The sequence below is a fragment of the Sorex araneus genome, chromosome 6 (assembly GCF_027595985.1).
Source record: "Sorex araneus isolate mSorAra2 chromosome 6, mSorAra2.pri, whole genome shotgun sequence".
Taxonomy (NCBI): Eukaryota; Metazoa; Chordata; class Mammalia; order Eulipotyphla; family Soricidae; genus Sorex; species Sorex araneus.
The window spans coordinates 28,194,802-28,320,389 of record NC_073307.1 but is presented as its reverse complement, the minus strand read 5'-3'; the positions used below and the strand labels follow the sequence as shown (position 1 = coordinate 28,320,389).

The 125,588-nt window shown below is 49.3% G+C and overlaps 1 protein-coding gene and 1 long non-coding RNA gene across 2 annotated transcripts; both read left to right on the top strand.

Moving 5' to 3' along the window:
• The first annotated feature begins 12,968 nt into the window (after positions 1-12,968).
• Positions 12,969-40,501, top strand: SLC22A5 (solute carrier family 22 member 5). Its single transcript, XM_004609962.2, has 10 exons — positions 12,969-13,485; positions 20,194-20,297; positions 28,190-28,344; positions 29,195-29,366; positions 30,669-30,795; positions 32,782-32,882; positions 35,072-35,286; positions 37,369-37,551; positions 38,399-38,534; positions 39,070-40,501. Exons 1-10 carry the CDS (start codon positions 13,093-13,095, stop codon positions 39,155-39,157), a joined length of 1,674 nt encoding a protein of 557 aa, XP_004610019.2. The 5' UTR covers positions 12,969-13,092; the 3' UTR covers positions 39,158-40,501.
• Positions 40,502-50,538: 10,037 nt separating this feature from the next.
• LOC129405567 (uncharacterized) lies at positions 50,539-120,238 on the top strand. The gene is made up of 4 exons (XR_008630656.1): positions 50,539-50,864; positions 62,735-62,837; positions 97,389-97,428; positions 119,563-120,238. It is a non-coding gene; the product is annotated as an uncharacterized LOC129405567 (long non-coding RNA).
• Positions 120,239-125,588: the final 5,350 nt, after the last annotated feature.

The following is a 125,588-nucleotide window of genomic DNA, read 5'->3' as shown; positions in this document are numbered from 1 at the left end:
GTAGGGCTGCATTGATAGTACATTGGTAGGGTGTGTGCCTTGCACACAGCCGACCCGGGTTCGATTCCCAGCATCCCATATGGTATTCCAAGCACTGCCAGGAGTGATTCCTGAGTGCAGAGCCAGGAGTCAGCTCTGAGCATCACTGGGTGTGACCCCAAAAGCCAAAAAAAAAAAAAAAAGAATTTTGGGGAAGGGGTCAGAGTGATAGTACAGTGAGTAGGGTGTTTGCCTTGCATGTGGCCAAACCAGGTTCAATCCATCCCATATGGTTCCCCCAAGCAATGCCAGGAGTAATTCTTGAGTTTAGAGCCAGGAGTAACCCCTGAGCATCATTGAATATGACCCAAAAAGCCAAAAAAAAAAAGTATTTTCCAGAAGATCCAGGAATCAAACCCAGTGCTCTACCACTGAGCTATACCTTTTGCCCTTGGGGTCATGCTGTATGGTGTGCAGAGCTTTTTGCTCAGAGACCACGCCTGGCAGTGTTTGCAGGACCACATATGGTGTCAGAGATCCAACCTGGGTCAGTAGCATGCAAAGTGAGAGCCTTACCACTGTGCTATAACTCTAGCTCCTTAATTATCCTTAATATGCTAAATTGTGAGCATTTACAAAAAGAAAATGCAAGTATTAAAAAATACCAATATAGTATCATAATGTTATTAACCAAGTAATAACACTTTTATCACTTCCCATGGGAGAAAGATAACAACGAAGGTGTTGGGGGCAAAAGAGAAGTTCCTGTCTTTCCCCTAACCATCCCCTTTGTTGAAAGGGAAGAAGTGATCACTGGGACTTTTTATGACCCGGGGAATGTAGTTAGGGTGATGCTCTGATCCGCATATCTTGTTATCAGTAAAACAGATCCTTCTTTATCTTTCTATTCAGAGGAACAATGAAGTTGTTCCTTCCTTTCTAGCTGAACCTGCCCCCTCTCTCCTCAGCACCCCGGACCCTCTTCCCCTACCCACTTCCCTGGTTTAGTATTCAAGTTTCTTTATGTCCAACTGCATAATGAGTATTTCTGTGTTATGAAGTTGATTTTCCCCTTGCTAATCTCTCTAGTGCTATTTCAGATATTTCACAAAGAACTCAGACAAGCGAGAAGTTTTCTCCTGCAGTACTGGCAGTAGGCATGTGGGGGTAGAGAGGCCTTCTGTTTTAGTGAATTTTCTATAGTTTTTCATACTTTAGAAATGTTTGTTGAACAACATAAAAACTTTTATCGAGTGTCACTGAGTGCAAGGTCAGGGGTAGCAAAGGTAAAGAATGAAAAATACTTGCCTGCAGTGAATTTAGTCTAGCCAGATTATAAATTTTAACCTTTGTAACCAGCAACTAGCCTAGTGCACCATCTAGGACTGAGCTCTGTGGAGTTAAAACCTAGGTCAAAGTCACTTTCTCCCCACCAGACCTGAGTGTTTTCCTCACTCTCTTCTCACTCATCTTGAGCAGTAGTCACCTCTACCCTGGTTTAGACCTAGCCAAGTTTGCTCGGTGAAAGCAAACTTTATCACTAAGGTTATATTTAACAGACCGCTGAGTGGGTTGTAAAATCTTACTTGGATTTGAACTATCACCCAATGCCCCTGCGTTGTCACCAAAGCATCTAACACGTGATTTCAGACCATCTTTCTTCAACCCCACAAATTCAATCTTTCTTGTCAGATATTCTCATTCTAACTCTCTTGTTGCTCAGGAGCCTTAGACAGGCCTCCAACCCAGCCTCCCAAGCAGCCTTGCCTGCCCTGATGTGCTCTAAAATCCCAATTCATTGGTCACCAGCTCCATATTCTCAACTGTACTGAGACCCAGCTTCCCTTTCCCCATCCTCCCAGTCACTCGTGGTCCTATCTCTCAGAGTCGCTTCCTCATCTGCTTTCCGTGAACTTCAGAGCCTAGCACCTTCTTTGCTCCCTTTCCAAACCACAACTTCACCCTCCCATGGAAAAACTGCTATGCCTTCTGATTTCTGTTGTCAATTTGTTTGTCCAGATCCTGTGAGCAGTTAGAAACCCAGCCCCCAAGTATATTAATATACTTTATGTCTGCACAGTGGGATGAGTAATCCTACCCTTCAGCCTCATGGTACTTGACCTTTACCTGTGGCTCAAGCTCTCCCTGCCAAGGACACACCTGCAACTATCCTTAACCACAGTAACTCCACCTCCAGATAGTTTCTTTCCTTTCAGTCATACTTTGACATTCATTTCCTTTCTCTTCCATGTTACTAGATCCTGGCCTTTCATCCACTCCACTATTCTGATCCTTTGTTGCCATGTCTTGCCAAATCTGAGCCCCAATTAAATGGAACCATCCTGCTTTTTCCTCTCAGTCCACACTGTTGAATTGAGATTCAGAAGGGGATCGTGATGGGCAGGAAGAACAATTGAATTCGGGGAGTGACAAGTCAGCTTCGAGTATTCTGGCCGTGAATGTAAATTTGTAAAGACATTAATTCAAGTGTGTAGTTTACTCCAGTGTACAGTGTGTATTCATGGTTGGGTTTGGAGCTTTGCAAAACACATTAGCAGAGTGACAAGACCCAGGGAGGAACCAAGATGGACTGAAAACAAAGACAAAATCTAGACTAAAGGGGAAAGAGAGTGAAAGCAGAACAGCTTCTGTTGATGCTAGCATGCTGTGTCTATCTACCTTCTTTTTCTTTACCGGGGATATAGAAGACCCCCTTACAGTGTTAAGACCCAGAATGTTTAGGGTTGGAGGGTTGGAGATGAGGCACTTACCTTGCGTTTGGCTGCAGTAGCCATGACCCTGGTTCAAATTCCCTCACTACATATGATCCCCTGAGCACTCTCAGGGGTCACTTACAAGCACAGAAACAGGAATAACCCCCAAGCACCTCAGGATATGATTCCAACCCTCTCCCACCCTCTGAAAACTAGATCCAGAGTGTTCAAAAGAGAGTGCGGGTCAGCTCAAGGTGCAGAATTGGCACCTTCTCTCTTGGACCATTCACCACCACATGGACCTGACTATAGGGATATGAAGCCTGAGGAGACAGAATTGGCTCAGCTGGTAAGGACTGGGGCTGAATTTCACTTTTTAGCACAATAAACAATCATCATCATCATCATCATCATTCCATTGATTGTCGAATTTCTCGAGCGGTCTCAGTAACATCTTCATTCATCCAAGCCCTGAGATTTTAGAAGCCTCTCTCTACTCGTCCTTCCAACGATGCCGTACTGGAGGCTCTTTTAGGGTCAGAGGAATGAAACCCAGCTTGTTACTGGTTTTGGCATATTAATGCACCATGGGGACCTTGCCAGGCTCTCCCATGTGGGCAGGAAACTCCCAGCAGTTTGCAGGTTCTCCCAGAGGGAGAAGTAGGCTATAAGATATCGTGGCCATGTGCTTCCGGGAGCTTGTTTTTAAAAAACAATAAAAAATATTAATAGTTTAAAAATAGTTAAAAATGCAGGCCTAGAGGCAGAGGAAAAGTCCTAACTTGGACCTGTCACCTAATACTTGTTTTTATAAGTATCTAAAACATATTTATATCTGATATACAGTTTGCAAATAAGTTCTCCCTTTCTGTGACATGCCTTTTCACTCATTTGATCATTCATTTATGTTCTTTTACATGCAGAAGTTTTCCATTTTCTTGTATTCTTGGTTTTCTTTTGTTGTTTTTGTTGTCTGTACAAGTATATTGTTTTAAACATTCAAATAAACATTCACTTGAAAAGGCAACCCACAGAATGAGAGAAAATATTTATAGAATCTGGGGCCAGAGTGATAGTACAGCGGATAGGGTTTTTGCCTTGCATACAGCAAATCCGGGTTTGATTCCCAACATCCCATACAGTTCCTTGAGCTTGCCAAGAGTGACCCCTGAGTGCAGAGGCAGGAGTAAGCCCTGAGCACTTCCAAGTGTGACCCAAAAACAGACCAAAAAATTTGCAAAATCTAAGGAGATATTCTGGATATACATATGAAAAAAAAGGATCCTACAACTCAACAGTGAAAACCCAAATTAATTTTATAATGGGAAGAGCATGCTGTGGTTGTAGCTCAGTGACTGAGCACATGATTTTCATAAATAAGACCCATGGTTCCATCCCTGGCATCACAACCCAACCTCACACACAAAAAAAAGTGATGGAAGAATTTTAATAGACATTTCTCAATGAAAATGTATAAATAACTAATGAGCCCATGAAATTCTCAATATCATTAATCAAGGAACCAGAAATCAAAAGCACAATGAGATATATTATCTTGCAATCATTAGCATGGTTACTATTGAAAATATAGAATACAATAAGTATTGGTGAGAATGTGTAAAAATTGGGAACTTTGGTGAAAATAGAAAATAGTGCACTTGGCAGAAGCCAGTGTTGTACTTCCTCAAAATATAATATAAAAATAGACTTCCTGAAACTGGGGAGATGACTCAAGTTTATAGGACAAATGCCTAGAAGTGATGTTCTGTGACTGGCACCCAATGATCCCACCCCCAGCACTGTCAAGAGTGGCCATAGTACCCCCACTCCAAGCACTGCCAAGAGTGGCCATAGAACCCCCTACCCCAAGCACTGCAGGGCCCAAATGGTAAACCTTCAAGTCTATACCATTGGAACCAGCACTGCAGAAGGTGGCCCCATGCTTGATCCCCAATTTCCCCTGAGGGAGAGATTACGCAAAATTGGAATTATATGATCTAATAATTCCATTTATGAGTATATACCCAAGAATATGAAGGCAGAGATTTGAAGAAATTGTTATCAAGCCTGTGTTCATAACAATCACAATAGGCAAATGGTAGAAGCATACATCGACAAAAATGGAAAAGCAGATTGCAGCATGTACATGTAGTGGGATATTATTCAGTCTTTTTTTTTTTAATTTAAATTTTATTGAATCACCATGTGGAGGGTTACATAGTTCTCAGGATTATGTCAGTTATACAATACTCAAACACCCTTCCCTTCACCAGTGCCCATATTCCATCACCAACCACCCCATTATACCTCCCGCCTCCTCCCGCCCCCCCAGTCCCCGCCCTTGTAAGTGATAAGTTTCACTTCGTTTACGCTTTATCTTGGTTACAGTCCATGTTTCAACACATAACTCACTATTGTTGCTAGGGTTTCCCCCCAAAAAAGAAAAGACAGTCCCACTGTCAAGGAAGCATTTGATGGCTCTCCATTGCTGAGAATGTAGAGATATTAAGTCCTGCTGTTTGTTACATAACTTTTCTATTTTTTTCCCCCCTCGTCCCGCGCCACCGAGATCACGCCTGTTTAGTAATCACCACGCTGCCTGACAAAGGGAAAACAAACCAAAAAAGATGGTTATTTCCCGTCATCAGCCGGCGTGGAGCTCTGGCTCAGTTGATAGTCTGGTAGAATGTCTGCAAGCAGTTTCTGGAACCAAAAGTAATACGCTGGTATCGGCCCCGGCTCGAGATTTCACCAGCGTCCCGCTGTTCCAAGTACATAATAATTTATTCCCTTGTATCCCATTCCCACGCCACCAGGTCCATGTCAGCTTAATGGACATCATACTATGGTTAACGCCATGCCGCGTTTCTTCCCGAGAAAGAAGGATATTTCTTCTCAGCCGGCGTGGGGATATGGCTTAGTTCAGTCTATAGAGATGGCTACCACTTTGGTAGCCTTCAATATTTCAGCATTCAATATTTCAGCAAAAGACTTACTATTCTTGTTAGGATTTCCCACCAAAGTCCGACCCGTTAAGAAGGAACCATTTCATATTGGTGATGATTAAATGATGGCAGCGGCCTCGCGGCTTTGAATTTCTGTATAAAGTCCAGGGAAAGTACAGCCAGAAATTACACGTCGCTACAAACTTTAACCCTATTATGGTCCCCCCAAAGTCCAACCCATTACAAAGGAACCATTTCATATTGCTGATGATTAGATGACATTAGGCTGCCGAGGCCGCGCGGTTTTGGGTTTCTATATAAAGTCCAGGGAAAATTCTGCCTAAAATTCTATCATTACAATCTTTTACCCTTCAACAAAAAACTCAGTACTATTGTTTGGAGTTTCCCCCCACGGTAAGCCCTGGCAAAAAGGAACATTTACACGTTGCTGACAATCAAGAGATATTAGGTCGAGCGGCTGCTATCACAGCCGCGCGGTTTTGGATTTCTATGTGAAGTCCAGGGAAAATTCTTTTGGTAATTGCATCACTCGCTGGCAGCGCCTGGGCCAGAAGCTCCGAGCACACAATTTGGAGGCATTTTGGGGGCGCCGCTCGTGTCCAAAGTGGTTCAGTTGCCTCCGGGATCGATCTCTCGCGGGGCCGGAAAGGAGCGTCCCCACATGGCTCTGTGCTTAAATGTCGGCCGGCACAGGCGGATCCGGAAGTCCCGCCCCATCGGCTTTCCCGGGCTTCCTGCATAGTCTAAAAAACAGCTATTGCCTCGCTGCATTCAAAAAGAAAGAGTTGAGAGAGAAAAGACCATACCCCGCCGGCAGCGCCTGGGCCAGAAGCTCCGAGCACACAGTTTGGAGGCATTTTGGGGGCACCGCTCGTGTCCAAAGTGGTTCAGTTGCCTCCGGGGTCGATCTCGCGCGGGGCCGGAAAGGATATTATTCAGCCTTAAGAGGGGAAAATATGACAAACTACTGCACAAATGAAGCTTGTAGAAACTGTGGCATGTGAAATATGTCAGTCATAAAGACAAACACTATTTGCTTCCATTTTTGTGAGGAACGGAAAGAGGCCAAATTCAGAGACAGCAAGTAGAAGGTTTGCCAGTAGCTTGAGGAGAGAAAGGAGTTTTATTGTTTAATGGGTGCAGCATTGCAGTTGTGTAAGAAGAGTTCTAGAGATAATGGTGGTTACACAACAATATGAACGTAGTTAGTGCGCTGAACTATACACTGAAAATGATTAAGATGATAAATTTTATTGACTGTGTGTTTTACCAATATTTTAAGAAGCAAAACAAAAAAAAAGTTTTTCTTAATTTTCCAAGCACCTACCTTTTGGAACGTTTTCATTTCACAAATTTGCACTAAAGGCCACCAAAAGGCTTAGGACAAAAATCCATTAGTCCTCCTAAATTTCCTTCCCTCATGCCCATAATCAACAGTTGTTAGTTACCTTTTGTTTCCCAGATATAATCTGAATTCATCCGTTGCTCTCTTTCACACATACTACTGTAGACAACACACATCCTCTTGCCTGTGATGTCACATAGCTTCCTAACCAGCTGACCTTTTTCATTATTGGTCTCTACAATCAATTTTCCCAATGGCATCCAGAAAACTTCTTTATGATAGAAATCCTAACTTATCTATTCTCTGCTAAAAAAAAAGTATAGTTTCTCATTGCACCTAGAGTAAAATTCAAACTCTTTGCCACTATCTATGAAGCACTGGTGATGTGGTTTCCTGCCAAAGTCTCTGACTTTATGTTCCATTACAACTCAGTTTGGTCACCCTGTTTCAATCTTGTTGGTCTTCCCTATGTTGCCCTAACAACCCAAGTGCATTCCTTCAGTACTTGTTGCTTCTCCATTGGCTACTCTCTCTCCCCAGATCTCCACGCAATAGGTTCCTCCTCTCTCCTTGCATCACAGTTCAGCAGTCTCTCTCAGAAAAGTAACCTGAGCACACGGTCAACCCTGATTGGATTTCTGGCACCCCATCTGGTTTCCTGAGCACTGCTAGGAGTGATTTCTAGGCCAGGAGTTACCCCTGAGCATCACCAAAGGTTGTGGTCCCAAAACTAAAACAAAAAATTTTTAATTACAGTTTTTATTTGGGGGGTTTGAAAGGAAGGAGGGAGAGAAAATGAGAGAGAGTGGAGAGTAATATGTTCAAGAGAGACCCTGGGCTTCTCCAAGGGTGGTGAGAGCCCCTACATACATCCCAGCATTAGACATGAAAGCATAAAAGTACACATCTCAAGAGGGGAGATGCAGGCGACACATGTGCTCAGGCACCGCATGTGCTTGACCACATGGGCACAAGTAGCACATGGGCTCGGGCAGCATATGTGCCAAAACAAAAATTTTTAATTGAAAAATAAGATTAAGTGAGCACCTCCCATCAGTCTTCATACCATCATTCGCTGGGGTCTCTGCAGGGGATGTGCTGTTGTGAGTACATGCTTCCCATGTATGATATCCTGGATCTGGTCTCCAGCAGCAGTCAATCAAAATTATATTTCTTTTTATAAGTTTGTCAGCTTCACCATCCCCCAACTAAATTATGTGTTCCATGAGAGCAAGTACCATTTTTTCCCTCCATTCCCAGAATGCAAAACAATACAGGGCACATAAATAGTCTATTTAAATATTTTCTGAATGATTAAAGAAGTAATTAACATTAGAAACCAAATTTTCTTTCAATATCAGATGTACCTAAAATCCTTTGGGGAAAACTTTATTTCTATCATTGATTGTTACTAATATCCTTTCCATCTCCTCTAGAATGTGATAATTCGGCTTTAAAATAAAAGTGTTCTGGGCTGGAGTGATAGCACAGTGGGTAGGGCATTTGCCTTGCATGTGGCCAACTTGGGTTCGATTCCCAGCATCCCATAAGGTACCCTGAGTGCAAATCCAGGAGTAACCCCTGTGCACAGCTGGGCGTGACTCCAAAAGCAAATAATAATAATAATAAAACAATAATAATAATAATCGTCCTGTATTTCTTCATGCCAAATTTTGGGTTTCACATTGAAAATTATACTGATTGAAAGAAAAGTTCTGGACATAAAAGTTCTTTAAAAATTCTTTAGGGTCAGGGGTGTGGCCCAAATGGTAGAGCACTTGCCTTCTGTGTGCAAAACCCTGTCTCCAGCACTGACGCTCAGCCCCAGGACCCTTGGGAGTGGCCTAGTGACCTCTGAGCACCTCTGTGTAGGGTCTTTTTTTTTCTAATGTTCAAAGTATTTGATTATATAATTTATCTAGTTTTCAGAATTATTCAAGGTCTATTTTCTTCAGGATAAGTTATTATATGTTTGGGCCAAAATAAACTGGGGTTCAAAGGCAAAACCACATGATAGCACAATTATGGTCTGTTCTGGCTCGTCTGTTTGTGAAACCCCATTCTTCTTCAAAGTCAAACTACCATGACTGGACTCATGAGAGAGACTTTTCTGTCATCTCATGATGATCGTTAAGGTGTGTCTGCAGTGGCCTTTGAACCAGCAGTATTGCCTGCTCCCTGCCAGGTGAGGGCCCCTGACAACCTCAGCCACAGCTGTGCTGCTCTGCCCCAACGCTGGTGTGTGTGTGTGTGTGTGTGTGTGTGTGTTTGAGATGATGACGTTCTCTGTGGGCTGCTGGCTGGAGAGGTAGGTGGATTCCTGTTCCACCGCTTTGGGCTAATACTCTGATGTACTGAGGCCAAGGCAATGATACCTCATAGAGATCTTGGGGGGTGGGGCATAGGGCAAAGAGCTATTTCAATTTTTTTCCAGCTGATTTTTATTTCTTCCTATAAAATCATACACTATCTGTGATGTCATCAGCAGACCCTCTGAATCCTCCACCTTCCTCCTGCTCCCCCACTGGACCAAGCCTGAACCCTTTATTCTGTTTTCCCAAAGGAGTTCTTTCTCTGCTCCACCTTGTTTGGGCTGAACATAGGCCAGCATTCTTTTCATTGAGCTTTCATTTATTTTAAATGTTAAAACAATTTTGTTAAAACAATTTTGAGAATTGTTTCAAAAACACCGTTTCTTGTTTATGATGCGTGGTTTTCCTTTTCAGTTAGATCCAGGGAAGGAATGTTTTTTTTCTTTTGGTATTGGGGCCACACCTAGTGCTACTCAGGGTTTACCTTCGGCTCTGTGTTCTGGGATCACTCCTGGCAGTGCTAAGAGGACCGTGCAGGGCTTGAGATCCAATGGGCCCCCTGCATAAAAACCACACACACAGCCTGTGAGCAGTCTCTCTGGCCAAAAGCAATGTTTCTGAAGAGGCTAGAAAGGGTTAGATACATTTCTGGATATGTAGTCTTCCATCTTCAGGCAGCAGAACTGAACAGTTAAGTATAATCAGAATGACCAATACCTGTGTCAACAATTTTAATTGAAAAATCTACCATATTGTATGGAAAATGTGTATAATTTCCATGTAAAACATAATGCTGTGATCGGATAATCTGACCCACAAGGCATAGAATCCCGGGAGCTGGGAAAAAGTTGGGGAAAGGGGTAGAAAACATTATAGAGCCAGGAAATGACTCAAAGGACTGGAGCACGTGCTTTGCTTACAGGAACAACAGGCTGGAGAGGCCAGCATCTGTGGGGGAGACTTTGCTCCAAAATCATTTTTTTTTTCCCTCCCTGCTAAACATCATAGACAGTGACCAGTGGATACTGCACAGTGGAACCTCTTAAATCTCATCTTTTTCCTCATTACCATATTATAAAACACAGCCCTTATAATGTTTCTCTGCCATTTTCTCCCCCACCCTTTTATTATTATTTATTTATTCAGGGAGTTGTTTATTTTATTTTGTTTCTTGAGACACACCTGGCAGTGCTCAGGGCTTACTTCTGAACCTGTGCTCGGGGATGACTCCTGGTATGGCTCTAGGGACAAGAGAGGAAGCCAGAAATAATCCAGGACTGCCTACATTCGAGGCAAGTTCTCTACTCATTGTACTATCCAGCTTCTCTGCTTCTCTCTCTACCATTGTCTATAAATGCCACCTATGTGCATTCTGTGTTCCTGAACTGCTCATGTTCCTACATCTTCATAATTATGCATGAGTTTCCTGGAGAACTGCTGAATATGCATAGGCTATTAAATCAGTCTGTGCTGGGCTTAAGACCAGACCCCAGTTTTCTGTCTTTGAAGCTGTTCTACAGAATGTGTACTCAGATTTGCTTCCCAATTTAGACTGTTCTCATGCCAATAAATTGCCTCTTTTCTGTTCAGTCGTTCCTGTGCTTTTTTTAGGCAGCTCTATCAAGATTAGTTTCCTCTTCTCTATTCTTATATTTTATTTAGAATACAATCATTATCAAAGTGCTTATCCAACAAATCACATTTTAAAATGTACATTTAGGTCTATCATTAAGACTACTATTGTAAAAAGTATTATGTTCCAGTGTTAAATTTTGCAGCCTTAATTCTAAAATTGTTGTGGAGCGATAGCACAGCAGGTAGGGCATTTGCCTTGCACACGGCCGACCCGGGTTCAATTCCCAGCATCCCATAGGTCCCCCGAGCATTGCCAGGAATAATTCCTGAGTGCATGAGCCAGGAGTAACCCCTGTGCCTCGCTGGGTGTGACCTAAAAAGAAAAAAAAAATCTTGTGGAATAGCTTTATTCAATAAGCAAGTCACCAGTTTCATGTGACTAACTTAAATTGAAATGTGCTATAAAACACACACTCATTTAATATGGGAAAGGAAAAGAATGTTAACATTACTTTTAAATTAATATAAGAACATAATTACGTTTCTTCATCAAAACCCTGAATGAACGATTTGAGGCTCTTCCTCTTCCTGGAGTGAGCAGATATCATTGGGCTACACTAGCACATGATAGGGACAAATGGAGACATTACTGGCGCCCGCTTGAGCAACAGGATGACAAGTGATACAATCACTCCCATTTCTGTATTATGTGATGAAATGATAATGCTCCGCATATATCGGATTAAATATATTCTTAAAATTATTTAAAATTTTTATCATTACCATTCCCTTGCACATATCTAATATGTAGGGAAGATAAAATATTGGACACACCCCCCCAATTATGTTTGAATTTCATGCGTTCTCAGCAAATTCTGATTTTTGTGTGTCCCTCTGGCTTCATGCTGGGAATAACGCTGGGAAGAAAACAGGGCCACCCGCATACATACACGGTTCCAGCCTATTGAGCTATCTCTACCCCTCTAACGTATATTTTAATACTATAAATTTATCTAAAATTCACGTTTTAGGGACTAGGAAAAAATAATTCAACAGGATAGAGCCTATGATTTGCATGGGGGAGCCCCAGTTCCATCTCAATACTGCTGTGGCAATTTCCTCACCCCCAGGAATAAGCCCCGTCAGGTGTGGCTCCAAGACAAAAATAATAAAATCCACATTTTAACTAGGTGTCCGAATTTTTTAAGAGCATATTTGATGACTTTATATTAGTATGGTCACTAGAAGTTTTTTTTATTTACAAATGTACTTATTCTATTACACGGTGACGTTTTAAATCACCTAACTGCTTTTTTAATTACCAATTAACTCGACTTAACTCTCCAGAAATAACTAATCTGTAGAGAACATTTAATCCTACAGTGCGATCGCGAAAAATCTTGAAGTTAAATTTTCACATTTGTTAGAACATGTTAAAGGACAACAAAAGAGCCTGTTACCAATCAAAATGGGGAAAGGGCGTTTGGATTAGAATGATCCCAAATTATTAATTAATTACATTAATCCAGCACAATTAACCATATTCATCCAATCAAAAGACATCTGAATCGAGTCCTTGCATCCAGCCTCTACCGGGGGGAAAGGGGAGGGTGTTAATTAATGGTTCCGGTTACCAAAAAAAAAAGTTACGACTGTAAGGTCGGGTCGTGTCAAGGGCAGCTAACTAGCCCTGAGACCCTGGAGGAGTCACATTCCCCCAGCAATGCACAAACAAATATCTCCCGAGAGTGTTTTAAATTCCTCGGCCCCGCGGCCCCACGGCTCCCCTCTGCCTAGCCCGGACGCCGGGCGCGCTCCCTGCCACCCCGCACTCCGTCCGCCCGCGGCCCGCGCCCCTCGCGCCGCCACCCCCGGGGCCGGGCCCGCCCACTCGCCGTCACGCGCGGCCCAGCACCGCCCCGTCGGCGGGCGGGCCTGGCAGCCGGGGCCCGGAACCCGCCCCGGTCTCGCGCCCTATGTAAGACCGGCCGCTACCGCGGCGCGGCTGCAGCGGCCGGAGCTCAGCGCCAGGCCCGTCCCCGGCCCGGCCCCGGTCCCGGCGCCCGTCCCCCAGCCCGGTCGCGCGGCCAGTGCCCAGCGCGCACGCGCACACGCCCGCTGCGCCGCGCCCCGCCCCGCCCCCGCGCGCCGCCGTGTCCCCCGATCCCCGGGCCCCCGCGCCGCGGGCAGCTGACGGCGGCATGCGGGACTACGACGAGGTGACCGCCTTCCTGGGCCAGTGGGGGCCCTTCCAGCGCCTCATCTTCTTCCTGCTCAGCGCCAGCATCATCCCCAACGGCTTCAACGGGATGTCAGTCGTGTTCCTGACGGGGACCCCGGAGCACCGCTGCCGAGTGCCGGCCACCGCGAACCTGAGCGACGCGTGGCGCAACCACAGTATCCCGCTGCAGGTGCGGGACGGCCGCGAGGTGCCCCACAACTGCCGCCGCTATCAGCTCGCGGCCATCGCCAACTTCTCGGCGCTCGGGCTGGAGCCGGGGCGCGATGTGGACCTGGAGCGGCTGGAGCAGGAGGGCTGCCTGGATGGCTGGGAGTACAGCCAGGACGTCTTCCTGTCCACCATCGTCACCGAGGTGGGTACCAGCCGTGCACCCGCACCCCGGCCGAGCTGGGGCAGGGGCCAAGAGCGGGAGAGAGGAGGACTCTCGCAGTCTCTCATGTCACTCCGACAAGTGCGTGCCTGGCGCTGTCACTGCCCCAGTCCTAACACATGGTAAACGGGCATCTTTCAGCCTGGTGGCTTGCAAACAGTTTGGGGGGTGGCACCCAGATAGAGCATGGGTGTGCAGCTGGTGGCCACCTGGGCGAAGGATCCTGGAAGACCCAGTGCGCCGGAGGTGCTCTCCAGCCCTGAGTGGGAGCAGCTGTGATCCCGCAAAGAGGCAGAGACAAGTTTGAACCAAGGGACTGTCACTCTTTTCCCTCCAACCTCTAGGGCATCCAAATTATCCTCTTCTTTTCCGACTTTCTTCTGTGTGTTTTGGGGTGCCCTCAGTGGTCCTGGCGCTTACCCTGGCTCAGCGCTGGGGGGGTCTCCCAGTGGTGCTTAGGGAACCAGGTGGTGCCAAATGGAACCTAGGCAAGGCCTCTGAATTGCATCCACGGCCTTTTCCTTAACTATTAAAATTATATTAAGCATGTCTTCAATTTTCTTTCTCCAGTTATGCTTCCCTTCCCATCTTCCCCTCAAAATGACAACCCAGCCGTCCTGTGTAAGGAATTGTTTGGCTTTTATTCATACATTGACAGTGACTTGTTGACCTGAAATATTTCAGGGATTTAGTTAAAGCAAACAACCTTTATTCATGGGTGGGAGAAACTTTCCCAGTTCACAGATCCTTGAGGATGAATTTTTCTGGCTCCCAGAGACATTCCACCGTCACCTGGAGGTGGATATATGACATGATGTTAACAGTGCATGTTTGATGAGCTTTGCTAAATTCAGACGGTGGTGCTCGCTGGGGTCTCAGCAGAGCTAAGCCAGTGGGGCAGTGGGAAACCAGGCCTCACCGCATGTCCACTGTTGGGAATTAGCTTATGAGGCGAGGCTTCTAGGAAGAGGCGCCTCCTCTAAGCAGAATATTGCTCCAAAGGCCCAGGTGTGAAGTGGGAAAGTAGAGTTCACCCTGAGGTGGCTGGTGGCGGGAGGGTCACACAGGTCCTAAGTAGGCCTCAGACTCTGATGAGCCTTCGTGGGGCTCATAGGGTTCCTGGAGGCCCCTTGTGTGTCACTTCATCTTTCAAAGTAGCCTGATGCTGTCTGGAGGGACCGTATGTCTGCATGCCTGTATGCACATGAGCCGCACATGTTTGGACAGTGGATGTCCCTGGCATGCCGTATATAGGAGAGTGGCCAGAGCCTCCACAGTGATCTTGTAGCTCATGACTTCGTTCTAGGGCCCTGAGGCACTGTTACTTGGTGAAAGAGGCACTGAGTAGACAGAGCTGATGGTGCTCTGTGGCTAAGTACACAGACCATCAAAACATTGTGTCTTCGCAAATCCTCCGCCCCTGCCTCCCAGGCGAGTCCATCAGCCTGCAGGGAAGCGTGAATGGCGGGACACTGGACAGCTGTGACAGCTGCCCCTCAGATGCCTCGGAGGCCACACATATTCTGTGACACGAGTCTCTACAGGTTGGGACGTGGGGAAGCAGCGAAATGAGAAGAAACCAAAACATCTGTGAGCTTTGCCCAGAGCCCCAGAGCCCTCAGCTCACCTGTCGCTGCCCAGCCACCCCACTCTGCCTTGGGCTGTAGTGACGGTGGCATCGGTGAACTCCCTATGACACTGCCTGAAGGGTCCTTGAGCTCAGGGGCTGCAAGTCTTCATTTCTTTTATGTTAACCTATTTATTTAGCTGTCTTAGCAGTTTCGTAAGAGCTGAGTGCCCTTTCACCTACTTACGGGTGCTAAGTCTTCTGGGGAGGCAGGATTAATAGTTACTTAGCCCTTTGGGGATGCTGGAAGGAGAGGCCGTGTTCAGGCTGCCACTCCTCCCTGTGAGCTTGAGCAGCCACCGCTGGACGCGATTGCAGTAACCTTCTGGGGGCTCCTTTTCACCAAGGCCCATTTTCACCCAGCCCGGATGGGACCTGCTGACCACTGCAGCCAGCCCTGTACCTGCGCAGTGTCTTCCTGCCTGCCCTTTGCCCCCTTCATTCACAGAAGGGATTGAAAGCCTCACGTGGCTTTTCTACCCACAGTGAGAACCTCAGGCCTCATGTTTGATTATTTTGGGGGAGAGGGGGTGTTGTGGGCTTTTTCCCCTTGTTGAAGTTGAACAAGGAGCACACAGCCCTAACTTTGTGGCAGAATCTAGTCTTTACGTCTCCGACAAGTCCTGGCAGGACACTGGATGAGAGGGCGGACATCCACAGCGATTTCTGTTGATTGGATTAATGAATGATGAAGAATGAATTAATGAACGAATAATGAAGAACACTTCTCTTAAGCTGGACAGCTGAAGAAGAAAACGCGGGTTTTTAATTTGGGTCTCCAGAGAGTGGCTGGGAAGCGCTGCAATATGGAAGGGAAATGTAATAATGAATCCCCCCCACCCCAACCAGGGTTTGATCCCTGTTAGATCTGTGACAGGACGACAAGGCAGTAGGACTGGTAGAGAAAAGGGGACATGTATGGAGTCTGAGGTAAAAAGTGAGACTGGTTTGCTCATTCGGTTCTAGAAGGCTGGCTCCCTCCGTGGTCCCTCAGACCTTCCTGGGTCCTGGGGAATCAGAAGGCAGGCAGGCCCCAAATCTCTGCCCCCTGTACTGGGAATCTTGCTAGTTCCTCAGGTGGTCAGGAAGCCGTACTTTCAGCTTTCTTCCTAGTCTGCTGGAAAGGTTCCTTTAGGAATGTCTAGCCCTCCTGGCTCCCATGAATTAGGGTCTCTTCAGCTAAAACTGCAATTTTGTGCCCCCTCATTCCTAACTTGCTGATTCTCATATCCTCCCTGTCCGTGCCTTTGGCAACACTCTGGCTCACTCTTTATTGTCCTGGAAAGCACCTTTCTCTGGACTAGCTTTGCCATCAGCCTTCCCTTATGCTTAAACAAGTCTTGGAAAATGGGGACACCCCACCGTTATTCACAAGCCCTCCCAGAAAAAACATAGCCACATACACCCAGGAGACTGAACATTCAGGGCTGACTCTGGGCCTTGGAGCTCACTGCTGTTCCCTCAGGAACACCCTCACCTGCTGGGTGCTTCGGGCCAGCCAGAGGGACCTGCATATGAACAGGCCACCTGATCCATGTAGTCAGCTGCACCCCTTTCTAGCAAACTCAGGACCAGCATCTTGGGTCAGTGTTCCTGGCAGCTGATCCAGGGAAGGGGATGAGGGAAAAAATATTGTCGACATTGAAATTTAGGGTTCATCTGGGGTTTGGTCCTGGAGACCAAGATTATAGGATACAGTGTGGTTGCATGTTGGCCTTATATATATTCTCTGTTCTCTCATTTTCATACCAAGCAGCTGTCAAACTATTGTGCATATGATGGCCAAGGGTTTTCTTGGTGCCCTGGTTTCCTGGGAGCAAGGACCCACTGCTGGCTGCAGCTGGAGGCAGCTGAGATGTCTTTGGGGAGTCGAGACCTTCGGTGGCAGGGATGTTCGCCCACTTATTTGACCACTGATGCAGTCAGGGGGCACTTCTCAGTAAGCGCTCTGCCCTGAGGGCACAGACCTTATCTCTGCTCTCTTCCAATCACCTTAGAGGTAAGAACACTCAGTCCCAGGGAACTGTATCATCCGGAGAAGTAGCACCAATCAAGTATTGCATACAAGAGACATAGTTTCTTCTCTCCAGAATGTCAGCAGCTTTATTGAGTACAAAGGACACATGCTGCACATAAGTGAAGTACACAGTTTGAAGAGCGTAAGCTGGTGTGTGCGTGCGTGAGTGTTAGTGTGTGTGTGTGTGTGTGTGTGTGAACTGTTGCCCTTGAGACAGGCACAGTTCTCTCTCCAAAAGTGAGGGCATATGGCCTCCTGCAAGATTTGCTTCCAGACTTTTTCCAGCTGTGCCTGCTTTCACAGCTCACTCAGGTGAGAGTAACAGTGCTGAGCTCATGACCTTCTTCTTAACCCTGCCTTGCACGCTGCCTTGTACTCTCTTATCAGAGAGTTCACTACATGCCAAGTGGTGATGTCACTGAGCCGGTGGTGGAGCTGCTGAAATCGTACCTGGGATATCAGGAACTCGGTGTAAGGTCCCCCAAGTCCCCTGTGAACACAGCCAGCCCCACATAGACTTCCAGGCTTCCCATGCCACCTCTTCTAAGGAGGACTCAGTCCAAATCCTGGAGTCCTGCGTAACCCGTTTGGCGGTTGACAGTAACTGAGTGGGAGCCCGTCTCTGCACATCCTCCCGTTTATGCTCTGAGAACTTTCCTGTCCCTATTCACAGAGCCCCTGGCCCAGCCTCAGTTTCTTTTAGGAGGACCCAAAGTCAGGCCCTAAGCCGACACAGGACCTGCCCATAGTGGGTAGAAAGCAGAGTCACTTGAGCATGAGACACTCGCTCAGAGTTAGCCGGACAGACTCAGGTGCTGATGAGGCGACTCAGAACCTGCGCCCAGGGTGCCCTGCAGAGAATCTGAGCTGATTCCAGGCAGCAGCTAGCCTTGTCGCCCACGGTTCCCTTTGGTATTGGGAGACCTGGCGGTTGAGTCATTGTCGCCCATTACTCAGTGTGGAAATCCCGTGGAGTCCCTGGCCGTCAGGAAAGCAGGGCTGTGCAACAACCACGGGCTCTTTACCTGTTTCCTTTGTTTCTGTTGCTGGCGGGGACCTGAAGTCTGGACATCCAGACAGCAGTGCCCCTTACGCTCAGCTCTGTCTCCTCTTCCACACCTGCCCTGGCTTGAGCAGACCATCCTGGACCAGGCCTGCTCAGGGGGTCCCCCAGCCCCTCTCTGAGGTGGGGCGGGTCAGGGCTGGCCACACAGAGGCTGCAGTAGGGGATTCCGCCAGACCCAGAGCTCAGACCCTCATGCCCGGCTCCAGTCTGGTCTTCCTCTTGGTCGGGCAGGTTAGGGCTAAAGCACAAACACTTCCCTGGGATGGGAATTGCGGGGCCCTTCCCAGTGTTCGCAGGGTCCAGGCCTGGGGGTCACCCCAGCCTCCGCCCCCAGGTGCCTGGAGGCTGCAGGTAGCCCTTCCTCCCCCCAGCAGGCAGAGGCTCAGACTCACTTTCCCGCTGTCCCAGGAGAGGCTTTGTTCCAGGACGCCGCACACACCCTAGCCTCTGTTTGTCACTGGGGAGCTGGCAGGCTGTGGACAGTCGGATAGTGGCCGGCGCCAGGCAAGCAAGGGTCTAAAATTCCTTGGAGGGCCGCCTTCTTGGTTACCACGAGGCAGCCACTCTGTTCTGGAAAAGTTTTCTGGGAACCACAAGGCTTCCTGTCCTGGATTTTCTTCATTCTTTTGGCTCTCTGGTAACCTGCGGTGGCCATAGTTGGAGTCCCAAAACTATGCTCGGCGCGACAGTTTGGGGACTCAAACTAATAGCAGCTTCCCTGTTCCCACAGGCCTCTTCCTGGTCACTGGAGGGGGGACTACACATTGGGCTCTGGGAAGCACAAATCACACAGCCTTCTCCTGTATCCCCCGTGCATGCAAATGAGCGACAGGAAGACATAGTGAAGTAAGGGGACACTCGTCCAAGGTTGGATAACCAGCAACAGCCAAGTCCCAGTCTCTCGACTCCCAGCTCCAAGCTGCCAGCTGTAGTGGGTCTCATGTTGGCACAGCATCACAGCATCAGGGGCCTCAGATCCAGATGTTTCCAGGGTCCTTGGCTCAGGAAGGGGGCATGAGCAGGGCTGAAGGAGCAGCTCCAGATGGTACCCTCTGGCCTGAGACCCCAGCGTCTTGCTGTGGCACCACTCCTATGCCGTTGCTGTCCAAGGTCCCAGACCCGCTGAGCTGGTGCCCTGCTCTGTCCTCTACCCTGGGTGCTGCCTGGCAGGGGACCCGGGCTCTGTCCAGCCAGGATCAGGATCCTGGTGACACACGTGCAGTATGAAGGGAATGAGGTATTCTGATTTCATTTCATTATTATTTTTATTTGGGGCTTGGTGGCCATAAGTAGCAGTGTTTAGGGCTCACTCCTGGTAGGGAACCTTATGTGGTGCCAGGAACTGAACCCAGGTCTGCCACATGCAAGGAAAGCGCCCTACCTGCTATACTATTTTTTTTCTTTTTGGGTCACACCCGGCGATGCACAGGGGTTACTCCTGGCTCTTCACTCAGGAATTACTCCTGGCGGTGCTCAGGGGACCATATGGGATGCTGGGATTCGAACCCGGGTCGGCTGCGTGCAAGGCAAATGTCCTACCTGCTGTGCTATTGCTCCAGCCCCCCCCCACCACCTGCTATACTATTACTCTGACCCCATTCTGACTTCATTTTCTAAGACTTCGACTTAAAATATTTTCCACCCCCTGTTCCCCTCACCTCCAGCTCCCCGAGCAACGCTCAGGCGGTCTAATACCACACCCAGCGACACTCCTGGCTCTGTGGGCCTGACCACTGATCTCAGTCCCCATGGTGCAGTGCTGCCTGTGACCTACCAGTTCCAGGGCCCCCAGAGCTGCACCCACATCAATGGTAGCACGGAGTGGAGGCATGCAGTGCCCGGGATCAGACTCGGGATCAGACTCAGGGTCTTGCTCATACAAAACATATACCCCGGCCCTTTGCACTATCTTCCTGGCCCCAAATTAAAAACATTTTGAAAAACTGAAATGAGAGCTGCATCCCTGTTCTCCTCTTTCAGTGGAACCTGGTATGCGATGACGACTGGAAGGCCCCGCTCACCATCTCCTTATTTTTCGGGGGCGTGCTCGTGGGCTCCTTCATCTCAGGGCAGCTCTCAGACAGGTAAGGTGGCTTTCTGTCCCCTGCGTGTCTGCCCCCAGGCCCTGGTCTCTGGGAGTGTTCTCTCAAGCTAGGCCCTTGCATGGTACCAAGACACCGTGCGTCTTATCACGTACAATCCATCCAGAACCAAGAGCCCCAAACCTCCACTTCCTGATACCTGCTGCGCAAAGCAACCTGAGCCAGGGCCAGGATCCAGTTGAACAGGAAAGTCTGCAAGGATTCACCTTCCACACCAATCTGGCTGCCTTTTCCTGGTTGGCAGTGACCCTTTCATGTCCATCAGAGAGGGGGCACCGCACACTTGCACACATGCTGGATTGTGGAGTCCTCCCTCCCCTTGCCAGGAAGAGTGCAGTGGGCAAGACCATCCAGAGAGCTGAGGTCACTCGGCTAAGAAGTCTGAACGTATGACAGGCCACAGCAGAAATGGAGTTGCGGTTTAACTCATGGTCCGTTTATGCCTTAAGGAGAACCCATTTTCTTTGAAAATGAGAGCAAGTGTCTATGTACTATGTGTGAGCATTTTTTTCAGAAGAAAATTCCCTGCTTTCTATGAAGTTACCAGAGAGATCCAGTACATTATACCTCCATAACTTAGAACAGAGAGTCTCTTGCCCACATGCCTGGCTGTCTTCCCCGGGGCCCCTCGGAGGGGATGGGCTCCAGCTTCCCTCCCCACCCCGAGCAGAGCTCCCGGCAGCCAGAGACCACCAGAACCTAGCTACAGCCATGCTCGAGGCCCCTTTCCACACGTTCAGACAGGCCTCATGCATGCAGGGACCGGCAGAGGAACCCAGGTGTGTGTAATCCCACCAACGGCCAACATCCAGAGACTTAAAAGCAAGCTTCCAGAAGAGAATGATGCAGAGTCTTGTAGCCTACTTCTTGTAGCCTACTTCTCCCTCTAGGAGAAACTGGCAATCTTCTGAGAGTTTCCTGCCCACATGGGACAACCTTGCAAGCTTCCCATGGTGTATTCATATGCTAAATCCAGTAATTAGCTGGATCTCATTCCCCTGACCCTGAAAGAGCCCCCAGTGCAACATTGTTGGGAGGGCCAAGTCGAGATAGACTTCTAAGATCTCGGGGAAAGGACGAAATGAGAGGTTACTGAGCCTGCCCGAGAAATTGGTGATTAACGGGATTTCATGATCGTGAACCTAGAACTTCAGGATCTGTTGGAGAAGTCGATGGGAAAAGAGCAGTTTTCAGCATGGTCCTGGCCACTATTGCCCATGTGAGGGCATCTATAGACTCCACAGATTCCCCACACCTCCACCCTGTGCACAGGAGTTCCAGCTGACTGGAGTTTGGGATGGAAAAGTTCAGGATGATGGGGGTACGGTGCCACCAGCAGGTCAACCTGTACCCACAGCACAAGTGCATCAGCAGCCTGATGGTGCCTTCAGGCTTCCTGATACCCCCAAATTGCTGCTGTGCCTCTGGTCAGACCCTAACAACACTGAACCAAGTTTCCTGAGAAACAAAATGGCCAAAAGTTAGTTATGAGGGAGCCACACCCACAGACCACTTCTGGCTCAGCTATACAAGCTCATTTATCAGCCTTACTTCAGAGAACCATAAATAAATCCATCAATTCGAAAGAGATCAAAAGCCACAGTTAATCTCAGACCCAGTCAAGGCTGAACGGATCACGGTAAATCAGAGTGGTGGGTCAGCCTGGTGTCTGCTCAAGCAGAGCCTCAGGCAGCCACTTCTTCCACAATTCACAATAGCCACCATGCCCCTGGCCAGACTCCACATCTTGAGATGTACCTCATCAAGATATAATCTGCTAAACATTTGGGTATGCGGGTTTTATGACTGAAATCTCCCGGCTTTCTCGAGGTCAGGATGAACTGCTTCCCCCCACCTCCCTGTACTTCTGAAAGCTTCAGCAGTCACTTCTTCACACCCCAAAACTGCCACCCAGTTAAAAAAGCTGTTCCAGCTTTACCTTCCGGATTAAAATACTGAATGCCCTGAACAAACATGATGATCTCTTAGTACCTGTATTGTAAACCATACTGCACAAAAGGAGAGAGAAAAGTGCCTGCTATAGAGACAGGCTTTGGTGGGCTTGGGGGCAGGAGAGCATTGGGATGGTAGGAGGGAAATGGGGGACACTGGTGGTAGGAAATGTACATTGGTGGGAGGATGGGTATTGGATCATTAGGTATTGGATCATCATTTCATGACTGAAACCCAATCATGAACAGCTTTTTAAGGGTCTATCTCATGGATATTCAATTTAAAATTTTTTGGTTTTTTTTTTTTTTTTTTTTTTTTGTTTTTGGGTCACACCTGGCGATGCACAGGGCTTACTCCTGGCTCTGCACTCAGGAATTACTCCTGGCGGTGCTCAGGGGACCATATGGGATGCTGGGATTTGAACCCGGGTCGGCCGCGTGCAAGGCAAACGCCCTACCCGCTATGCTATCACTCCAGCCCCTCAATTTAAAATTTTTTTAAAAAGAAAAATTGAGGAAGAGAATGTCATCCTCTCTCAGTACAGGGGTGTTTTCCCCTGAATGCAAATTCCCAGTTGTAGCAGTGGTTTCGAGGGGCACTGCCCTCCCTTCCTCTGCTGCTGCTGGTCTGGGGAAATCTCCTGCACAGTGTTCTGCTGCTGACACCAAGTCACTCGAGAGCTTTTCAGTGGCCACGATCACTCTTTAGCAGACTGGCTGAAAATCCCTGGAACATCAGCCTGTTTACTATTTTGGAAATAGAAAAGCTTATTGGAAACGAGAAGGGAATGGGAAGGAAAACCCCCAACTAGAGAGGAACTTTGTATATGAGTAAGTTGTCTGTTTACAGTGATGATTTTTCTCTTTACCGGAGAAGTTTTTCCTAGTACATTTCTCTTTCCCAGCAGGTCAATTAGTGGTGGAAAAAGGGACTGCTGGGAAGATCATTCAAAGGGCTGGAGCACATATTTTGCACTCGGAGGCCGAGTGTGATCTCCAGCACTCAAAGGTCCACATGGCTGACCCCCACGCCACCCCACCCCACCCCACCCCACCCCACCCCTGCCTCTGTGTGTGACTCTGGGACGATGGCAATTCCTAGAGTGAGCCTGGAAGAGTTAAGCAGACCATGATCACTGGTCAACATTCTATATAAATAAGACAACAGACGTGTCTCTCTGGGAGAAAGGCATTTGCTTCCCCGGATCCCTCACCTGGCAGTGGGCATCAGTTGATTGCATATGTTTATTTAACAAACATGCAGTGTACCTGATGCTCTGTCCCAGGCACTGGTGACACTGAGGTTGAACCTGCAGTTCCTGTGTGCAGAGCATACACTCCAGCCCTCTGCGCCATCTCCCCTCTCCTACCCACCCCGTGCCTGTGCCAGATGCTTTTTAAAAGCACTTTTTAAAACTTTCAGAATAATTTAATCTTCCTGACCCTATGAAGTGGGAAGCGATATTCTCCTCATTTTACAGTTGGGGAAATGGGAAGTCAGAGCAGTTAGGACCCTGCCGGGGGGGAGGGGGGGTTGGGCTCCAGTGAGAGCAGCAAGGAGCTTTGAAAAGCACAAGAGTGACATCATCATATTCGCATTTTTCAAAAAGCTATTTTTTATAACCTCACAGAAAAGTGTTTGAAAAGCAAGAGAGGTTGTGGAGAGAGCAATTAAAAGGTGATTCCAGTGATTGATGCAAAGATGATCGGTGGCTTGCTCAGGGGACAGAATGGATAAATAAGTGGGAGGAGGTGAAAGCAGGGGGATTTAGTGCAGCCTGGGCATGGGAAGCCCAGGGAAGGTTTCTGGACTGCACAGCCAGGCGAGCGAAGCCGTCCTTCCTTCCCCAAGACACAGAACTCAAGCAGAGCACCCGGTCCCCACAAGGGGATGTCACACTCAGTTAAAGTTCTGAACTGGGCGTGACTGAGACTCCTGGCTGCAAGAACTGAGAGTGGAGTCAGGGGTGTGGACATGCTGCCCCATGGGAGATGTGGGCCTCAGAAACACCTGGGGTCACTACATAGAGCCCCTCCCCCCATCAAACTGTGCACATGGGTGAGATTGCCCAGGAGGGTGTAAAGTGGGAAGAGGGGCTCAGGTATTCCTGGGGGTGTGGGAAATTCTGTGCCATCTGGATGAGTGGCACCTTAGATTCAGAGGATTTACCTTTATGTGAAAAGTTCAGAGTTGAGATTCAGTGGGGTTTTTGGTTTGGTTTGTTTTTTAGGTCACACCTGGTGATATTCAGATTACTCCTAGCTCTGCTGGTACTCGGGTTACTCCCACTGGTGCTCAGGGAATCATATGGGGTGCTGGGGATTGAACCCAGGTTAGCTGCAAGCAAGGCAAGCGCCCTCCCTGCTGCACTGTCACTCTGGTGCCTCAGTGTATTTTTGTGTCACGGACTCAGTAGGTATCTCTGAACTGATTCCTTTGGAACTCCAGTGGCTCCATGACTAAGCCAGGTGTTGGAAGTTCAAATGTTGAAGTTCCCAAAGATTTGCTCCCAAGGGAACAAAATAAAGCTTTGGAGGACTAAACCTTAGTGTTTAAAAGAGCTAGTGTGGTGGTTTTTAAACATGATTTTTTTGTTTGTTTTGGGGTCACACCCAGCCATTCTCAGGGCTTACTCCTGGCTCTGCACTCAGGAATTACTCCTGATGGTGCTGGGGGACCATGCTGGGGATTGAATGTTGGATGGCCACATACAAGGCAAGCTCTCTCCCCACTGTGCTGTTGCTCCAGCCCCCACATTATTATTATTTTTTAAATCAGCAAATTACTTTTAAGGATAATCACTGAAGCCCATTAAGGGAAATGGAAGTATGAGGTGTGAGAGCTGTTCTACTGCCTCTGCATCCCAGGGGAGGCCCAGGGCCCGTGAATGCACAGTCTGTGGATCTCATTACTTATGGGTAAGCTAGAGGAAAAAGCCAAAACAAGCAAATCGAGCGAGATTTATGCCTTCAGCTCATTGTCTGGGATAGCAACAGAAACTTTTTCTTTAGCACAAAAGTTTAGCTGCCTTTGTAGAATTGAAAAAGTCTTAAAATTCAAGAGCAGTAACAATGGTTGTTCAAATAGGGTTGTCACAGGATTTTATCTGACATTATTGAATTACCTTTATGTGTTTGAATTATAAAAAAATAAAATTAAAAAAAAAACAAAGGGCACAGCCCTTAGGATTCTTCCTGTTTTGTAGGGACGTGTCTATTTGAGCTTTTGTTGGCTTGCTTGCCAAGGGATCAAGTTTCTGGCCCCCACCCTGTACTGCTCAGCCAGGAAGCCCTGGAAAAAGGGGTGGGGGGGATTCCTTCCACTTGTTTGCCAGCATCAGGGCCGCCCTGGTGCTGTGCAGGTGCTTTGGTTATCTGGGTATCCAATACTAAAGGGCACAAATATGCCTTCTACAAGATGCCGCAGCCTCTGTGTTGTGATCCTCTTTTTTTTTTTCTTTTTGAGTCATGCCCGGCGATGCACAGGGGTTACTCCTGGCTCTGCACTCAGGAATCACCCCTGGTGGTGCTCAGAGGACCATATGGGATGCTGGGAATTGAACCCGGGTCGACCGCGTGCAAGGCAAATGCCCTACCCGCTGTGCTATTTATTGCTCTAGCCCCTGTGTTGTGGTCCTTTTTTTTTCCTTTTTTTTCAGCTTGTTTGGGAGTAGGAATTTAGTTGTAAAATGTTTTCATTATAGATTAGGTACTGCAATTATAAAAGTGTTAAAGTTTATGGTATAAAGTTACTGCACCCACCACCCCCAAAGTGCCCATGACCCTCCACCACTATCCCTCTGTCACCTCCGGTCCGATTTTCATTTTACCCTCCCCTCCCCCTGTGGCTTGTTAGTCAGTGATCATCCAAGACCAAGGGTTTGTCATTGTCAGATCCTGTCTGTTCCCTTGTTTTGTCTCTCTCTTTGCCACACACGAGTGAGGTCATTGGTGTGTGTTCTTCTCCCTCTGGCTTCATTTCACTTGATGCCTGCCAGTTCCCTCCACTTGCAGTGAGCTGCAAGTTGTGAAACACATACTGGTATTATGAGTCAGAGAACTGCTTTGTGGGGGGCTGTGCTGGGCACTTTAAGATGTTTAGCAGCATCTCTGGCCTCTACCTACCAGATGTTAGTAGCACCCAGACCAAAGCAAAATCCTGATGTGATGAGGAGAACCTGAGCTCTCGAGCAGTGCTGCAAAAGTCCCGGATTCCAGCCCCTCCCCAGCCTTGTGTGTTCTGGCACTGGCCACACTGACCCCTTCTGTCTGTCATGTGCTCTTCACAGTCTGACATGCTCCCCTCCTCTCAAAAGGCTCACTCAGGGGCCCCCAGTTCACCCTGCTTTCCTGAACCCTTGAGCGCCTCTTCCAAATTAGAAACTAAGGAAGGTTATCATATGATTAATGCCCGTCCCCCTCACGGTCCAGTGACATCACTGCAGGCCTCATCACCTTTCCTTTGGACCTCATCTTGGTGTCCTTACCATCAGGGGGTTATTTCTGCCCAAAGCCAGCCACCCCCCAAGTAAAGGGGCTTCCTGGGTTGTGCCACTGGTGGGCCTGGATGCCCAGGACACCTGTCTCAGCATATGATGACACTTCCAGCGTTGCGATGGGTCATCTGCGAAGGAAGCTCATTTTTGGGGGGAGGCTAGGGCCATACCTGGCTGTGCTCAGGGTTTACTCCTGGCAGTACTTGGAGGACAATACGGGATGTCAGGGATCGAACCCGGGTTAGCTGTGTGCAAGGCAATTGTTTTACCTGCTGTACTATAGCTGCAACCCTGTTGATGGGTCATTTGAAGTGTGATTACTCTCTCACAAACTAGGCCAGAGCTCCCAAACTTATTTGATGTTCCATCCCATTTTCGGGGGGAAAATCATTCAGTGATCCCCTGGAAATCTACCGTTTTTAAGGGACCAAAACAGAGAGAATCTCCCTACCACCCTCCACACCCTGCCACCACACAACATACACACACACACACACACACACACACAGAGCCCCCAGGGCTGCTACAGTTCCTCTGGGTCCATCTTTATTCCAGCATCCACTGGGGCAGAATCACCTGCTTTGAGAAATGCTGAACTTGACAATAAGCTCCTTGAGGACATAAAAGAAATTTTCCTCCATAGCATCCCCACTGCTATGTGTTAGAGGCTCAACACACTTCATACCAGTGATATTTTATATATATATGAGATATATATGACCATATATATAGACTATATATATATATATATATATATCCCTAATTACCACCAGGAGTGATACCTGAATGTAGAGCCAGAAGTAAGACCTGAGCACTCACTGCCAGGTATAACCCAACACCCCCAATCCAAATCCTTTCCCTCATCTTTTTTTGGGAGATAGAAGGGGTGGGGGTGAGGGGTGGAAGGGGGTAAGGGCCATACCTGCTGCTGCTCTGGGGCCAGTCCTGGCTCTGTGCTCAGGAGTGTCACCTGGTGGTACTTGGAGGACCATAGGCAACTCCCAGGATTTGAAGTGAAGGTGGTGAGATGCAAGGCAACAGTAAAACCTGTGCAATTTCTCTGGCCCTTCTCTCCCTCATCTGGTTTTGGTTACAGTTTACATATTTGACATAGGCAAGGCAGGACCAGTGTTTGCTTTGTCTATTTACCAGATTACTCATTTTTAATGAGATGTTTCATCCTCAAAGTGACTGATTTTTTCATGTATATTCCAGTGTTTGGAGCCAAGCAGGAGCTGATGTGTTTCACTCCCTTGCGGTCACTGTGGTTGTAGCACTACCTTCTGGGCAACCCCAGACTGCATAGTGGCCCTGGAGAGGAGGGGGCTATCTCTGCACACGAGGTCCCTCTGTGAGTGGCTCTGGGGACAGACCCTCTGGCAGTCTCCTTGCAGCTACTTCTCTGTCACTCTCCTTTCCTTCCCAGGTTCGGCCGGAAGAATGTGCTGTTCGTGACCATGGGCATGCAGACAGGCTTCAGCTTCCTGCAGGTCTTCTCGAAGAACTTTGAGATGTTTTCCGTGCTGTTTTTCCTTGTAGGCATGGGCCAGATCTCCAACTATGTGGCAGCATTTGTCCTGGGTATGGCCCTCCAGTTGGAGTTGAGTACTTGATTCTGTGTTTCGCCATCATTCTGCCAAACACTTTCTGGAAACAGCTGTGGTGTCCCTCAAGGGCAAGTGGTCTCTAGCGACAGCAACTGGGATTTATCAGTGAACCCAATTTGTAGGTGGGGAAACTGAGTCAACCAAGGGCCCCAGCAGCACTGTTGCTGGACTGAATCGAGTCCTGTCCTTGGGCCTGCCACCTCCCAGGACTGAATAACTAAAGAGATGGAGGCGTGACATGAGGAACAGGGGCCTGGCTGGCAGCCCCTGCCAGGAAGAAAACTGCCTCCTCCACGACCTCAGCACTGAAATGGTCCAGCAGGGCCACACCGACGGCCTTCAAGGCTGACCTTAGTACATGCTGCAGGACATCGTGTTCTCGGAAAATTCGCCCAACTCATTGAGCTGATCCTAACTTATTGGTCGTTGGGTTCCATACTGTGGAAAGTTTTTTTTTCCCCTCCACATTTAATAGACCAGTTTTTTTCCCCTTAATAACAGTCAATGTGTGGTTTATTAATGACTCACCCTTAATCGGTTCTCCGTCATGGAGGATTAACTACTGAGCCTGATTTGGCATCTTTAGTAGCATAGGGCTCTGGGAAGAAACTTTTTGTGGGAGGAAGGAGGGGCAGGAACGGCCTCAGACAGTCAGACAGATAGTCTTGGACAGATCATCGGAATCCCAACCTCCCTAGGCTCAGACACTTCGAGAGAATCCGGGTTGCTTTCTGATCTCTATATTGAAACTTATGCGGTAGAGGTCTAATAAGGAAATAGACTAAATTTATATACTAACATGACTCCTCCCTTGTTTTGAACAGGAACAGAAATTCTTGGCAAGTCAATTCGTATTATATTCTCCACGTTAGGAGTGTGCATATTTTACGCAGTTGGCTTCATGCTGCTGCCCCTGTTTGCTTACTTCATCAGAGACTGGCGGATGCTGCTGCTGGCGCTGACGGTGCCTGGGGTGCTGTGTGTGGTGCTCTGGTGGTGAGTGTGGGGCCCTGGCCCCGGGTGTCTTCTGCCGGGCCTTCACTAGGGGGCAGCAGCGACTCACAAATCCCCATCTGGGCTCCCAGACACAGGAAGTAGATTGTTGAACAAAAGTATATTTTGTTTCAGAATATGCAGTCCCACTCCACACCACCCCCCCAACACACACACACACACACACACACACACACACACACACACTCTCTCTCTCTCTCTCTCTCTCTCTCTCTCTCTCTCTCTCTCTCTCTCTCTCTCTCTCTCTCTCTCTCTCTCTCTCTCTCTCTCTCTCTCTCTCTCTCAGAAAGGCGAAAAACAAGCATCACACACTTGTTCTCAGTCGGGTGCCGGGTGGGGGGGGGGGTGGGTCAGAGCGCAGGGAGAGGAAGAGGCAGTAGCTGGAACATGGAGGGATCCGCCATGTGCCCCCACCGGAAGTTGTCAGCCTGCGGGGCAAGAACGCTTCAGCCCTGGTGCTGGCTGTGTTGCTGCCAAGGCCTCGGTGCCTGTGGCACCAGGAGAGGCAGATGGCAGTGGCAGGAAGTGGCAGCCCTCCCGGAGGCCACAGAGAGGAAGCCACCCAGTCTGAATTGTTGGGAAGAGGGAGCCCATTCCACAGAAAGGGCTCAGGGGGGCGCGAAGTGGGCTGTGCCCTTCACACCTGGGGAAGGGGAGAGCAGCGTGCTGAGAGCACCGGCAGAGACTCGTGGGAGAGGATTCACACAGCAGGGCCCCTGGTCATGACCCACGGGCAGCGGCTGTCTGTGGGGTGAAAAATAAGATCTGCAGAGTCTCAGAGCGCCCAGACGCCCTGATAAGAGGAGGCTGACAAGTCGGTGGGGTGAATCAGGGGTAGAGATAAGGAAAAACCAGAGTCTGAGAGGCCAATCCAGATGCTTCTGCGGGCACAGGGACAAGCAGGAAGTAATTTACAGCAAGGCCAGGGCTGGGGCTAGACTGGGCTGGGCGGGGCGGGCTCAGACTGCCAAGTCCAGGGGCCTAACTTGCGCCTATGACCTCAGTGTCCACATGGGGGCACCGCAAGTCTTCAGACGTGAAGCTGGTGGGCCGCAGGACTCCCTTGGTGGTGTGCAGGCCTCTCCAGAGACCAGGCACTCGAGAGTACTCAGGCAGGGTTCCCCCTTCAGGGCACCGCTGGGTGTGGTCGGGACCATCTCTTTGTTTTGGCCTTGGAAATGACAAGCTCTGGACCCGAAGCCTCCGTTAACCGCTTGTGCTTAGGCTCTTCCGGGTCCATGTGTCCCGCAGGAAGAGCTCAGTGCCTGCTCCGTGTCCCTCCAGGTTCATCCCTGAGTCCCCCCGGTGGCTCATCTCTCAGGGACGGTTTCAGGAGGCCGAGGTGATCATCCGCAAGGCTGCCAAAATCAATGGGATCGTTGCGCCCTCCACCATCTTTGACCCAAGTGAGGTAAGCGCTGCCTGGGAGCTGGCAGAGGGCTCAGTGACCCCGACTTGCTGACACTGCACAGCCCTGGAGCCCTCACTGCACTCAGGAGCGCAGCCACTCGCCCTGCCTGGGCAGCAGCTCCCCTCCCCTGACCCCAGTAGGCGCTGCCAAAACCCGTGCTGAGGGACTGGGGAGATAGCACAAATGGGGGCACGTGCAAAGCCCTGAACTCGATCCCTTCCCACCCCGCTCCCAAACATAGGTTTCTCCCAGGTACCACTGGGTGTGGCCCTGGTGACCCTCCAGCTCTGCTTCCCAAGACCTGGAGGGGAGCATCGCTGGGCTGAGCATCCAGGACCCTATCAGAAACACGGCAGACGTTGATGAGAAAGTGCCAACTGTCAAAATCTCTTTGTCTTTTCTGGAGCTTTGGTTTTCATGCTTTATATTCTTCCCTTCTAGGCAGCCATGTAGTTTAACCATTGCTACAATAATAAGTGGGGTTTTTTTGGGTGTTTTTTTTCCCACTTTTTGGGTTACACCCGGTGATGCACAAGGGTTACTCCTGGCTTCTGTACTTGAGAATTAACACTGGCAGTGCTCGGGGGACTATATGGGATGCTGGGAATTGAACCCGGTTCGGCTGCATGTAAGCCGAATGCCCTACCCGCTGTGCTATCGCTCCAGCCCCAATAATAAGTGTTCTTAATGAGTAAGAGATCTTTCACAAAGCCAGTTTTTGGGGAAACCATTTTTTAAACCTTAGGAACTTTGTCATCTAAAAAAAAGAAAGTGCGCGGTACCTAATTTATGAAGCAAAAATAGTTGTGGCGTTACTAGTGTCCAGTGTCCTTCCGCTGCCCAGCAGTTGCATATCATCAGCTGCCCGCCCCTTCCTCCTGCCCCACCCCTCCATGCACATGCTCACTCTCACGCCATGAGTAATGTTCTGGCTTTGCCGGCTGCCTGGGGCTGGCTGGCTTCTTGTCCCCACTCTCGAATGATAGCGGGAGGAGGGCTTAAGACTCTCATTGCTGAAGGAGGTCACAAATGTGTCTCGGATCGGACAGGAGCACTGCCCCAGCTGGCCTGGTGGATGCCTGGGACACGAGAAGCGCAGATCTGGGCTTGGGAAGGAGACCCATTAGTAGAGGCAGCAGGTCACCACTAGTCACTCCCAGTCCTGCCAACCTCAGCAAGTTGCCGGCCCCGAGGCAGCTGCCACTCAGGCCAGTTGGGATGGCAGGGAGTGGGGAAGTGGCAGAGCAGACAGTTGAGTCAGGGGCAGTCTGGGTGAGCCCCGAGCCCCACCGGCTTCTTTGAGAAAATGAGGCTATTTCAGGGGATCCATTAAGTCAAAAGTTGACCTTTTGTTGAACTGCTAAGTCAGGAAAAACAAGCTCCGAAGCTGGGTTTGCTTAAGAGAGCAACATCAGTGTGTTTAGACGTGTGGTTTATTAATGTCCTTGGCTGTGCCGAATTGCATAGGAAGTTCCTCTGGGTGAAGCCGAGGTCAATTTTCCTGTTTTTCTATCCGAGATTTCCCCCCCACCATCACCACCACCCTTGGAAGTAGCCCAGTAGCTACATGGTATGAGCGTGCAAAACATTCATTCTTTTAAAAATTTCAGATCAATAAACTGCACAGCCCACTTCCCTCTGACCCAGAGGGCAGCGTGCCAACCTTGGGAAAGAATGCTTCCAGGCCTCTCTGGAATGTGGCCACTGCCGGGGAGGCCTGGAGGAGTGAGAATGGGCTTACCCCTGCCCTGCGGCCGGGTCATCTACTTTTCCCCCTGGTTCATGTCCACTGAATTGTCACCAGCAAAGCCTGAGGAAGCGCACCCCCCACCCCCAGTTTCACCACTCTTCTTCCCCTTCTTTCTGAGAAAGCAGCCCAAGAAGCCCCACCTCAGAGGCTCAGAGAGCTGAGCAGGCAGGGTTCCGGGCCTGTGACTGAGTCTCTGAGTCTCTCCTTTCCATACCTTTGTTGTGTCGTTTCTTTAGCTGCAAGACCTGAATTCCTGCAAGGCGCAGTCTCACAGCATTCTGGATCTGCTCCAGACTCGGAACATCAGAGTGGTCACCATCATGTCCATAATCCTGTGGTGCGTAGTCACACGGCCGGAGGGGCCCAGACCACCTCAGACCTTTCTGACTGCAGCAGGAAAACCTCTTGTATGTGGACATGTCAGACCAAAGTTGAGAGTCTGTGTCACCAGGGAGTGAGAGGAATGGGTTTGAGAGGGAAGAAATTCTTGGAATTTGGATATAATCTCAGAACAGGAGAATGAGGGGGGCCAGACCGATAGCAAAGTGAGTAGAGCGTTTGCCTTGTACACAGCCAATCCACGTTCAGTCCCTAGGAGCCCATACGGTCCTCTGAGCACTGCCAGGAGTGATCCCTGAGTGCAGAGCTAGGAGCAACCCCTGAACATCGCTAGGTGTGACCCAAAAAGCAAAATAAACAAGTAAATAAATGAGGTACATACTGCACACATAAATTAAAAATGTCACTGTCACTGTCATCCCATTGCTCATCGATTTGTTCGAGCGGGCACCAGTAACGTCTCTCATTGTGAGACTTATTACTGTTTTTGGCATATCGAATATGCCACGGGTAGCTTGCCAGGCTTTGCCGTGCGGGTACAATACTCTTGGTAGCTTGCCGGGCTCTCCGAGAGGGGTAGAGGAATTGAACACGGGTCGGCCGCGTGAAAGGTGAACACCCTACTGCTGTGCTATCACTCCAGCCCAAATTAAAAATATCTCTCTTTAAAAAAAAAAAAATGAAAACTACTGCAGAGCTTTAGTGGGGACACTCTAGGTCCTTGGGGATCCCTAAAAGCCCGGTGGGGCGGGGAGGATTCCTCCCTCACAGTGTATCCTAGTCTAGCAGTGCCTCTGACACTGAGAAGGACAAGTGAAGCTTTCCTGAAGAAGCTAAGTGAGACACTGTGCCCTTTAGGTGCCAGAGGCTGCTGCATACTTTCTAGAAATGTGGAAGCAGGATATCCTCCCCCTGGCTGTCCAGAGACTGTCTCGGAGGCAGGACCTGGAGCCGGAAGCTCCTTGACATTCCTTCGCACAGGGCACTGCACCCTGTGTGTCAGGCAGGCTTTGCGAGTTCCTGCCCGGTGGCCACAGTCCACTGGGTTAGGGAGTTTTGGGCATCTCCGAGTCCTTGCTGCAAGGCTCAGCCAGCTGTGGCTATTCTGCCCCCTTGGGGACTGGCCAGGGAGGAGCGGTATCATGAGTCACCCACTTCCATGGAATGGCCCAGGATTCCACAGGGGCAGCACCCCACCCCTGCTCCAGCCTGCCAGCCGTGAGTCACCCCTCCTGGAGCTCCTGCAGACTCTCCTGCTCTCTGTTTCCAGGGGCTCCCGCACGAGCCCTTCTGCAGAGTTGTCCCAGTGATGGCTTTAGCCTGCAGCTGAGTCGGTGACAGTCTCATCCCGAAAGTCCAGCTTGCCAGCACTGCTGAACATGCACTTTGTTCCTGTAGAGGCAGGGCCCGGGCCAGGGACAGTGTGGGACATGGAGCCCACCTTGGCACCTCCTGCCACCGCGTCCCAGTTCCAAGATCTTTGTGGGGCTTGGGGGTCCACCCCTGACCAGTCTGTTCCTGGCTGGTGGCTCGGGCATTTGGGGGCTTCTTTCACCAAATGCCCAAGCTAATGATTGTTATTTATCTTCTCCCTCCGATTTTCCCATGGCCTCTCAGAAGCTGGGTGAGGAACCTTAGAGCAAGGATATGGCTTTTGTCAGTGCTTCGGTTTAGGATTTTCACAGCTGAGAGGTAAAACTGGAGTCATGATTTGGTTTGCTTTCTTTCTTTTTTTTTTTTTTTTTTGCTTTTTGGGTCACACCCAGCGACGCTCAGGGGTCACTCCTGGCTTTACACTCAGGAATTGCTCCTGGCAGTGCTTGGGGGACCATATGGGATGCCGGGGATCGAACCTGGGTCGGCCGCGTGCAAGGCAAACGCCCTACCTGCTGTGCTATCGCTCCGGCCCCTTGGTTTGCTTTCTTAATCAGAGCAAACCTATCTGAATTACATAATCTTCTTTTCTTTTTCCGAGCCACTCTCTATCTGGGACATCCTTGAAAGTGCTCTGGCACAGTTTATGCTGGGCAGGGGGAAGTTATGTTTTCTTCTTAGAGGTGAGACTCGGCGTTAAGTCCGCTGCCCTCTTGCAGAGAGCAGTTTCGAATTTCCTGCCCGTGTTGTAGTTTGGAAGCGTGAAGGCGTGTGGCTGCCGCGTCTCCAGCTTTCCTTCTGCATTGCTTCCAGGCTGACCATATCGGTGGGCTATTTCGGGCTGTCCCTCGACACACCAAACCTGCACGGCGACGTGTACGTGAACTGCCTGCTGTCGGCCGTGGTGGAAGTCCCGGCCTACGTGCTGGCCTGGCTGCTGCTGCGGCACCTGCCCCGGCGCTACTCCATGGCCGCGGCGCTCTTCCTGGGCGGCAGCGTGCTTCTCTTCGTGCAGTTGGTGCCCGCAGGTAGGTGGCCAGCGACGGCGGCGTCACGGCTTCCTCGAGTCCCCAGGCCTGTACCGGGTTGGCTCCCGCAGGCACACAGACAACAGGCCGGGGCCTGCCCAGCTCACCTGCCAGGCGGCGTTCTTGGCCATGAAACTCAGAGAGTGGCCGTCCCGGGCCCGGCGCTTGCCACCACCTGAGCATTGGCAAGGTGGGAACAGGAGCTCCGGGGCGAGTGGCAAGTTTCATCCCGGACCCGGTTCATGTGTGGCTGCTTTTCTCCAGAGTAAAGCAGAGGAGCGAGGGCTGTCGCCGTGCCTGCTCAGCCCGGCCCTCTCCTGGTCTCCTGTTTATTGCATTTTTTGCTCTAGAGGCCAGGAATGCCTCGGGGGTTGGGGGGGTGGGTCCATGCTGGAGCCACTTGCTCACTGCAGGGTGGCAGGAAGGGCAGCAGGAAGGGTGGTTGGGGGTGGGGGGTGGCAGGCAGAACCTTGGCCTTCCTGGAGCTCATCCTCCAGTTCTGCAGACCTGACAGGCAAGTCACAGGATGGCCACGGTGCAGACCACCGCCTTTTGTAACAAGGGGGCAGGACAAGGGGAACCAGTTGATAACAGTGGGGTCTCAGACCCCGTTTCTGGGAGGGGGCAGTTCCTGGTAAACAATGCAGAGGAAGTGATGGAGAAAGCCACAACAAGGAGAGGGTGGGTGGATAGACCAGGTCCCTGAGGGGGTACCACGGGAATGAGCAGGGTTCCATGGAGGGGGTTACACCAGCAGTGTTCAGGGGACCAGACTATGCTGGGGATCGGAGCCAGGCAGCGTTTTGTTTTTGAAACGATCTGGGTAGCTTACAGATGGGAGGGAGCAGCCCTTCTTGTGACCCATGGCCCCTCACATGTCTACCCTGGTGCCAGAACCATCAGTCTACCCAGGGACTTGGGGGCCTCTGTGGTGGGTTGGGGGCCTCTGAGGCTGGCAGTGCCACACCAGGACAGCCCCCACTGCAGCATGACAGGGTACCCAGGTGCATATAGAGGTTCACCCTAAAGTCAGGGTGACTCACAGGCCTTTATAAAATTGGTTTTGGGTTTGGGTTATATCTGGCAGTACACAGGAGATACTCCAGGCTCAGTGCTCAGGGAGGTTGCTCCTGGAAGTGCTCCATGCAGTGCCATATGCAAAACCTGTGCTTAGCCCCGGGTGCTCTCTCTCTGTCCCCTCACGGTGTGTCGTCCCTGGCTAATGACACTGGAGAATGGCAGAGAAGAACATTCCCGAGGGTCTGTCAGGTGAAATCTGAGCAGGGCACTGGCATGAATGCCCTGAAACCGAACTCCCATACACCTATCCTCCATTATTTCCCACGGCACAGGAGATTCTGGGGTGACAGCTGAATCCCTGACATGACTGTAACGACTTCTGGTATGGAAAATAGGAGGGTTGATGGAGGAGAGAAGTTTCCAAGCAGTGCTCAGGGGACTTCCAGCCACTCCCAGTGATACTGAGCCAACCAGACCTGGGGGCTACTAGGGCCATACCTGGTGACATGGGGAATAGGGGGAGGGACATGGGGTACTAGGGATGAAATTCAGATCCTTGCACGTACGAGGCATAAGCTGGCCCCTGATCTATCTCCTGGGCCTCAAAAAAGCAGGTTTAATTGTGCTCTTGAAAGGCTCACACTGGTGGTCTAATACCTGAGGAGGGTCTCCTGCACCCCCAACCTCCACTCGGTATTCTCCCACACCTTATCCTGCACTAGGGAGTTACAGAAACCATAGTTTAGAAACTTCCACCACTCCCCCACACCCCCCCCAAAAAAAATAGTATGTTTGTTTCAGGAACTAAAAGGGGAATAAAAGGAAAGAATGGTGCCGTAGGGCCTAGGAGGATACCTCAGCAGCCGAGTACATACAAGAGGCCTTGGTTCGATCCCTGGAACCACATGATTGCCTGAGCGGTAACAGGATCAGCCCTAAAGCACAGAGCCAGGAGTGGCTCCTGGGTGTGGCCCAGACAAGCGAAAACAAGACAAGGACTTGCCCTCTCCGTGGCCGTGTGCCTGGGGCTGAAGGCTACTCGCTTCCTTTGCTTTTCCTCAGATCTGTATTATTTGGCTACAATCCTGGTGATGGTGGGCAAGTTTGGAGTCACGGCTGCCTTCTCCATGGTCTACGTGTACACAGCCGAGCTGTACCCCACGGTGGTCCGAAACATGGGCGTGGGGGTCAGCTCCACCGCCTCCCGCCTGGGCAGCATCGTGTCCCCCTATTTTGTTTACCTCGGTAAGTCCCATGGGGGAGGAGGACGGGCCGGAGTGGGAGTGGGCAGCGCTGGTTGGCTTTAATATGAGCCGGAAATGGCTTGTTCACAGGGAGACAGCGCCCACGGCAAATGGGACCCATTTGATACTGGCTCTCTGCCTGGAGAGTGTTCTCAGAAAAAAAAAAAAAAAAAAGAATTCATGTCTGTTGTCTGTTGTCTGACGAACTCATGGTGGCTTAGGGACCCCGTGTGCTTAATGGGAGAAATGTCTAGTTGGAATCAGAGTCTAAAAGGAACATGAAGGCCAGGGTGCTCGTTCAGAACAGTAAACCCAGGATTATATAACTTGAGGGTTTGACACAGTAGGTTCATTCTGTGAGAAGACTGGACTTGTGCTGTTTTATGTAACAGGGACCTATTTTGCTCTTCCTCACAACGGTTTCCTCGTGGCAGCCGCTGTTGCCTAGCCAGTGTTTCATCGGGAAGAGTTGGCAGCTGGCCGACCGTGCCCGGGATGCTTTGGGCGCTTCTGCATAGACCTGACAGGCAGAGACACCTCCATGCTTTTACCTCAGGCAGACCAGATGGGGTGTGACACATCTGGAGAGGTGATGGAGTTTCTCCTCTCCTTGGGCAAGAACCTAGTGTTCCTTGGAGACCCAAGAATGCAAATCTGGGGAATGAGATTCATGCTGCTCATCGTGGCACAGCCACCTTCTCCTGGACTTCTCCCCTCACCTCTGCCCAGGTGCCAAAATCTAATCTCTCAGCTCATTTTGTGGGAGAAGCAGGAAGGTAGGTGAGCCACCCCCTCGGGAGCATTGGGGTCTAACTGTACCCCCTTGGGGGGGCTCTGCTTTGCTCCAGGTGCCTATGACCGCTTCCTCCCCTACATCCTCATGGGAAGTCTGACCATCCTGACAGCCATCCTCACCTTATTCCTCCCAGAGAGCTTCGGCACCCCGCTCCCAGACACCATCGACCAGATGCTAAGGGTCAAAGGGTAAGGAACCCTCCCTGGTCACCGTGTCAGGTCAGGAGCGCCTCACAGCAGGGCTCCCCGCAAACGCTCCCTCCACCAGCGTGGCCGGCAGAGGGTCAGAAACAGGGAGGTGCTTGCCACCTCTCCTCGCCCATCTGATCTGGTGCAGGCCACCTTGGCCAGGCCCCTCCCTGCAGCCACAGCAGAGTGCAAACATGAGAAAGAAACATTGTGAGTCAGCTAATGATTTTCTTCCCTCTCCATGTGAGATGCCTTCAGTTCTGGGCTTTGTTTTGTGTTTTGGAAGGTTTTTTTGGCCCATACCAGGCGATGCTCAGAACTTCCTCCTGGCTCAGTGCTCAGGGATCACTCCTGAAAGAGCTCAGGGGACCATAGGGGGTCCCGGGGATTGAACTCAGGTCAGCTGCATGCATGGTCTGATGTACTGCCACTCCGGCCCAATTTTGGGTTTTGTTAATTTTGAGACTCATTGTTTATTTGTTTGTTTGTTTGTTTTTAAGGTCACACTAACATTTGTTTTGGCTTTGTTTTACAGGATAAAATACAGGCAGGCTCCAAACCACACAAAGACACTAAAAGATGGTGAGGAAAACCCCAGGGTCCTGAAAAGCACAGCCTTGTAGCACAGCCACCTGCAAGCGAGAAAGGAAAGAGGAGACACTCCAGCTATCGCAGACGCGGCCGTCAGTGGCCATCTCTGTTGTCTGTCCCGTGGACTCTAGATGTGACTCACTAGGGGATGGACAGCTTGTCTCAGAGGCCAGACATGACGTAGGGCCCACTTGCCCTCCTGGAACACTGCCCCGGCCCCGAAGACACCTTCAGATAGGTACTATTACAGTGGACTTCGCACCTCCTAAGAAGTTCCCTGTTCTCTAGGCCCAGTGGGATTTGGAAAACTTGGAGAGGCCTCTTCTAAATTTCCACTTTAATTTCAGGTTGGGAAGGCCTGAGAAACCAGGTAGGGCTCGTCTTCCTCACCCCCACCGCCAATCTTCTCTCTAATGGTGCACTTTAAGGGAAAAAAAATAATAATTTCACAGAGTTTGATTTCTCACAATTTTTCAATACCAGGAATAACAGGTAGTTGCTTCCCCAGGGCAGGAAACCACAGGCCTGGGGGCAGTTGAAGGTAATTGATAGGGAGGGGACAGGGCAGCTACTGAACACGGGCCAGCGCCTGGGTCCGTAGGCTCCGAACACTCGGTGTAGCCATTGGGCAGACTTGTTTACATCCGATGGAGCATCTGACTTGCCCAGGCCCATCGCAGACGCATCATTGAATCCTGCTGTGGAAATCCAAGCTGCTCGTTCCTAAGGTTTCTTAGGTATGGTTTGAAGGAAACGAGAAAGAGGAACAAGCACGCTCTCTTCTCTCAAAACTATTATGTGAGCTTTATTCATGCTTTGTTGTTTGTTTGTTATGTCTTTTTCTCTTTAAGTTATTTGCCCTGCACAGTAGACTTGGAAAGACTGGTTCTTTAGACTCCTGGTTTTTGTCTTTTTTTTTTTTTTAAACCCAGTAAAAAAGTTTTTTTTTGTTTTTTTTTTTTAATCACTCTGGCAGTCGCCTACAGTTGCCACTTGGGCAGGGCTTACCAGCCTTAGCCTCCAGCACTTCTGAGTGCCAGAAATGCTATTGTGTGTGTGTGTGTGTGTGTGTGTGTGTGTGTGTGTGTGAGTGTGTGAGTGTGTGCCTTTTATGAAAGCTTAATGAGGGGGGTGGGGGTAGCTAGAGAATGACAAAGAAGAAACTTAAGTGTGTTCACAGTCTTTCAGAGCTGTGCCATCGGGGCTGGGGTGGGGGGATATTTCATGTTCAGTGTAATTGTCTTTGCTGATTATGTTACCATGGTACTCCTAAAGCATGTATTTTGCAAGGTTGAAAACCATATTTTTGTGAAAGCTACTGAAGTGCCTTGGGAAATTAAGATGTTTTAGTAAATTAAATGACTTTTTTAAAATAATAGCAACTGCCTACCAGCCTTCCACATGCCGTGCCATCACCTGACTCAGCTTTATGCATACTTGGCCTCCTTTGGGGAGCGTTAGTCTCCCCAGCTAAGATTTAATCCCCGTGTACTAGACACCTTCACTCTATTCATCAACCGCGGACGGAGCCGTGCTTTGCGCAGATGTCTTAACCTGGGTACCTCTGAAGCAGTGTTTTCGTGTGATTAAGCAGATGCTTTCATTAAAAAAAAAAAAAATCCAAGAGAAGACAAGAAAACAGGAAGCCCGCCTCCCCCCCCCCCCAACACAAGGCCAGGCATGTTACATTGGGCTGGCCACTCCCAACACAAGGTCATGTTACACTGGGCTGGCCAGCACCCAGTGCACTGCTCCAGCCAGCCAGAACTTGGGAGGAAACTTACGAAGTGTATCCCCCAAATCAGCTGCCCCAGGATTAAAGGAGGGAAGCATTTTCTACTATACATTATGGTATTTATCAAAGGCAGCCTTGCCAGTGTCAGCTGGGGGCCGGGGGAGGGCAGGAACAGTGATTGAGGTGGGCCAGTACAGCCCCCAGGCTGCACCCCCAGGCTTCGCATCAGTGGATCAGACCAAAGCTTGTGAAAACCACCTACGTCAGCAGTGGCTGGAGTAAGTGATGGGCTAAAGGAACTGGGAGTTGGGGCATGGTGCACAAGACACAATGGGGGGGGGGGGCAGAGCAATAGGACAGCGGGGAGAAGACTCGCCTGTAGGAAACCGAGCTGGGTTTGGTATCTGCCCCCCCCCATGGTCTCCCAAACCCCCAAATGAGGGATCCCTGCATACAGAGATAGGAGTAAGCCCTGAGCACTGTGGGGTGTGGCCTAGCCCCTCCCCCGCGAATGAACATACAATATAGAGGTGACTCCCATATTTTTAAAATGTGGTTTGAGCTAAAATATGAGGACAACCTGGGTTTAAAGGTCCAATGTTGGAAAGATCATGCAAAACAAAGCAAGTAGCAGCAGACTGAGGTGGGACAGAAGGTTCACTGATTTAGTCCTGATTCCATGCTGGGTTCCTGAATAACTGACTTGACAGTGCTTCTCACTTTTATTTTTCTTCTTTCTTTTTCTTCTTCCTTCCTTCCTTCCTTCCTTCCTTCCTTCCTTCCTTCCTTCCTTCCTTCCTTCCTTCCTTGCTTCCTTCCTTCCTTCCTCTCTCTCTCTCTTTCTTTCTCTTTCTTTCTTTCTTTCTTTCTTTCTTTCTTTCTTTCTTTCTTTCTTTCTTTCTTTCTTTCTTTCTTTCTTTCTTTCTTTCTTTCTTTCTTTCTTTCTCTCTTTCTATCTTTCTTGTGGCCACTTCCAGCAGTACTCAACCTACCTGACCAGATGGCTTCATGCTGGGACCCACTATTGTAGGGGGGTACCAGGACCACCCTGCAGTGCTCAGCAGGTCCATGCCGTGCTGGGGAATCAAACTCAGGGCCTTACACAGACCAGGAATGCACTCTAGCTCTTTGAGCTGTTCCCAGCGCTGAAGGCTTTTCTTGAAGGGCTTTTAACTGACAAAAAGGCTTGATGCAATACATTAGCAATACCTTCGTGTGTGCCAACAAGAGAAAAGCACTTTGAGAAATTGTTTTCTCATTTTCTCATGAAAATCTCATGAGACTGTTAGGGATACACAGAAGACCAGAATCAGAGATTTCTCAGCTGGAGCCATTTGTTATCTTGGAGTCCTCAGGTAGTTCCACCACAGAGGGTCTGTGCAGCGACCCCTCTACTGGGACTCTCACCACCTGAGATGAAGTCTGGCATGGGAATAGCTGCTTATAGGTGTATATAGGAGAAGTGGGAAGAAAGGAAGAAGTAAAGCTACTGTAATCAATCGATAGTTGAAACATTTTCAAAAGAGGTACTGATGCCATTCAAGGGGAAGGGGCAATCTTTTCAACAAAGAATATCACTAAGGATGAAATTTACCTTATACCATATAAAAAATGATCTAATGTCTCAAAGACCCAAACGAAAGATAAAAAAACTCAAGACTTTTTGTTTCGTCGGTTTGGGGGGCTATACCTGGAAATGCTCAGGGATCACTCCTAGTCCTGCACTCAGGAATTATTCCTGGCAGTGCTTGGGGAACCCAATGGGATGCTGGGAATTGAACCCAGGTCAGCAATGTGCAAGGCAAGAGCCCCACCCGATGTACTATCACTCCGCCCCTTGCCCAAAATGTTATTTTTAAATTTATTACTTTTTAAATTTTTTGTTGGGCTGGAGCGATAGCACAGCGGTTGGGCTTTCGCCTTTCACGCGGCCAACCTGTGTTCAATTCCTCCGCCCCTCTCGGAGAGCCCGGCAAGCTGCTGAGAGTATGGAGCCCGCACAGCAGAGCCTGGCAAGCTACCCGTGCGTATTGGATATGCCAAAAACAGTAACAATAAGTCTCACAATGAGAGACGTTACTGGTGTCCACTCGAACAAATCGATGAGCAATGGGATCTTGGATAATTTTTTGTTAGAGAATCACTGTGATGTATGCATTTCACTCATAGAGTGATTGTTTACCCATCCCTCCACCAGTGCCCATTCACCTCCACCAATGATCCCAGTATCCCTCTCGCCACCCCGCCCCATCCCCCACCACCCCACCCTGCCTCTGCCGCAGGGCATTCCCTTTTGTTCTCTCTCCTTTTGGGTGTTGTAGTTTGCAATAGAGGAATTGAGTGGCCTTCATGTTCGGTCTATAGTCTACTGTCAGTTCGCATCTTCCAACCTGAATGGGTCCTCACAGCATCCTCTACTTAGTGTTTCCTTCTCTATCTGTGCTGCCTTTTCCCCTAGTATGTAAGGTAAGTATGTAAGGCCAGTTTCCAAGCTCTGGGGCCCAAGATGTTTTAGATACAGGGGAAAGCTTTATGATTTTTGGATTTAGAGAGATTTCTTAAATGTTACACCACAAGCACAGAGACAGTGAAAGAAAAAACTAGATTAATTGTATTTCATCAAAATTTAAAACAACTATCAATAAAGCCAAGGGAAATTTTTTAAACCTGGTACATCAAAGGACATTTCTAGAGAGTGAAATGGTAAGCCACTGAATGGGAAAAATATTTGCAAATCATATATCCAACAAAGAGTCATTAATCAAAACATATAAAGGACTCAAAATAAAATAAAAATGAACAACATAGGTATACATATTTTTTTTCATAAGAGATACTCAACTGGCCAGTAAGATACTTAAGATCAATAATTATTAGGGAAATGCAAATAAAACCATAATAAGATACTTCACACATATTGAGATCGTTGTTATGAAAAAATAAAAAGAGAAAAGAGACCATAGCAAGTATGGAGAAGATATGGAGAGACTGGAACCCTTTATATTGCTTCTGGGAATGTTAATGGCTCAACTACTATGGAAAACAGAACAGTGGACTCTCACAAAAAGGTAGAATTACTATATGATTCAGAAATCCCATCCCTGGATATATATCCAAGTGAACCAAAAGCAGGACTAGAACTGATGCCTGTGTTTATGGCATCATCATTTTAAATTGACAAAAGATAGAAACACCAAGTATATACATGCAGATAAGCAAACTAGTTGTATGGACCACAAAGTATAGGTCAGTCTTTAAAAGGAAGGATGGCAATATAAGGGGGGCTGGTACACCAGTGATGGGGAGGAGGTATTGTAATAATGTCCATGAGAAACTTATTTATAGTATTATAAACCAAAAACTAAAAATAAAAGAAAGAGCATGGGGGGGGGGGTCACACCTGGTGGTGCTTAGGGCTTATTCCTAGCTCTGTGCTCAGGGATTACTTCTGGTGGTGCTCAGGGAACCATATGCAGGGCTGAGGATTAAACCCATGTTTGCCACTTGCAAGGCAAAGGCCCTGCCCATTGTACTGTTGGTGCCTGAACCCTCCCAAAAAGGGCATTTTGATATATTGAATGTGTATAAACCTTGAAAACCTTGCAAAGTGATGTAGGCCAGACATAACAAGATAAACAAGACAAATACTGTAATTCCATTTATATAAGGCACATAGTCAAATTAATAGAGAAAAATAGAATTATGGTTCCCAGCAGAGTAGGTGGGACCAGGGTAAGAAATAATGGGAATGTTTCATGGATACAGATTTTTATTTTGAGATGATGAAAAGCTTCTTGAGATGACAGGTGATGATGCTGACTGCATTATTCACACATATTTAATGGCATTGAATTGAACTCCTAGAAATGGCTTAAAAAAAGAAACTATTGCAGGGCCCATACCTGGTGGTGTTCAGCGGCCACGTAGTAAGTGCACATAGCCTTGCACTCTTCCACCTGAGTCACATCCACACCCCCTAAAAACTGGTTTAAATGGTAAATTTTGTTATTTATATATACATACATATACATATATATACATACATACACATACATATATATACATAACTTTTTACCACAATTAATCACTTTTAAAAATAATTGTTTTAATGCAATGGTGATAAACATTTAAATATTAAATTCAACAGGCAAGTACTCGTGAATTCTTAAATTCCACCAATTAATCTACTTATGACTCATATAATAAAAATACTAACATAAAAGTATCTTCTACAGATCAACAACAGAATCCCCAATAGAAAATTAGGTAAGGGGCTAGAGCAAGAGCACAGCAGGTAGGGCGTTTGTCTTGCACGCAGCTGACCTGGGTTCCATTCTCAATATCCCATATGGTCCCCCAAGCACTGCCAGGAGTAATTCCTGAGTACAAAGCAAGGAGTAATCCCTGAGCATTGCTGGGTGTGACCCAAAAAGCAAAAAAAAAATTAGGTAAGAGATAGAAGCAATATACAGAAATTGAAGTATGGATGACTTTTAAATATATGAAGAGAGGGACTGGAGCGATAGCACAGCGGGTAGGGCATTTGCCTTGCACACAGCCAACCTGGATTCAAATCCCAGCATCCCAAATAGCAAATATATATATATTTACACACATATATATGAAGAGATTCAGTACTGGCTAATGAGAGAAATAGAAATAAAACTATCTTTTTTATTTGAGATATCACTGATATAATTTTTCACCTATCCTTTTATCTGTATAAATGTAAAAAAAATGCACCTCACAATATTTTTGTGATAGTAATGAATATTGAAGCCTGAAAGTACAGTGAGTAAGCCATTTGCCTTGCATGCGACTGACCTGGGTTTGATCCCCAACATCCCATTTGGTCCTCAGAGCACCACCAGGAGTGATTCCTGAGTGCAGAGTCAGGAGTAACCCTGAGCATTGCCAGGTATGGCCCCAAAACAATAAATAGCAATAAGTTTGGGATGGTATGATTTGGGGAACTTTAAAAGCATTTGTTGTTGTATTTTGTGTAACGTTTGTATTGCTTACAATGAGAAGATTTTTAAAGTAGTTTTAAATTTTAAAATACTATAACCATTCTAGATGAAAGCAGCTAAATTATTTTCCTCTGTGTGCTCTTAAATTAATTTTTTAAAAATAACAATAACAGCTGGCTGGAGTGATAGCATAGTGGGTAGGGCGTTCGCTTTGCATGCAGCCGACCCGGGTTAGATTCTTCCATCCCTCTCAGAGAGCCCAGCAAGCTACCAAGAACATCCCGCCCTCACGGCAGAGTCTGGCAAGCTACCCGTGGCGTATTCGATATGCCAAAAATAGTAAACAACAAGTCTCACAATGGAGATATTACTGGTGCCCGATTGAGCAAATCAGTGAACAGCAGGATGACAGTTTGACAGTGCAACAACAACAGCTAAGGACCAAAGAGACAGTACAGTGGGAAAGGGGCTTGCCTTGCAAGTGACCAATCTGGGGTCACTACTTATGGTCCTGAGTCCTGCCAGGGCTGATCCCAGAGCACAGAGCCATGAGTAAGACTTGAGTACGGAAGATGTCGTCCAGAACAAAGCAACTAAAAGAAATGAAACAAAAACAAAATTAAAAAAAAAAACTTCTACCCCTTACAAACATTCCATATTTTTTTTCAACTTCTGACATAACACACATCTAATTTTCTTTTTCTTCTCGACAGCCTTATCTCCAGCCATGCAATATCCTTCATTTCTGACTTTCCCAGTTCTACCATGGTCAAGGTTTACCTTATGCTAATCCTCTTCCTCAGAAGCAGGGTAATATATTGGCTAAGGTGATTTGCAAGTGAGAGCTCCAGGTTTGATCCTGGAACCATGTTTTCCACCAAGCACCAAGCACCATGGGAGCAATCCCTAAACATAGCCCCCAAGAAAAATATATTAAAGGTAGGATTTTCCACTTACTAGCTCTTAATTCTAGGCCATCTACTTAACTTTCTGAGATTCTGTTTCCCTAGCTGTAAGATAACTGACCTATAGTATTGGGTTTCTATAAGGATTAATTAGATGGTGCATGTAAAGGGCTTAGTAGAACTAAATTTGTTAATAATAATATTGTTCTTCCTCCTGACCTCTCTAATTAAATTATTATCTCTACAAGCAATTAATCATTTCATTTATTGTTGACACCATGAAGGAAACTACAACTACCTTTGGGCTTAAGGTACTCAAATATTACATTCACTTTACATTAAGTAGTTTTTTTTAAATTAACCAATACTTTTACTGCTTCATCTTTTATTAGGGGTGGGATGGGCTACACCAGGCGGTGCTCAACGTCTATTCCTGGCTCTGTGCTTAAGAGTCTGTATATGGTGCCAGGGACTTCAACCACTGCGTGCAAGACAAGCACCTTACCAAAAGCAAGCACGTTTTCCCTCAGGAAAACATACTTCATGAAGTCCACTCCTATTCTTTTTCTCTTTCAGTCCTAGTAGATTAATAGCATTTCTTAAAGCTTGGTCACAAGTCTTGCAAACTCACCTACTATCAGCTTTCACACTTTACCATCAGATGGAGACAGGCGCTCTGGAGTTGGTGATTAGTGAAGGAATGTTGTCTGGCTCCTGAGAACGCTCAGTGTGCAAACAATCACATGGGCGTCATGATTTCTGTTCAAACCCACTTCAGTACAATGACCGCACATGAACCTGCACAGCTCTATTCTCAGGTCAAGCAATTCACTCAGGCAATTCACTCAGACAGGCTGTGGGGCCTGCACACTGTCCGGGTCAGGGTCACCCCATGCCAGCTAGCTCTTCAAGGGCACCTTTCTCAGATCAAATGTAAATCCATTTCTTCAGGAACATGTATCAAAAACTATTCATTTTCCCAGGGAAGTGGCCCCACTCACCCACCCCAGGCCCTGCAAAGCAAAATGACTTACCTTTGTTCAAGCCCGTCACTCATTCCCTTTTCGCTTTATGACTTTTTCTTCCTCTTCAAGGAAGTAAATGGATAATTTTGCTATCACTAGTTCAAGAGGTGAATAATTTTAGAATTAAATTTGGAGATTATCCATGGAACCAGCATATTACAAAGAAGTCCAGATACTAGCTCTCAGAGACTCACAAACATATTTTCCTGGGCCAGAACAATAGCACAGCAGGTAGGGTGTTTGCCTTGCACACAGGTGACCCAGGTTCAATCTCCGGCTTCCCATATGGTCCCCCAAGTACACAGCTAGGAGTAACCCCTGACAGCCTGACATCACCGGTTGTGGCCAAAAAACAAAAAACAAAACAAAAACTATCCAGACCCATGGGGGGAGGGGGTTGTGGGGGGAGGGGGAGGTAAAGAGAGTACAGCTGGGATTAAGCAGCGCCAGGAATCCCTAATCTCTGGCTCCCACAATGTAGACATTTTTATTGGCTTGTTTGTATCATACCCAGAAGTGCTCAGAGCTCAGTCCTAGAAGGGCTTAGAGGACCGTATCTGGGCTGGGATCAAACCCAGGTTGACTGCATGCAAGGCCTTCTACCAACACATTGTACTATCAGGCCGACAGTGTAGATGCTTAATCAATGCTAGAACATGGACACAAACAAAATATTGATCACACAAGGTGAAGGACTAAATCTAAACTTTTGGAAATCACCTGAGATGAGAGATATCAGACAAGTTTTTGCCTCCAGGCACCTCTCTGCTCACACATTAAGACCACAGATTGGGTTTTCAAGCCTGCAATTATCTAATATCTGGAAGAAATCTCCCTGGACTTCTTGTTAAAGTACAGAAATTCAAAACCGCGCAGCCGCTACTGCGGCCGTGCGACCGTATTTGTCTTCACAGTAGGTCTGAATCTAGTGGGGTACTCCTAACAACAATAGTGAGGTGTGTGTTGAAATATTGAATGTAACCAAAATAAACAGAATGTAAAATGAAACTTATTAGTTACAAGGTAGGGGGTTGGGGGGCGGGATGGGAGGTGTACTGTGTGGGTTTTTTTTTTTTTTGGTGGTGGTATATGGGCACTGGTGAAGGGATGGTTGTTTCAGCATTGTATAACTGAGACCTAAGCCCGAAAGCATTGTAATCTTCCACACGGTGATTTAATAAAATAAAATAAAATTAAAAAAAAAAAAGAGCAAAAGCAGAGAATATTATTCACCTTTATCCTCCTGTATGGATTCCTCTCTCTCCTGACAAAGTAGATGCACCTTAGTTTTCTGTCAGAGGCAAGAATTACTTCCTCTGACTCCTCCCACCCCCATTTCCTTCAAACTACAGACCAAAACCATCAACTTCTGGAGGGGGAAGCAAAGGCATTCCCCCTGCCTCCCCTCCCCACGCCCCTAAACTGTCTTTTGGCCTGTCCCACTCCTCCACCTGCTTTCAATTGTTTTTCTGTTTTCTTTTTTGGCTTTTTTTCTGTTTTTGTGTTTTCTGTTTTGGGCCACACCCAAGGTGTTCAGGCCTTACTCCTGGTGGGACTGCTGGTGTAACGTGTGTGGTGGGGGGAACCATATCAAGTGCTGGAGATGAAATCCTGGTCAGCCACAAGCACCATACCCGCTATACTACAGCTCTGGCCCCTTCTCCACCAGCTTTTTTCTCTTTTTTAGAGCTCCAAATCTTTGTATGGTAGCATAATTTTTCATGCTAGAGTTGTGTGTGTGTGTGTGTGTGTGTGATATCACTCTATCACTGTTATCCTGTTGTTCATCGATTTTCTCGAGTGGGCACCAGTAACGTCTCTATTACCCTCAGCCTTGAGATTTTTGCAGCCTCTCCCTACTCATCTTTCCCAATGATTGGAAACTCTTACAGGGTCAGGGGAATGAGACCTATTGTTACTGTTTTTGGCATATTGAATATGCCACAGCTAGCTTGCCAGGCTCTGCCTTGTGGGCGGGATACTCTAGGTAGCTTGCCAGGCTCTCCAAGAGGTATGTATATATCTGTTACTGTATTTTGGATACGAATACGCCACGGGGATCTTGCCAGGCTCTCCCAAGCGGGCAACAGACTCTCAGTAGCTTGTCAGGTTCTCTAAGAGGGAGAACTAGGCTATTAGATGTCTTCCAGGAGCTTGGTTTTATACTCTGTGGATGTTGGCCATTGATGAGATTATACTTCGCCAGGGGCAGTCTCTGGGTGTGACTGCCTAGCTACTGAAAAATGGGGGATCTGGGTGGAAGAGGCCCAGTCCCGATCCGAGCAGCCTTGGAGATCTCGGCCCCGGGTACCACACATCTAGGCTCTTCTGCCGGCTCCCCCATGCGTGAGGCTCGTCTGAACGTGTGGAGAGCGGCCTGAGCATATAGTATATATATATATATATATATATATATATATATATATATATACATATATATACACACACACACATATATATGTATATATATATATGAGCACAAATATATATATTTGAGGCGGCACTGGTCTAGATCCCCCACATGCTGCAATGGAAAGGACTCAGAGGAACCACGACATGGGTCCCAGCTCCTTCATCATGTGGGCACCCAGGAATGGTGCCCACATGACAGATCCGCAGACCCCCACCGACTCTGGCAGGGATTAAGCGGTTTATTGTGCTCTCTGTTCCAGTAAGCAAACTGCTCCCTCACAAAAGCAAAACAAACACCTGGCCAATCCCGCCGACATCACCCCTGATTTCTGGCTGCCCAGGATGCGGGGGTGCGGCGCGCGCGGGAGGTGGGTCGGCGCTGAGCGGATGCGCCGGCCAGTGCGCGTGCCCGGCCGGGGTCTGCGCGCGGGCCCGGGAGGGGGGTCCCTCCCGCCCGCCGGGCTGGGGCGCATCCCGGCCGGGGCCCCCGCCTCTGGCCGCCGGCCCGCTCTCTCCCCGAGGGCGCGGGCCCGCCTCTGAACGGTTTTCGCTTTCGCTTTCCTGCCGCTGTCGTTGAGGAAAATGAAAGCGACGGCGAGCAGGGCCGGTGCGGCCGCGGCGCGGGGCGAGGGGCGCAGCGGGCGGTCAGCGGCGGCGGGGACCGGGCGCCGGAGCCGGGGCCGCAGCCCGAGGTAAGCGCAGCCCCTTGGCGGCCGCTCGCGGGCTCCTCCCTGCGGGCGGGCGGGGCTCCCCGCGGCCGGTCGGCCCGAGACGCTGCACCCCCGGCCCGGGCTTTCGCAGCCTGGAGCGGCTGGGCCCCGCGGCGAGACCCGGAGAGCGCCCTACGGTGCCAAGGATCTGTCCGCTGGAGGAGAGGGGCTCGGGGGGTGGTGGACGAGGCGCCCAGGCAGGGGTAAAGCCAGGACAACGCTCCCCGCAAAAGTTTCCTTTGTGTAGGGAATCACCCCAGCCCACCCCTCCTCACCCCGCAGCCAGCTTTGGAACGTTTTCACATTGGGGCGCCCTCCGAGCCCCGTGAGCTGGCGGACTGGCAGCCCCGGGCGCGCTTGGTGAGAGCCCAGGACCGCGCCAGGAGGGCCTGTGGCTGTGCGGGGCAGCGGGGGTCAAGGTGAGCGCGCCTTGTGGCCATTCTCCGTGGTGGAGGATGTGCTGCTCATTTGTGATCAGGGGCGGGGGTGGGGGGTGGGGGTGGAGGGCAGTTATGCCCCGCGTGCCAGGCAAAGCATGCATCCAGCCCTGTGAGTCCCCCACCCGCACCCCCTCTCCCACGCTGGTGGCATTGGAGAAGTGGTTTCACCTCAGAGCTGAAGTCATCCTTAGTGACTTTGCCCATCCTAGGTCAGAGAAAAATGTTATTCCAGGGGCCCAGGCTGCTGGGCTTGGGGACACGCAGCCGTGGCAGAGACGCTAAGCGCTGAAAATGAAGTGACTGAATCTGTAGCCCCTTGTCATCACTTAAGTGATGACAGGCTTGGTTTGGTTTTGTGTTTGGGGGCCACATCCTGCGGTGCTCAGTGCTCTTGGCTCTGTGCTCAGAGATTACGGATCAGGGATCACTCCTGGCGGGATCAGGACCCTACGGGGTGCGGGTGGTCGAATCTGAGTCGGCCACCTGCAAGGCAAGCACCCTACCCCCTGTGCTTTCTCTCCAGCCCCATCACGTGATGACAAATTTTGTAGTCGATTCCATGAACCTTCTTTAACTTTAGTTTTGTCTCAATTAAAAAAAAAGCCTACCTCAGCCTAATCCCATGGGCGTGATGATTAAGCTGATGCATAAATAAAACTTGAAGTTTTATACTCCTGATTCTGCACTCAGGGAGCACTCCTGGCAGTGTTGTGAGAACATATGAGGTGCTGGAGATCACAGCCAGGTTGTGTGCAAGGCCGAGAATAAGGCAAGCACCATACCACTGTGCAATCTGGCCCAAACTTGAAATTTCTTAACTTTGAAAACATCCATCTGAATTTGACAGAAAATAGCTCAAGGTCTTCTTCTTCTTCTTCTTCTATTTTTTTTTTTTTTTTTGCATCACACCCGGTGATGCACAGGGGTTACTTCTGGCTCTGCAATCAGGAATTACCCCCTGGTGGTGCTCAGGGGACCATATGGGATGCTGGGACTCGAACCCGGGTCAGCCGAGTGCAAGGCAAACACCCTACCCGCTGTGCTATTTCTCCAGCCCCACAAGGTCTTCATTTTTTAAAACATGAAATTGAGTGTCCCTGGCTTTTAAAGAATGCCTTTTATCATGAGCCAGGAAATCAGATTTTGTGACTTACCCTCAATGGTCTATTTATTTTCCTTTCTTTTGAATTCCCTGAGATTTTTTTGGCCTCTGTCCCTACTATCACTAAATTTAAACCATGATGTATGGCTCTCTTCCGTTCTCTTTTGGCTGAGGGCGGGCGGATGGGGTGGGTGTGGGTGGCTCATGGACACCACTTGTCAGATTTTCACCTCTCCAAGTTCTTGATTCTATTTTCTTAAAAACCCCAAAGACGCAGCTGAGGACCAGGCAAGACCCTATCTTCCCACCACCACCTTTTCTCAGTGGCTTTTTAATTCCTTGGCTTAGTCACCAGCATATGGTGTTTCTTCTTCTTATATTTTTTATAAGAAGGTTATTCATGCTATTTTATTTTTTTGCCTTAGGATCTGAGGCTTACAGAATGGAATTGCTCACACTTCTCTCAGATCATTGCACCTTACTCATCTTAATTCATTTAGGGCTATTCTTTCATTTTCTTTAATTTTGCCCTATTCTTCCCACCCCCTTTATCCTCCAGTCACATCTTTATTTGTTCTTAAAAACTACTTTAATCTGCTTAGAGTAGCTGCTTAGAAATAGAATATCCTTGAAAGAGATTGTTAGGTATTAACTCCTGAAGCATCTAAATAAATACCAGTGTGCTATAATGCTCATGTTTCTGTCTCCCCACTGCTCCCCCCAACCCACCCCCAGCATTGTATCTTTGAGCCAGTCTAGATTGCCTTGCACAAATCTAGTTCATCCCTTACAGCTGCTGCCTTTAGTAGTGTCCACCGAAAGTGTACGTCACAGCACTCAACCCATCTCCTGGAAATAGAAATTGGGTAGCCTCTCTAACTCATGGCTTCCACAAACAATGCTGCACAGACATCCTTCTGCGTAATCTCCCTGTGGTCTTGTGCGAGAATTTCTGAGCTGGATAAGCATCATAATATTGCCGATTTGAGGATACTTACATGCCGACTTTGAGCAAAGTGCTACTTAGAGCAAAAGGGCTTCATCAGTTTTCTTCCCACTAGTAATGCGTGAAGGGATCTTTCTCAGCATTTGCTGGTCAGTGTGTTTAAAGGAATCTGGTTCCCTTTAAACCCAGCATCTTATCTGTTTGGCCATTTGTGAAGTGCATCTTATTTACTATTACTTATTTTTTTAAATAAAATAATCTAACAATGCTAAACTATTGCCTCTTATGCCCTTCTTTCCTACTAAATTTCTCCTAAGAAATGCTGTCCCTTCCCTTCGCTGTTGTGTTGACTGGGTGCCCCCCTCCTTGGCTGTGGTGCTCACAGACTGTCACATGTACTTGTGCTGGAGCCGGGGAGGTGACCTGCTCTTGTGTTCGTGAACATTCCGATTGTAGTTCTCACCATGGGTCATGGTGGTGCCCCACACATGCTCTCTAGGACAGTTGAGGTGCTTGCATACAGCTGACGCTGGTGGACAGAGGTGGCATACTTTATTGTGGCGCAGGAGGGTCTAGAAAGCAGTGCTCCGAACGTGTGGGTGGCCACAGAGATCAATCTTAGAGCCTCAGGCTTGCCACTGAGCCATTCCCCAACCTCATTTATAAGAATTCTCTCTCTCTCTCTCTCTCTCTCTCCTTTTTTTTTCTTTTTGGTTCACACCCAGTGATGCTCAGGAGTTACTCCTGGCTCTGCACTCAGAAATTACTCCTGGCGGTGCTGGGGGAACCATATGGGATGCTGGGGATCAAACCCGGGTCTGCTGCGTGCAAGGCAAACGCCCTATCCGCTGTACTATTGCTCCAGCCCCAATATATCTGCGATTTTTCTATCTGCACTCAGTGCATTTTGTTCTTTGTATGTTGATATCCTTATATATTAAAATGCATTACCAGAGAGTACAGCAGGAAGTACCAAAAACAAAATATATATAAATATGTATGTATGTATATTAAATTTAAATATTTTAATTCTTTGCCTAATTTTCTCACATCTGTTAATCTCATTTATGAGATTAAAGTTTAAAATTAAAATTAATAGCTCATTAAAATTAGCAGCTTTATTTAGATATAAGTTATCTATCATAAAGTTGACCTGTTTTTGTTTGTTTTTGTTTGGGGGCCACACCCAGCTGTGCTCAGACTTACTTCTGGCTCTGTGTTCATTCATCACTCCTGGTGGGGCACCGGGGACCATATGGTGTACCAGGGATCGAACCCAGCTTGGCTGTGTGTAAAGCAAGCACCCTGCCCGCAGTACTATATCTTTAGTCCCTAAAGTGCACCTGTTTAAAGTATACAACTAAATGTCTTGGAGTATATTTACAGAAGGTGTAACTATCGCTATAATTTTTTTTTTCTTTTTGGGTCACACCTGGTGATGCACAGGGGTTACTCCTGGCTTTGCACTCAGGAATTACTCCTGGCGGTGCTCAGGGGACCATATGGGATGCTGGGATTCGAACCCGGGTCGGCCGCGTGCAAGGCAAACACCCTACCCGCTATGCTATCGCTCCAGCCCCTATCGCTATAATTTTAGAATGTTTTTATTACTGAAAAAAAAAGCCCTATACTCATTCTCCCATGTTCTTCTATATCCCTTCCCCAACCCTAGACAATCACCAATCTACTTTCTGTCTCTGTGTTTGTCTTTTTCTGGACATTGTATATAAATAGGATTGTACAAAAGCCAGAGAGATAATACAGCAGGTAGAGCACTTGTCTTTGCACTGGACTTTGCTGACCCAGCTTCACATATGGTCCCCTGGTCCCCACCAGGAGTGATCCTTGAGAACAGCCGACTACGGTCCAAATACAAACAAAAACAAAACAAAGAAAAATAATAATAACTAGAATGTACATACATGGTTTGCTGTGATTGATTGTTTCTTTTAAACCTTAGAGTATTTTAGAAGTTGCCTATATTATATGTTAGAATTATATTACACATGAGAAATGTTTGTATGCATTTTAGCTCATATCAGTAATTTGGTTTTTGTTTTTTTTTTGCTTTTTGGGTCACACCCAGCAATGCATAGGGGTTACTCCTGGCTCTGCACTCAGGAACTACCCCTGGCAGTGCTCAGGGGACCATATGGGATGCTGGGAATTGAACCTGGGTCGGCCCCGTGCAAGGCAAATGCCCTACCCGCTGTGCTATCGCTCCAGCCCCAGTAATTTGTTCTTTTAATTGCCCATGCTGTTCCTCCATATTGATATACTGTGTTTTGTTTATTTATTCATCAGTTGGTGGGTATTTAGCTTTGGGACCATTTTGCATAATACTTTTGGGAACATTAACATAAAATTATTTGTGAATATGTAATTCTCTTTTTCTTGGGTCTGTACCTAGCAACTGAATTGCTAGATCAAATGTTACCTCTCATTTAAATTTGTAAGGAATTTCCAGACTGTTTTCTAAACAAGCTGCACATTTTACAATCCTACTAGCAGTGAGTGTTTTGTTTTGTTTTCTCTTCATCCTTATCAGCACTTGTCTGACCTTTTGATCAAAGCCATCTTAGCCGATGTGAAATGGAAGTTTATTGGAATTTTGTTTATTGGGGTTTTTTGTTTATTTTTGTTTTGGGGCCATTCCTGGTGATGCTCAGGGAATGCTCCTGGGTCTGCACTCAGGAATTGCTCCCCGCAGCGCTCAGGAGACCAGAAGAGATGTCAGGGATGAAACATGGGTCTCTCTTGTACAAACGCCCTCCCTACTGTCCTATCACTCTGGCTCTGAAAATTTGATTTGTACTTCCCTAATAGCTAATGATGTTGAACATTATTAATATGCTTTCAAGTCTTCTTTGGAGAAATGTTTATTCATATTTATGTTTATTAATATAAATGTTTATTCATATTACATTTATGTTAAGTTGGACCATTTCTTTCTTATTATTGAGTTGTCACAGTTCTCTCTATATTACTGATACACATATTTCAGCAGATATTGGTGTCACAGTAGTTTCTCCCATGCTTCGGTTGCCTTTTCACTTTACTGGTGGTGTTCTTTGAAACATTACATTTTATAAGTGGTATTGTGTTTTGTTTTGTAGGTACCTGTTACATAATATTTCTCTCCCATCCCTGTTCTGGTTTCTCTCTTTGAACGTCTGTTCATTCTGATAATTTTCTGTGGATTCTTTTGAGAATTCTATGTTTAGAAAATTTCCAGTTGCAAATAGTAACAACTTTTGTCTTTTTCATTTTATATCCTAATTTTCATTGATTTTGCGTATATATTATTTCACATTTTAAAAATTTTTCCTATTTCAACCTATTTATTTAGATAATTCAGGCATTCGTGAGGTAAGAATGGAAGGTTTGCTATCTTTTGTAATCTCAATCCTTATAGGCAATAACAGTTAACTAACTTGATATTTTTCTAGGTTTTTGCTTAAACAAGTATTTTCATCACAACCTTAAACTGTGTAATTCATAGAACTCTTTAATGAATATATAATCATCCATTTAAATGAAATTATTTATTATAACATATTTAGATAATTTATTTATAATTATAATTTAATAAAGTAATAATTTATCCATTCTCCATTAATGAGTGGGTTGAAAATCTTATTTTTCAGCAGTGGATTTTAATTCATATGTATTTTCTCAGTGACTACTTGACCTCATGTCTATCGTCTTGTTTTACTATATATTTTTCATGAATTCTGCCCTTTTTATTTTAAATAAAAGACTTTCTGGACTCTTCAACTATGATCTCTGTCTCTGTCCTCCCTTCATTTTATTTAGTAATTAAGAATTAAGAATCTTTTTTTAGGATCCCTCATTAAATTCTTAAGCCTGGATAAACATGCTTTCCTAGAAAATGCCCACATTAATGAGATCTCTAATTTTTCAGACATCAAAAAAGTTTTGTTTTGTTTTTTGGTAACTCACGCAGAACTCAGAGGTTACTCCTGGCTCTGCACTCACGGATTACTCCTGGTGGTATTCAGGGGGCTGTATAGGATGCCAGAGATTGAACCCAGGTTGGTCAAGTACAAGGCAAGCTCCCTACATACTATATTTCGCTGTGGCCTCAAGACATAAAAATCCTTGAGTATGCTTTCCCTCTCCCCTTCCCTTTGCTGGTGTCTTTGTGGCAGTTACTGGGAATTCGTGCATGATCATGGTGCTCCTCATATTCTGGATGTAGTGTTTGGGGACTGGGGGCTCGTGTGCTCAGACATTTCTATTTTTTTTTTTCTTTTTGGGTCACACTTGGCAATGCACAGGGGTTACTCCTGGCTTTGCACTCAGGAATTAACTCCTGGCGGTGCTCAGGGAACCATATGGGATGCTGGGAATCAAACCTGGGTCGGCCGAGTGCAAGGCAAAGGCCCTCCCCTCTGTGCTATCTCTCCAGCCCCGCTCAGACATTTCTTTAATATAGTGGGGTTTTGGTTGGCTTGGTTGGTTTTGGGGGCCACACCCAGAGGTGCTCAGGGGTTACACCTGGCTCTCCACTCCAGGTGGGCTCAGGGGACTGTATGGAATATCGGGGACCCCAGGTTGGTCACGAACAAGGCAAGCGCCCCTCCTACTGTACTGTCTCTCTAGCATGTTTTTATCCCCCACAGGTACACAGATACATAAATATATGCTCTGGAATTATTGAAACAATCTAGTTACTTCCAATTATTATTTATTCATACTTTAAAAACACACTTTTCCTATTCGAGAAGACATTTTTTTCCATTGTTGCATTCATCCATAATCTATCTGTGCAGTTACTTATACCAGAGTGGGAAGACTTAGCATGTATTTTTGTTAGCTTTTCATTTAGACTTACTGAATTTTTGTCGTGATTTGTGTCTCATGACTAATGCTTCTCTGGTTCTCTTATTTCTCAAAAGTATACTTTGGAATCCATGCTATTCTGATCCTCATTTGACCTTTGCTGGCACAAACATTCTGAAGTATTTGCAAATGCTAAAGTCACTTCCTCATGTTTTACTGCGTTTACTTTTAGCTTGGCTAAGCCAACTGCATATCAGTTTGTGTAAACTTAACAACTAACTGAAGGTTCATATAATTGCCCTGTCCCGGGGCGATTCAGACTGGGGAAGGGAGTATGAAAAGGGAGTATGAAAAACAGAAAACAATTTTCTGTTTTGAAAATTCAGAAGCTGGATATTTTACACTAAAAAGATGAGCATTTTAACATTTTTGTAACACTTAAACTTTAGGTTTAAATAAAATGAGTACTTCTCTTAGTTAAAAGCTCTGCTAGAATGAACTTGGATGATCTTTATCAAAAATCTTTTAGAGTGTCTTTACCTTTTATTTCAGTAATTCTGTGTCCAGGAAGATACCTTTCTGTGAGGTATTTTAGGTGGAACTGAGCAGACACACTAATGACATTATCCAACCGGGTCACATAATGAAAAACTTAATTTCCTGCTCAATTCTTCTTTATCTTCTGATCCTGGGAGAGAGAGAAAAATTCAACACCATTCATTCAACACCAAGCCTTCCTTCTCTCCCTTAGCTATAAAACAATGAGCAAAGGTACAGCAGAATCCTCACTGAGTTTTCACGATGCTGTTTTGTTTCCTCTGTATTTCTTACAGTTGCCTTCATTTATGGCAGACGATTCTGTTTATTCTATTCACCGTAAGAGTTGGTTTTAAAGACAGAAATGAGTTGGCATAAGGGGATGCTAAGTATGGGGCAAATGTTTTTTTTGTTTTGTTTTGTTATTTGCTTGTGGTTTTGTTTGTTTGTTTGTTTTTTTGTTTATTTGCTTTGGGCACAGAGGGTGGTGCATTTGACTTGCACGCGGCCGACCCAGGTTCGATTTCTCCGTCCCTCTCGGAGAGCCCGGCAAGCTACCGAGAGTATCCCGCCTGCACAGCAGAGCTTGGCAAGCTCCCCGTGGCGTATTTGATATGCCAAAAACAGTAACAAGTCTCACACTGGAGACGTTACTGGTGCCCGCTTGAGCAAATCAATGAACAACAGGACAACAGTGCTACAGTGCTTGCTTGTTTTTGTGTTTAATTCTAGCTTAATATTTAATTACAATTCGGGGGGTGGGCACACCTGTCAAGTGTTCAGGGCTTACTCCAGGTTCTGCAATCAGAGGACCATATGAGGCGCCAGGGATCGAACACAGGTTGGCCACTTGCACCCTGTACTAGTTCTCTGGCCCCATAAATGGTTTTAATGATGTCAAAGTCCCTGCTAGTGCTGCAGAGATGTCTGAAATGTGGGAGACAAGCCTCTAAGGCGATAATCAGAGCTCAGGAGATGTTCTTAATCAAAGGGGCCTTTCCTCTCACTGTGACTTCTGTTATTGTGAAAGCACTCGGCGGGCTGACAAGGGACTGGCAAAGCAATTTTGGTACCTCCCTGTGGTGGGAACACTGTCAGCCACAGGAAAATATATTTAATGACATGGGGAAAAACATAAGCTGTTAGATAAAACTTTGCAAAAAAAAAAAAAGGAGTATGCACAGTATCCTAGTTTTTATTTTTTAGTTTCTTCTCCTTAGTTTCTCCATCATTCCACTGACCTTAAAAATTATAGACGTTATGGGTCAAAGAGAAAATAGAAAGGGTAGAGTGCGTGCCTTGTACGTGGCTAACCTGGGTTCAATACCTTGCTTTGCATATGGGGAGCGTGTCAGGAGTGACCCCTGAACACAGAGGCAGGATTTAACCCTGAGAACCTCTGGGTGTGGCCCCTCCCAAAACAAACAAAAATGTCACCGTTGGCTGTAATCAAAGTGGATGGGATATGTAAATTCATATTTTTAAATATGGGTATCTTCTTTCTCAGGAACTCAAAATCTCTGTGTTGTGAAGAAAACTGTTCACTGCCAGGCAGAAACAATTCTCTTGGTGGAAACAATTCTTACCCTTTTACCTAGTAGAAATTTCCAGGATGTTCTTTCTTAGAGCCAGGAAGCCTCTAGACTTCTTTGTGGAAATGGAGTTGACCAATCCCTGCAGGGCAAGGCAATGGGGTCTCTGTCACTCTTACAGCCCCGCTTGGCATGTTGATCTACAACGGGGACGGGATTCAACTTCTAGTGAGCTGCCAGGTCCTGGGCCTGCCCGCCCCCGCTGTGGCTCGCCAGTAACCTCGGCCACGTGCCTCCTCCCTGCTCTGCCCTGTCCCTGCTGACAGCAGGCTCTCTGCCCCCACTCCCTGTCTCTTCTTCTTCTTTTTCTTGGTCTGTTTTATTTTTCCTCCACAGAAACCAGAGTGCATTAAATCTCAGATTGATGCTGTAATAAATTACTACAAAATTACTGGTTTGAAACAATGCCAATTTCCTGCTTTACAGTTTGGTAAGTCAGAATGCCTAAGTGAAGATTCAGGCAAGGCCGTGCTCTTTCTGGAGGCTCTATAGGAGAGTCATTTCATTCCCTTTTTGATGTTCTAGAGCTTCCTACAGTTCTTGGTTCATGGCCCCTTCATTTATCTTTATTTATTTACTTAGTTAGCTTGGGGGCCACACCCAGCAATGTTCAGGGGTTACCCCCCTGGCTCTGTACTGAGGAATTGCTCTTGGAGGTGCTCAGGGGGACCATATGGGATGCCAGGGATCGAACCCGGGTTGACACTGTGCAAGCAAACGCCCTGCTCTCTGTACTATTGATCCGACCGCTTCCTTTATCTTTAAAACCTACAAGTCTGTCATCAGGCTGCACCCTCTTCTGCAGCAAATTGGGCTCCCTTGGGCTCCCTCTCACAAGCTCAGTTAGGATGACATTGGAGACACCAGGATCATCTAGGATCATCTCCCCAGCTCACGCTGGTCTCTAACCCAACTCCATGGGCAGTGTCCCTTTTGCCATGGAAGAAAATAAGCTCCTAGCTTCTAAGAATTTAGACATTGACATCTTTGGCAGGGCCTTCATTTGGCCTACAGCACAGCATTTCAACAGCTGCAGACATGGAACTGCCAGCTGTCTTACACCCTGTGTGGGTCTAAGGGGAGGACCCACTTCCCCTGACAGGGCTGGGAGTGCCTTGCCAGGGCTGCCCACATCCTCTCGTCTCTGCCCCGGGCTTCCCCACTGCTCCCCCTTTGCCTTCCTTCCCTGTGCTCCCCTACCCAGCTGCTTCTCCTCACACCGCTTCCCAGACCTTCCCGAGGCTCTGGGATGCGCACAGGGACCTGTGCCATTCTGCTCCCACGTTTATCAGATTATAGCACCTTTGCTCTTCCTCAGGTGGTTATCTGATCGACATGGGTTTCTCCTGCTTGAAAATGCTCTCTATGGACTGGGACTGTGCCAGCGTTTGGCATTGCACTCCACCATTGCATCCCAGCATAGCGCCTCTGGTAGGGTGGTCAGTAAATTCTGGGGAAGGAAGGACCGAGTGGATGGACCTGAAGAGCATGATTCTCACTCTGGGACCCCTTACTCTGACTTTCATCTCCACAGCTTGTTTGTCTCTGGGCCACATCTGGTAGTGTTCAGGACTTACTCCCGGTTCTGTGCTCAGGGATCACTTCTGATGGGACTCAGGAACCAAATGCAATGCCAAGACTCAAACCTGGCAAGCACTATACCCACTGTACTATCTCTCCATGCCCACATCAATGCAGGTTTTACCCCTTCTGTGTCCTCACCTTCCTCCACCATGAGAGCAGGGCCTCTCCAGGTCTTGGAGCCTCATCGGCTCCATAACCAGCTCTTGACAAATACCTGGTTCATGAAGCATCTGCCCGATGTTCAGAATCCCTCCCAAAAATTTTTTTTCTCACCTCTCTTTGAAATTGGACATTCATCCAGTTACTTGTCTTAGTGATTCAACCTCGCTTAATGAGGCAAAGTGGCAGAGAACTTCTAAAATACCTAGCTGTTGTCGGATTAAATGACTCAATACATATATTATCACTTAGAGCGGTGTCTGGCACATGGTGAGCCCTGTGTTAGTGTACTGGTCTTGTTCAGAAATGCTTGATCCCCTGACAGATCAGACTTTTGGCTTTGTTTCTGAGCTATACCCAGTGGGGCTCAGAGCTTATTCGTGGATTTGCACATAGGAATCATTTTTGTTGGTGCTCTGGGGACCACATGGGATGCTGGGGATGGAACCTGGGTTGGTGAGAGCAAGGCAAGAGCCTTACCTGCTGTATATCGCTCCAACCCCCTAGATCAGAATTTTTACTATCTGTGACTCCTCTGTGGCAGGACCCCAAATGCAGAGCTGAGTTTTTTCTAGCTTTTGCTTGGGAACAGACCTCATCTTCCGGTTGCCTGAGAACAGGCTGCTGTTGGGCTTCTGGTGAAAGATCTGGGCTCGAGCTTGTGCTCTTTCTTGTTTTGCCTGCAGATGGCAGCACCCTCTGGACTGAGAAGTCAGAAGCCCGGATTACAGGGAAGCCAGAAAATGGACTCTCTTCTCCAGGACACGTGAATGACAGCCACTGGAATGGGTGAGTGCTTGAACCAGAGATTTTTCTCTTATTTTTCTATATTTGTTGACGTTTCTTGGTGTAGGAATTAGTTTCAATTAACTATGTTCAATTTGGAGGTAGTTTGATTTTCAGTTTGTTCACAGAAATAAAGGGGGGAGGGGGGAAGCAGTGAACCCAGAGCATTACTTGAATGTTGCCAGGGGCTGGACTGAGCCTCACCCCCCACACCCCCCCCCTCAGAATGTGACCTGCCCTCCCTTCTGCAACTTGGCCAGTCCGCTTTGTTATCCAGGGGGGCAGTACCCCACCAGCGTAGTCCCTTTCTGTCAGCAAGTGTGTGGTGAGCAGGAGTGTGACATGCTCTTTGCAGGGACCTGGGGGGGTCTTTCATCCAGCTGCATCCCAGAGGATTATTTGTGCCTTGCCAGAGAGCATCCAGGACTGTTATCTTGCAGTCCCACTGGTGGCTTCTTCCTCGGGTCCTTCCTTCCTCCCACTCTTGACAATTTCACGGATTGAGTTTATTGATCCAAAAACCCTATTTGTGGGGCTGGAGCAATAGTACAGCAGATAGAGCATTTGCGTTGCATGCAGCCCACCCTGGGGTTCGATCCCTGGCAAGTCATATGGTCCCTTGAGCACCACCAGAGTAATTATTGCGTGCAGAACCAGGAGTAACCCCTGAACATTGCTGGATGTAACCCAAAAGGAAACAAACAATTAGACCCTATTTGTGCTCTTCTGGTGGACAATTAGTGTAGGATTCATAGTTGGGAGAAAGAGAGTACATTTTGCCCTCAAACCAAGAGCAGTGACATCACTTCTTGACATTCTATTGAGGAGTCTAGGAAAGACCCCGAATGTCCAGATCAACTAAGTCTTGTGATGTCTTTCCATTGGCTTTTAACCCCTTCGTCCCTCCTGACATGGTTCTGGGATATCTTCCTTCAGTTTTTCTTTCTTCGCAGGGAACTTGCTGGGCCCCCTTGACCTTCACTCTGACCTTGCCAGCGTTGACCCCAGCCTCTCCATGTGGTTCTGTGTCTTACAGAAATCTGACCGAATCGGTGATGCTATTTAAGTAGCAGCCAACGATGAAATTACTTCAAACAAAGACATAACAGTGCAGGGTGGCAGCCCAAGCTCAGCGGCTCTTGTGTCGAGGCTGGCTGTCAACGGGCAGACGCATGGCCATGTTTGCTCTGTGGGCCTGAATACGGAACCTAATGAAATTAATGGGAAACACAATTATAGTCCTCCAACACCATCCCACATCTCAGAATTTCCTTTCCTAGATGACATAGCACTGCTTTTTATTTTGCTATTTCATTTAACCTGAGTTGCTGGCACACTCGGGCAACATTCTCCCTTCCTACTCTTTGTCTTAGGCACTTCAGGATATACATCAGGTCGTGTCTCAGCTGAGGGAAATTGGAAATTTGTTTTGTTCTTCATTTGAAGAACCCCCTCCCACGGGGCCGGAGCGATAGCACAGCGGGTAGGGCGTTTGCCTTGCACGCGGCCGACCCGGGTTCGATCCCCGGCATCCCATATGGTCCCCAAGCACTGCCAGGAGCAATTCCTGAGTGCAAAGCCAGGAGTAACCCCTGAGCATCGCTGGGTGTGACCCAAAAAGCAAAAAAAAAAAAAAAAAAAAAAAGAACCCCCTCCCACCCAAAAAAGGAAAAATTTTATTTGAAAAGTGGACAGTGACCTATTTAAGAACACACTCACTGACAGCTCTGAGCTCCTCCCGCTAAGTCTCTGCCTGTCCTAGCTAAGTCCTGGGGACTGAGGCAGGAGACACATGCCCTCAGCCTCAGTGGAAACGTATGTCGAGACCCGGTAATGCCTGCTGATATCAGAATGTTTCAAAAGAGTCTAGTTAAGAGACTAGAGTGAGGGGCTGGAGCGATAGCACAGCAGGTAGGGCATTTGCCTTGCACGCGGCCAACCCGGGTTCCATTCCCAGCATCCCATATGGTGCAGAAATTACTCCCAAGCACTGCCAGGAGTAATTCCTGAGTGCAGAGCCAGGAATAACCCCTGTGCATCGCTGGGTGTGACCCAAAAAGCAAAAAAAAAAAAAAGGCTAGAGTGAGAGTATAGCAAGTATGACACTTGCTGTACATGCGGCTGACCCGGGGTCAACCCCCAGCACCTCATGGTCCCCTGAGCCCTGCCAGCAGTAATTTCTGAGTGCAGAGTCAGAAGTAAGCCCTGAGCACTTCTGGGTGTCCCCCGCAAAAAAAATCATACATATATGTGTGTGTGTGTATACACACATACATATATAATAAATATATATGCATATATATGTATATATGCATATATATAGCAATTAAAACCTTGTGGGAGAAAGAAGAGTTTCCTAGGTACTGGAGAGACTGGGGAGATGGTACAGGGCTTTGGGCCTGTGCCTTGCACAGGCCCAAACTGCTTCAGTGCCCACCACCACATGGACCCCCAAGCACCACTGAATGTCATCCTGAAGGTGGCTCGAGTGGTTCATGGCATACAGGGCCTGAGGAGCACCACATCCTCAGGACCTACCTTGCATCAACCAAACAGTCTGGTTGGCCGACACCATTAACCATTGGTCAGTGGTTCTTTTTTGGTCCAGAAGTGGCCTTCTTCACCCCTTGAGAACTTCTAATAGTCACCTCCAATAAAAGGAAAGAAAAGGGGGCTGGAGCAATAGCACAGCGGGTAGGGCGCTTGCCTTGCATGCGGCCGACCCAGGCTGACCCAGGTTCAAGTCCCAGCATCCCATATGGTCCCCTGAGTACCGCCAGGAGTAATTCCTGAGTGCAGAGCCAGGAGTAACCCCTGTGCATCGCCAGGTGTGACCCAAAAAGCAAAAAAAAAAAAAAAAAAGGAAAGAAAAGTTGCCTTCAACAAAAAGGACAGGACAGAGTGATAGTATAGCAGGTGGAGTGCTTACCTTGCCTTGCATGTGGCTGGCTACCCTACAGTAGCCCATATGGTTGCCTGAGTAGAGAGCTAGGAGTAACCCCTGAGCACAGAGCCAGTAGTAAGCCCTAGAATCACTGGGTGTGGCTCCAAAACATTAAAAAAAATGGAAAGATAAATTGGGAGCACTTTCCTAAGAGCAGCTTTGGGGGCCTAGGGACAGATATTCTTCAGGACACAGTAAGTGGATATTTCAGACTAAAGACTTAAACAGCAATCACACTCACCACTGTCTTGTGATTTTGGGATAGATTTTTTGTATTCTAAAATAGCAGCTTTTATTAAGATAAAATTTTCATGCCATGTAACTCATCTAGTTGAAGTGTGCAGTAAAATATGAAATGTATAATTTAGATTATTCAGAGTTGTGCCTCCATCTCCAGAGTCAGTCTCAGAACATTTTTTTATTATCCCAGAATAGAAACTTCGTATCTTTAAATTTTTACTCTCTTTCCAATATTCCCATTTCCCCATCTTCTAGCTGTCACTAATGTACTCTCTGGCTCTGTAGATTTGCTTGTTCTGTGTAACAGATAAATAGAACCAGGCTATGTGTACTTTCTGTGTCTAGCTTCTTTCACTTGCCATAACATTTTTATTTATTTCTTTTTGTTCTGTTTTTGTGCCATACCCAGTGGTGCACAGGCCTTAGTCCTGGCTCTGCGCTCAGTAATCACTCCTGCCAGGGCTAGGAAATTATGTGAGGTGCCAGGGATTGAACCCAGGTTGGCTATGTGCAAGGCAAGTTCCCTACCCACTGTATTGTTGCTCTAGTTCCTACCAAGACATTTTTATTTTGTATTTTTATTGATTTAGGGTGTTTTTTTTATAATTGAATCACCGTGAGGACAGGTACAGAGCCTTCCAGTTTAAGTCTCAGTCATACAATGATCAAACACCCATCCCTTCACCAATGCACATTTTCCACCACCAAGAACCTCAGAATACCCCCCATCCCACCCTTACCCCTGCCTGTGTGGCAGATGATTTCCACTTTACTCTCTCTCCACTTTGATCACATTCAATATTTTGACAAAAGACCCACAATTATTATTTGGAATTTTCCCCAACAATCAGACCTGCCAAAAAGGCATCATTAGATAATTTGTTTTCTATTGCTGATTATGAAGAGCATATGATGTTGTGGCCGTGCGATTTTGGATTTCTGATATTTTAGTAATAAGTCTAGAGGGATTTCTGCCAGAAGCCTCTGGGTTCCGAGATTGGTTTGTGTGCCTCTGGGATCATGGCCGTTCAGGAGCCAGAGGAGCCTGATTTAGTTATTTTTTAAACCATGACCTTTTTTTTTTTTTGGTTTTTGGGTCACACCCAGCGATGCACAGGGGTTACTCCTGGCTCTTCACTCAAGAATTACCCCTGGCGGCGCTCAGGGGACCATATGGGATGCTGGGATTAGAACCCGGGTCGGCCTCGTGCAAGGCAAACGCCCTACCTGCTGTGCTATCGCTCCAGCCCCTAAACCATGACCTTTTTAAGGTTCATCTTTGTGGCATGTGTCAGTACTTCATTGCCAAGTAATATTCCATTGTATAGGCATAGTACATATTGTTTTTTTTTTCCCCATTTATTAGTAACCACCCTCTGGGTCCTTCTCATTTTTGGATTTTTGTGAGAATATTGCAGAGAACTTTCTGTGTTGTGTTTTTGTGTATATTGTAATTGCATTTTGTCACTGCTGAAAAAAAAAGAGAGAGCAAGGCTGATGCTAGCAATGTAAAGGGACAATTTCTTTGTGTAGGACTGGAATTGCATTTTAAAAAATGATGTATTATGAAAACAAATATCATGAGTTCTATCTTTCTTGTTTGTTTGCTTTTGGGCACATCTTGCTGCGCTCACAGCTTACTGCAGGCTCTGCTGAGATCACACTCCTGGTGGTGCTGGGGATCAAACTTGGGTTGGTCAGGTGCCAGGCAAATACCTTACTGCCTGTACTATTTCTGGGCCCTTAGGTCTGTCTCTTAATGTTTTTGTTTTATTTATTTATTTATTTGTTTGTTTATTTATTTTGGTTTTTGGTTTTGGGGTCACACCCGGCAATGCACAGGGGTTACTCCTGGCTCTGCACTCAGGAGTTACCCCTGGCGGTGCTCAGGGGACCATATGGGATGCTGGGAATCGAACCCGGATCTGCCGCATGCAAGGCAAAAGCCCTACCCGCTGTGCTATTGCTCCAGCCCCAATGTTTTTGTTTTATAAAATTAAAAAGGAAATATAAATGTTCCTGAGATCTCAGTTGAAATAATTTGGAGTGAGTTTGGGTGCAGAGCTGTGTTGGGACTTTCAGCTGTTTTCAGCAGGTGGGCAGAAAGAAAGGAAGTGTGGACCAGAGAGGGGAAGAGGCTGGACGAGAATCTGGGTCATGTGGGATGGCCACATGGCATTGGCCTAGCTTTTGGTGGCCACAGGCCACTGATGAGTGGAGCTTAGTATAGCAATGGCATGTACATGTGCCTGTGATTCTAATGTGGTATTCCTGGCCCACAAGGCTCTGGTGTTGGCTGTTGGTTCTTAGGGAAAGCAGGTGTTATGAAGAAGGGGTTGATGGACAAGTCAGCCCCTTTAGGGACTTTAATAGATACTGCCCTAAAAACATTTCCGGGCTGTTTGTTGTGTGTAAGTTTTTTTAAACCCCAGTTAACAGTTTTCAGTTTAACTGTATTTTCCTTCCTGAAAACTGTAAGTGAGGCTAGTCCTGGTGATTTTTTTCTATGCACTGTATGTAGGGAGTTCCTCTACTTGTCAGGTCTGAGGAAATGTGGTGGGGGGCGTTTCTACCCTCGCCACCACACACACACACACACACACACGCGCGCGCACACACACACTAATCATGCAAAAATAGTAGTGATTTGAGTTTGTCTTCAATTTGTATTTCTTTTTCTTGGGTAGTTAAAGGGAATATGGGAGGGGGTAAGTTTTAGCAAAATTCTAATCTCAGCAGTGTGTTGGCAGGAATTTTTATGTATCATTTAATGCTTAGTAGGAGATATCAGAGGAGACAAGTTGTCTTCAAGGATGTGTTTTCTGTTGGATAGCCACATCCTTGCTCCTGCCTATGAGTGAGCCCCCCGCACACACACCCCAGAGGAAGCAGCTGTGAGCACCTAGAAAAGGCAAGGTCAGGGGCAGCTCTGCAAGGCCTGTGCAGGGTTTCAGGAGACTGGACTGGGAAAAGAAACAGTAAGTGAAAGGCAGCTCCAGACACCGCGACTCAAGGAGCAAAGACTCCAGGAGGAGTCCACAGCGCTCCTGTGCAGCAGGTGGGCTTGACCAGATGTCAGGGAGTTTCACTTTAACGTCCGAGAACAGGAGGTAAAGGTTTTTGAATGCGAGGACAAGCTTGTTGTTGAAGCAGGGACTTTTATCTGCACTTTATACTTGAGAAAGGCAGTAGTTCAAAATGCTCTTTCCAAATAATTCCCCAAGGTCGCATGTCTCATAGGAAGGGAGATCGGTTCCGCCGGATGCCAAGGTCTGTGCCCACACTGGCGCTTGCATTAGAGTAGGTCTTAGACCCACCCAGGCTGTATCCAGTCCTGACCTTGACTGACCCTGGCAGGGCTTGCGGGATGGGCTTCACTTGTCAGCAGCCCTTCCTGGGCTGAAGCAACCTGTGAAAGAGGGAGACTTTAGGGAAGCTACTTCCCAGCTGAGCCGAGGCTGGGAGAGGATGGCAGGAGCCCAGCCAGGCTCGGTCCTCCCTCTAGAGCAGGGACTGCAAGGCTGACCGTGGCCCAGGCATCATGAGAGCAGCCCAGCTGCAGACACAGGAAGTTAAGGCAGTTCTTGTTGCCACCCTAATCTTCCAGCCTGACAGAGGAACCCCCAAAATGAATGTGAGGATGAGGCTTGCATGGAGGTTTTCTACCAGTCTCCTGTTCCTTCTGTCACAGCAGCCAGGCACGGCCGCAGGTGGCTCCTAGCAAGGACAGAACACCTTATCCCTGTCCCTGCCCTCATGCAACTCCCTGGCAGGCTTAGGGAAAGCTAACCCCCCAACACACACACACACACACACACACACACACACACACACACACACACACACACACACACACAAAACACCACCACAGCCACCAGGCTGGAGAGAGACAGGGAGCAAGCCATAACAGGGCTGCCGTGACAAGGTGTAGCACTGTCACTGTAGCGCTGTCGTTCCATTGTTCATCGATTTGTTTGAGTGGGCACCAGTAACGTCTCCATTGTGAGGCTTGTTGTTACTGTTTTTGGCATATAGAATACGCCACGGGTAGCTTGGCAGGCTCTGCCGTGCGAGCGGGATACTCTCGGTAGCTTGCAGGACTTCCAAGAGGGACAGAGGAATCGAACCCGGGTCAGCCGTGTTAAGGCAAACACCCTACCCATTGTGCTATTGCTCCACTGTCTGTGAGTGGGAAGTGAGGGGAAAGCCAGGAAGTTGGTAGCCTTGTGATGGGATGTTTGGGGCATCCGGATGAGCTTGGGAGGAATTGAAGCTACAGAGGGAGGCGGACTGGGTCCCACAGGCCTGCTGGCCAGGGACAAAAGGCAGCACTTTGTTCTTGACCAACACACTCTTATGCTCAGGTGTGTATGAGGCACTGTCCTGATTGGCCTCTAAACCTGTAGCCCCCCTCCAGAGCAGTCGCCGTTTCACCTCCTGAGCCAGACCTAGCTCTGCCCTCTGCGGCTTGGGGCGGGCGGGCGAGCGCTGTCCAGTGGGGAGGCCACCGGAGCGCGGATCTCCTGCGGGTAGGACTGAATTCTGGTCAATTGGTAGTAAAGTAGACTTGTGCTAAGGTTGGAAAAAGGGTTGAAGCGTTTAAATGTTGGTCGGAGGGGCTCTTCCTTGACATAATGAGTCCGCTCCCTGAGGGGGTGACCCAATTCTGTCCCCTTCTCACCTGCCGGCTGGGGTACTGAACTGTTCATCCTCACCTGAGCTTTCTGGCTTCACCTGTAGGCTATGGCTCATCATTTTCCCAAAGAGAGGGTGGAAGGGGGAATTCTACAGGAGGCCTCTGATTCTGTGGGCCAGTTTCAGTCTTCACTTATTTATTTGTTTGTTTTTGGTTTGCGGGCCACACCCGATGGTGCTTAGGGGTTACTCCTGCACAGAGCCAGGAATTACTCCTGGTGGTGCTCAGGGAACCATATGAGATGCCAGGAATCAAATGCCTGGGTTAGTTCTGCATTTCTCAAGGCAAACACCCTACCTGCTGTATTATGTACTACCCCTCCAGTACCTTGCCCCTCAAATTCTGGAGTCTTAAGGGAATTTATATTGTCTTATTGAGAACCCTTCTCCCCTTTTTCTGTTGTTTTTTCTTTTTTTCTTTTTGCTTTTTTTTTGAGTCACACCTGGCTCAGGGTTTACTCCTGGCTCTGCACTCAGGAATTACTCCTGGCGGTGCTCAGGGGACCATATGGGATGCTGGGAATCGAACCTGGGTCGGCCATGTGCAAGGCAAACGCCCTACCCGCTGTGCTATTGCTCCAGCCCCCCTTTTCTGTTGTTTTCAGAAGCACTTTTGTTTTTTGTCTTTGTGCTTTATAAAGTAACACTGTATGTCCCAGAAGTAAAGGGATGGGAAAACGGTTCTGACAGCCAGGTCTGCTGCCTTCATTAACTGGATGTCTGTGGGCTTGTCCCCAGACTCCTCTTTTCTTGAGTTTCCCCACCTGAAAAGAGGCATGAGAATGGTTAGGTCCTCAGGGGGTCCCCTGAGGATAACTGTGAGGAGATGGCCAGCTCAGGGCCTGGCTTACTAGACGTCATGTCCAATGATGATTATATATAATCACTCCCACTTAATAGGAAGGAAGCCTGGACCAGAGAACCTTCATGATTTGCTTAAGGTCATGTGGAAAGTTAAGGGCAGAGCAGACATGTGGATCTGTGCTCCTGGAGCCGCAGCCAGGGCTCTCTACCTGGCATTTGGTTTTGCCTCCCGGAGAAAATGTGCGAATACACAGACAGTTGTGTTTGAGTGTAACCCGGTGGCTGCTGGCTCTGACCTTAGCAGGGGGGTGGAGGGGATAGGACTTCCACGGCCCACAGGACCTTCAACCCTGGGGATTAAGAGCCCCGAAGGATGAGCATCCTGAGAATAGAGTACGGGGGTCTCTCTCCTGGCTTCTTGGGGTCTTGGCCGGGTGAGTTCTCCATACCTCTCCCCCCACGCTTGCTTGGGGCCATCCAGAACTTGCAACCCCCTAGAGCATCAGAGACTGAGCCTTGAGGGAGTGGGCTGGGACGGACCTGCAGGATGCAGGTGGGTCTAGAATCTCCGTCCCTGAGCAAAACTGAGCCCTCTTTTGGGGGAGTAGGACTGTGGCTGAGGGCCAGCAACCAGATGGACAAGACTCTTTAGAAAAAAAGAAACCCGACCTTTTCCCCTGTGAGTCAGAATTGGGAAATGCCTCTTCCAGGCCCCAGCCCCCCGTTCCCTGCTGTCCTGTCCCCTCACGACAGTCCCCGCTGGGTTACATACACAATGGTGGGCCACTTCTGGCAAAGAGGCTTTAAGAAGGAAGGGGGTGATTTTCCGGGGACACATGAAGCCTTGAAATTTTGCTTCAGGCTAGAAGCACTCTAGGGCCACTTAGGCCTACTTTGGGGGGCGGGGGGCGGGGGGGGGCTTGCAGTCTGTGCCGGGCTGGACTGTTCAGTCCCTTCAATTCTCGGTATCTACATCTGAAAAATGGGAACAGACTGCTTTTCTCACAGACTTGCCGCGTGCATTAAATAACCTGCAGACACCGCCTGCAGTGTGCGGGGCCCAGGGTAGCTATTTGTATCGTTCTTGTCAGCATGACGCTTATCAGTGTGTTCCGCCAGGCCGTGGGTGGAAGCCGCTCTCACATGTGGCTCAGCAGAACGGAGGCTGCACATCTGCTGTGAGTCAGGAGCCTAGAATGACTGCGCCAAAGAGCGGGGTCTCCGCTTGCTGTGTTATTTGCAGACAGTCCTGTAGCCAGTGCAGATAATTAAGTTTTGGCTGGTGTGCCAAGCCATGCCATTAATTGCCCTGTTTCTTTTCCGTTCAGAGTTCTTGAAAGGGAAAATCAGGTATGTGGCTAATGCCTGCTAACACCTTTCGGCTCCCTCTCTAGCTTATGCATTCCTTCCTGAAACTCACAGACAAGCGAATGGAGAAGTGGGCAGGTTGAAGGCTGCCTGTGGCTGCCTCAGGTCCTGGCCCAGCCCCGGCCCCTGCCAGCCCCTGGCCTTCCCCCTCCAGAAGGACAGTGGCCCTGAGAGACCAGGAGTCTGATCTGTCCCCCATCCCTTTCTGGACTGAACTGCTTTTTACAGAGGGAAAAGTCTGTCCTGCTTTAAAACTTTCCTGAAACCACCCAGATCCTCCTCTGGGAGCCCTTTCAGGGCCTGTGGGGACAAGTGACTTCCTCCTTAGTCTCCCAGCAGCATCAGCTTGAGACCATCCATCTATCTGCAAAAGTGGTCCAGAGGACCATCAGCTCGTGGGGACATGTGGAGAGTGTGGGGCGTGTTCCTCTGGCCTGAGCTTCAGCCCCACTCGGTGGGCCCTGGGCCGGCCAAGCCAGCAACAGAGCTGCAGGGGTGCAGCTGGCTCCCTCTCATGGGCTCTGGGCACAGGGGAAGTGGCCAGTGCCCCCCACCCCCGTTCCCTCGAGCTTCAGTGGCTCTGCTCAGTTTGGCCTGTTTCCCTGGGGTGACAGGTGGAGGTGGGCCTATTCCAGCCACTGAGGCCTGACAAGCAGCCTTCCTGTATTGGGCATTTTTGGGGCACCGGGGTGCCTCCACAGGCCTTGTGAGCTCAAGACCCCAGAGACCAGCTGGCGCAGCGGGCAGAGCAAGTCAGCGGCCACCAGGGAGCTCCACTCCCCTAAAGGGCTTGGCGGCAGGGCAGAGGGGCCCCTGCTGGCAGTGTTGCTGTTTATCCCAGAAGCTTCCATGACAACCAGGAGATAAATACCTGAGGTCAAGCAAAGCCTGGAGAAAGAGTAGGTGTTTCCGTTTCCACAGGGCTGGAGCTGCACTGGGAGTTGGAGACCTTAAAGTGAGCAGAACCTTCCTGATCGCCTAGTCCCTCTGCCTCATTAGCTTATTAATCAGCTAATTAATATCCTGGACTGGAGCGATAGCACAGCAGGTAGGGCGTTTGCCTTGCACGTGACCTACCCGGGTTCGATTCCTCCGTCCCTCTCGGAGAGCCTGGCAAGCTACCAAGAGTATCCCACCTGCATGGCAGAGCCTGGCAAACTACCCATGGCATATTTAATATGCCCAAAACAGTAACAAGTCTCACAATGGAGACATTACTGGTGCCCACTCAAGCAAATCGATGAACAACTGGATGGGACGATGGTGCTACAATGCTACAATTAATGTCCTGTTCAACTCCCAAAAGGACACCAAGTGGCTCCACTCAACAGGTGTCTTAAGGGGAAGGTGCCCCAAGCTTGGTCACAGTGAAATGTCGGGGTTTGGGCCCTGACCTGGGTCATCATCGTAGCAGCTACCAGCTTCTTGGAAAGTACAAAGTTGCTATGAAAGCTGATTAGCAGCATTTCTGTGCTGACCTTTCAACAGTGCCCCCCACGCCCCCCATATACCACACACACACACACACACACACACACACACACACACACATGCACGCACACACGCACGCACTTTCCTGATTGAAGAAAAGCTTGTGACTTAAGAAAAGTAAATCTGACCTCAATTACCAGGTGCAAACTGTCAGTCACCGTGAGTAACCGGGAGGCAGGCGTCCAGCCAGGCATTAACTATTAAGCGTGCCCGGAGCACTTGTGATAGTCTCAGTTTATGATTTCCAGTAAACCCGAGGGCTTCAAGGAAGAGACCGAGGCAGGTGAGAAACTTCGGCAGAGACGCTGCTGAGCTGGCAGAGCAATTCTGCAGGGCACGGCTGGAGCAAGGCCACAGGTTTTTCAGGCTAATCCCACTTGGCCCAGCCACACCCCCACCGCCTGGGCAAGACCAATTTTGGTCCAAACCAGGCAGCTCCTATGTTGGTTCCGAGTGGCTATTGGTTCCAAGGGGGAACGAGACGGTGTCCCTCTCTCTGCGGGTGGCCCCACCAGCGAGGCGCTCTGGGTGAGGGTCCTCAGTCAGACCCGGGAGAGGCAGCCTGCACAGCTCTCATAGAAAGCTAGAGAGCATTTCCAGCGTCTGCAGGCGCTGAGATGAGACTCCTCAGACACCCCACATGGACGATGGCATGAAGGAGGGCCCCAAGCTCCTCTGGAGCAGGGCTGGGCTTCGTACGTTTCTCCCACTCCCTGCTTTTCACCTGAGACGTTTTTACATGCCCCTGGGTTATGTATACAAATGAAATCTTTACTGATAATACTTCACACATTTATTTTAAAACAAAATTTTTATATAACTCCCACTTTCAGTTACGTGACTTTACATAAGGTCCACAACACGTGCAGTCATGACCCAACATTAGTTTAAGAAGCCTGCAGGGGCAGGGTGGGGTAGAGCAATAGCACAGCAGGTAGGGCGTTTGCCTTGCACGCAGCCAACCTGGGTTCAATTCCCAGCATCTCATATGGTCCCCGGAGCACCGCCAGGAGTAATTCCTGAGTGCATGAGCCAGGAGTAGCCCCTGTGCATCGCCGGGTGTGACCCAAAAAGAAAAAAAAAAAAGAAGTCTGGGGAAACCCCTAATTCAATAGCAAAGATAGGAGATGTACATTTGAGGGCCAAGGATGTAGATCAGTGATCAGGACACAGGCAGGCCAGGTTCGAGCTCCAGCACTGCGTGTTCCCCTGAGCACCACCTCAGGGGCCTCCTGAACACAGCTGGGCTGGCCCTTGGAGCCCCCAGCACATCTGGGCTCACGCAGCCCTGAATGGCCAGCTTGGGCACTGAATGTCAACTGCCCAACCCAGTTGACCCAGTATTGCAGGGAGTGTTCCCTGGGACCCTTGAACATTGCTTGGAAGGGCCCCCAAAAGATGTGCATCAAATTAAATTTTTAAAAATCAGTGACTGGGGCTGGAGTGATAGCGCAGCGGATAGGGCATTTGCCTTGCATGTGGCTGACCTGGGCTCGATTCCCAGCATCCCATATGGTCCCCCAAGCACTGCCAGGAGTAATTCCTGAGTGCACGAGCCAGGAGTAACCCCTGTGCATCTCTGGGTCTGACTCCCCCCCAAAAAAGCCCCCAAAAAATCAGTGTCTGTAACATGCATTCACTGATCGGATATTTAAGGAGCACTGCCTTATGGCTCTCACCGTGCTGGGTGCTGGCCATATAGCTGGACAATCAGAAACAGCCTCTGAGGAAGCAGCAGGTCAGAGGATGCCTGAAAAAGGGGCAGGTGGACGGTCCGAGGGTCATTTGTTTTCTGACTGCTGCTGGGGCAAGAGAGCTAGCGTGGCAGTGGACAGAGAAAATGTCCTTGAACATGCCGCTCGGTCCACTGGTGCTCCGATGCTCTAGGACCCGTGCCATTTCTTTTGTTATTTTCTAAATTGTGTCTTAGAGTGCCCAGTGTGGCAGGCACGCAGCCAGGTGGCAGAGAAACCAAGAAGGTGTCAGAGGCCCTTCTTGAGGCATCCAGTCTGTTGGGCCAGTCAGGCTGCGACTGAGGCCATCAGAGGGCAGCTTTGAGAGGGCCGGGCAATGAGGGAGGAGATGGACCCTGAGGAGGAGGGCAGGCCAGCGGAGGAGGGAGAGTGCACGCCAGGTGGACAGGGAGGTCTGAGATGAGGACCTGCAGACTGGAAAGCCCTGGCCCGTGCTCAGAGCAGCCTGGGGAGCACAAACTCATACCACCTCAGGCCTCCCTTCCCACCCGCAGTCACCCCAGGGGAGAGCCAACTCTCTCTAAGCAGTCGCTCCGCAGGTCAGAGTAGAACACCCCCCTGAACCAGCATGCAAGTATTTGAACATCTGTGTGCACGCAGCTCACTATTTTGTTTTGGAGGAAAGGGCCACTGAGATAAAACCCACTCATCTAATAGTCACAACAAGTGTTTTACATTGAGGGCAGGGAGACCTTTTTTGCAAGTCGTTCTAGGCTGTAAAAATTGCAAAGGCTCTCTTATCACAGCCCTGGGAGTGCATAATTGGACCATAAAGTGGATTGCAGCATCCATCCCAGCCTGCCAGGGAGCAGAGTTCTCTCCTAGACTCTCCCCGCCCTTCTCCCTTCTGTTTCTCTCATCCCCGGCACGCCACCCCACCCCCTTTGTTCTTGATTGTCTTTTACACACTCATTACACGCTCAAACCCTTTAAAAGTGCTATTATACTCTCAACACCTTACTGTGTTAGTCACCTCTCCTACCTGTGACCTGTTGAAATCCAGGAAGTAAGCAGTAAACAAAAAAGGTAGCCAGAGAGAGAGACAGAGAGAGACAGAGAGAGAGACAGAGAGAGACAGAGAGAGAGACAGAGAGAGACAGAGAGAGACAGAGAGAGACAGAGAGAGAGACAGAGAGAGACAGAGAGAGACAGAGAGAGACAGAGAGAGAGACAGAGAGAGACAGAGAGAGACAGAGAGAGACAGAGAGAGACAGAGAGAGACAGAGAGAGCACACTCTCAGGAGCAGGAGCACCAGAGCACGTGCAAGAGCGAGAGGCTGAGAGAGCAAAGTCCAAAACTGACTTTCATTGAGGACCTGTTGACTCACTGTGTTCAAAACACTGTAATAAGCTTATCAGTTTCTCTGTTTCCTTGAGTTTCCCCCGAGCTCTCCCATTTGTCATCCTTCCAGACCCCACCACTCCGTGCCTGGGAAGCTACTTTTATATACATACTCATGCACTCACTCTCGCACACACTCACTCTTTGGTGGTGGTGGTTGTTGTTGTTTAAGATGAGAAAGTTTCCCTTTATTTCAAGTTTTTAAAGACTTATGAATGGGGACTTGACTTTGTCAGATGCTGTGTGGCAGGTGGGAGTAGCAATGTTGATTTTTGTCCTTTATTCTATTAATAGTGTATCTCTTCCGCCCCCACCCATCAAGGTTGTTAATGATTGGGTTTCAGTCATACAACATTCCATAACCATTCCTTAGCCAGTACACATTCCCCACCACCAGTGTCCCAGTTTCCCTCCCTCCCCACCTGCTCCTCCCACCCTAACCCACCCCTTTCCTCCCTCCCTCCCTCCCTTCCTTTCTTTCTTTCTTTCTTTCTTTCTTTCTTTCTTTCTTTCTTTCTTTCTTTCTTTCTTTCTTTCTTTCTTTCTTTCTTTCTTTTGCTCTTGCTCTCTTTCTGGGAATTATCATTTGCAGTACAGGTACTGAGAGGTTATCAAATATATCCCTTTACCCACTTTCAGCACTCAGTTCTTGTCCAGAATGATCATTTCCAACTATCATTGTCTTACTGGTCCCTTCTCTAGTCTAACTGCCTTCCCCCAGCCCTTACACTTGGACAAGCTTCCATCCATGAACCAGTCCTCCTGGCCCTTGTTTCTACTGTACATTAGTCTCATATTATGTTTTTTATATCCCACAAATGAATGCAGTCATTCTATGTCTGTCCCTCTCCTTTTGACTCATTTCACTCTGCTTGATACCCTCCATAGCCATTCATTTATAAGCAAATTTTATGGCTTAATTTTTTCCTGGTGGCTCCGTATTCCATTCCATGCAGTATTCCATTGCACATACTCGAGTATTCATTCATTCATTCTCGAATGCTCACACACACATGCGCAGCATAGCCTCTTACCTTCCTTATGATTGGTGACTAGGATTAGCAGCTCAGGGTTAGCATCACTAGCTGAACAGTTGACATAGGAAAATTAGGTCAAGTCAATCAGCTAAAAGTAAAAAAAAAAAAAAGGAGAAAAAAATTAATCAAGAATTTATGCCTGGGCCGGAGTGATAGTACAAGGGGTTGGACACGTAGCCAACCCTGGTTTAATCCCCAGCATCCCATATGGTCCCCTGAGCACTGCCAGGAGTGATTCCTGAGTGCAGAGTCCAATATGATATGGTGCCTAAGTGGTAGAGCTGCAGATAAGGCTCCCCCACCATAACCCCGCTGCCCCCACTCTCAGCACTATTAGGATTGACTCTGGGCCCCCCAACAGCAGGGCTGTGCAACAGTCCCCTCTCCAGGACTGCCCTGGCTTCCTTCCTCCCCCTCTGGGCTCCAGGGGCCCGCACTCCCTGCTGTGGCCATCCTAAAGCCTCCTCTGTCCAGCCCTTCCAGCTCCAGGATGCCCTCTTTCCTGCAGAACCCCGAGGTTCTTGAGCACCCTACCGTTGCTGGGGGGAGGGTACTCACCCCTCGGAGACTTAATGTGAGAGGCAGCAGCCTCAAGAAGAAATTCACTTTCCCTCTCCCCCCAATAATCAAGGCCTCATGTAATCAGGGGCAGTCTTTGGGGGTGAACCCTTACGTGGCTCACGTCCTGGCAGCCCCAGGAGGCAGCCGTCCAGCTGCACCTGACATCCACTTGTTCTGCACAGTGTGAACGTGGATCCCCACCACCCCCATTGCTTGGGGAGCCGTGGGCTGAGGCTGGAGCACGAAATTGCTCTTTGCACGAAAGTCAGTCCTAGACCTTAGCCATCACCTTTCTCTGTCAGAGAAGACTTTCAGGAGGAGCCGAACAGTAAAGTATAATAAGTTCACGGGAAACAAAGGGAGAGAAGGAGAGAAGCAGGGTCAGATATGCGCCTGAGCGGGCACACGGGGGCTTCTCCAGAGTGTGTGTGGGGGAGAGGGGGAGGGGTCCGAGGACACATCCTGGCGTTAAAGTAGGAGAGCAGGATAGCACACATCTCAAGGTGGGAGACGTGGGCGGCAGGTGCTTGGGCACCGTGTACCCGGCAGCAGCACACGGACCCCGAAAGCACGCAGGCAACCCCACGCTCTTCTTTTGTTCAGGTTGGCTTTATATGCGCTTCCCCCAAACTGCCTCCCCACGCAGCCCATTGAGGGGGATGGTTGCCAGGGGGCAGTCTGGAGCAGTTGATGACCTTCCTTTGATCTTCTCCACCTGGCCAGTATGACAGGGCTTTGGCCTCTCTTCCCAGGGGATCAGCCACCCCAGCACCTGGAATTCTGCATCTCAATGGCTTTCCCGCTCCCTGAGAAGGGTCCTTTGTCGGAGGCCTCCTTGCCTTGGGGCTGGTTCAGATTTCAGACTCTGTTTTCCCCAAAACACACCGTCCAACATCCAATGCTGGGTGATGGACTGGTCCCCCACCTACCTGCAACACTACTGTCCCAGTCCCCATGTATGACAGGAGGGCAAGAACCTGAGACCCAGCGAAGTTTAACAGTGTTGTTCAAGGCTGTGCGGCTGATGAACATGGGAAGCAGGAGTCGGTGCAGATGTCGCTGATACTCACGACTGTGTGTTTGTTTGGTGCCCACGTCCTGTTGCTTCCCACTGACGCTACTGACGGCCACCTCCCCCAGACGCTGCTGAGGGTCGCTTTGCGCTCCTGTTTCATTTCCGAATTCACAGTGCTGAAGGCAGACTAGCGCTCAGTCGAGTGAGAGCCGGCTAGAGGTATGGGGCGGGGAAAAGCTGAGTAGCCACGGAAATCGGTCCTTCGGACTGAGCCTTGGCGGCTCACACTGGCCCATCTGCTTTGTGTTTTATAGGGACAGCAGTGGTGACATCACCACTGTGTGGAGCTTGAAGGAAAGTTCTCAGTTTGTGAAATTGGTTAACTTGGTTGGGGTTACCTAATTCTCCCCTGCATTTGGTCCCTATTTGAGGGGACAGATCTTCACATTTGGCTGGTGACGATGCCCCAAGAACAGAGTTTAGATTTGAAACAGCTTCTCGTTCAGTGTTCATGAGGCTACTGCTCTTTTAAGGAAGTCTCAAAAACACCTAGAATTTAACCTAACTGTAGCCATAGTTGAGTTAGAGAATTCCTGGGTGCAGGATTTTCCCCACTACCCATCATTACAGAATTGAATGTCACTTGGGTCCATTGCTGGGCGACTTTGGCTGGGTCTGATCTACCCGGCTGTTCACGGGCAGCCGACTGGAGGCTTACACTTGACTCCTCACTGCCCTCTTGGTGGCTTTATATGGGTTTGATTATTACTAAGATTGGCCCTTTTAACATCATTGCACATTTGTATTTCTTTTAATAGTTGGTATTTTAATAATTCGCATGTGCATTAGAAACCTTCCAATATCCATTGTCCTTTTTTTTTTTTTAAGTTAAGAACCAAGTTTTAGCTGAGCCCTTTACCTCACTCCTGTGTTTCCCAGACTCCCTTGCAGCTGGGAGTGACCACTGGGCTCTGGACAGTGAGGTCATCCACGAGAGCAGCCTGCAGGGAGCCGCCTTTGCAGGACAGGAGCTTTCTCCACGCCCCACTCTTCTGTTTAACTGCGGGCAGCATGACTAGCTCTCCAGCACGTGCCATGAGTGCTGCGTGCCAGGGATGGGGCAAACGAGACGGAAGAAGCCAAGGGATCTAGTGGTGACAGGGACGCTGCACCAGCCTGCACTGACAGCCTCTGGGCTTTTTTTTTTTTTAATGTGATTTCTATCTTGTTTAAGCCTCAGTTGTTTTCTGCAATATACCACAGAACCAAATTCTGAGCAGTCCAAAATGCCCTATTTTGCTTTTATTTACTTATTTACCTTGATTTTGGGGCCACATCTGGCAGTGCTCAGAGCTCAGTCCTGGCTCTGTGCTCAGGGATCACTCCTGGTGGGCTCTGGGGACCATATGTGGTGCCGGGGATCGAACTCAGGTTGAGCACATGCAAGGCAAGCGCCCTACCCGTTGTATTATTGCTCTGGCCCCCTAGATTGCTTTTAGAGCACTTTTTTCATTACTGACTAGTGCTTTTATTTTTATGAATATATTTGCTCTTATATTTAAAGCCTTTCTCCAATATGTTTCACCAACATATTTCACCAATATGTCTTCTAATTTTTCTCCCATGATTTCACTGTCTCTATTGAACATTTATGGTTCATAGATGAATCTATTAGTGATCTTTTTTTTATTATTCTGTAGGTTATGAATTTTTAGTCTCATTTTTCTCCCATACTCTGGGACAGCAGTATTCCCTCTTACCTTCGCCACCTGTCCCAGCCCGAATGCCCAGAGCCTGACCTCCCTCCCCACAGACCATCACCCCACTCCCCAGGAGAAACTTCTGCCTTTGCCACTCTGGTGTTCAGCTCTGTTGTACCTTCCTCTCTAATTTCAGATTTCTAACTATCCCAGAAGCATTGGGTTATGTTTCTCTAGAAAGACAAAATTGAATCTTCACATTTGCCAAGTAGACACAGAGCCATTAAATTTTTTTAATACATTTTCTAGAAGGAGAAATAAACCATATTCAGCGTCTAAAAATTTTGGAAAAAATAGAAAAGCACCAAAGAAAATAAAAAATAAAACCCAGGGCCAGGGAGACAACAGCGGGGTTAGGGCCACATGCTTTGCACTTGTGGGGTCTCATTTGATTCCCAGCCTGACATATTGCCCTCCGCACATTCCCCCCCCCCCACAGCACTCTAGATTTGGTGGTCCCTGCATTGCAAGCCTGAGCTGCTCCCTGAGTTGAAATCTGACGCGCTTGGCAGGACGGCAGGGAGTAGTCCCCATGTCCATGAGCACTGCTCAGGAACCCAAAAAGTAAAGCCCAGAACTTCTCTGTAATTACTACTACTGCTTCAAAAAAATGTGTGTAGTAAAAGTGAAAGCTCTACTATCTCTAGACAAAATCTTTAGTAATAGTTATTGTATCTCTTTCCAGGTAGATTTAAAAGGTACACATATGCATAATTTTGGTGTTTTGGTTTTGGGGCGGTACCTAGCAGTGCTCAGGGCTTACTCCTTGCTCTGTGCTCAGGGATCTCTCCTGGTGCAGCTTGGGGCACCATATGTGGTTCCTGGGGGTTGAACTTGAGTTCAACTTACATATAAGGAAAGCAAGAGTCCTACCCTCTGTACTGTCTTTTCAGTTCCATACACATGCACAGTTTTTATTTATGAAAACTGACTCATACTGTACACTTTGACCTGCAACTGGCCTTGAGGGGGAAAAAAACTCCACCTTCCTCGGTGACACATAAACAACTGCCTTATTATTATCACTGTTGATACTAGTTATTGTTGAGGCGGCTCTACACGACGGTGCTGGAAGGGGCACTCTAGTTTCAAGAGGGATGCCAGGTTGAACCCATGGCACCCGACCATTGAGTGACCTCCCTGGCCCCCACTTCTGCAGTTTTTAGTGTTTGGTTTGAGGGTTATACCTGGTGGTACTTAGGGCTGACTTCAGCTCAGGGATCACTCCTGGAGGGGCTTGGGAAAACATACGGTGTCCAGGGATCAAACCCAGGGCAACTATCTCTCTTGACTTCTGCCAAAGTCCCACTTTGGCAGAAATGAGCAAGCCCTAGAACCCTATCGGTTGTTAGCCATTGCCTTCGAGCTCCCCTAGGCAGCCTTGAGTGTGGGTGTGGCTCTCCTCCTGACTTTGCAACCTGCTCTTCAGCCTTAGCACTGGGCACTTTCCCGGTGCCCAGATTCCTGCCCCACCCCCATCCTTTTTTTTTCTTTTTGGGTCACACCTGGCATGCACAGGGGTTACTCCTAGCTTTGCACTCAGGAATTACTCCTGGCGGTGCTCAGGGAACCATATGGGATGCTGGGAATCGAACCCGGGTCAGCCCAAGGCAAATGCCCTACCCACTGTGCTATCGCTCCAGCCCCTCCCCCCACCCCCATCTTTTTGCCTGGAATGCCTCTCCTCCCAGGGATATGCCCCGCAACATCCTAATGTACTATCAAAGTCTGTGTTAAATAAATGTCCCCTCCTCTGGGTCTCCTTCCCTGATGCTACCATGCAGACTTCCTTGTGCCCAGATTGCTGTTTGTAAACCAGTAGTTGCGGGTTCGAGTATTCCTAGCCGCTCTTTTCTCATATTCCTGTCCTCTAGGGCAGTGCGGGTGGGCACAGTCGGTGAACTCTGCCTGCTCCTCGATGCCAGCCCCTGGGGGCTGCAGAACACTGGCTCCGGGGCAGGTGGGTGCACAGGCAGTAGCCAGTCAACATGTGCGGAGTTGTCCGGCTCCGCATATGGACAGGGCGGAGTGGACACAGGCTTGTGGGGAGAGGGTGCTTGTCATGGTGGGCACCACTTTGTTTGGTACTAAGTGAGAGTTTTGAAGCTAGGGCATGTCTTTCTCTGGGTGTATTTTTCTTCCTAATTTGAAAAATCCCCAAAAGTGGTGTGAGTGAGTGTGTGTGTGTGTGTGTGTGTGTTTTGCTTTTTGGGTCACACCCGGCGATGCACAGGGGTTACTCCTGGCTCTGCACTCAGGAATTACCCCTGGCGGTGCTCAGGGGACCATATGGGATGCTGGGATTTGAACCCGGGTCGGCCGCGTGCAAGACAAACGCCTTACCCGCTGTGCTATTGCTCCAGCCCCAATGTGTGTGTGTGTGTTTTAAGACAACATTTTCTGGGTGTAGTTTTCTTCCTGATTTGAAAGTGTGTGTGTGTGTGTGTGTGTGTGTGTGTGTGTGTGTGTGTGTGTGTGTGTGTGTGTTTTAAGACATTTTCTTGCCTCCGGTCAAACAGATAGGAACTTTAGGAGGTGGAATGGGGGGCTTCTCTTTGCCACCTCATCTTTATGGTCTCAGGATTTTGGTTTTCTGTATCACTCATTCTCCTTACATACCTGGGATGAGTAGTTTCTTCCCGACTGGGGCTCTTGGAGAGAGCTGGCAGGGTGCAGTGTTTGTCCCCACACCCGCCAGGTGAGAATTTCCTTAGGAAGGGATCTGTGGGGAGTCTCAAACCTTTTGGGGTGGGCATAGTAGATGAGTGACCTCAGGCCTGGTGTGGAGGCAGGAGGAAGAGACGGACAGAGGGTGCTCAGGGCCCACTTTGCTCTGGGCCCAGATTCCCCACTCTCACATCTGTTCAGATCCCTTGGCCACTACCGTAAGCAGGAAGAAGCTAAGGGTGATCCCCTCAAGCTCTCCCAGCGGTGGGGCCCTCGGGGAAACACACTCCAATATTCAGAAGACCCTGCCTGCCTTCAAGTGGTATCAGCTGTGCTTTGGCTGGCAGGAGATCTTTTTATTTTTTAACCAGGAACTTCTGTGATCCAAACCCCACTGCTTTAACCCTCCCCCCTCCCCCATGACCTTTCTAATGCAGAAGATCTTCCCCCATAGGAGCTGGCTTCTGGTTGGGCCAGCACTGTGTTTCTAGAAAGAAACCCAGATTTCCTGCATGCTGTGATTGTCCCAAGGAGTCTTGGGTCCCCTGTGATTGAGGTTTGTGGCTGAGTAGCCCGGGGCTTCAGCTGGCCCTGACAGAGAGGTGAAGGCAGCAGAGTCAGATCAGGTTGTCTGATGCCCAGCAGGACGCCCAGGTGGAGCTGGGGAGAGGATGCCGTGACACCAATGACGGACAGACGAGCTATGAGAGTAGAAGGGCTGAGGGTCCAATATGCTCTGGACCCAGATTTATAGTGCCCACTGTGCACCCCCCAGCACTGCTTTTATTTGTTTACTTAATAAATAGCACTATAGCACTGTGGTCCTGTTATTCATCAATTTGCTCAAGCAGGAACCAGTAACATCTCCATTGTGAGACTTGTTACTGTTTTTGGCATATCGAATACGCCACGGGTAGCTTGCCAGGCTCTGCCATGAGGATGGGATACTCTCGGTAGCTTGTTGGGCTCTCTGAGAGGGATGGAGGAATCGAACCCAGGTTGGCCACATGCAAGGCAATACCCTACCCATTGTGCTATAAAGTTATTATTTATTATGTAATAATAAAATCATTATGTAATTATAATATATAATATTACACACATTATATCCTAACATATAACATGTAAAATATATGTAAATTCAATTCCAACAGCATTATTCTATAGCCCCCTAGTTTACTATTTTTTTTTTTTTTTTTTTTTTTGCTTTTTTGGGTCACACCTGGCGATGCGCAGGGGTTACTCCTGGCTCTGCACTCAGGAATTACTCCTGGCCGTGCTCAGGGGACCATATGGGATGCTGGGATTTGAACCCGGGTCGGCCGCGTGCAAGGCAAACGCCTACCCGCTGTGCTATCTCTCCAGCCCCCCTAGTTTACTATTTTCTTTCTTCCTTCCATCTTTCTTTCTTTCTTTCTTTCTTTCTTTCTTTCTTTCTTTCTTTCTTTCTTTCTTTCTTTCTTTCTTTCTTTCTTTCTTTTTCTCTTTCTTTCTTCCTTTCTTCCCTTCTTTCTGTCTTTCTTTCTTTGTTTTTTTGGAGGCCACACCTGATGAAGTTCAGGGGTTACTCTTGGCTCTATACACAGGGATCAAGCCCAGGTCAGTTGAATACAGAGCAAGTGCCTTACCCTCTGTACTCTCTCTCTCTGGTGTCCATCTTTTTCTTTTCTCATTCTTTTTTTTGTGGGGAGGGGGCCTCAGTGATGCTTAGATAGTTTGAAGGACCAACCTTATTGGAAAATATATACTATCTTAATAAAAGGACCCAGATTGCTTTTGTTCTTCTGAGAGCTGCAGCTGGCTGTCATAAGGATGCAATTCCCAAGGAGTTTCTCTTAGGGCTAGAGAGTTTGTTTATTTATTTAGGGGTCACATCCTGCAGTGCTCAGGGCTTACTCCTGGACCTGCACACCCTACCCGCAGTCCTATCACTCCAGCCCCTAAAGGCCCATAGTTTAAATCAGGGCAGATTCTGGTCTCCATTTCAAGGAGACACTTCTGATGTTCCCAGCTCAGCACCCAGCAGTGGACAGCAAAGGAAAGGAAGAAAAAGCGGGGAGAGCACAGAAAAATAAGCTTCACAAATTAGAATGAAATATTCAACTCAGCTAGAAAAGCACAATGTATTAACATGACAGACCTCTCCGATTTTGATAACTCATCCACTTTTATTTCATAAGTTCTGACCACGGTTATAAATAGGGGACCATGTTTGTTGAGACTTCCCGAGGGTTACATAAACAGTTTAGATAGATTTTCTTTTTCTTTTTTTTTTAAACAACATTTTTTTGAAAATGTTGAAAAAAAAATCCCACTTATTTAACAGTCTGATGCCGGCGCCCTCCTTGGAGTCTCTGGGAGGCCTTGCAAAATCACTTCCTCCTGCCTACCATGGGGCCAGGACTGGGGGAAGGGACTGGCGGAGTGGGGTGCAGTGGGAGGGAAGTGGTTGGTCTTGGAAAGGCAGCTGCCTCCGCCTGGTCCCAGCACAGCAGAGCTGGGATGCAGCAGGCAGAGGTCTGCTGGGAACCTTCGAGTAGGGAGCCTGTACTCATCTTCCCATTTGAGATCATATCGGCTGGCAGTAATGGGGTTCCTGGTCCCCTAACTCAGGGAGGTGGGGGCTCTTCCTTTTTTATTAAGTTTTGTGATATATATTCATATATAAATTTATTGAAATATATCTATATATAAATTAAATATAAATATTTTTCTATAAATATTTAATATTTATATATTAAATAAATACTTAATATTCATTTAATATATATAAATATTGCTAGAGCAATAGCACAGCAGGTAGGGCATTTGCCTTCCATGTAGCCGACCCAGGTTTGACTCCTATGCCCCTCTCAGAGAGACTGGCAAGCTATTGAGAGTATTTCGCCCGCCCGGCAGAGCCTGGCAAGCTATCCATGGAGTATTGGATATGCCAAAAACAGTAAAAACAAGTCTCACGATGGAGACGTTACTGGTACCCGCTCAAGCAAATTGATGAGCAATGGGATGACAGTGACAGTGATATATAAATATATAAATAAATATTCTTATATAAATATTGCTGGAGTGATAGCACAGCAGGTAGGGCATTTGCCTTGCATGCGGCTGACCCGGGTTCAATTCCTCCACCCCTCTCAGAGAACCTGGCAAGCTACTAAGAGTATCCTGCCGGCATGGTAGAGCCTGGCAAGCTACCCGTGGCATATAGCTATGCCAAAAACAGTAACAACAAGTCTCACAATGGAGACATTACTGGTTCCCGCTCGAGCAAATCGATGAACAACGGGACGACAGTGCTATTAAGTTTTGAGCTCCCCAGTGGTGACTAGTCCTGGCGTTCTCAGGGATCTAACTCCCACTTCTCAGGTACAAAGCATGTGTTCCAGCCCTTTGCGCCATCTCCCCACACCCTTCCCTTCTTTCTTAAAGCCTTAGAAGCCTCTGGAACTGGAAGGAGGAGCTGGGCTTCATCAGAGAACTGTCTCTGTCTCTTTTACATGTCCTACCTATACCGTCCAGTCCCATCCTTGTAGCTTCTGAACCGTGTGCAGAGAAAAGCCTTGTGCATCAGTGGTAAAGGGGTGAGCAGAGTAAGGAGGCCCTCCTGCTTTCGTGCCATCCTTACCAAACCCTCAGCTTGCTTGCTTTCCTTCTTCTTTTTCCCTTTTTGGTTTGTTTTTGTTTTGTTCGGGGGCCACACCCAGCGATACTCAGGGTTTACTCCTGGCTCTGCACTCGGGGATCCCTCCTGTCAGTGCCCAGGGGACCATATGGAACGCTTAGGGATTGCACTAGAGTTGGCTGCATGCAAGGCCAGCGCCCCACCTGCTGTACTAGCTCTCAGCCCCAGCTGCCCTCAGCTTTCAATTTAACCTCAGTTTTACATAGAAATAGATTGTTCAGGGCCCAGGACTGTGGCTTGGTGGTGGAGTCCAGGCCTCACACGTGGGAGGCCCTGAGCTCCAGCCCCAACATCACAAAGGGAATTTGTTCTTTCAATCAAGCATTTTCTTCCCCAGATTTCTTTATAGAAGTACGGTGAGCTGGAGATGCAGGGCTCAGCAGTGTGAACCGACTTCACCACATTGATGCACTGGGCCTGGTTCAGTGGTTGGAGGCCTTCTACCTCTTTCTAGCATCTAAGGAAATAAATAGACCATTTTTCCAGGAACACCTAAATACCTAGAATTTTTTGTTCTGCTTGGGGATCCCGTTAGCAGTAATACCAAGGACTTGGGTGTCTGTGCCCCAAGACCATGCACAGGATGACCTCATGAACCCAGACGGGGCTCAGTTGCTCAGGAGCTGGTGGGTTGTGTCCAACTGCTGGACTGGGGTCATGTTGGCAGGGCGCCGGGACTGCCAGCCCTCCCCCAACACCCACCCCCAGCCCCCACCTCCCAGCAGAAGACGCGGAGGCTTGATCTCTTAGCCGCCACACTGAGAACCGTGGGCTGAGGTGTCTTTTGTTTTCTTTGAGGAAGTCAAGTTCACAAGGCGGCTTGTGACTCTCGGGGTAGCGTGCTCTTGAAACTGGGGGAACGCAGGGAAAGTTTTGGGATCCAGGCTTCACCTGAAAACATGACTGGGGATTTTGGAAGTGATGCAGCATAGTGAAACAAGCATCGGGATTGTTTTCAGCCCCAGCTTGTTGTGTGAAACTCCTGCTGTTCTTGCGGTGACCCGAGGAGGGTTGAAGTTCCCCTTCGGGGGCCAGCTGGACGCCTGTCAGCTCTGTTCCCTGTGCAGGCTCCTGCTTAGTGATGGAGGAGCAAGGTCTGGGCCGGGAAGAAGCTGGATTCAGGTTATAACCCCTCCAAAGGGGTGATTCTTCTCAACTAGTGATGCACAGGGGTTATTCTTGTGCTTTGCACTCAGGAATTACTCCTGGCAGTACTTGGGGAACCATATGGGATTCTGGGAATCAAACCTGGGTGGTCTGCATGCAAAGCAAACGCCCTACCCACGTGCTATCACTCCAGCCCCCAAATTATCTCTTGAGTCTCCAAATTAAAGCTTTTAAGATACATTAGGGCCAGAGCAATAGTGCAGCAGGTCGGGTCCCCTGATCCTGTGAGGAGTGACCCCTGAATGCAAAGCCAGGAGTAATCCCAAACACGGCCAGGTGTGACCCCCCCAATAAAAAAAAAGTCTCTATAGTGTAGACAGACAATCAGTAAAAAAGAGGTGACCAACATATGTCCCTGAAAGAAGGATTCAACATCCCCAACTGAATGAGTCCTCTAGTTTGTGGAGAGTCTCCCATGCCTGTGCAGGGGATTGCACCTGGCAGTGTGCAATTAGTTAGAAAACAATAACAGAATAATGTTATACATCTGTCCAGTAGAATCTACCGCTGCAGTTTGGAAGGGGGAAAAAAAAGGACAAACTGCTGGCATACAGCATTGCACTGAACTTTGAAAGGTGACAAAGATGGCATCAGGTAGATACCATCTCCTACACAAAGGACTAAAACTGTAAAGGTTTATAGTGTACCAGATATTGGCCAACATGCATGCATTGCCAGTTGGAGGACATAATATAACTGGAAAGTCACTTAGCCGTCTCTGCTGAAGCTCAGATCAGACCCTCCCCACACCATCGAGCACTCCACTTCTTGGCTCAGATCCCCCCGTGTGTGTATTTTTATTTCTCAGGGCCCCAAACCAGTGACAGCCCAAGTGCCCATCAACCAGAGAATAGTGTCCTAGCTATGGAAGAGCCTCTCTTCTGAGGTGAGGCCAGGCAGCGTGTCCTGTGCCACATATACCCGCCCAGCATAGCCCAGTCGGTCCTTCTCATTCCAGTTGTTGGCATTCAGGGGCAAGAATTTTCCACAGGTGGGGGCTGGAGCAATAGCACAATGGGTAGGGCATTTGCCTTGCACTCGGCCAACCCGGGTTCGATCCCCAGCATCCCATATGGTCCCCTGAGCACTGCCAGGAGTAATTCCTAAGTGCAGAGCCAGGAGTAACCCCTGTGCATCGCCGGGTGTGACCCAAAAAAAAGAAAAAAAAAGAATTTTCCACTGGAGCTGTTGAATCCTTCTTTCAGGGACATACGTCTGGTCATCTCTTTTTATTGATTGCCTGATTGTTATGCTTCTTTATTTTTCTTAGTTTTTGACCATATCCGCAGTGCTCAGAAGTTACTCCTGGCTCTGCACTTAGGAATCACTCCTGGCAGCTCTCAGTGTCTGATTGTTGGGGGAGGAGGATAGATATGCTAGTGTTTGGGGTCACTCTCCAATTGGCTTGGGGAAGGGGGTGGCTCATGTCAGTGCTGGGGATTGCACCTGGGCCTTAATTAGTTAGAAAAACAATAGCAGAATAGTGCCATATATCTGTCCAATGGAATGCACCACTGCAATTTAATTTTTTTTTTTTTTTTGCATTTTGGGTCACACCCAGCATTGCACAGGTGTTACACCTGGCTCATGCACTCAGGAATTACTCCTGGCGATGCTTGGGGGACCATATGGGTTGCTGGGAATCGCATCCGGGTCGGCCGAGTGCAAGGCAAATGCCCTACCCGCTGTGCTATTGCTTCAGCCCCACCACTACTGCAATTTTAAAGGAAAAAAAGGGACGAACAGCGGCACACAGCCCTGGGCTGAACTTTGAAAGGTGGCAGAGATGGCATCAGGTAGAAGAGATTTCAACCTGATCTCAGCTGTCCCTGACTTCAGTACTGAGTCCTGGAAGCCCTTGGAACCCCAACACACACACACACACACACACACACACACACACACACACGCACGCACGCACACATTGCCAGCTCAGCAGTCCCATGATGGGGCCTAAGATCTGGCAGTTGTGACAGGTCCCAGGCAGTGTTGCTGCTGCTGCTGCTGCTCTGGGAGCCACACTGAGAGAACCACTGACACAAGCCAGACACGAGAAGGAAGGGTGTGTGGATACGCCCCCACACTCTCAGAAAGGGCATGGCCACTCGGGCGTCTTCTTTCCCATGGCCCGCAGTCACCCACATTTCAAAGTAGGATGCGGTGCTACATGCTGGGTCCATTTCTGTCACCAGGGAGACATTCCAGGAAGTTCTCACTCTCCAAGACCGGCTCTTTGGCTAAGAAGGGAGGAGTCAGCCGCCTGGGCAGTGTTTGGGGGCGGGGACAGCTCTCTGCGAAGGCCTCAGAAGAAGAGTCGCCGTCCCTCCCCAGGGCTGGTCAGGACACTGGACCAGCAGAACTGATCCTTTCCCAAATGGCCAGGCCTGGAGACCAGATGCCATCTGTCATCTCTTGTACTGGCTTCCCGTTAGGCCTCAGTAGGTGACGCGTAACCGAGAACTAATTCTACAAAGTATTTTGTTGGGTGTGGTGGAGACACAGATGAGTCAGCCTTAGACCTGCCCTCCAGAAAGACAGTTAGTGGGGGCTTGAGAGCGTGACTGTTCTCTCACAGGGAGCCTCCTCATTTCCCCTCCCCTTCATCCCACCCTTGACCCGGCTCCCTCCTCTCACCGTACCCCCTAGGCTGGAGGTTGGGGGTTCTCACTCATGTGGTGGCGTTATAGAGGTAAGTAAATCTAGATACTTGTGGCTTGGTGGGGAGCTTTCCTATCCCACAGCAGGAGATGGACCAGGTCTGAGAAATACCAGGTCACCCCACTCTGCAGGGGCTGTGACCATCCCCCCCCGGGGGCCAACCAACCCCAGACTGTTGAGTTCGATATTGATGGAGGGACCCCAAGATTCCCACCTTTGCCTCAACCTGCTTCAGACTGGCCACACTCCAGACTTCTGCAGTGGGGATGGGACGGGCGGGGGGGAGGGGGACTCTCAGCTCATTTGTGTAGTAACCCACTGGAGGATGGGTGGGGTGCAGGTGACTTCCTCGACCACTGACACCTCAGGCCCTCCTTTCTTTTAGAATTCTTCCTGTTCCCCCCCCCCCGCCCCCTCAGAGATGTGGCAGCTGGCTGGCTGCCTTATCCTACTTGTAAAAGAACCACCAAGCAAAAAGCAGGGACCCAGAAATCAGAACTAGGCTTATCTCTTGCTCTGCCACTCTGGTTGTGGCTGGGGCAAGACCTAAAATCTTTCCAACGACTGCCAGTTTCCACTTCAATAGAAGAGATAAGAGCTGTGTGTGGAGTATGTGAGCAGAGAGGAACACATGCTGTCTAGCAGCGGGATCTGTCCATGGCGACTCGGGAGAGCTTTGGATGCTAGTGGTTGTTGCAGCCAGACCTTCTTAAGTCTCTCACCTGTGTTTCTTCAATCTGACTCACAGCAGGCCTGGCACAGAGGTGTTGGTGTCCCCATTTTACAGATGAGCAAGCTGAGGCTCAGTGTTGACCTGACCTTGTATTCATTGAACACCTTGTATCCACTGAACTCCATGCTAGATATGGTGGAGATGCAACAGTGAACAAGACGGACCCATACCCTGGGGCTAGAGAAATAGCACAGTAGGTAGGGCCCTTGCCTTGCACATGGCAGACCTGAGTTCAATCCCCAGTGTCCCCTGTGGGTCTCCAAGCCCACCGGCAGTGAATTCTGATTGCAGATTGTAACCCCTGAGCACCCCTGGATGTGACTCCTCAAAAGAGACCCACGTCTCTCTGCCACTAGATTCAACATTCCACATGATGCCCCACAGGTGGGGCTATAATGTGCCAGGGTTGAGCTCCAGATCCAGGTCTGGGCCTGTGCTTTCCTGCCTCACCCCCGAAGTCAAGCCCCCCCCACCCCCCGGATGGTGAGGTGCCTGGGGAGCCCCGCCCCCACCATGAAAGGCCCAGCGCCTGGTTTTCCCCAGGAATGATGGAGGAAGGAGTTTCCCCGAGGGGAATTCAGAAGGACCAGTGCTCTCTGGGCCCTCTTCCTGCTGTGACGGGGAATCCCTCTGGATTTCTCTGGGCTCAGGGGAAAGGCCTGTCCTTTTCCCGCTCCTCGGGCACACAAAGGGGGTGGATCCAGAGCTGCTTTGCAAGAGGCTTAGATCAGTGTCAGGCTTGCGGTGAACTCCAGCTCCTGGGGGTCACTTGGCACAGCTCCAACCTGTCCCCAACCCCCGTCTGCTCTGACTGCCTGAGATGTGGACATTCCCAGAGCACATTGTCAGTCTCTTTTTATGAATCGGGAACACCTCCCAAGCAGTGCTCAGAGAACCCCAGGGATGCCCTGGCCAAGGGCTGGATAGTCCAATGCTCAGGCTCAGCAGTGCGGTGCTCCCCAGGACCCCCTGGTGCTCGGGCCTCCAGGGCCACATTTGGCGACGAAGTGGGGTGGAGCATGAGAATTGAGACCCAAACTCGGACCCCCCCACATGCCAAGCCTGCACTCCAGCCCTTCGAGCTGTCTCCTGGACCCTTGACAAGCCTCTTGAAACCCAGAGAAGCAATCAGAGATTTCTAAACCACCCCCACTAAGAAAAACTGTGAGGGCGAGAGAGAGGGTCCAAGAGGTAAGGCACTTGTCTTGCATGTAGCCAACCCATTTGGTCCCCAGTACCACATATGATCGTTCAAGCACCAACAGGAAGGTCCCCTGAATATAGAGCCAGGTATAGCCCCTGAACCCTGCCAGGTGTGGCCCAAATGCTCTCTATCCCAACCCCCATCATCACAGAAAAGAAAAGAAAAGCAAAACTATGAGATGGTACTTTATAGCATTTGCTCGTGGTAGCTGTGACTCTAAATCCAAAATGACCAGTGTCAGGAGACTAAATAAAATATGGTTGAAGTATGTGTACTGGAATACCATACAGCCATTAAAAACCATTCTGCAGGGGCCAGAGCAATAGTACAACGGTTAGGATGTTTGCCTTGCACATAGCTGACCCAGATTCAATCCCCAGCATCCCATATGGTCCCCCGAGCTCTTCCAAGAGTAATTCCTGATTGCAGAGCCACGAGTAAGCCCTGAGAACCACCAGGTCTGGCCAAGAAACCAAACCAAAAACAAACCACAAAAAAACCAAAATCATCCTGGAGAGGAGAATGCAAAATGAGAAGAGTGCTAACAATTCATGAGTGAAGCAGAATGTACACACAAAAGAACACCTAACATGGCAGTGTTTATCACACATGCCGCAGCCCTGTTGAACATGTGCTGACATAGAACGTGCCCATGTTGCTCAGCATGAGTTACTTCTGGGCAGTAGAGTTGTGAGGGACTTTTGTTCTCTTCTGTTTTTAATATTTTCCCATTTCTCCAGAGAAAAGGGCACGTCCTTTGTAATCACAGAGGAAAACTCCCCCCATAGACACACACATACACACACACACACACACACACACACATACACACACACACACACATACACACACAATGAAGGGGAAAGTGGGGGTGTCTCTTTCTAGCTCTATGCTAAGGCCGCCCAGGCCCCACCAGCCTTAGGAGATGCAGGAGCCAGAGAAGGGGCTGGGCGAGCCGGGCAGATGGATGGGTTGTCAGCCTCTGGGTCTCACCCTCAAGAGCTGCCTAGCCACAGGGCCTGGCTGGGGGCAGCCCTCCCACACTTTCCCTTCCGTCCCTTTCACCATCCTTATTGCATGCCTCGGCTTCCCAAGGGACCTGCTGCTTTGTGGGTCCCTTGGTGATTATGGGTCACCTCTAGAAGGCAAACCCCACACGAGCAGGCCACATTCCCATCTCACTGCCCCGGACATAGCCCGTAGGAGACGGGGCCCCAGGGAGATCTTGGTTTATGAGGACTCGAGGCCCTGCTGGGCAGTTCCACGTGACATGAGAGAATGGGAGGATCTTCCTGGGAGTCTGGAGACAGCAGAGAGCTTCCTGCTGCCGGCACAGGATGGGGTTCAGCAACCCGGAGAACCCAGTCAGGCTTCGAAATGGCAGCGGCCACTCAGGGGGTGGTGAGGGTGTCATCCTCGTGCTTCACGTTTCTTAAACAAATCAACTGAAGATAGAACTGCCCTCCCTTCCAGTGCTTTCTCCCTCCCTGTATTCCGGCCCGTGGCTCCCCAGCCTCCTCTCAAACCCTGGCAGGTCATATTCTCAACAGAACTGTTCCACCAAGCCTGCCCCAGAACCAGACCCCCAGTGATTCCAAATGCTGGATCCAGCTGTTGATTCTCCATCCTCCTATGACTTGACCCATCCCAGAAATTGTCCTTCTAAAACCCGTTTCTTTCTGGTTTTCCCTCTTACTGTTGTGGCAACTCCTGTCCCCTCCTTATTGTGATCAGTGGCGCTCAGCTCTTACAGCTTCTCTGATGATAGTTAGCCTCTCACTGGTATCATCCCGTGTCATGATTTTAAAGAGCCACTCAGGAAGCACCTGCAGGTCTTTATTTAGAGCTCGGACCTCTCCCCTAGCTCAGTTACCCACCTGTCGCCCTACAGGCCTCTCCTGGAGTGCCTAAAAGAAGCATCTCATACCTCATGTGCCCCAAACTTGAGCATCTTCTCTTCCCCCCACAATGCTCCATCAACAACCTTGTGTACTTCAGCTGGTTCCCGCCCCCTTTCAGACTGAGATATGCTCAGGCACCAAATCTGGCCAGAGTCCCCCCTGCATCCTGGATTCCAGAGCCCACTTCCACTCCATCAGCAAGGCCTGTTCTGCTCTCTAGAACCTGATGTTCTCTCTGTATATACAGTCTATGCTGGCCCTTGAATCCAGCACTGTGGTCCCTTGCCAGGATCAGGCTGTCTGAAACAGCTTCCTGACTGACTCTGCCTGTGTTCCCCAGTTTATTCTCAGCCCAATGCCCAGAAAGATGCTTTAGGAAGAGGCATCATGTCACTGCTGTGACGAAGCTCTCCAGTGGCTGCCGCCACAGTGAAAGCTCTAGTGCACACCAGGGCTTCCTTTAACACCTTTAGCACCGCCCTGTGCCCCGCCGCCAACCTGCCTGATGCCATCTCCCACTTCCCCTGCATTCCCTGCGGTCTGGCCACACCAAGCCGCTTACTGATACTCATCACGCCAGGCAGGCTCTGGGCCTTTGAATATGCTGTTCCGTCCACCTAGAACACCACTTCCCCAGCAATTCTCAGGACTCACTTCCTCATTTCTTTCAGATCACTGTTCATAACTCACCTCTCACATGTGTGGGCTTCCCTGGTCTCATTGCTTAGGTGGTTTTTGTTTTTAGTGCGAGGGGGTCAAACTGAGGGTCTCACACATGGAAGGCAGGAGCACTGTGCCACTGAGTCGCATCTTGGCCCAAGAATTCTGTTCTTTTTTTTTTTTCTTTTTAGGTCATACCTGGTAATGCACAGGGTTTACTCCTGGCTCTGCACTCAGGAATCACTCCTGGCAGTGCTCAGGAGACCATATAGGATGCTGGGAATTGAACCTGGGTCAGCCGCATGCAAGGCAAACACTCTACCCGCTGTGCTATCGCTCCAGCCCCTTGGCCCAAGAATTCTGATGCTGCTTCCCACTTCCTGCCCCACTACTCACTCCCCCACCCCCTGCCTTCATTTTATTTCTCCTTGAGCATATTCATCTCTTCTAGTGACTATTTATTTTGTTTACCTATTTAGTTTATTGTTTGTTGATCTCCCCCAGCAGATGTGTGTGTGTGTGTGTGTGTGTGTGTGTGTGAGTGAGTGAGTGAGTGAGTGAGTGTATTTTGTCTAGTGCCTTATCTCCAGACATCAAGGAAATGCCTGAGATATAGTGGGTGCTCAATCAGTATCTGGGAACGGGGACTGAGAGCTTTGGATTGTCCCCCGTGTCGGTATGAGAAAGATGCCCCTCACCAGGGGTAGACCATCACCCATGCTGTGTGCAGACCAGTCCACCCTCGGGGCTCCCGAGGAACTCCACAGAGGAGCCTGCATTTCCCAGCTGTCATCCAGCCTGGTTTTGCCCATGTGCCTGCCTTGGTTGCTCTGCCTTTATCACTGACCTGCTTTCCTCTGGTCTTCTCCAGGTACCTGAATTTGCAGCCTTCGAAGGAAGAGAGATTGAAGGTAAGAGAATGATGAGACTAAGTCTCCTCCGGACCTTCCCAGCTGAAACAGCCTCAGAAGGGATTGGCAAAGGGCTGCCCAGAACGGTGCAAGTGTTTGCATTTAGATGGAGAGAAGATCCAGGGGACTTATGTTGACTTTCGGGGTACAGTGTAAGGACGAGGGGGAAACAGTCTTCAGTGCTTTCCTGGGGAAAACATGGCAACTCACTTCCAGCCTCTTCCTGGGAGCTTCTGCCAACTCCAGTTTCAGAGCAGGCCTGGCAGGGAGCAGAGTAAGAAATGTCTGGTCTAGCGGAATATTCTAGGATCTTCACAGCACAGGAATTCTTTGCTTCTGTTGAATCACAGTCCAGATTTTACCAGGAAAGGTGCCAGTAAATACCAGGAGTGGAGGACCGTGCCCTGATGGGCACGGCTGATGGCATTGGAAAAGGAGGGCAGTTTTTTTCGTGGCCAGCCTTTGACCCAGCCATTCTACTTTCTGGAATTGGTCCTAGGAAAATAATTCCATTTGTGCAGAAGTTATTTATAACTGCATTGTGTATGCTAGAAAACAGAGAAATGTCGAAAAGGCCAGCAAAATGAAATTGGTCATTGAAAGTCTGGCAGTCTGTATGCGGGTATATCATGAATGACCAAGATGTATATTCGTTGCCAAGAATGATGCTTGTAAATATATTGTTCAATGAAAAAATATTAAAAGGTGGTCGGGGGATAGAAAATGCTTATGAGCTCTGGGCTGTCTCCCTGTCAGACTTCCTTCCTGTGATCTAAGCACCAACAGACCCCTTGCAGGCTCAGGCTGAGCAGGAGTTGCTGGGATTGATGCAACTAAGAGCCTCAGGCCCAGCTGCAGTGAGCTGGGTTCCCAGTACATGGGCCCCCAGGTGGACTGGGTGCACGGCACACAGACCTCCAGGTGGGCTGTGTGTAAGACTATCTTTACCTGTGTAAAAGCAGGGAGTGTCTGAGACAGTGGTGTTATTTGAGCTGGCCAAATCAGAATTTTCAATATTTTCTTATTTTTTTACAAAAGATACACATTACTTATATTGTGATATTTTTTTTTTTTAAAGAAAGATACAGTTGTGGGGCTGAAGCAATAGCACAGCGGGTAGGGTGTTTGCCTTGCATGCGGCCGACCCAGGTTCAATTCCCAGCATCCCACATGGTCCCCTGAGCACCGCCAGGAGTAATTAATGAGTGCAAAGCCAGGACTAACCCCTGCGCATTGTCACATGTGACCCAAAAAGCAAAAAAAAAAAAAAAAAAGATACAGTTGAAAAGGCTAAAAAGGAAACTATAGTGAGCGCCTTTGGCAGAACTCTGGAGAACTGGGTTAAAGGCAGAGAGGACGGGTGTGCCAGGGCTTGCGAAGGGCACACGGAGAACCTAAAGAGACGCCCCTCAGAGCTAAGACTCCAGGCAGACCCGCTTCCCACTCAGCCCCTCTTGTGGGAGCCCCTGGCAGGAGAGAGGGGGACTCGGAGTCCGTAAGATGAGTGTGCAGCCCCCTTGGGCAGCCAAGACAATCTGACTCCAGCCCGTCTTGAACCCGGGGAATAGCCTAATGGCTCCAGCCCTGACCCCAGCCAGTGTTGTGTGCCATCCCCAGTAGGAATGGCAGTGGCCCCGGTGAGTTCTAGAAGCCATTCCCAAAGGATTAGTCCCTTCGAAGTCTGATTCAGGAGCAGGGGCTCCCAGGCCGACCCAGGCCGCTGGGAAAGAAAGCCAGTGTCGCCTCACACCTCCACCCCACCCGAGCCGGGGATGTCAGGATGAATTCTCCACATCAGAGAGGTTTGTGCCAGTCCCGGCCTGTGTTCAATGTTCTTGGGGCATAACTCTTGCACATAGTGAATTTTCCAGACAATCATATGTAATCCTATGGCCTTGCAAACTGTTTTTATTATGCTCACTTAATTAGGTTGTGTTTTATCAATGTTCTCATAACACTGTGTACATAGAGTTTAAGTATCAACAGTGCTCCTTCCCGCCGCCTGGCTCAGCCCCACGCCCTCAAGGCAGCTTCTTATACCCCTGAATAGTGCCTTTTTCTGCTTGTCTTGTTGTTTCTTGATTTACCAGGTTAGATATCTCTTAGATTCTGGTAGCAGGGAAGAACGAATATTAGGGGCTGGAGAGATAGTACAGTGGATAGTGCACTTGCCCTGCACACAGCTGACCAAGGTTTAATCCCTAGCATCTCATATGGTCCCCTGAGCACTTCCAGGCGTGATCCCTAAGCATCATTAAGTGTGGCCCAGAAACACCGTTCCTGCCCCTTTTCAAAAAAAAAAAAAAAAAGAATCGAATGTTCCTACAAAACCACCTCCTCTCCTCCCCTCATCTTGCCAGTAAGAGTAGAATGTGATTTAGAGTCCCCTCAATAGTGAAGAGAAACCTCTCTTGGCACAGAGCTAAGTAATATCTCGTGTCCTGTGCTTTGGGAGGAAATGATGCTATTTCTTTGATCTTATCTTCTTATCTGTTTGGCCTACTGGATTGATAAACTACTTTTGTTTTATTTCTTTTATTTTCTCTCCTTTCCCCATCTCTTTGCTTCTTTGACTTAAAAAAAAAAACAAAAAAAACTTCCCCTGATTATATCCTCCAAGCCTTCTGTTTTTTATTATTATTATTTATTTTTTTTTCTTTCTTATTTGTCACTTCCAAGAACTCTTTCTTATCTTCTGGTTTTCATTTTCCATAACAACACATTCTTATCCGTGGTGTTGCTAATTCCCTCCCTCTCTCTCTTTCTCTCTCTCTCTCTCTGTGTCTCTCTCTCCCTCTCTCTTTCTCGCCCTCTCTCTGAAGGTACTATTTTTTTACTCGTATTGGTTTTATTTTAATATTCTTCTAGTCTTTGTGTTGTCTTTGTTTCCATGTGACTTCTTTTTATTTGTTTTCTCTTTCGTGTTGGAAGCTTCCCTTGAGTGTCAACTGTCTTGGTTATCTGTTGGTATTTATGAGTGAAGCCATAAAACGCAGAATGAAACTGCTGGGGAGAACTTATCAGCCGGGGCCTCACTCAGGCCTCTAACTCTTGGACTCCACTGTTTCTCAACCTGGGTACTGCTGACATGCTGGGCCAGAGAAACCCTTGTTATCAGAAGCTCTTGTGCATTGTAAAAAGTTTAGCAGCATCACTGAACTCTGCCCCGCAGATGCTAGTCTCTGCCCCCTCCCAAAGCTGCAATAATAAAAACATGTCCATAAACATGGCTAATGACCCCTGGGGGTGGTCAGTTTGCCCCACTGAGAATTTCTGCTCCCGAGTCATTTGACTCTCCGAGAGAAGCGTTCACCTTCTCATCTGAGTTGTCCATTCCCCCTCGGAACCACTCCCAGGCTTACTAGCATAAGCAACAATCGTCTCATTATTCTGCAAGTCAGGAATTTGGGAAAGGCACAGATCTCCTCTGTCCACAGAGCCTGGGACTTAGTCCAGGGGCCTGGAATGACAGAAGGTGGCCCGAACTGTCGGGAGTCTGGAGTTGGAGGCCCCATTCAAGACAGTTATTCTGGTCTCAGCTGGGACTGGTGGCCAGAGGGACCACACGTGGCCTCACGGCACACTGTTCAGTAGTTGACTTCTTTAGTGGTGACCCTTGAATAGCACTTAATCCCTTCCACTGTGTTAGAAACTGACCCACATCCGGGAAGATGAGAGACCCTTTCAAGGGGAGATGTGTCAAAGAATTTGCAGCCAGTTTTTAAAGTTCCAGACTCACCACACTCTGGCAAGGGGCGGCACATGCCCGGGTGGGGCCTGTAGAAGGGGAATAGCACATCCCACTCTTCAGTCCGAACATCCTACCCTCAGCCCTTCCCTCTTTCACCTCGTGTCCATCTCCCGTTCTTGGGCTTCAGCCTCTTCTCATGGATCTTCTGTCTCCTGCCAGGTGGAGCAGAGGACAATGTGGAATCTTAGAGGGGAGGGTTCCAACCCGTTTTCCCGGCTCTTTACCTGGCCCCTCTGCTGCCCACTCCTTGCCATCAGGATATCCCTGGTCACCCCCAGGTATCAGCTGTTCCAGATTCTGGGGCGAAAGACTCACCCCATCAGTTCTCTTCTCCAGGTGCTGAAGAGCTGTCTTCTTCCCAGTCTCCTCCAGCGTTCCAGCTTCCCTCAGGCCGCCAAGTCTGAGCCACCAAGATCTTTTTGCCTTTGTCTATGTTTTTGAGAGTCCATTTGCTTCACTGACATTTTAGTAGCACTTCAGAAGTGGAAGGAGACCAGGGCATGTGAATAACCTAACACGATAATCCCTCCCTCCCTCCCTCCCTCCCTCCCTCCCTCCCTGCCTCCCTTTCTTCCTTCCTCCCTCCTTCCTCCCTCCTTTCTCCTTCCCTCCCTCCCTCTCTCCCTCCCTCCCTCCCTCCCTCCCTCCCTTCCTTCCTTCCTTCCTTCCTTCCTTCCTTCCTTCCTTCCTTCCTTCCTTCCTTCCTTCCTTCCTTCCTTCCTTCCTTCTTTCCTTCCTCCCTTCCTCCCTCCCTCCCTCCCTCCCTTTTTTCCTTTCTCCCTCCCTTTCTTCCTTCCTTCCTCCCTCCCTCCTTCCCCATATCACCATGCAGGGCAAGCCCACACACTATTTCCCTGCCCCATCTACTTTCTACTCTTCCCTGAGCTCTCCTTGACCTCAGTGGGTTGCATCAACCAGGCTCCCCGTCCTCACACTTCCTGTTGGGTTTGACGGATCCAAGACCCCTGCAGGATCGGAGCATGATCAGGGTGGGGGTGGAGCACTTTGTCCCAGGCCAAATCCCTCCTTTGTCAGGTCTCATGTCAGCAGGGCTGTGTTCCTTGTTGTAAGACCACAAGCTCCCCGCCGCTGTCCTGTCCCCCAGCTCTCCCAGGTTTCCAGCCCCTGTTTCCACAGTTGCCAACCCCAGGTTGTCTCATCTTCGCCCACCCCTTCCCTTCATCCTCACCCCTGCAGAGAGGACTTTCGCTCAGCTCTCTGCTTCCTCCCAAGACCCTGCTCAGAGCCCTGGGTGCGAGCTGTGGCAACTCCGTTCTACCCAAGGGCTTTCTCAAGTTCAGTTCCTAATTCTTTTTTTTTTTTTTTTGCTTTTTGTGTCACACCCGGCGATGCACAGGGGTTACTCCTGGCTCTGCACTCAGGAATTACCGTTGGCGGTGCTCAGGGGACCATATGGGATGCTGGGATTCGAACCTGGGTTGGCCGAGTGCAAGGCACTACCTGCTGTGCTATCGCTCCAGCCCCAAGTTCCTAATTCTTAATGCCAGTAAAGACCAGAAAAGGTGGCCCCGCTCACCGCCGAGATGTGATCCCGGGGGCCACACATGTGCGGCCTCACCGCAGCTGCAGAAACATGATTCCAGAGGCCAGCTAAACTACTTTTGATGCCGGCAGGTCCTTGCAGAATGTCTCCAGACTGAGAACTAAGCTGCGGCCCCATGCCTGCCCAGGAGGGGAAAGGTCTCTCTCTCCCTCTCTCTCTCTCTCTCTCTCTCTCTCTCTCTCTCTCTCTCTCTCTCTCTCTCTCTCTCTCTCTCTCTCTCTCTCTCTCTCTCTCTCTCCTTTTCCTTGCCGGACGGTGGGGGCGTGGCGACCGCCATATTATGAGGACCACTAATGAGAGATACAAGCTTGCAATGATCCAATTTCTGGAAGAAATTTTCCTGGACTTCGTTGCTAAAATACAGAAATCCAAAACCGTGCAGCCGCTATCGCGGCCGCGCGACCTCATATCTCTTCACAGCAGGTCTGACTCTAGTGGGGAACTCCTAACAGTAATATTGAGTGTTTTGTTGAAATATTGAATGTAACCAAAGTAAAGAGAAAGTAAAATGAAATTTATCAGTTACCCAGGCAGAGGCGGGTGGAGGGGGGGGGCGGGTGTGTGTGTGAGGGTGGGAGGGATGGGAGGTATACTGTTTTTTGTTTGTTTGTTTGTTTGTTTGTTTGGTGGTGGAATATGGGCACTGGTGAAGGGATGTTTGTTTCAGCATTGTATAACTGAGACTTAAGCCTGAAAGCATTGTAATTTCCCACATGGTGATTCAATAATAATAATAATAATAATAAAAACAGAAAAGGTCCTGGACTCACTAGAGGAGGGAAAATCTTACTTACTGAAGTGCTTTGCACAGGAAACCTGCAAGGGAAGGGAACGAAATATACGGTGATGCTCAGAAGTTAGGGGCCGCCTAGAAGCAGCACATTCGTGGGCCACAGAGCTTGGCTGGCCTTCTAAGATAAAGTGGTCATTTGGGGGACATCCAAGCTGTGTCTGGGTGGGATCCCTCCAGACCTGACATTAAGACGTTCCAGTGGGACTTGCTGGGCCCGTGCGCGTCCCACTCAGGAGCCCCTTGGATGGCCTTGCCCAGGGGAGCGCCACATGCCCCACCGCCCCCTGAATGAGGACAAGCCCCCAAGAGCTGGGGCCTTGCCCCATCCTCACTTATGCCCAAGCGGCCCTGCAGTCTCTGCCGCTTCCCTGCCTGAGGGGTCCCCAGCTGCCCTTGCTCCCCACACCTCATCAGTCTCCCGGGTTTTGTTTGATGTGTACGTGGGGATCGAGAACACTCACTGGCCACCCACTTCCCGACATAGGCCAAGGAGACTCTCCATAAATAATGCTCTGGAAGAAGACAGCAGATGGTGGTGGTGCCTCTTCCACAGACAGGTGAGGGGTGGCCTGCAGCCTGAGGTCACAGACCGAGCCCCCAGGGCTCAGCCCACCCCTGGCTCACCCCAGCTGAGCTCTGGCCCTCAGCCCCCCGGGCTGATGGAAAAGGCCTGCGGGTACCACTGCTCCTTCACTGGAGTGGAGAGTAGCTGCTTAGGGGATGGAGACACTCTTACTCCCCCCAGTTCCCTTGCTCGGGCTTCTTTTACCCCCTAAAGTTTGTTTTGTCCATTTGGGGGGAGGGAAGAGCAGGCTGTTAGCTGAAAGCGCTTGTTTTCTTGCAGCCCCCCCTAGAATGTTGTGGTGTAGACCTGAGCTCATCTTGGCCTGTACACCCCACACCCCAGCTTCTCTCCGCCCTTTCCTGTTCGCGTTGCTCTGTAGGCTTGACCTGAGAGACAGCCAAGCAGTGACATGCTTGAAGCTTGATGGGGTGGCGGGTTGGGGGGGGGGCGCTCCCGGGCTGGGGGAGGCTTCTGAGGCTGCTCTGCATAGCAGAAACTCCCCGGTGCATGCACCCAGGGGTGGGGGACTCCAGGTGGGCAGAGCCCCTTGTGGAAGCAGGTTCTCCTCTCTGGTCCTGACCAGACTGGTGGCAGGGAGGCCGCTGAGGAAAAGGGAGGGTCACTTGGCTGCTTGGGCCTTGTGCCACACAGTCTTGAGCCACACTCCTATATGTTTTTGATATTAAACAAGTTTTATTGGATCACCGTGAGATACAGTTACAAACTTGCATGATTGCGTTTCATTTGAACAATGCTTGAGCACCCGTCCCTCCACCAGTGCACATTTTCCACCACCATTGTTCCCAGTGTCCCACCCGCCACCCCACCCTACCCCACTCCCTGCCTCTGTGGCAGGTACTGTCCTTCCCCTCTCGCTAATTTTGGGCATTGTGATTTGCAATAGAGATACCAAGAGGTCATCGTGTTTGGTCCTTGGTCTACTTTCAGCGCACATCTCCCAACCTGGGCGATCCCTCCAGGCATCATTTACTTAGTGGTCCCCTCTCCGTCCCAACTGCCTTTTCCCCCAGCGCATGGGACCAGCTACCAAACCATGGCATAATCCTCCTGGCCCTTATCTCGACTGTCCTTAGGTGTTAGTCTCATAGTATGCTACTTTATATGATTCTCATAGTATGCGACTTTATATGATTCTTAGTCAGGATGTATCGGCCGGGGAGTTCGGATGCTCTTGGGAACCTGACTTGACTATTTCCCACAAGTGTGGACAACTTGAGTGGGACCTGGCCACCTCCTGGCCAGGTGGCAGCTCTGGGTCCACCTTGTTCCCATTACACACTGTGACAAACTGACATAACCAGATTTCATCAGCCACTGCCAGTCTTTGCAGCCACACGTAGCACTTCGCCCCTGGTCAGGGAGCAAGGACGGACCTCTCCTGACCTGGCCCCACACACCCCACTGCAAGTGCCTTCCCTCAGGCCCCCTGGAAGCCTGCGGGTAGGTCTGCTTCTCCCAAGGAACGAAACCAGTGACCCTCAGAGCTGACTGCATGTCTCCATTATCCAGGATTCTAAAAGGTCCTGAAACAGCAACCTCACTCTCACCCCAGCTTATGACTCAGTTTATTCAGATCTTAAAAAAGAGTAACTGGCCAGGGCTCTGTCTCAAGGGGTTGGAGCACATCCAAGCACATCTGGGTTCTATCTGAGGCACCACATGCCTCCCGACCCCTAGCACCCCAAGTGTAGCCTGGTAGCTCCTAACTGTCAGGCCAGAAATTGCCCACATTGGCCCCCAGAGTTCCGTAGCACCTTTGGGTAGAGCTCCTTTATTTAAAAAAAAAAAAAACCAGGGAGTGTATATGTTGCCTGAGCCCATGTGCTGCTTGCACCCATGTGGCCGAGCATATGTGGCTCCCGAGCACATGTGGTGCCACATCTCCCCTCTTGAGATGTATAATTTCATGCTTTTGTGTCTAATACTGGGATGAGTGTAGGGGCTCTCTCTTCCCTTAGAGAAGCCTGCGTTCTCTCTCTCTCTCTCTCTCTCTCTCTCTCTCTCTCTCTCTCTCTCTCTCTCTCTCTCTCTCTCTCTCTCCCTCTCTCTCCCTCTCCACACCTTCAGAAACCCTCCAAATAAAATCTTTTTTACTTAAAAAAAAAAATTCCAGGGGGCTGGAGTGGTAATACTGGAGTGGGGAGAGCATTTGTCTTGCACACAGCTGACCCGGGTTTGATCCCCAGCATCTCATATGGTTCCCCAAGCACCACCAGGAGTGATTCCTGAGTGCAGAGCCAGGAGTAACCCCTAAAAATTGCCATATGTGTCCCGCAAACAAAAACAAAATCCAGAGTCTGGAGAGATAGTACAGCAGAGAGGGTACTTATCTTGCACACAGCCAACCCCGATTCTATCCCTGGCATCCCATATGGTTCTTCGAGCACTGCCGGGAATGACTCCTGAGTGCAGAGCCAAGAGCACCAATGGGTGAACCCCAAAACAAAACAACAAAATTCCAAAAACTGTTTATAGAAGGATATCATATATGCAACCAAAGAAACAGAAAGTCATATATGAAGCCCAGTGACTTTTCAGAAAGTGAACTTACCTCATTAGCAGCATCCAGATGTCAAAACAGAATGTCACCAGCAGCCCTGTGCCCCGAAAGGCAATCCTCCACCTGTCTTCTTAGGGTCTAGGCTAGTTTTACCTGTTTGTGAATTTTTTCATGAATCATGTGGGATGTGTTCTCTCCTGTCTGGTTTCTTTTGGTTGATGTAGTTCACTTGTTCTCTTTGCTCTAAGCATCATTTCTTAAATGGGGCCATATGGCTCTTTGTGGATTCTCAGAATCTTCTGAGGGGGCCACAGGTGAAAATTGTAGCATTGCAGGGGCTAGGGGGACTAGTATGAGGCTAGTGGACTAATCAGTAGTTCTTGTGGGACCACAGGAAGGTAATAAGGTCAGAAGGGGGTCAGTATCAGGATAAGGTCACACTGCTCTAGAGAATTCCACAAAATGAGCGTACTATTAGTTCTGTGGTTAATTGGTAGCTGGGCCTATGGGTTGTTGAGTGCAAATGGGGTTACTATGGTCCTTACTGCTGTGGGATCATGCACTTGGTGGTGTCTTTCAGAGAACACGTATATGAATTTCTCTTGGGTGTAGACTTAGAATTGATATTATGCTGCAGGCATGGACATGAGCATGTATAGAGTTAGTATCTTATGCCAAATAATTATTTTTATTTATTTATTTATTTATTTTTGCTTTTTGGGTCACACACAGCGATGCTCAGGGGTCACTCCTGGCTCTGCACTCAGGAATTACCCCTGGCCGTGCTCAGGGGACCTTATGGGATGCTGGGAATCGAACCCGGGGCGGCCGCGTGCAAGGCAAACGCCCTACCTGCTGTGCTATCACTCCAGCCCCTTATGCCAAACAATTTGACCATAAGAGAGGTCTGGTTGCTTCACATTTTGCCAGAAATTGATTTTTTTTTTGTTTATTTATTGTTTTATTTGGTTTTGGGTCACCTGATGATGCTTAGGGGTTACTTTTGGCTCTGCATTCAGGAATTACGCCTGGCAGCTCAGGGACCATGTGGGACGTCAGGGATCGAACCTGGATCTGCCGTATTCAGGGCAAGTGTCCTGCCCGCTGTACTATCTCTCCGGTCCAGCAATTGGTATTTTCTAACGTTTTCATGTTAGTAGGTGTATATTGGTATCACCGTGTGGTTTTAATTTGCATTTTCCTGATGACTAATGCAGTCGAGCACCTTTTCATGTGTTTGTTAGCTGTTCAGGGCCCCTCTTTGGACAGGAGTGTTTTTAAGAAGCTTCTTCGGTGGCTCAAATGTGCAGCCAAGGTTGAAAACCGCTGAAGGAAACCACAAGTCAGTATCTGCTGCTCTGCTTCTAGATTTCCTGCCCTTGTACTTAGAGCGTTCTGGATCTGAAGGGACTTCACGATCACCCCCTCCACCCGCTTCCCAACACATACACACACCAGCATGAGTTTGTCAGGAAGAAACTAGACATTGTCATTCCTATTAGGCAGTTGAGAACCTTTGCGAATGGGGCCTGGACTTCAGAGGGGTCCAGGGAGGGCCTTGGTGTCCGCAACTGCCACAGACATTTCCTGACCACAAAAATGGCCCCTTGCTGGTTCCCCCCCCCTCCATACACACACACACATCCCCACCCCCGGGGCCCCAGGCAGTCACGTGGAGGAAGTGGAGAGGCCTCGTGCCAGGTACTTCCCAGTTCCAAGGCCTGCAGGAATGGGACCCGGCTGGTGGGGGGTTGTGGTCAGGCGCGGAGTGAAGGCGCGTGTGCAGGGTGCTGGGTGGGGCTGAGCAAGGTCGCTCTCTGTGGCCTGGCTCGGGGTGAAAGAGCAACCGTGGGGTTCTCCCTGCAGGAGAGAAAGCCCGGCCAGCTCCTGTCTTTTGTGGCTTTGTCTGTGGAACCTGGTTGTTGTTCGCCAGCAAAACTCTCCTCTTTCTCCTGCTTGAGATTTTTTTATGTCGAGGGGGTGGGGGGAGGACTCTGTCAGGGCCGCCCTTCTTTGGCCCTTCACTCATCAGAGCTCTGGCAACAGTGTGAGAGAACATGATGTGGTTCTTGACCACACACTGGCCAGGTCATGCCCCACTCACTCTCCCAGCTCCACTGGCAGCGGTATCCTGGGCCCTGCTGGGCACTCGATTGAGCTCCCCCAAGGTCAGCAAAGTGGCACTTAGTAGCCCAGGGGCAACAAACGGCCTCCCGCATGGGAAGCAAGACGCAGTGCAGACACAGTTCACGTGTCCTTCCCGAGGGATGGGAGCCTGGGTGGACTCTCTGTGGACACAGGGGCTGCCTGTCCAGTGGGCAAGGCTCCCTCTGCAGTGAGTCTGTGGATGGAGGTCGGGGAGGTGCGGGGTGCAGCCCAAATGCTGGTGCCTGGTGGGGTGGTCCACAGGCCCGCTGAACCCCTGGATAGAGTTCACGATGTGCTGAGAGCTCAGTGGGAAGAAGCACCTTGTCAGAGCCTGTCCGTGCTCTTGGGGAAGGGCAGGGTCCACCCTGTGTTGACTGATGACCTGCTAGCTTCCTGGTGGGAGCTGAAGGGCAGAGGCATGTGGGCCAGGTGGACCATTTGGAGGCTGGTGGGCACAGTGCCAACTCTGGGCTCTCAGTGGTACCATGCCCAGTGGATTCAGGCCCATCTTGGAAGCTGCTCAGAGAGTACAGCGTATCTTTTGTTTTGTTTTATTTTTATTTGGGGGCCACAGCTGGTGATGCTCAGGGGCTCCTTTTGGCTCTGCCCAACAGACCATACTGGGATGCCGGGGATCCAGCCCGGATCAGCCACGTACAAGGCAAAAGCGCCCTACCTGCCGTTCTACCTCTCCGGCTCCGCTCACAGCATTTCATTCCTGCTAGTCCAAAAGGAAATGTTTTGGGGATCCACTTGATTGTCCCGAAGATGGCCAGAATCAGCCAGCCACAGAACTGTCTGAGGCCTATAAGAAGGACAGGGGCTGGAGTGATAGCACAGCAGGTAGGGCGTTTACCTTGCACGCGGCTGACCCGGGTTCGAATCCCAGCATCCCATATGGTCCCCTGAGCACCGCCAGGGGTATTCCTGAGTGCATGAGCCAGGAATGACCCCTGTGCATTGCCGGGTGTGACCCAAAAAGCAAAAAAAAAAAAAAAAAGAAGGACAATAATCCTTGCCAACAGTTGACTTTCATGTCCTTTGTTCTGTTGACCACCTCAGTCTCCTGAAAAGACTCCTTCCGCTGCTCCTACCACCCCAGCCTGCCTTTCCCTTCTTCAGCTCCCCCTTCCCAGCCCTCTTGCTCTTTTGTTCTCTCCTCCTTCTTAGTTTCCGGCTTCCACATAGCTATGGCATGGGTCTCACCCCTACCCCACACTGTCACCCCTGCAACACTGCCCACACCCACTTCCACTTCCGTGTGGGGCCTGGCCAGGCCGCCAGCTCTCCTGGCTGAGATTCTGGAAGGAGACGGTGCCTCTCTCCTCCCCTCGTTCCTTCAGCTGGTACCTACTGCACGCCTGCAGGTACAGGTGGGGTTCTGCAGTGAACAGGACCACTTTTGCCCCGCATGTTGCTGAGTTGGGAAAACAGACTTAAGACCCCCCCGACAGATGGCCCCGTGCCAGTGATGGTGCCCGGGCCAGGTCCTTCCTCTACACATGCCCTGCTTTCAGCCTCGGCTGGTCTTTGCAGGCTGAGCTCACATGCTGCCACTTCTGTACTGCATTCCCCTCACTGCCCCCGCCAACCATAGAATCCCCCCACAGGGCTTCTGATCCCCCACAGAGGCTGACTTACCAGCACAAACACCAGGCAGGCTCAGTTTCCAAGTGAGACAGAGATGAATGAAGTCCCAGCCCAGGGTGGGAAGCTCTCCAGAGGCTGAAAATACTTTACTGTTTCTTTTTAATTTTTAAAAAAATAGCCTTTTTATTTATCTTACTCCTGACGAAAGTAATTTCGGTTAGGTCAAAAGGTGAGGCCAGGGAGATAATACAGGGATAAGGCACTTGCCTTGTACTACACATCCTAAAATTGATCCTGGCATCTTGCATTGTCCCTTGAGCCCCACCAGAAGGGATTCTGAGTGCAGAGCTAGGGATAAGCCCTGGGCACAGTTGGGTGAGGTGGGGTGGGGAAGGGGGTCTGGCTAGGAATGAGCCCACAAGGGAATTAGAGAAAAGTTCATGATATGGAAAATTAAAAGGCAAAGGAATTGATTCCAATAGAATTAGATTTTTTTACCTAAATTTAATTTAATTTATTTATTTATTATGCTTTACAGAAATATTTTTATTCTATGTAAGGGGGAGTCAGCGCACTGTTGTAGCCAGCTCAGTTCAAGTCCTTGGAATGGATACTGTGCATCTCTTCCCAACTCCACGTTCAGCACCCTCGTCTTGATAACTTAAAATCAGCCCAAGTGAGAACATCATGGAAATTGTCTAGTGCTACAGATTACAGCTTTCTTTTCTTTCCTGTTCTTTTCTCTTCTTTCCTTTCCTTTTATTTATTTATTTTATAATGTTTTCTTTAACTTTTGGCTAATAAATAATTAGATTTTTTTTAAGTAAGCAGTTTGGATTAGGGAACTGCAAACCAAAGCCACAATGTGAGATATCACTTCACACCCTTTAGGGTGACTACTGCAGATTTAAAAAAGAAGAAAACAAAATGGGTTGTTGAACTGAAAGCAGGCATTCAACAATGTCCATATCAGCATTGTTTACAGTGACAAAAGAATGCAAAATGTCCACGAGCTGTCAGTGGGTGAACCGAATGGGGTCTCTGCTTACCATAGCATAGAAGTCAACCCTAAAAAGAGTGAAATTCCGATACAGGCCACAGCATAGACAGACCTTACAAACATTATTCTGAGGGATGAAGTATACCAGGCACAAAAGGGCAAACATGTGTGTGTTTCCTTGTAAAAAGGGGCTCATGTGGGGCTGGAATGAAAGCATAGTGGGTAGGGCGTTTGCCTTGCACGAGGCCAACCCAGGTTCGATTCCCAGCACCCCATATGGTCCCCTGAGCACTGCTAGGAGTAATTCCTGAGTGCAGAGCTAGGAGTAACCCCTGTGCATTGCCAGGTGTGACCCAAAAAGCAAAAAAGCAAAACAAAACAAAACCAAAAAAAGGAACTCAGGCTAGACAAATGCATAGAGACAGAAGGTAGAATGGGAGCCACAGAGATAGTACAGTGGGTAGGGCATTTGCCTTGCATGCTGTCAACTCAAGTATAATCCCCAGCATCCCATATGGTCCCCCGAGCACCGCCAGAAGTAATACCTGAGTGTAGAGCTGGGAGAAACCCCTGAGCATTGCAGGGTGTGACCAAAAAAAGTAAAACAAAAGAAGGTAGAATGGTAGGTGCTAGCAACTGGCAGTTACAGGGATGGAGAGTTAGTTTCATGAGTTCAGGGTTCATGAGGCAATGGTCAAGTTCTGGCAAAAGATGGGAGGGAGAGAGGGAGGGAGGGAGGGAGGGAGGGAGGGGGGAGGGAGGGAGGGAGGGAGGGAGGGAGGGAACCCAGCATGTAACACTGTGGCTGTGCTTCGTGCCCCTGAATGACACCCTTCAAAATGGTTAGGGGCTGGGAGTCTGCCAAGCTAGTATCAGGTTTGGCTGAGCTAGGTTTCAGCCTGGGTTATCCCATGTACTGCTTGGAAAATCCTCTCTCTCACCCCCCCCCCCACAAAAAAAATCTTAATATGATCAATTTTATGTTATGTATATTTTACTACAATACAAAAGGTAACTTGAGTATGGTATAGAAATTTTAGAGGGGCCGGAGCGATACTACAGCTGGGAGGGCGTTTGCCTTGCACGCAGCCGACCCGGGTTCAATCCCTGGCATCCCATGTGGTCCCCCAAGCACCGGCAGGAGTAATTTCTGAGCACAGAGCCAGGAGTAACCCCTGAGCATCGCTGCATCTGACCCAGAAAGCAAAAAAATTAAAATAAAAAGGAAATTTTAGAAACTTGATCAGTATCCGGTTATGGCAGGGCGGTGGGGGTGGGGTGCATGGAATCCAAACCATTCAGAATCCTACCAGCTAGATCCAGGACTGTCAACGTTTCAGTGTGTGTGTTTTTGTTTATTCTCTTGCCTAAAGGGGGAGGGGCAGTGGAGTGTACTATAGTGGGCAGTGCGCGTGCGTTGCACACGGCTGACCTGCTTCAGTCCCCGGCATCCTGCCATAAGGTCCCCGATGCCCCATCAGGAGTGATTCCTCAGTGAGGAGCCAGGAGTGAATTCCTGAGCACCACCAGGTGTGGCCCAAAAACAGAAAAAAAGGGGAGGGAGCTGTGTGTGTGTGTGTGTGTGTGTGTGTGAGAGAGAGAGAGAGAGAGAGAGAGAGAGAGAGAGAGAGAGAGAGAGAGAGAGAGAGAGAGCACTGTAGCTGTATCCCTGCAAATAGTGAGAGAGCAGCAGTAAGGGCTTCTGCCTCCTCAGGTGCCGTGCGCCTCACATGTGACCATGGGAGCATGCGGACGTGGGATGCCCCAGTCTCTCCTGCTGAGGTTACCGACAACCAAACCCCCCAGTGTACTGGTTCAGCCTGTCCATGATTCAAATCCCGGTGCCCACCCGTGGTGACCCTGCTTCTGTGACCTGGCGCTGAGCCTCCCATTTCCCCGGTGGATTCTTGCTTCTAGCTCTTGACGCTTGTGGCCTATCAGTGACCTCATGCACTGGTCTGCAGAATTGCCTCCTCCACTTGCAGAGCTTGTGGAGGAGTGAGGGGCCTGTGGCCTCCAAGTCCTGCCGGGCCCTGGGGAGGAGTCAGCTTCCTGTCTTCCTCCCAGCAGAAGCAGCTTCCTCCTCCTCCTCCTCCTCTACCAGCTCCTCCTCTTCCTCTCCTTCCTCCTCATTCTCCTCCATCTCCTCCATCACAGGCTCCTCTGTGCCCTCCTCAGTCAGTCGCAGGAAAGACACAGAACTGGGACTTCCCCCACCCTGGGCTGTGTGGGTCCTGCAGCCTGTCCTGCCTCCACTGCCGTCAGGCCGGCCAGGCCTCAGAGCTTGTGGAGGTCGTACACTGGGTGGGTACCCCACACCTCTTACACCCCCTGAACCTAACTACACCCTCATTCCCAGCTCTGCCACCAGGCCTAGGAGTCAGGGCATAGGCAGCTTCATTGGGCAGGAACAGGTGAGGCGAGAGACTATGGCCTCGCTGAATTCAGGTGACTGAAGTTCCTGTCTCAGACCCCTGCGTCTAGGTGCCGCTGCTGTTGACCTCCACCTCCGGTCACAAACATGAGCCCCTTCATGCATGCCTCCAGGCCTCTTCAGGAAGGTTTCTCAAAAGCCTTGAGAGCCCAGTACTGAAAAGATTATCTTTTTAGTGCCATTTTGATTAATGATTGTTCAAAACCTGATAGTAGAAACACCAGAGCACCAATTTGCCCTGGAGATTAGGAGAGGTTTACATCTACTGAGCTCGGGGCCTGCCCACCTGCTCCCTCCAAGGTCAAAGCCAGCCAGGCTGGCATGCCCGCGAGGCCCCCCCACAACCCCACCCATGCACACTTGCAGCGGGCATGAGGATATAAACATGCTTAAATCCTCTTTGGAATTAGACAGGCCATAAATTACAAATAAATGGAGCAAGGGACCGAGAAAAAGACCCAAGGGTTTTAATAGGATTTTTTCTTTTTGGTTTCTATTCCTGCCTTAACGCCTATTACAAATTAGCTTCTGAAAGGGAAATTGGGAGTGTGGGGGACATGGGGGCGTGAAGACAGTTTGGGCTTCTGCAGACCTCTGTCCCCTGCAAACAACATTAGCAGCCGAAAAGTGCCCAGCACCAGGCAAGGCTGGTGGAGGCCGTGCGCCCCAAGGCTCCGCAGGCTTCGTCAGAATTTCTGGTATGGGGGTAGGTTCGGCCGTTGCCCTCCCCTGGGTGCTGACTGCTGGGTGCTGACTGCCGCACTCGGGCCTGGCCGTGAAGTGCCCCTGTGGCCGCAGGGTGCGGGGAGTGGAGTGTTGGCAAGGCTTCATCTGTACTGAAACTGGAAAATGAAACTGGAAATCACAGCCTCGAGACCTCAAGGCCCCGGGAGAGTCCCTGAGGGAGAACAAAGCGGAGTAGCGGGGCACAGGGCTCCATGGGGACAGGAGGGGGTCCCAGAGCAGCCTGGCTGCGGGCACTGAAGCAGAGGCGGCGGGGGACGGGGAGGTTGGGGGGGGGGGTGGAACGAGCTTCCTCTGGAGCTTGCTGTTCGTACTGGGAGCAGTTCCTCTCTAAGGAAAAACTGTTTTCATACTTTGTGTTGAAATTTTTTTTTTTAATTTTATTATTCACTGTCACTGTCATCCCATTGCTCATCGATTAGCTCGAGCAGGCACCAGTAACGTCTCCATTCTGAGACTTCTTATTACTGTTTTTGGCATATCAAATACACCACGGGTAGCTTGCCAGGCTCTGCTGTGCGGGCAAGATACTCTTGGTAGCTTGCCGGACTCTCCGAGAGGAGGGGAGGAATCGAACCCGGGTGGGCTGCATTATTATTATTTTTTTAAACATTTTTTTAACTTAAAAAAACACTTTTCAGAGGTACTTTAGGAAGGATTCTGGCTTGCTGTTCATCTGAGAAGGTTTCTCAGAATTAGACATTTCATAGCACCAGCTTCTGGCCCCGCCTGCTGCCTTCACTGCCTTATCTGCTGGCTCCCCGCCCCTCACCCCCAGTGCCCACCACACACACCATTCTGGACTTTGCCAGGGCTGCTGGAGGAGATTCAGCAGAGGTTCGAAGTTCAGAAGCTGAGTTCCCACCCCCTTCTCTTAGGTCTTTCTCCCGTGTACACACCAGCACACACAGGCACAACTGCTGAAGCAGCTGCCGGCAGAGACAACAATTTTGATCTTCACTGATGGGCAAAACCCCCGCAGAGTTTGGGGGCGACCTGCTGCTGAGCCCAGCAGAGCTGTTTTGTGGATGCAGATTTCCTGAAGGTTCCGTGGAGCTGGGGAAGGAAAGGCTGAGAACCATGCACCCTGCGCCCACCCACCGCCTCACTTGAAATGTCTGTCTCTTCCTGGGGAACCCTGTCTCAGCTCCTCAGCCCACACACTCCCTCGCAGACCCCGTGTGATGTTCGTCCCAGGCCCCTCTCCCTTCCCAGAACGACTATGGGAGGCAGGAGGCAGTACTGCCCAAGGTGGCCTCAGACTCCCAATTACTGCCTGTCACGAGGCTGGGGCGCACACACCAGGTCTGGACTGAGTGGAGGACGCTGAGGGCCTGTGGAAAGATCAGCACTTCAGCCAGGAAACTGGGCTTTGCTTGGGGTACTCCAACCTCATGAGCACTTTTAGTCAAGGATGCAGTGGACAAATGCCCCTGTTTGCTGTCTACACACCCTGTACCCCAGCTGTGCAAAGTTCTGACTCTCCCTGAATGTTCTGACATAGCAGGTCTGTGTGTGTGTGTGTGTGTGCGCGCGTGCAAGAGAGAGAGAGAGAGAGAGAGAGAGAGAGAGAGAGAGAGAGAGATCATGATGGTATGATGGTACCATCCTCTTATGTCTGGATTGTGGGCATAGCAGGGGTGTGTGTGTGTGTGTGTGTGTTTGTGTGTGTGTGTGTGTGTGTGTGTGTGAGTGAGAGAGAGAGAGAGAGAGAGAGAGAGAGATTGAGATTGATAGTACCATCCTCTAGTGTCTGGATTATGGGCATAGCAGGTGTGTGTGTGTGTGTGTGTGTGTGTGTGTGTGTGAGTGAGTGAGAGAGAGAGAGAGAGAGAGAGAGAGAGATCATGATGGTACCATCCTCTTATGTCTGGATTGTGGACATAGCAGGGGTGTGTGTGTATAGTGTGTTTGTGTGTGTGTGTGTGTGTGTGTGTGTGTGTGAGAGAGAGAGAGAGAGAGAGAGAGAGAGAGAGAGAGAGATATTGATAGTACCATCCTCTAGTGTCTGGATTAGCAGGGGTGTGTGTGTGTGTGTGTGACATCTCAGTGGCACCATCCTCTGTCACTCCGGCTCTTCCTCTTTCCCACGCAGATGGGCTCACATAGCCTCTTCCAAACAGGCAGGGACACTGGAAGACCCTAGATAAGAAAAGCTTTGAGAATTAGGTGAGAGTTAGGGGTGTAGGACAGTGATGTGCCAAGGTGGTTCTGTGGTAGACAGGAGAAGCAGCCCTGATCTGCGACCCATGTCTCCCATTGGTTTCTGTCTTTTTTCCTCATCTGAGAGGCATTGTAGGTACCAGGGTAAGAGAGCAGACTGGCAGTGCCCTTCTCTGTCCTTCATGGGGCAGAGAACTGAACTGCTCTTTGCCTCCTCTTCCTCTTCTGCAAAGTTGGGACAATGCCCGGGCCTCTGAGTTAGCTGGTGTTCTTGACAGGGCCTGAGGCCTCCCTCACCCTCAGCCAGGACTGAGAAGTCTTTGTGAGGTGCCAGCGAGGTGGCAAAGGTGACATGGGGACGTGGGGAGAGGTTTCTTTTGGAAATCCTGAGAGTGCCGCTTCCCTCCCACCTTAGTCTGGGGCTGGGCGGCCGCTCCACTAACTTAATGCTAAACTGGAAGATGCACCAGAGGGAGGTAGAAAACTGAAACCACAAACGTTTGCGCGTCAGGCCGGCCTGAGGCAGGGTGGCCCCGGCAGATGGCGAGGCCCGGACGAGCCCACTTCCTCTGTGTGTGCCAGGACCGGCTTCATAGCACCACTTCCTTGGCCGCCGGAAGCAGGGCTTGGGACAGGCCGCAGGGGCTGTGTGGGGAGGTCTGGGCAAGGGTCTGCAGCGGCAAGGCGGGGTAGGTCCTTCCCCAGGTCCTCGTCTGCTCCCAGGGCCCGCTCTGCAGCAGCCTCTGCCCTCCCACCGCACCGGCCTGCCCCGGACGGGTTTGTACCCCACTCCCTACCCTACTGCTCTTCTCTCTTGAGGTTGCACGCGATTGCACAAAAGGCGTCCAGCTCGCGAGAGGCAGGCTGGAGAGGAGCGCCGAATATTTTCTCAAAGGAAATGAAGTTGTGGTTTTGAGACGTTCATTTCACATCCGTGGTTGGCGTTTCCCAGGGTTCTCAGAGGTGAATGCTGGGTCAGCCCAGTGTCGCCAAATAAGGTTGACTAGTGACCTTAGCAACAGCCTTCGCTGCCCATTGGCTTCCCCTGCCGCTGCCTGCCAATGTGCGTGCCCCGCTGCCAAACCAGAGACGGGCTAAGGCCTTCAGCGGCTCCCCGGTCGGAAACTGCTGCCCTTTGAAGCCACCTTGATGCGGTAGAGAGCTCTGGGCTAGAGCCCGGGCTGGAGGGAGGGGGCCAGTTGCCCGGTGGCCGCGCTTGAGAGTCCACCTGGCCAGCCCTCTACTGACTGTGCCTCAGCCTGGTGGCCTGCACCCAGCAGGCCAGGACAAGCTGCCCGCAGGTCCTGCCTTTCAGGCTGAGCAGCCCATCGTCCCGGTGTCTTTCCTTCTCAGTGCCCGGCGCTCCTTCTCCATGTTATCTCTCGGCTCTCAGCAGTCCCGGGAGCCAGTGAGCCCCGTTTCACAGATAAGGGAATGTGGCCAAAGGAAGTCAGGTCGCTAGTCCAAGACAGCACTGCCAGTGAGTGGGGAGCCCCCGCCTCCCACCCCTATCTGACCCCAATTCAAACAGACCCCCACCTCGTGCTGTTTATTGCCACTCAGGGTCTTTGCCTTTGTGACTTTGGTGTTTTTTGTTGTTGTTGTCATTTTTAAAAATTTTATAAAATAGGGGCTGGAGCGATAACACAGCAGGTAGGGCGTTTGCCTTGCACGCGGCTGACCCCAGTTCAATTCCCAGCATCCCATATGGTCCCCTGAGCACCACCAGGAGTAATTCCTGAGTGCAGAGCCAGGAATAACCCCTGTGCATAGCCAAGTGTGACCCAAAAAGAAAAATATTATAAAATAGTATAAACAATATTTGATTACACTTAATATTCGAACACCAATCCCACCACCATTATACCTTTTCATCACCATATTTCAGATGTTTCTCTCCTGAACCCCAACCCCTGCCCCAAAGCAGAACCGAAATAATTTATTTTGTATTGTTTGTTATGAAAAACCGCTGAAAATGCTACAAAACAGTTCCCTTAGAGGAAAGAGTGTGAAGATTGTTGTATTTCACCCAGCGGCCATTAAGCCCTTCTATAAGAGATCACTAACATGTTGTTAAAGGTTGTGGCCTCCGTGTCTTTGTCCGTGACCTGGGGCTGACCCACCTTCCTCATGGACTCGGTGTGGACTATGTGGGATGGCTTGCATGGGGGACCGGTGCAAAACTATGACGCGTTTTGTTGCCCGCCTCGCCTCACTGCTGGCGGCTTTGGCACCTGCTTAACACACCCTGAAGGCAGTTTGCACGTTCCTCTCCCACAGAGGATGCTGCTGAAACGTTGAGGTTTGTGGACCAGACTTCTCAGTGGCCCTCGTACTTGGTTTCCACTTCCTCATTCTCAACTCAAACTGCATCACTGAGGTCTCAAGACCAGAGGGGAGCCTGATGCTGATGCCCCCCCCAGCCCTGCCTTTGAGTGCTAGAGGGTGAGGGAGGGTGGGGGAGGGACAGGCAGCCAGGCCCTTGGGGACAAGCTGAGGGCAGAAGGTGGCCCGGTCAGACTGCAAGGGCAGGGGCCGAAGAGAAAGCACTGTGAAGGCACTTCCCTCACCAAGCTTCAATAGCCTCAACCTCCAAGAGTGAACCATGAACATAGCCAGGGTGATCAGAATCTCTCTCTCTACACACACACACACATTAATAACAAAACTGCAGGGTCAAGCAGGCCTCATTTTTCTCTACCCAGTAAAGGGTAGGGTGTCTCAGCACCATTTACTTGAGAAGCTTTTCCGGAGTCAAACAGCACATGTGAGGGCAATGATGAAAATGTGCATTCCCTGTCACCCAGCAGCTGCCCATGAGAGGCACCCCTCCCCTAACCAAACTTTCCCGTGTGCACCAGAGCCTCTTCACAGCACTGGAACGGGCCCAGGCACCCCAGCACGAGAGAAAACAGCTAAGTCCTCAATGCTCCTGTGACGATGCAGGCGACACAGTGACTTTCCATCGCTGCAGCCTTGGGTGTGCACGTTGCTCCTGACTGGACCAGAAGATAGGATCGTGCCCTAAAGAAGCGCTGGGCATGATTCCATGCACAGAACAGCTCACAACTGGCAAAACGGACTGCATTGTTGGAGATGCGCTGCAGAGGTAAAACTGAAAAGGCACAGAAATTGTCGTCTGATGGGGCCAGAGTGATAGTACAGTAGTAGGTGCTTGTCTTACACACATGGCCAACCTGGGTTCAATCCCTGGCATCCCATACGGTCTCCCGAGCACCACCAGGAGCAATTCCTGAGTGCAAAGCCAGGAGCAGCCCCTTAGCATCACCAGGTGTGACCCCCAAACAAACAACCAAACAAAAATGTCATCAGAAAAGTGAGTTTAGTGGGGACATGGGGGAAGGTGGGGACTGGGACCAAGGGCCCCGACCATTTGGTTTTGTTTTATCTCTTGATCTGGAAGTAGTTGTACAAATATTTGCTTTATCTGTTGTATTTGCTAAACTGAACATATGTTTGGTGTATTTTCTGCATGATCATAATTATTGTTTTTGCAATAAAAAAGAAAAGTATTTATGTCTGTGTGTGTTGATTCCAGCACAGTCGTCTCCCTGCCAGCTCCACTGCCCTGGGATCATTTGGAAGAGCCCAGGGGTGCCCCACGGTGTCAGGCCCAGAAGTGTGACAGTTTCCTGGGCCTTGGAGGGAATGGAAGATCCAGTCCAGACTGACGTTTAAGACTATGGGACATCCTTTGACATGTGACTCTGGGGAAGATTCGCTTGTGGCCCTGGAAATGGGAGCCAGGAGAAACCGCAGTCTGCCCAGGTTTCATCGGAACTGAAAGGGCAAAGGAGTGTGCCAGTGACCATGCCCAGGAGCCAGCCCTGCGCAAACCCCATATTATCTGCCTGGTGGTTTCAGAATACAAGGACCAGAGAGAGGACAGGATTAAGGCCAAAAAGCCAAACAAATAAACACATTATTCCTCTCTCCCAGAGGACTCCCAACATAATGAACCATTGCTTTAGTTAACAGCATATATCAACATACAATAGGTACATAAAGAGCAGAGGCATAGAGTTGCCTTATTCTTATGCTTGCCTGGTGCAGATACTTGTTATCTATTCTATTTTTGCAAACCCTTTGCATTCTAATCTATTTTACCTCGGGACATATCCCATCCTATGGGTTTTTTGTTAGAAGGGCAAATTCCCACAATTCTCTCAAGAGCCAAAATCTGGAAATAAGATTTCATGTCCAAGAATAAATGACTAGATAAAGAAACTGGTTCACTGGAATACTACAATGTATACAATGGAAGTACACAATGGAATACTCTTTGGCTGTAAGAAAAGATGAAATCACGCAATTTGTTGCTAAATGAATGGATTTGGAGGAGTTTTAGGGTGAGTGAAGCTAGTCAGAAGGAGAGGGTCAGGGGCTGGAGCAATGCACAGGGGGTAGAGTATTTGCCTTGCACACAGCCAACCCAGGTTTGATTCCCAGCATCCCACATGGTCCCCTGAGCACCGCCAGGAGTAATTCCTGAGTGCAGAGCCAGGAGTAACCCCTGTGCATCGCCGGGTGTGACCCAAAATGCAAAAAAAAAAAAAACAAACCAAAAAACAAAAAGGAGAAGGACAAACACAGAATGATCTCTCTCATACATGAGCTATAAAGAACATAGTAGGGGAAGGACATATACTTATGGGCAATAGAAATGGAGACTTGATCTCCAGTAGGAAGGTTTCCATCGGGGAACGGGGGGGAATAGGATGGGTTGGGGACACCTGGACAGTGTTGGAGACAAGCAGAGACTCTGTGGAGGGTGTGGTGCTGGAATGAGTTGTACAAGAAATGCTACATTAACAGTATTATAAACTATGATATATTATATTTGTCACTGTCACTGTCATCCCATTGCTCATCGATTTGTTCGAGCGGGCACCAGTAACGTCTCTCACTGAGAGACTTATTGTGACTGTGTTTGGCATATCTAATACACACGGGTAGCTTGCCAGGCTCTGCCGTGTGGGCTCCATACTCTCAGTAGCTTGCCGGGCTCTCCGAGAGGGGTTGAGGAATCAAACATGGGTCGGCCGTGTGAAAGGCGAATGCCCAACCGCTATGCTATCGCTCCAGCCCTGACATATTATATATTACATATAATGTAATATATATTACATTATATATTAATATATTACATATAATATAATATAAACTATTATATATAAAGTATTATTTAAAATGAAATTTAATTTTTAAAAACCACATTTTCAGGGTTGGAGAGATGCAGTAGCTAAAGCACCTGCCTTGTATGCAGAGCTGGGTTCAATCTCCAGTACCCCATATTCTCCAAGCCCTACCAGGAGTGACCCCTGAGCGCAGAACCAGAAATAATCCCTAAGCACAGTGAGGAGTGGCCCCCAAAACACACACGCACACACACACACACACACACACACACACACAATTTGCCTGGAATTTTTCACCAGAGCACTTTTGCTGCTGTGTAACCTGAAGTTACCAGTCCATAAATCACAGCTATTGTTGTACACATGTCAAGGGGAAGCAGAGGTCACCGCAGGCCACCAGGCCTCGCAGGTCTGGCCAGGCTTTGTTCTTAGAGGAAGGGCAGGGCTCGGACAAGTGCGGGCTGTGATGCCAAGGAGGCAGGGATCCTAGGGCAGGTCTGGGCAAGGGTAAGCCCAGAGCCGTCTTGAGACCTGAGCTGTGGAAGTTCCAGGAAAGCCCAGAATACAGGCACGAAGCAGGAAGGACCACGACCGTGGTGACGACTTCCGCTCCTGAGCTGTGGCCGCTCCTAGGTCCTAACCTGTCTCTGCAGGCCAGTGGGGGTCAGGGTGGCAGGGTGGGAAAGCGGTGAGGCTCCAGGGCCCCTGACCGGGCACAATTCAGCTCAGCTCCTGGATTTTTTTTTTTAATGTCCTCACAAAAGCAAGTCCCACGCACTTTTCATACTCATTTTATATAACATGTAACTTTTCCCACTGTAAAAGCAATTTCCGGTCAAGGGACTAGAGCTCAATGAGAACTCCTGCACTTAGTTGTGCTTGTGGGAGTCCCCCGGCACTGCCAAGTGTGCCCCAAAAAGTCAAAAGGTAGAAAGGGGGCTTAGGGTAGTTTTTGGTTATCTAGAACATTTTTAAGCTATCAGGCAAACAGTCACCTCTAACCCTCCCCCCCCAAAGATTATCACTATTACTATTCTAATGTGTTTCTTCCTGTCTGTTGTCCCACAAAAGACTACCCTTTATCTAGGCCTTGGGTTGGAATTGCAGAATGGAAGGAGGGATTGTTTTCCACACACAGGAAACTAGAAAACTTTTTCATCAAGGGGAAAAAAAAAAACCAGAAGCAGACAGCCCTGGGCGATTTGTTAGGGCGGGGCCTGGGGCCATCCTGCAGAGCCTGAGCTCCCGGCCCTTGGCTCTGGGCTATGCAGCTCATCTCCCCTTGGAGCTCCATGGTGGGGCCACCACCAGATAGATATTGTCATTATCATCATCATTATCCCATTGATCTTCAAATTTCTCAAGCGGTCTCAGTAACGTCTCCATTCGTCCTAGCCCTGAGATTTTAGAAGCCTCTTTTTACTCATGCATCCCAACGGTGCCACATTGGAGGCTATTTCAGGGTCAGGGGAATGAGACCCATTATTGTTACTGGTTTTGGCGTATGAATACGCCACAGGGAACTTGCCAGGATCTCCCATGAACATGCCTGTCTGTAGCTGAGGGAAATTGCCGAATCTGTACTCAGCCTTCTTTCCCCAGCGCTGGGTGTAACACCTCCTCCACGAGGACATCTCCCTGTGTTACTTCCTAAGAGGCTCTGGCCCCTCTGAGGCGGGGCTGAGGTATGCGGTTATGTCCGTTGTCCAGATGAAGATGTGGGGGCTGCTAGAGTCCAGAGGCTTATTCGAGGGCACCTAGCTAGTAAGTGGCAGGGCAGAGACTCTACACCCTTGGGCTGACATCAGTGTGGAGACGTTTCCTCTGCACTTGCCCTGGTGTTCTCTGAGTTGAACAAAGAACCCGGTGAATACTGAGAGTGTGCAGGTTGGACACACAGCTGAGCCCTGCCGACTCTGACAGGTGTGCAGAGGGTCCGTAGAATCTGCTGGGACTCCACCCCCACCCCAGGGCCACAGTTGGTGTAAGAGCAGAGTGGGTGGAGGAGGCAACTGTTGACTAGACTTGTGTGGGGTCTGTAAAAGTGGCTGTTCATGGGCCTCCTTCTCATCCCACCCACGCTGTGGAGGCCCAGTTCCTGCTCATGGTCTCAGTGGCAGAGTCTCGGGGACCCAGTGAGGATCTTTCACAACCAAACACAAGCCGTGAGGGGCCCGTGAGAGGCTGTTTCTGAGCTAGGATGTGGGTCATTCATTTCTGGCTGCCGTAACAAATGGCCACGCATTTGGTTAGGTGTATCACCTGCAAGTCAGATGTCCAGTGCGGGACTTGCTGGGCCAAACTCAAGGGGTTAGTCAAGCTGTGATTCTCTCTAGGGGACGAATGTGTGAGTTTGCCCTTTGCAACTGACTGGCCGCCTGTGTCCCGGGCATAGTGGACTCTTCCTCGTCCTTCTTCTGTTCCCCTCGGTGCGTTAGTGCTCCCTCTCCTGCTCTGACACTCCCACCTCCTTCCCCACTTAAGGACCCTTGTGATTATGTTCACCCCATCCAGGTAACCCAAGACCATCTTTCGTTTTGACGAAACGTGCTCAGGCCGATTTCTGGCTCTGTGCTCAAGGATCACTCCTGGGGCTGCTGAAATGCCAACAGTCCAACAGGAGTCGGTCTTGTGCCAGGCCAGCACGCGGGATAGTGTATTAGCAACCCGAATTCGCCATTAGCCTGACACAGAACTTCGGCAGAGATTCTGTGCGCTGGGTTTGAGTAGCTGTCTGCCACGGGGAGCTACCGCGGTGCTATGCTGTGCCAGCTTCGCATTCTCCAAGGTTCTGGCCCTCAGGCACAGACTGTAGGCCAGGCCCCGCCCTCAGCGGGACGTTCTCAGCTCTGCCAAAGCAGCTCCTCTGCTGGGGCTGTGCCACCTGCCTGCTTTCACTGGACTCAGCCTGTCCTGGACCCCTTCTCTCTCGTGCTCTACTCCTGTCGGAGGTGGCGAGGCGCTGGGCAAGAGCACAGGAGACGGGCGGCCCCGTAGACAGGCAGCCCTGCAGGCCGAGCACCTCCCATCCCCAGAGACCTCACTCTGGAGAGCTGGAGCCTGAGCCTTGCTCGCTCTCAGGGCTTAGAGGATGAGGGCTGGGCAGAGACAGATGCCTTTCGGTCTGCATCTAGGTGCCCTCTCCTCGGGCCAGGACTGTCTTTCCTGCTGCTGTCCACCTCCTCTGCGCTCTCCTTCCCTCCTACTCCTCAGACTGGAAGCATAGGGGGACAGGAGCCCATGAGTCTGTGACTCTGGGCTGCATGGTGAGGCCCCGCAGGATCTAGGACCTCAGCAGGAAGTTCTGTGGGCAGCACCACGAGAAGAGAACAGGACACGTCCTTTTGCCCTTCAAGCAGGATGACTAGCTCTTTTACCCGAACTTTCTCTTTTCTAGTGCTCAGATTCCATCCTGCGCACGGGAGGAGGGCTCATCGTCCTGTTTCCAAGGTCCTTTGTGCCCCATATCTCATCTGAATTACCTCTGTAGTTCACACAGCTGGTAGCCTTTGGACTCATGGACGGCAGCCTCTGCCGGTTCTGATCATTCTGTCATGACACAGGAGAGCAGGGGCCCAGGAAGGGCCAGCAGCGGTGGGGCCAGGTAGATTCCCCCTATACCCTCTCCAGTAGAGCCCCTCCTCCCTGTGTCTGTACAGACCGAGCCCCTGGGCTGTGTGCGCAGAGCAGGGGGCACTATGTTTGTGCCTGAAAATGGAACCAAAGGA

What these genes read in the sequence shown, in the direction of transcription:
- SLC22A5 (XM_004609962.2), top strand. Translation starts at nt 13,093, where the DNA reads ATGCGGGACTACGACGAGGTGACCGCCTTCCTGGGCCAGTGGGGGCCC. An exon ending in CCATCTTTGACCCAAGTGAG is followed by an intron (nt 30,796 to 32,781) that starts GTAAGCGCTGCC and finishes TCGTTTCTTTAG; the next exon opens with CTGCAAGACCTGAATTCCTG. An exon ending in ATCATGTCCATAATCCTGTG is followed by an intron (nt 32,883 to 35,071) that starts GTGCGTAGTCAC and finishes CATTGCTTCCAG; the next exon opens with GCTGACCATATCGGTGGGCT.